The sequence below is a fragment of the Hyla sarda genome, chromosome 5 (genome assembly GCF_029499605.1).
Source record: "Hyla sarda isolate aHylSar1 chromosome 5, aHylSar1.hap1, whole genome shotgun sequence".
NCBI classification, from domain to species: Eukaryota; Metazoa; Chordata; class Amphibia; order Anura; family Hylidae; genus Hyla; species Hyla sarda.
Window position 1 is genome coordinate 382,572,281 of NC_079193.1, and position 144,179 is coordinate 382,716,459.

Sequence of the window (144,179 nt, forward strand, 5' to 3'; positions counted from 1 at the left end):
GTCACAGGGTGAGAGATATATAGTGGAGGAGCAGGGTCCACAGCAGTACAGAGTATTTCAGGAGAGGAGTGTGCAGATCATGTGGAGGTCACAGGGTGAGAGTTATATAGCGAGGGAGCAGGGTCACCGAAGCACAGACTATTTACGGAGAGGAGTGTGCTGAACATATAGAGGTCACAGGGTGAGAGTTATATAGTGGAGGAGTAGGGTCCACAGCAGTACAGAGTATTTCAGGAGAGGAGTGTGCTGATCATATGGAGGTCACAGGGTGAGAGTTATATAGTGGAGGAGCAGGGTCCACAGCAGTACAGAGTATTTCAGCAGAGGAGTGTGCTGATCATGTGAGAGGCCACAGGGTGAGAGTTATATAGTAGAGGAGCAGGGTCCACAGCACTACAGAATATTTCAGGAAAGGAGTGTGCTGATCAGGTGGAGGTCACAGGGTGAGAGTTATATAGTGGAGGAATTACATTAGCGTGGTCTAAGGTGATACAAGGTGCTCAACCCTCAGTTGTGCACCTGCGTTGGAGTGGAGGACCTGCACCTATGGATCACAATATGTATATGTATATATCTACTGTGGTTATGTAAACAATGACATTAGATAACCCTCAAAACTGATGTAAAATTGAGACATTAGCCAGTATATCCTTATATGAAGGACATACCTGAGCCTGCACACCACGCCAATGTTTCTCAAATGGCGCGGGACCTAACACAAAACCTACCTGGCCAGATAAATAAAACCAGGAACCAAATTACGGCAGCCTTAGGTACGACTTGCAGATTGCTCCACAGCAGTACAGAGTTTATCAGGAGAGGAGTGTGCAGATCATGTGGGAGGTCATATGGGGAGACATACATAGTGAATAGAGCAGGGTACCCGGCAGCACAAAGTATTTTAAATTAGGTGAATTAATTTAGTAAGCGATCACAGGCGGAGCCCCGAATAGTAAAGGAGGAAGTGTGCTGGTCTAATGAGTGTTGATTATTGCAAGAAGGCTTAGATATTGCAGAAGTATCAGAGTCTTCAAGCAGTACAGAGTATTTCAGAAGACGAGTGTTGCTTATCTTGTAAAGGGTCATATACTAGAGAGATATATAATAGAAAGAACAGGGTCCCCCAGCAGTATTGTTACGTTGAGCGCTTCGGGTCCCTGCTCCTCCCCGGAGCGCTCGCGGCGTTTCTCTCTCTGCAGCACCCCGGTCAGACCCGCTGACCGGGAACGCTGCACTGACATTGCCGGCGGGGATGCGATTCGCATAGCGGGACGCGCCCGCTCGCGAATCGCATCCCAAGTCACTCACCTGTCCCGGTCCCCGGCTGTCACATCCTGGCGCGCGCGGTCCCGCCCCTTAGGGCGCGCGCGCGCCAGCTCTCTAAGTTTTAAAGGGCCAGTGCACCAATGATTGGTGCCTGGCCCAATCAGTCTAATTAGCCTCCACCTGCTCCCTGTCCATATAACCTCACTTCCCCTGCACTTCCTGGCCGGATCTTGTTGCCATTGTGCCAGTGAAAGCGTTCCTTGTGTATCCCTAGCCAGTGTTCCAGACCTCTTGCCGTTGCCCCTGACTACGATCCTTGCTGCCTGCCCTGACCTTCTGCTACGTCTGACCTTGCTCTTGTCTACTCCCTTGTACCGCGCTTATCTCAGCAGTCAGAGAGGTTGAGCCGTTGCCGGTGGATACGACCTGGTTTCTACCGCCGCTGCAAGACCATTCCGCTTTGCGGCGAGCTCTGGTGAAAACCAGTAGCAACTTAGAACCGGTCCACCGACATGGTCCACGCCAATCCCTCTCTGACACAGAGGATTCACCTCCAGCCAGCCGATCCTGATAAGTATTTTAAGAGATGCCTCTCAATCTTGTAGGAGATCGGACTGAGCCAAATATAGAAAGATAACTAAAGTTCCCACAGCACAGAGTATTTCAGGAGAAAAGTAAATTGTCTTCTTTTGGTAACCATGGTGGCAAGAAAGTGTGCACAGTTATCAGTGCTTTGCATCAAAAAGGCTTTACAGGCAAGGACATTGCTGCTTAAAAGATTGTGCCTAAATATATCGAATTATCAAGAACGTTAAGGAGAGATGTTCAATTTCCTTGAAGAAGGCTTCATGGTGCTCAAGAAAGAGGCTTCTTATCAAGGGGACAGGGCTCACACACAATTCTATCTAAGAACATTGTCATGAATAAAGAATGGTATCTAACTAATCTCAAAGAGAAACTTCTCCCAACAATTCAGGAGTAATTTGGTGAACAAGGCTTTTATCAGCATGATGGAGACCACGTCACATGGGGAAAGGGATACCTAAGGGGCTCGGTAAACAAAACATTGAAGTTGTGTGTGTCCAGAAAAACTCCCCAGATCTCAATCCTATAGAGAACCTGTGACTGATCCTCAAAAAGTGGTAGACAAAGAAAAACCCCAAAAATGTGATAAACTCTGAGCAGTGATGAGGTAAGAATGGGAGTCAGAGGTCAGGACTGGGCCCAGAAGCTATACCAGCCTGATCGGGAGAACTGCAGACGTCTTGTATACAGTAGGTCAGCACTGGAGATATTGGCCCTCATTTACTAAGGATTCCTACTCTTTTTATCGGGTTCTGCGCCTAAATTCTGTGGAACGGACCAAAGTGCAACAGAAAAAACCTGACAGAATCAAAATCACTCAGAGTGAGGAAAAAACCTACAAAAGGGGTGTGGTTTTTGAGAAAAGGGGCGTGTTCCCTACATTTCATCCAAAATCACTTGTTTTTTCTGAAAACCACTCTGAAAATCATGTGAATTATCCGGGAAGAAAACCCTAACACTGTAAAGCATGTATAAGGTTTCCGAAAGTGGAGTAAATTAGTAAACACCATGGAAAAAATAAGGTCGGAACAGCAAAAAACACAACAAAACCTACACTCCACAGTAAATCAGGGCCACTGAGTCTCTACATCTCTATTACATTATATATCTCTCTATTACATTATACATCTCTCTATTACATTATATATCTCTCTATTACATTATATATCTCACTATTACATTATATATCTTTCTATTACATTATATATCTTTCTAATAAAAGACACCTGTCCACAACCTCAAACAGTCACACTCCAAACTCCACTATGGCCAAGACCAAAGAGCTGTCGATGGACACCAGAAACAAAATTGTAGACCTGCACCAATTATTAGAAAATGGAATACATACAAGACCACTGATAATCTCCCTCGAGCTGGGGCTCCATGCAAGATGTCACCCCGTGGTATCAAAATGATCACAGGAACGGTGAGCAAAAAATCCCAGAGCCACACGGGGGGGGGACCTAGTGAATAACCTGCAGAGAGCTGGGACCAAAGTAACAAAGGCTACCATCAGTAACACACTGCGTCGCCAGGGACTCAAATCATGCAGTGCCAGATGTGTCCCCCTGCTTAAGCCAGTACATGTCTGGGCCCGTCTGAAGTTTGCTGGAGAGCATTTGGATGATCCAGAAGAGTATTGGGAGAATTTCATATGGTCAGATGAAACCAAAGTAGAACTTTTTGGTAAAAACTCAACTCGTCATGTTCGGAGGAGAAAGAATGCTGAGTTGCATCCAAAGAACACCATACCTACTTTGAAGCATGGGGGTGGAAACATCAAACTTTGGGGCTGTTTTTCAGCAAAGGCACCTTGACGACTGACCCGTATAAATGAAAGAATTAATGGGGCCATGTATCGTGATTTTGATTGAAAACCTCCTTCCATCAGAAGGGCACAAGATGAAATCTGGCTGGGTCTTTCAGCATGACAATGATCCCAAACAATGATATATAAAAGGACGGGCACCACCCAAAATAATCCACCGCTGGGTGCAAACTAATTGCAAAATTCGATATCAAGTACACCAAAAAAAAAAAAAAAAGGCTAGCAACTATAAAAGAATGCACACCACTTTATACAAAATATTATAACTTTATTATATTCACTCGACACAAAAAAAAACCAAATACACAAACAGTTAAAAACATTTAAAATACACAAGGACCCGCGTGGAAGAATATAATCCTAATACGCTCACCCCCCAATGGGTAAAATTACCCCCTGCCGAGGAAGCCACAGTATCTGGAGGCGGAACGCGTGGGTTCAGCTTCTCCCTGTCCTTGATGTAGGGAGTCCCAGCAGGAGTCAAAGATAGTTTGGCTTTTCAGCAGCCACTCTTATTTGTACAGAGCACTTTGTATTTCTTAGTATATATATATTTTTCATCTTCATGGGGGATCAATGAGACACATATACAGTGACCCCCCCCCCCCCGACCTATGATGGCCCCGACATACGATCAGCTCTCAGAGACCATCGCATGTTGAAGGCAGCATCAACATACGATGCTTTTGTATGTCGGGGCCATCGCATAAACGGCTATCCCTCAGCGCAGACTGCTTCAGCTGCCACCGGATAGCCGTTTACGGTGCCCCATGTGGTCCGCTAACGATCACTTACCTGTCCTCAGGGCTCCGGCGCGTCTTCTTCGGGATCCTCTGCATCGCCGGCGCTCTCCATCGTCATCATCATGTCGCTGCGCACGCCGTCCCGTCATCCAATAGGAGTGGCGTGCGTAGCGACGTGATGGCGGCGACGGAGAGCGAGGATGCCGGGGAAGCAGAGGCCTTGCCGGAGTGTCGGGGACACCCGGGGACTCGGCAACAGCGATGGAAGGCGACATCCAGGGCAGCGGTGACGAGCGGTGACGGTCCGGAGCGGCGGGGACAGGTGAGTATAACCTCCAATACCAGTGGTCTTCAACCTGCGGACCTCCAGATGTTGCAAAACTACAACTCCCAGCATGCCCGGACAGCCGTTGGCTGTCCGGGCATGCTGGGTGTTGTAGTTTTGCAACATCTGGAGGTCTGCAGGTTGTAGACCACTGTCCTATACTTTACATTGCACGAATCCCTCAACATGCGATGGTTTCAACAAACGATGGTCCATTTGGAACGGATTATGTTGAGGGACCACTGTGTATATATATATATATATATATATATATATATATATATATATATTTAATTTTTTATGGGGGATCAATAACACACATATATTAGACTTGCTATTTGATCACTGCTCATATTCAGGTACGTTTTTCCCTTCCTGTTACTGTTGTGTTATTGTCTGGTAATCTTGTTGTTTTGATCATTATATTGTGGCAGGACTGTTTATATCCGTGGGGTCATTATATCCAGTACGGGGTGAGCGTATTAGGATTATATTCCTCCGCTCGAGCTCGAGTACTCATTTTTTTGTGCCGAGTGAATATAATAAAATTATAATATTTTGTATAAAGTTATGTGCATCCTTTAATAGGTGATACCTTTTTTTTTTCTTTTGGTGTAAATAATCCCAAACACACCACCCGGGCAATGAAGGAGTGGCTTCGCAAGAAGATTTTTAAGGTCCTGGAGTGGCCTAGCCAGTCTCCTATAGAAAACCTTTGGAGGGAGTTGAAAGTCCATGTTGCCCAGCGACAGCCCCAAAACATCACTGCTCTAGAGGAGATCTGCATGGAGGAATGGGCCAAAATACCAGCAACAGTGTGAGAAAACCTTGTGAAGACAGAAAACATGTGACCTCTGTCATTACCAACAAAGAGTATATAACAAAATATTGAGATGAACTTTTCTTACTGACCAAATACTTATTTCCCCCCAATAATTTGCAAATAAATTCTTTATAAATCAGACAATGTGATTTTATGGATTTTTTCTCATTCTGTCTCTCATAGTTGAGGTTATAACCTATGATGGAAATTACAGCCTCTCATCTTTATAAGGGGGAGGACGGGTACAATTGGTGGCTGACTAAATACTTTTTCTCCCCACTGTATATCTTTCTATTCTATTATATATCTCAATTACATTATATATCTCTATTACATTATATATCTCTATTACATTATATATCTCTATTACATTATATATATCTCTATTACATTATATATCTCTATTACATTATATATATCTCTATTACATTATATATCTCTCTCTAATACATTATATATCTCTATTACATTATATATCTCTCTCTAATACATTATATCTCTCTATTACATTATATATCTTTCTATTACATTATATATCTCTATTACATTATATATCTTTCTATTACTTGTGTCTATATTACATTATATATACCTCTATTACATTATATATACATCTATATATAATATATATATATATATATTTTTTTTTCATTACATAATATATCTCTCTATTACATTTTATATATATATATATATATATATATATATATATATATATATATTACATATCCCTATATGACATGATGTATCCCCCTGTTGCATTATACAGTATATCTCTGTTATATAATGTATTTCCACTATGGAGTCTATACTGTAAGAGCAGTCACACTATGGAGTCTATACTGTAAGAGCGGTCACACTATGGAGTCTATACTGTAAGAGCGGTCACACTATGGAGTCTATACTGTAAGAGAGGTCACACTATGGAGTCTATACTGTAAGAGCAGTCACACTATGGAGTCTATACTGTAAGAGAGGTCACACTATGGAGTCTATACTGTAAGAGCGGTCACACTATGGAGTCTATACTGTAAGAGCGGTCACACTATGGAGTCTATACTGTAAGAGAGGTCACACTATGGAGTCTATACTGTAAGAGCAGTCACACTATGGAGTCTATACTGTAAGAGCTGTCCCACTATGGAGTCTATACTGTAAGAACGGTCACACTATGGAGTCTATACTGTAAGAACGGTCACACTATGGAGTATATACTGTAAGAGCGGTCACACTATGGAGTCTATACTGTAAGAGAGGTCACACTATGGAGTCTATACTGTAAGAGCGGTGACACTATGGAGTCTATACTGTAAGAGCGGTCACACTATGGAGTCTATACTGTAAGAGAGGTCACACTATGGAGTCTATACTGTAAGAGCGGTCACACTATGGAGTCTATACTGTAAGAGCAGTCACACTATGGAGTCTATACTGTAAGAGAGATCACACTATGGAGTCTACACTGTAAGAGAGGTCACACTATGGAGTCTATACTGTAAGAGAGGTCACACTATGGAGTCTATACTATAAGAGCGGTCACAGTATGGAGTCAATACTGTAAGAGCGGTCACACTATGGAGTCTATACTGTAAGAGAGGTCATACTATGGAGTCTATACTGTAAGAGCGGTCACACTATGGAGTCTATACTGTAAGAGCAGTCACACTATGGAGTCTATACTGTAAGAGAGGTCACACTATGGAGTCTATACTGTAAGAGCGGTCACACTATGGAGTCTATACTGTAAGAGCAGTCACACTATGGAGTCTATACTGTAAGAGAGGTCACACTATGGAGTCTATACTATAAGAGCGGTCACACTATGGAGTCTATACTGTAAGAGCGGTCACACTATGGAGTCTATACTGTAAGAGCGGTCACACTATGGAGTCTATACTGTAAGAACGGTCACACTATGGAGTCTATACTGTAAGAGGTCACACTATGGAGTCTATACTGTAAGAGCGATCACACTATGGAGTCTATACTGTAAGAGCGGTCACACTATGGAGTCTATATTGTAAGAGCGGTCACACTATGGAGTCTATACTGTAAGAGAGGTCACATTATGGAGTCTATACTGTGAGAGCGGTCACACTATGGAGTCTATACTGTAAGAGAGGTCACACTATGGAGTCTATACTGTAAGAACGGTCACACTATGGAGTCTATACTGTAAGAAAGGTCACACTATGGAGTCTATACTGTAAGAGCGGTCACACTATGGAGTCTATACTGTAAGAGAGGTCACAGTATGGAGTCTATACTGTAAGAGCGGTCACACTATGGAGTCTATACTGTAATAGAGGTCACACTATGGAGTCTATATTGTAAGAGCGGTCACACTATGGAGTCTATACTGTAAGAGAGGTCACACTATGGAGTCTGTACTGTAAGAGCGGTCACACTATGGAGTCTATACTGTAAGAGAGGTCACACTATGGAGTCTATACTGTAAGAACGGTCACACTATGGAGTCTATACTGTAAGAGAGGTCACACTATGGAGTCTATACTGTAAGAGCGGTCACACTATGGAGTCTATACTGTAAGAGAGGTCACAGTATGGAGTCTATACTGTAAGAGCGGTCACACCATGGAGTCTATACTGTAAGAGAGGTCACACTATGGAGTCTATACTGTAAGAGCGGTCACACTATGGAGTCTATACTGTAAGAGAGGTCACACTATGGAGTCTATACTGTAAGAGCAGTCACACTATGGAGTCTATACTGTAAGAGCGGTCACACTATGGAGTCTATACTGTAAGAGCGGTCACACTATGGAGTCTATACTGTAAGAGAGGTCACACTATGGAGTCTATACTGTAAGAGCGGTCACACTATGGAGTCTATACTGTAAGAGAGGTCACACTATGGAGTCTATACTGTAAGAGCAGTCACACTATGGAGTCTATACTGTAAGAGAGGTCACACTATGGAGTCTATACTGTAAGAGCGGTCACACTATGGAGTCTATACTGTAAGAGAGGTCACAGTATGGAGTCTATACTGTAAGAGCGGTCACACCATGGAGTCTATACTGTAAGAGAGGTCACACTATGGAGTCTATACTGTAAGAGCGGTCACACTATGGAGTCTATACTGTAAGAGCGGTCACACTATGGAGTCTATATTGTAAGAGTGGTAACACTATGGAGTCTATACTGTAAGAGCTGTCACACTATGGAGTCTATACTGTAAAAGCGGTCACACTATGGAGTCTATACTGTAAAAGCGGTCACACTAAGGAGTCTATACTGTAAAAGCGGTCACACTATGGAGTCTATACTGTAAAAGCGGTCACACTATGGAGTCTATACTATAAGAGAGGTCACACTATGGAGTCTATACTGTAAGAGCGGTCACACTATGGAGTCTATACTGTAAGAGAGGTCACACTATGGAGTCTATACTGTAAGAGCAGTCACACTATGGAGTCTATACTGTAAGAGAGGTCACACTATGGAGTCTATACTGTAAGAGCGGTCACACTATGGAGTCTATACTGTAAGAGAGGTCACAGTATGGAGTCTATACTGTAAGAGCGGTCACACCATGGAGTCTATACTGTAAGAGAGGTCACACTATGGAGTCTATACTGTAAGAGCGGTCACACTATGGAGTCTATACTGTAAGAGCGGTCACACTATGGAGTCTATATTGTAAGAGTGGTAACACTATGGAGTCTATACTGTAAGAGCTGTCACACTATGGAGTCTATACTGTAAAAGCGGTCACACTATGGAGTCTATACTGTAAAAGCCGTCACACTAAGGAGTCTATACTGTAAAAGCGGTCACACTATGGAGTCTATACTGTAAAAGCGGTCACACTATGGAGTCTATACTATAAGAGAGGTCACACTATGGAGTCTATACTATAAGAGAGGTCACACTATGGAGTCTATACTGTAAGAGTGGTCACACTATGGAGTCTATATTGTAAGAGCGGTAACACTATGGAGTCTATACTGTAAGAGCTGTCACACTATGGAGTCTATACTGTAAGAGCGGTCACACTATGGAGTCTATACTGTAAAAGCGGTCACACTAAGGAGTCTATACTGTAAAAGCGGTCACACTAAGGAGTCTATACTGTAAAAGCGGTCACACTATGGAGTCTATACTGTAAAAGCGGTAACACTATGGAGTCTATACTGTAAGAGCTGTCACACTATGGAGTCTATACTGTAAAAGCGGTCACACTATGGAGTCTATACTGTAAGAGCGGTCACACTATGGAGTCTATACTGTAAAAGCGGTCACACTATGGAGTCTATACTGTAAAAGCGGTCACACTAAGGAGTCTATACTGTAAGAGCGGTAACACTATGGAGTCTATACTGTAAGAGTGGTAACACTATGGAGTCTATACTGTAAGAGAGGTCACACTATGGAGTCTATACTGTAAGAGAGGTCACACTATGGAGTCTATACTGTAAGAGCGGTCACACTATGGAGTCTATACTGTAAGAGAGGTCACACTATGGAGTCTATACTGTAAGAGAGGTCACACTATGGAGTCTATACTGTAAGAGCGGTCACACTATGGAGTCTATACTGTAGGAGAGGTCACAATATGGAGTCAATACTGTAAGAGCGGTCACACTATGGAGTCTATACTGTAAGAGAGGTCACACTATGGAGTCTATACTGTAAGAGAGGTCACATTATGGAGTCTATACTGTAAGAGCTGTCACACTATGGAGTCTATACTGTAAGAGCCGTCACACTATGGAGTCTATACTGTAAGAGCGGTCACACTATGGAGTCTATACTGTAAGAGCAGTCACACTATGGAGTCTATACTGTAAGAGCGGTCACACTATGGAGTCTATACTGTAAGAGAGGTCACACTATGGAGTCTATACTGTAAGAGCTGTCACACTATGGAGTCTATACTGTAAGAGCGGTCACACTATGGAGTCTATACTGTAAGAGAGGTCACACTATGGAGTCTATACTGTAAGAGCTGTCACACTATGGAGTCTATACTGTAAGAGAGGTCACACTATGGAGTCTATACTGTAAGAGCGGTCACACTATGGAGTCTATACTGTAAGAGCGGTAACACTATGGAGTCTATACTGTAAGAGCGGTCACACTAAGGAGTCTATACTGTAAGAGCAGTCACACTAAGGAGTCTATACTGTAAGAGAGGTCACACTATGGAGTCTATACTGTAAGAGCAGTCACACTAAGGAGTCTATACTGTAAGAGAGGTCACACTATGGAGTCTATACTGTAAGAGCGGTCACACTATGGAGTCTATACTGTAAGAGCTGTCACACTATGGAGTCTATACTGTAAGAGCGGTTACACTATGGAGTCTATACTGTAAAAGCGGTCACACTAAGGAGTCTATACTGTAAGAGCAGTCACAATATGGAGTCTATACTGTAAGAGCGGTCACACTATGGAGTCTATACTTTAAGAGAGGTCACAGTATGGAGTCTATACTGTAAGAGCGGTCACACTATGGAGTCTATACTGTAAGAGCGGTCAGACTATGGAGTCTATACTGTAAGAGAGGTCACACTATGGAGTCTATACTGTAAGAGAGGTCACACTATGGAGTCTATACTGTAAGAGAGGTCACACTATGGAGTCTATACTGTAAGAGAGGTCACACTATGGAGTCTATACTGTAAGAGAGGTCACACTAAGGAGTCTATACTGTAAAAGCGGTCACACTAAGGAGTCTATACTGTAAGAGCAGTCACAATATGGAGTCTATACTGTAAGAGAGGTCACACTATGGAGTCTATACTGTAAGAGAGGTCACACTATGGAGTCTATACTGTAAGAGCGGTCACACTATGGAGTCTATACTGTAAGAGAGGTCAAACTATGGAGTCTTTACTGTAAGAGCGGTCACACTATGGAGTCTATACTGTAAGAGCGGTCACACTATGGAGTCTATACTGTAAGAGCGGTCACACTATGGAGTCTATACTGTAAGAGAGGTCACACTATGGAGTCTATACTGTAAGAGAGGTCACACTATGGAGTCTATACTGTAAGAGCGGTCACACTATGGAGTCTATACTGTAAGAGCGGTCACACTATGGAGTCTATACTGTAAGAGCGGTCACACTATGGAGTCTATACTGTAAGAGCGGTCACACTATGGAGTCTATACTGTAAGAGCGGTCACACTATGGAGTCTATACTGTAAGAGAGGTCACACTATGGAGTCTATACTGTAAGAGCGATCACACTATGGAGTCTATACTGTAAGAGCGGTCACACTATGGAGTCTATACTGTAAGAGCGGTCACACTATGTAGTCTATACTGTAAGAGAGGTCACACTATGGAGTCTATACTGTAAGAACGGTCACACTATGGAGTCTATACTGTAAGAGAGGTCACACTATGGAGTCTATACTGTAAGAGCGGTCACACTATGGAGTCTATACTGTAAGAGAGGTCACAGTATGGAGTCTATACTGTAAGAGCGGTCACACCATGGAGTCTATACTGTAAGAGAGGTCACACTATGGAGTCTATACTGTAAGAGCGGTCACACTATGGAGTCTATACTGTAAGAGAGGTCACACTATGGAGTCTATACTGTGAGAGCAGTCACACTATGGAGTTTATACTGTAAGAGCGGTCACACTATGGAGTCTATACTGTAAGAGCGGTCACACTATGGAGTCTATACTGTAAGAGAGGTCACACTATGGAGTCTATACTGTAAGAGCGGTCACACTATGGAGTCTATATTGTAAGAGAGGTCACACTATGGAGTCTATACTGTAAGAGCAGTCACACTATGGAGTCTATACTGTAAGAGCGGTCACACTATGGAGTCTATACTGTAAGAGCGGTCACACTATGGAGTCTATACTGTAAGAGAGGTCACAGTATGGAGTCTATACTGTAAGAGCGGTCACACCATAAGGGGTCTATACTGTAAGAGAGGTCACACTATGGAGTCTATACTGTAAGAGCGGTCACACTATGGAGTCTATACTGTAAGAGAGATCACACTATGGAGTCTATACTGTAAGAGAGGTCACACTATGGAGTCTATACTGTAAGAGAGGTCACACTATGGAGTCTATACTGTAAGAGCGGTCACACTATGGAGTCTATACTGTAAGAGAGGTCACACTATGGAGTCTATACTGTAAGAGCGGTCACACTATGGAGTCTATATTGTAAGAGCGGTAACACTATGGAGTCTATACTGTAAGAGCTGTCACACTATGGAGTCTATACTGTAAAAGCGGTCACACTATGGAGTCTATACTGTAAAAGCGGTCACACTAAGGAGTCTATACTGTAAGAGCGGTAACACTATGGAGTCTATACTGTAAGAGTGGTAACACTATGGAGTCTATACTGTAAGAGAGGTCACACTATGGAGTCTATACTGTAAGAGCGGTCACACTATGGAGTCTATACTGTAAGAGAGGTCACACTATGGAGTCTATACTGTAAGAGCGGTCACACTATGGAGTCTATACTGTAAGAGTGGTCACACTATGGAGTCTATACTGTAAGAGCCGTCACACTATGGAGTCTATACTGTAAGAGCGGTCACACTATGGAGTCTATACTGTAAGAGAGGTCACACTATGGAGTCTATACTGTAAGAGTGGTCACACTATGGAGTCTATACTGCTATGGAGTCTATACTGTAATAGAGGTCACACTATGGAGTCTATACTGTAAGAGAGGTCACACTATGGAGTCTATACTGTAAGAGCGCTCACACTATGGAGTCTATACTGTAAGAGCGGTCACACTGTGGAGTCTATACTGTAAGAGCGGTCACACTATGGAGTCTATACTGTAAGAGCAGTCACACTATGGAGTCTATACTGTAAGAGCGGTCACACTATGGAGTCTATACTGTAAGAGCGGTCACACTATGGAGTCTATACTGTAAGAGCAGTCACACTATGGAGTCTATACTGTAAGAGCGGTCACACTATGGAGTCTATACTGTAAGAGCGCTCACACTATGGAGTCTATTCTGTAAGAGCAGTCACACTATGGAGTCTATACTGTAAGAGCGCTCACACTATGGAGTCTATACTGTAAGAGCGCTCACACTATGGAGTCTATACTGTAAGAGCGCTCACACTATGGAGTCTATACTGTAAGAGCGGTCACACTATGGAGTCTATACTGTAAGAGCGCTCACACTATGGAGTCTATACTGTAAGAGCGGTCACACTATGGAGTCTATACTGTAAGAGAGGTCACAGTATGGAGTCTATACTGTAAGAGCGGTCACACCATGGAGTCTATACTGTAAGAGAGGTCACACTATGGAGTCTATACTGTAAGAGCGGTCACACTATGGAGTCTATACTGTAAGAGAGGTCACACTATGGAGTCTATACTGTGAGAGCAGTCACACTATGGAGTTTATACTGTAAGAGCGGTCACACTATGGAGTCTATACTGTAAGAGCGGTCACACTATGGAGTCTATACTGTAAGAGAGGTCACACTATGGAGTCTATACTGTAAGAGCGGTCACACTATGGAGTCTATACTGTAAGAGAGGTCACACTATGGAGTCTATACTGTAAGAGCAGTCACACTATGGAGTCTATACTGTAAGAGCGGTCACACTATGGAGTCTATACTGTAAGAGCGGTCACACTATGGAGTCTATACTGTAAGAGAGGTCACAGTATGGAGTCTATACTGTAAGAGCGGTCACACCATAAGGGGTCTATACTGTAAGAGAGGTCACACTATGGAGTCTATACTGTAAGAGCGGTCACACTATGGAGTCTATACTGTAAGAGAGATCACACTATGGAGTCTATACTGTAAGAGAGGTCACACTATGGAGTCTATACTGTAAGAGAGGTCACACTATGGAGTCTATACTGTAAGAGCGGTCACACTATGGAGTCTATACTGTAAGAGAGGTCACACTATGGAGTCTATACTGTAAGAGCGGTCACACTATGGAGTCTATATTGTAAGAGCGGTAACACTATGGAGTCTATACTGTAAGAGCTGTCACACTATGGAGTCTATACTGTAAAAGCGGTCACACTATGGAGTCTATACTGTAAAAGCGGTCACACTAAGGAGTCTATACTGTAAGAGCGGTAACACTATGGAGTCTATACTGTAAGAGTGGTAACACTATGGAGTCTATACTGTAAGAGAGGTCACACTATGGAGTCTATACTGTAAGAGCGGTCACACTATGGAGTCTATACTGTAAGAGAGGTCACACTATGGAGTCTATACTGTAAGAGCGGTCACACTATGGAGTCTATACTGTAAGAGTGGTCACACTATGGAGTCTATACTGTAAGAGCCGTCACACTATGGAGTCTATTCTGTAAGAGCGGTCACACTATGGAGTCTATACTGTAAGAGAGGTCACACTATGGAGTCTATACTGTAAGAGCGGTCACACTATGGAGTCTATACTGCTATGGAGTCTATACTGTAATAGAGGTCACACTATGGAGTCTATACTGTAAGAGAGGTCACACTATGGAGTCTATACTGTAAGAGCGCTCACACTATGGAGTCTATACTGTAAGAGTGGTCACACTGTGGAGTCTATACTGTAAGAGCGGTCACACTATGGAGTCTATACTGTAAGAGCAGTCACACTATGGAGTCTATACTGTAAGAGCGGTCACACTATGGAGTCTATACTGTAAGAGCGGTCACACTATGGAGTCTATACTGTAAGAGCAGTCACACTATGGAGTCTATACTGTAAGAGCGGTCACACTATGGAGTCTATACTGTAAGAGAGGTCACACTATGGAGTCTATACTGTAAGAGCGGTCACACTATGGAGTCTATACTGTAAGAGCGCTCACACTATGGAGTCTATTCTGTAAGAGCAGTCACACTATGGAGTCTATACTGTAAGAGCGCTCACACTATGGAGTCTATACTGTAAGAGCGCTCACACTATGGAGTCTATACTGTAAGAGCGCTCACACTATGGAGTCTATACTGTAAGAGCGGTCACACTATGGAGTCTATACTGTAAGAGCGCTCACACTATGGAGTCTATACTGTAAGAGCGGTAAGACATTTCCAGATAAGTAGTGGAAAGTATTTACAAAATTACTGAACATTTTTTGTAGATTTAATTGTGATTTCTTGCTGTATTTTCCTTTAGGACATGATGTTTCTTGTCACATCTGGAGCCTCGGGACATGCAAAAGAGTCAGGATCCTCTGAACTGAAGCCTCTGCCTGATGGGGGCTGACACCTGGGTTTTGGGGGCACTTTGTTGCAGGGAGGTGTATGTTTACATCCCCCCCCCCTCCCCCCCCCCCCCAGATGGCTGCACATTCTCGCTCCGATTTCTTATTCGGCGTCTGTTACAATGTCACAGCTTTTTAAAGCGAATGTAAATAGTAAAATCTGTGATGATATTTATTCAATTTTCAGCTGTTTAACCACATTCTTCCTCATTGAAAACACCAAGAAACCAGTGAGAGCAGGTGCACCATGGGTATGAGCGCGGTGACAATGGTTACCTGGTGCCCTGCGACTCTGTGTGTGTGAACTGAGGCTGAAGAAAAGGGAGGAAAAAAAGGAAAAAATACACAAAACTGTGAAAAAATTTTTTAAAATCTTCGGGTTGTATCATATTTATCTTTTGTGTATTTTTCAGTGAATAAAAAAATATTTGGGATGAGATCCCATCAGGACTAATCTTTTTGTCTGTATTTGATGTTCAAACCTTAACCCCTTAACAACGCAGGTGTATTTTTACGTCCTGTGCCGGCTCCCGCGATATAACACAGGGTCACACGGTGACCCCACATCATATCAGGTCTGTCCCAGCGGCTATCAACGGCCAGGACCTGCGGCTAATACCGGACATCACTGATCGCGGTGATGCCCCGTATTAACCCTTCAGACTCGGCGATCAAAGTTGATCATCGCGTCTAAAATTAAAGTAATTGCGTTCCCGGCAGCTCAGTCTTGCTGATCGGGACCACCGCAGTGAAACCAGGATGTCCCGATCAGCTGTACAGTAACGAGGAGGGTCCCTACCTGCTTCCTTGTTGTCCGATGCCGAATGACTGCTCCGTGCCAGAGACCCAGGCAGGAGCAGTCGACTGCCGAAAACAGTGATCAATGCTATGCTATGGCATAGCATTGATTAGTGCTGGCAATCAATGTAATGCATGTTATAGTCCTCTATGGGGGCTATAATATTGCAAAAAAAAAAGGAAAAAAAAAGTTAATAAAGATGATTTAACCCCTTCCCTAAGGGGAAGTTTGAATCCACCCCTCTTTTCCCATTTAAGCAAAAAAACTGTCAATAAAAACAAATATAAACATATGTGGTATCTCCACATGCGTAAATGTCCGAAATATAAAAATATATTATTAAGTGAATTTTTGGTCACTTTTTATACCATAAAAAATGTTACAAAAAGCGATCAAAAAGTCTGATCAAAACAAAAATGGTAACGATAAAACTTCAGGTCATGGCGCAAAAAATAAGCCCTCATACACCCCCGTTTGCAGAAAAATAAAAAAAAGTTAAGGGGGTCGGAAGAGGACATTTTTAAACATAAAAATTTTCAAGCATGTAGTTAGGATTTTTTCCAGAAGTACGACAAAATCAAACCTATATAAGTAGGGGATCATTTTAATCATATGGACAGAATAAAAATAATGTGTAATTTTTTACCGAAAAATGCACTGCGTAGAAAAGGAAGCCCCCAAAAGTTGCAAAATGACATCTTTTTTTTATTTATTTTGTCTCACAGTAATTTTTTTTGGTTTTATCTTAGCATTTCTTTGCATTACACAATAAAGGGGTACTCTGGACAAATGTTTTATTTATCCTAAATGCCTCATAAAACTTAGAATATTTACTTAATAAACTTAACTTAACTTCCGCCGCTTCCCCCGCTGCCGCCGATATTGATCTCCTGTCTAGAAAAACTGGTAACCCCTGAAAATTTTTAAAAGATGCCTATAAAAGAAGAGGGTCTGCAGCCTCAAATACACTATGGCCACCATTATACTCTATGAGAGGTTTTTAGCTATGTATTTCTCACAAGAAGTCTTCACTGATTGGGCTACAGGGTCTTCCATGTTTTTACTTGACCTGTTTGTGTTTTTTAGCATCCTGTGAGGGTTAAATATACCTTTATTTTATGCTATTTTTGTGAATGTATTTAAGGCTGGTTTCACATCAGTGTTTTTCTGGTTCAATAGATTTTATTTGGAGTTTTAAAGTACAAGTCAGTAAAATAAACATAAAACAAACTAAACCAAATGACACATAAGATACATTTAAAGGGGTACTCTTGTGGAAAACTTTTTTTTTCTTTTTTTATTAACTGGTGGCAGAAAGTTAAACAGATTTTTTAATTACTTCTATTAAAAAATCTTAATCCTTCCAGTATATATCAGCTGCTGTATGCTCCACAGGAAGGCAGAAAAGAAATGTAAAAAGAAATGAACTTTCTGTGGAGCATACAGCAGCTGATAAGTACTGGAAGGGTTAAGATTTTGTAATAGAAGTAATTTACAAATCTGTTTAACTTTCTGGCACCAGTTGATTTAAAAAAAAATAATTTCACCAGAGTACCCCTTTAATCCCTAAGATCATTTCTGCGCAATAGAAATGAGCAACAGAGATGAAAAAATAAGGTAATGGTTCCCATTCATGTCTATGGCTTTTATAATCTCCGCTTCTCTGTTATTGTCCGCTGCATTGAATTTGCTTTATTTTTGAGCAGAGAACAGACGGTCATGCAGAATATTTTTTTTTCTGCCATAAATAATGGATGTAATCATTTAACATTGAAGTCTATGGTGACACAAGTAATTCCGTTATTTTTAAAAGTTATTTCCTCTGTTATTGCTTCTAGTATGCCCAGAAGAAATAAATGGAAATGGTTATAAAATAATAGTCATAAACGGATAATAACAGATGTGAATGGTCCATTATTTTATATACAAGTTTTACAATATCTGTTACCATTTTACTTCCCTTAACATCCATTTCGTATCCGTTATAAGTGACCTCTGTTATGTGTCAATAACCGACATATCATAACGGACATGAACAATGCTGATGTGAACAGAGCCTAAGATCTCACTTCCTGTAATTTATTTTTAAAAGTTTCTTTGTGCCTTGTTTGTATAATTTTTATCTTATGGTGACTTTGTGCACTTCATTCTACATTGCGGTGACCTTCCTGGTCAGATGCATTCCTGCCACTCCCTTAGACAGTGCATGGAGCATGTTCCGACCATAATTCCTTGTAAAGTGAATGACAGATGGTATGGACCAATGAGCTCAAGGCCAGCCCCTGCCCATATAAGGGAGTACACCGGAAATGTTGTCCGGTGTACATCCTGTTCAATGTATACAATCCTTGAACAGCAGTCTGAGGTGCATATTGTTGTACGAGATTTTACACCCCAACAAGTTTGCCCTGTTGGTGGATGAGGGGGATGCCATTTCAGAGCTAGCAGAACTGCAGCAGGATACCGCCTCTGACCGCCAGGGGAGTGTCTACTCCAGTAAGGAGGGAGGAGTGCAGGGCAGGCCAGACAGGTACTAGTGGTGGGGGACTCAATTATTAGGGGAACAGACAGGGCGATCTGTCACAAAGACCGGGATTGACGAACAGTGTGTTGTCTTCTGGACACTCGAGTTCGGCACATCGCGGATCGGGTTGACAGGTTGCTGGGTGGGGCTGGAGAGGACCCAGCAGTCATGGTACATATTGGCACCAATGACAAAGTAAGAGGTAGGTGAAGTGTCCTTAAAAATGATTTCAGGGACTTAGGCTGCAAGCTTAAGGCAAGGACCTCCAAGGTAGTATTTTCTGAAATATTCCCTGTACCACGAGCCGCACAAGAGAGGCAGCGGGAGATCAGGGAGGTAAACAAGGGGCTCAGAAGATGGTGTAGGAAGGAGGGGTTTGAGTTCATGGAGAACTGGGCCGACTTCGCTGTCGGTTACCGGCTCTACCGTAGGGACGGGCTGCACCTCAATGGGGGGAAGATGGCTAGAAGGGTGGAGGAGTGTTTAACCCCTTAAGGACACATGACGTACTGGAACGTCATGTGTCCACTCCCGATCTATAACGCGGGGCCACGGCGTGGCCCCGCGTCATAGCGGGTCGGGCCCGGCCTCTAACAACGGCCGGGACCCGTGGCTAATAGCGCGCGGCATTGATCGCTGTGCCGCGCGCTATTAACCCTTTAGACGCGGCGTTCAAAGTTGAACGCCGCGTCTAAAGTGAAACCGAAAGCATCCCGGCTAGCTCAGTGGGCTGTTCGGGATAGCCGCGGTGAAATCGCGGCATCCCGAACAGCTGACAGGACAGCGGGAGGGCCCCTACCTGCCTCCTCGCTGTCCGATCGCCGAATGACTGCTCAGTGCCTGAGATCCAGGCATGAGCAGTCATGCGGCAGAATCGTTGATCACTGGTTTCTTATGAGAAACCAGTGATCAACATAGAAGATCAGTGTGTGCAGTGTTATAGGTCCCTATGGGACCTATAACACTGCAAAAAAAAAGTGAAAAAAAAAAGTGAATAAAGATCATTTAACTCCTCCCCTATTAAAAGTTTGAATCACCCCCCTTTTCCAATAAAAAAAAAAACACAGTGTAAATAAAAATAAAAATAAACATATGTGGTATCACCGCGTGCGGAAATGTCCGAATTATAAAAATATATCATTAATTAAACCGCTCGGTCAATGGCGTGCGCGCAAAAAAATTCCAAAGTCCAAAATAGTGCATTTTTGGTCACTTTTTATATCATTTAAAAATGAATAAAAAGTGATCAATAAGTCCTATCAATGCAAAAATGGTACCGTTAAAAACTTCAGATCACGGCGCAAAAAATGAGCCCTCATACCGCCCCATACACGGAAAAATAAAAAAGTTATAGGGGTCAGAAGATGACAATTTTAAACGTATTAATTTTCCTGCATGTAGTTATGATTTTTTCCAGAAGTCCGACAAAATCAAACCTATATAAGTAGGGTATCATTTTAATCGTATGGACCTACAGAATACATATCAGGTGTCATTTTTACCGAAAAATGTACTACGTAGAAACGGAAGCCCCCAAAAGTTACAAAACAGCGTTTTTTTTTTCAATTTTGTCGCACAATGATTTTTTTTCCCGCTTCACCATAGATTTTTGGGCAAAATGACTGACGTCATTACAAAGTAGAATTGGTGGCGCAAAAAATAAGCCATCATATGGATTTTTAGGTGTAAATTTGAAAGAGTTATGATTTTTTAAAGGCAAGGAGCAAAAAACGAAAATGCAAAAACGGAAAAACCTCCGGTCCTTAAGGGGTTAAACTAGGGACTGGGGGGAGGGAACCTACAACATAGAGGGGGAAGATAATGTAGATAGAGAGGGGGGACTTATTAATGTACCTGGGGGTGGAGTGGAGGGAGGGGTTAGAATAGTTAATACGGATAGGCTTCATAGGAAGAAAAAACATACACCATTGAATTACATGATGACTAATGCCAGAAGTCTGTCCAATAAAACTGACGAACTGGAGCGGTTGATGTCTGAGGAGGATTATGACATCGCGGGTATAACAGAGACTTGGTTGGACGATCGCTGTGACTGGGCGGTAACATACAGGGTTATAGTCTATTCGGGACGGATCGGACAAAACGGAAAGGGGGAGGAGTCTGTCTTCATGTAAAGTCCAGTCTGAAGGCCGCACTGCGGGAGGATATATGGGAGGGAAACGATAATGTGGAGGCATTATGGGTAGAAATATATGGAGATAAAAATAATAAAATCCTGATGGGGGTTTGTTATAAGCCACAAAACATAATGGAAGAGACAGAAGATCAATTACTGAGGAAAATAAACAGCAAATCAGAACGAGGAGATAATAATGGAGACTTTAACTATCCTGATATAAACTGGGAGACTGAGACCTGTGAATCTCATAAAGAAAACAGGTTTTTGACTATAGCTAATGACAATTATCTGTCCCAAATGGTGCAGGGCCCGAACAGAGGGGGCGCCCTACTAGACTTAATATTAGCCAACAGACCTGACCAGAGGGGGCGCCCTACTAGACTTAATATTAACTAACAGACCTGACAGAGTAACTAATGTGCAGGTAAAAGGACACCTAGGAAATAGTGACCATAATATATTACATTCTAACTTGTTCTTCAATAAGGGAATCTCTCGAGGGGCCACAAAAACAATGAACTTTAGGAAGGCAAAGTCCGATCAACTCAGAGAAGCCCTTAACAATATAAAATGGGATAATGTCCTCAAAAACAGGAATACTGACACTAAATGGGAGACTTTTAAAGATATCTTAAATTATCACTGTAATAAATATATACCTTATGGGAATAAAAGGGTCAGAAATAAAAGAAAACCAATATGGATGAATAAAAACATTAAAGGGGCAATAAATAACAAAAATAAAGCATTTAAACTACTAAAACAGGACGGCAGTGAAGAAGCATTAAAAAGCTATAGAGAAAAATGTAAAATATGTTTTAAAAAAAACAAATAAAAACCGCAAAAATAAATACAGAAAGACTCATTGCCAAAGAGAGTAAAACTAACCCAAAATGTTCTTTAACTATATTAATAGCAAAAATGTCAAAAATGAAAGTGTTGGCCCCTTAAAAAATGATGAGGAAGAAATTATAAACGGGGATCAGGAAAAAGCAAATATATAAAAAAATTCTTCTCCACTGTATTCACTGAGGAAAATGAAAAATGCCAAGTGAAATACAGCGAGATAAGGTAAACTCCCCAGTACAGGTCACCTGTCTAACCCAGGAAGAAGTACAGGTCACCTGTCTAACCCAGGAAGAAGTACAGTGCCACCTAAAAAAATCAAAACAGACAAATCCCCAGGCCTGAATGGCATTCACCCCCGTGTTCTAAAAGAATTAAGTAATGTTATAGACAGACCCCTATTTTTAATATTCAGGGACTCTATAGCAACAGGGACTGTTCCCCTGGACTGGCGCATATCAAATGTGGTACCAATATTTAAAAAGGGAACAATAGGTGACCCCGGGAATTATAGACCTGTTAGTTTAACCTCTGTTGTGTGTAAATTGTTTGAGGGTTTTCTAAGAGATGCTATTTTGGAATATCTTGATACAAATAAATGTATGTTACGGTGCCACATAAAAGGTTGGTGCATAAAATAAGAAGGATTGGGCTGGGGGACAATGTGTGTAAGTGGGTAAGTAACTGGCTCAGTGATTGGAAACAGAGGGTGGTTATTAATGGTACTTATTCTGATTGGGTGACTGTCACTAGTGGGGACCACAGGGGTCCGTCTTGGGTCCTGTTCTGTTTAATATATTTAGTAATGACCTTGTAGAGGGGTTGAATAGTAAAGTAGCAATCTTTGCAGATGATACTAAACTCTGTAAAGCGGTAAACACTATAGAGGACAGTACACTGTGTATAGTAGATAACACAATAGAGGACAGTGCTCTGTGTATAGTAGATAGCACAATAGAGGACTGTGCTCTATTTCAAGTGGATCTGGATAGGTTGGAGGTTTGGGCTGGGAAGTGGCAAATGAGGTTCAACACTGATAAATCTAAGGTAATGCACATGGGGAGGAAAAATCTGGGCTGGGGTTATGTATTAAATTGGAGAACATTGGGACGACTGACATAGAAAAGGACTTGGGAGTCTTAGTTAACAGTAAATTTAGCTGTAGTGACCAGTGTCAGGCAGCTGCTGCCAAGGCAAATAAAATCATGGGGTGCATCAATAGGGGCATAGATGCCCAGGACAAGGAAATAATTCTACCACTGTACAAATCACTAGTCAGACCACACATGGAATACTGTGTACAGTACTGGTCAGACCACACATAGAATACTGTGTACAGTACTGGTCAGACCACACATAGAATACTGTGTACAGTACTGGTCAGACCACACATGGAATACTGTGTACAGTACTGGTCAGACCACACATAGAATACTGTGTACAGTACTGGTCAGACCACACATAGAATACTGTGTACAGTACTGGTCAGACCACACATAGAATACTGTGTACAGTACTGGTCAGATCACACATAGAATACTGTGTACAGTACTGGTCAGACCACACATAGAGTACTGTGTACAGTACTGGTCAGACCACACATAGAATACTGTGTACAGTACTGGTCAGACCACACATAGAATACTGTGTACAGTGTTGGTCAGACCACACATAGAATACTGTGTACAGTACTGGTCAGACCACACATAGAATACTGTGTACAGTACTGGTCAGACCACACATAGAATACTGTGTACAGTACTGGTCAGACCACACATAGAATACTGTGTACAGTACTGGTCAGACCACACATAGAATACTGTGTACAGTACTGGTCAGACCACACATAGAATACTGTGTACAGTACTGGTTAGACCGCACATAGAATACTGTGTACAGTACTGGTCAGACCACGCATAGAATACTGTGTACAGTACTGGTCAGATCACACATAGAATACTGTGTACAGTACTGGGCACCAGTGTACAAAAAAGATATAGTGGAGCTGGAGAGTGTCCAAAGACGGGCAACCAGGATAATACGGGGAATGGGTGGACTACAGTACCCAGAAAGATTATCAGAATTAGGGTTTTTTAGTTTAGAAAAAAGAAGGCTTAGGTGAGACCTAATAACTATGTATAAATATATCAGGGGCAGTACAGAGATCTCTCCCATGATCTATTTAAACCCAGGACTGTATCCATAACAAGGGGGCATCCTCTACGTCTAGAGGAAAGAAGATTTCTACACCAGCACAGACGGGGTTCTTTACTGTAAGAGCAGTGAGACTGTAGAATTCTCTCCCGGAGGAGGTGTCATGGTGAACTCTGTAAAAGAGTTCAAAACGGGTCTGGATACATTTTTGTAGAATAATAACATCGCTGGTTATGTATACTAGATTTATAGGGACAGAACGTTGATCCAGGGATTTATTCTGATGCCATATTTGGAGTCGGGAAGGAATTTTTACCTCTAGTCTGAGGGTTTTTTCCTCCTCTGGATCAACTCAGTAGGGACTCAGTAGGGATATAGGTTGAACTTGATGGACTCTCGTCTTTTTTCAACCTCCTGAACTATGTTACTATGTTTCTATGCTAGCCAATCCTCGCTCTCTTGGGTTCCGGACTAGCAGAGAGAGAGAGAGAGAAGTGATCCGTGCAACTTACAAAGACAAGCTTAGACCTGAAGCCTGCCAGCCTCAGCCTGAATCTAATCGTGAGTTACGATATAAATCCCCGCTAAAGCTAGTGTGACTGCTGGACCTAAACTCAATCCCCTAAATCCAGCAGAACAGCACTTATTCCTTTTCTAAGCTTAGAACTCATTGTCCCAACCAACTGTCAGGATCTTAATAAACTCTTGTACAAAGACTGTTCCTGTTTAATGTTGCATAAAAGCTGCAGTAAAAGTTCTGACAGTTTTTTGAAAATCTCCGGTTGTGGACAATCATTTATTATACCTCCCTATAGTTCTTGGGACGGGTGGAGATAGGACAAGCTTATACAGAGGAGCCCACACCCTGGCGTCACGAGTGATAAGGGTTAAACAAGCACCCTTTAGTTACCGCACAGCTACACCTCATATACCCTACAAACCCAGGCTACCACATAATGAATAGATGGGGTGCATGTAATGAAGAGACAGGGGTGTAAAAAAAGAGACGGGAGTCTAATGAGGAGATGGGAGTTTAAGAAATAAACAGGGGGTGTAATGAAGAGCCAGGAGTGTAAAAATCCCAAAATAGCCTGTGAGAGCCTTCATATAGGGCAGCAGGGAAAGCACTTTTATGTCCTCTTTAGCAAGACCCAGTGTCTTATCAGACCGCACCTGAAATCTTTAATTAAGTATCTGCTAACAAGTTTTGCAGCAATTTGACATTACTATTTGGGAGCATTATTTATTTATTTTTTTCTATCAGTGTATAAGATCGTTTTCCTCCCGGCCCCCATTAGGACTTGTTTATGAGACTTAGACGTAGAATCATCATTTTATATGTTCAACACATTAACACATATATACTTCCTTGGGACAAAAAACTATATGACAAAGTTCCTATGCAGCGGTCACCCCTTGATTTTCCAACCACCACAAACATGAAGCGAAAGCTACTCAGGACTGACAACAGTGTCCTGGGGCCCAGACCTCAACCCAACCAAGAATTTGCCGTAGGACTGGAAAATAAATGCTCTTTTTGGTCTTCCTCCACTAAACAGTGATGCAAAGGAAAATGGGAGACTTATCCAAGACTTAAAGCTGTAAATGCTGCCATTTTATATGTAGTCAAAGGGGGAGGGGGGGGGGACTATTTAATAGATAATAATAATGTGATAAAAATGTCTAAATGGTTATAGCAGCATAAAATCAGAGATCTTGTCTTATCATCTAAGACCCATGTGCCGAGATCACCACTAATTCAATGACCAATGACTTTTGTGTTCTAAAATAACTTAAACTAGAAGTTGTTTGGCACTGGTATTATACCCGTTTGGCGTCCAAGCTCCCAGACCTCACCACCACCAATTACGTTCTATAACATGTCTCAATGATATGTAAACCTTCACCAGCAAGACCTTTTGGTATAAAGTGGGGATAGTAGTCAGGACAATATCACATTTTGACAACTAACATTGAAAAAGTAACAAGTTATCTTATCAGAATCAAACCCTCTTATAATGTGGCCATTGCAGCTATCAACCGATTATATCTGCCCCCCCCCCCCCCCACCAGGTGACAGCTGCTTTTTGCCATGGGAAGCCATGAGGAACCGGGATTTCCCCCTGAAAGGGGAAGCAATATATACTAGAGCCCCGTCTATGACGACTGTATGCTTCAACCGGTCATGAGAAAACCCCTTTTAAATAAAATCCAGTATATTATGTTATGTTACCTTATTGATGTGTCTGTATTATGGCAACTTGCCTGATTACAAAAAAAGACAAAAATATAATTCATAACTTGTACATTATTGATACTTTTAACGTCAAACCTGCACCAAGTTAGACATAAGAATTGGTTACATGGCTTCACTTTTGGAGAGTTCCACTGGATTTGGAAGACTCCGTTGACTATTAATTGTCATTCGTGAAGATCAGTGTCATTAGCCAGGTTGTCATTTTGCTTGTGGGCAAACTAAGCAACGTTCACAACAAGTCAGTCTGCAAGGCTACAGGGCACAGTGCATTCCTGCTGATCATTAACTGGGAGTGTTTACATAACATGAATATTAAACACTCTCTAAGAAAGTGAGATCTGGTACCGATGCGAGAGGATGTGAATTCCAAAACCTAAGCACTTTCTCCACCAAATAATCCCACTTCTACATTCCGAGTCAAAATGTTTCTGAATTATACATTGTATCTCATTCTGTCTATATCACCTAAATGCATCGGGGCCATATGTTCAGTCATATATGTGTTGACTGGGGATTTTTTCGAAAAATGTATGTCTCTGGTGAATCTTGTCATGCCTTTCCCATTTTTGAACAGGTGTTGGCAGTGTGAAGGATAACCAGATGTCACCAGGGTATTAGGCAATGTGTAAACACTGTCACCTCTCACCGCCTTCTTACGTGTGATGGTGTTTGTGGGGAGGCGCGGCTGTTGGCTGCTTAGACATTTGTTATGTTTTCTAAAGCCTACCATAGAGAGGAACTTGTGAAATGAATTTGGCAAGCTTGCCAAAAATGCCATCATGCCTGGTCCTGAATGCATTGGCGCCAACTCGAAGGCTGGGCAAGCAGACACAAATGAGAAATAATTAAACCTGTGATAAGATGAATGAACATAAGATATGATAAGCGTTGAGATATCACCATGTATCACCACATAAATAAAGAATTTCAATTATGTAAAACCCACAATGCACTGAATTGATAAGCAGCGCAATGCCATAAGGAGGCAGAGAAAGCCCTGGTTTATTTTAGCTGAGGAATTATGAGCCCCGATAGAGTTAGAAAGAGTCTGTAAGATGGAATTTCTCTGTCAATAAAGTATTTAGGTAACATTTTAATCTTTACAAAACTAGACACACTGAATAAACTAGCAGGCCCATTTATTGTGGTTAAGTACTCATGAGCTTGGTACAGCTATGCAAGTCCTGATAGAGGAAATTCCTTGGTATATACCAAAAATGATGGGATTTAGTTGACATTTTGGTGGCCGTCTAACCTACAATACACTGAAAAGATTAGCCGCTCAGTGCCATAAGGGGACAGGGAAAGGCCCTGGTTTATTTTGGTTGAGGAATTTGAGCTTGGTAGAGGTAGAAAAGTTCCGTAAGATTTCTCTGTCGATTCCAACAAAGATGGGATTTAGTTGACATACCAATGGGTCCATGGTTTAACAACTCATCAAAAATGGATATTAATAGTGTCCCAATGGGCGATTGAGCAGAAAGTATATTTTGATGGAAGCCAATGGATTTAGCCATGAAGAGTCCCATGATTGGTTTAATTTACTCAACGCAATAGACCTGATTCTTTGAATACGAAGATGACATTCCGTCTCAGGCAGCTGAAATATCACTTTTCCTCTCCTGCTGCGAAGCGCGTCTACTGCCAGATGACTAGTCTTGACAGCTCTCAATTTGGTGTCAATGTGAGACGCCAAATTGAAAAAAAAATATCAATTTGTAAAAGCAATTGAAGGCAAATTAAGAGCCCCCCCGGTTCTTGTCAGATTATCTCATCAGCTCATGGCTGTTAGCGGAAAGCCAGAATTTCATTATCTATGCGCGTGACACTTGTGCGTTTAGTGTCAAAACGCCAACACCTTGAGGCATAATTACGGCATAATTACCCTGCTCTGTAGATGCTGTGGTAACACTCTCAATGCGGATGATAATGACTATATATGTATATATTTACATACGGTAATTACTTGCTAAGTAAGCACACACTTCACCAATTAAACAATTGCCAAATTATTTGTTTAAATTGGCACATTATTTAAATGGGCACATGTCGCATCCCCTCCTTGGCAGACTGTTCAGGTGGTAGGAAGACTTCTATTCTCAGGCAAAGCGTGTGATCCCAGAAGAGCACCAGAGAGCAGATAACATGGGAATCTTGAGAGCCGTTCTTGGGGCATCCATATGGCGACACTAGACTCCAATAATTTCTGTCCAGCCCCTATTATAATATTCAGAACCTGTACAGGGGCCCATAATGTCATGCATCGGCCTTGACTAGTACCCAATGAAGACATTCATGGAAAACATTCATGGCCATGGCATCTTTAAAAAAAACGCCCAAAACTACACAAAAAAGAATTATAATTGTCTGGATAAACAAAAAATTGGAATTACATTCTTTTGTTTTAATAAATGTAGAACCTCAAAAAAAAAAAAAATTACATTTCTAATATAATACAGAAAATTAGATATCTAAGCAACGAGATCAATAAAAACCATTTAAATTTAATGTTCACATATATAATCCTCAATACATCAAGCGTGTATATTCACCTGATGCTAAAATAGTCAACAAATGAGTGGATTTGATCCAACTAATGGGAGGATTTATGGTTTGACTCTATGTCGCCACCTTCCTGCCCCTAGTGGTGGTGGTTCGGCAGCTGTCTTTACCATATAGTCTATATAGCCTTCATCACAGATGCACGTCCTGACATCGAGAAAAGCTATACACAGCTTTGTTTTCTTCCTGCAACTTAAAACTTATTTCTTTTTGTTCATGCTTTTTTGTTTTGTCCATAGTTTCTCAAATTCGAATTTTCAAAAATGTTAAATCTACAACAGAATTACAACACAATTGGAAACTATTTGCCAATAATGTCTGTACACATCAACCATACATATCATCTGCTATCACCATTCTGTAACTATTAACAGTGAAGAAATACTTTCCTTGTTGACATTTTGGTCTATGTTACAAAATTCTAAATCTAACAACAATTTTATTCTTTACATTATGTGAATTTTTTTATATATATATATATATATATATATATTTTTTTTTTGGTGGTTAATTTATATTTTAGTGTAGCAAGTCCTAAATGATCCTTGTAACCAGGAGAGTTCACTATAATATTTTCTTCTTCCCTTACATGATCTGTTACTAGTAACCTGAGAGACAATGAAACATTGAGTGTAATTCTTATATTTGTCGACAATTAAAAATACCAAAAACATGTTCAAATTTCAAGTAGTAACCATCACAGAAAATACTAAATTCTGTCTTCACTACATTCAAATAACCAAAAATTGTAGAGATATTAGATTTTAAAGAACTGAATAACTTAAGTCCTTCTTAAATTTTAAAGTGTTTCTGTCATTTGAAAAATTTTTAGACGTTAACATTTTTTATTGGTCGTGATCTGGGTGTTCAGATCCCACATTTTTTCAAATTACAGGAATAAATAAAATCTGAAAAATGTTCTTCAGACTATGAAACTCTATTCATTCTCAGAACCAATCAGACACAAAAGAGAAGAGAGGGGTTAATCTTCTTCTTCATTGTTGTCCAGATGGAATGGCCGATGAGCGGACTGTGGCCATCTAAGAGAGATATGCTCACTCAAGAAGTAGCTATTTCTGGATGCCCATAAAAAGACCTAAAACCATTAATTTGACTTTTTATTGTGATGTGCAACAGCTACAAACTTGCTGTGCCACCTAACCAAAAGTTGAGACACTCCCACGGACATTGTCTAAGTAGCCCCCTGGTTTACACCCTTTAACCCATTCCAGATAAGGATCTGGTCTTCACTACAGGGGACTACTAGGTCACTACCTCTGGGAGTGCTTTTGGTATAAATGGTGGTCAGTCTAGAAGGCCAAAAAAAGACGCTAGTGTGAAATACTTTTGAGATAGCCAGAAACAGTCCGGAGCTGGCCATGGTCTTAGGCTGACAATGTACATTTATAGTCAGGTACAGTCAGACATAGAAGATTTAAATGGGTATTTCCAACTGCGTCTTTACATTGTCTTTCCTGTGCAGCTTCCTGTTTGGCCCTGAGATGTGTGGGTGGTCCAACAGAGTTCAGGTCAGTGGCTTACACACACTCACATACACACACTCACCGACAGATGCTCATCCTTACTTCAACCACTTACTTGTTCTTATCTGGTCAACACGGCTCACATGATGAAGGATCCCACTTATTTCTTTTTAAAAAGAATTGCCTGAAAAAACATCTTTAACATACCTATACCATATAACTAAATATGTCACGTGGACACTGTGAACTGGAGGAAATAATCCAACCGGTGAAGTATAACCCCAGGTAGAGATAAGGGAACTGATTCAGCACAAATTAAACTTGATCTGAATTTGAAATATATAGGGGCGTGGGTATTGTTGGACTACACGTCAAAGCCACAGTTTAGATATAGATCACCCAGCATAAATCATAAGTACTAAGAACAGCAATTCACGGGGTTGTGTTCAGGGTGTGCTTATAAAATATAACTTTTAATTAGGTTTATGAAAAAAAACACCATAAGTAATTAATGCGTACGTGACCATCACCAAAACTAAAATTAAATAAAAAACAGACATCCGGGAGCTAGATAGAGCTTATACACAATGTTGCTCAACCCGTGCCACAGTTATGATATACCAACATTTATACTATAGACCGCCGACGCGTTTCTGCCATCGTATAGCGGATGGCGTCATCAGGGAGGTATATATGACAAGATGGTAGCTATATAATAATGAGAAACTCCTGGTTACCAGTTCTACTATTGTTGTATAGCATTAAATATACATGTATTTCCCCATTGTTCCTGTATGGAAAGAGTCAGGGAAATATTCATATACAACAGTTGTATTAAGTAGATTCCTGTAAAGTAAGATGACGTCCACAATACAGGGCCTATAGCCAGATTCAAACCCTGTAAGGGAAAGGCAATGATGACACTCAGTCACTGGAAATAGATATCCCTCTGTGGGGTCTCAGGAGTGAAGACCTCTGGTCTGCCTAAAGGAAAGACACAAGAAAATATATATTCAAGTCGCGCCCTGCAAAAAAAATTGACTTAGTATAGCAAAGTCCCATGCTATACTCACGGTTCCTGTAGTCCAGGGGTGAGCGCAACAACCTGCTGTGGCGCAGGGAGCTGGCACTATCCAGCTCGGCTCGCTACTGTGAGCGAGCTGCCGGCGTCTGAAGTCACTACCGGTATAGACCGGAAGTATATATGCGCACAGCCGCGCCTCCTCCGTGACGCACAGACCAGAGGGGGCGGACACTGGAACAGGTAACAAGGCTAGTGCACATGTCTAACAGGCTCTGTCAATGGTAGTGACGATATTACAAAAACACAGCGGGCTTAGAGGCTGGCTTACAATGTATAATACAGAATCGGCTCAACAAAGTGGATACATAAATTTGCGATGTATATCTATCATTTTGTGTGCTAACTACTCATATTAAACAGTAAAATTGTCACAATAGATATGGCAATGGATGAAAATTAGCAAGATGGCAGGCGGAAGGCATGGGGCAGAGGCTCCAGGCAAGACTGTGATTATTTTATTAAATTATTGCACTTTGGGATTATTAGCACACACGGGGTGGTGAATAGGGACGGGGGGCCCTAGTCAAAAATGGGGGTGTGGATAGATAGCAGGGGCCTAGGGAACCTAGGCTAGCCCTATTAATCCCTATGTTTATGGCACTAAAACCTAGGCGGGGTGGCCGCCCTAAAAAGGGTGGTCCCGCTCTGGAACCTCCTAATGCAACCTATCAAAGCTGCCTAATAGTGGTGACCACTATCTCCTAAAGACCTACTAAGGTCTTCCCTCACTACCTGAAGGGGTCACCAATTAGCCAACACCCCTGTGTCTATAGAAAACACCCAAAGTTCAATTGTTCATTCAGGCCCCTAGGGGCTACTGTGTCCAGTCAATATATCCAACGACACTCACGTTTGAGTAGTAGTGTATCTAGATCCCCCCTCTTTGTGTGGGATTTAATCTCTCTATTCCTACAAACTTTATGGCATCTAGGCTGCCTTGATGCTGTTCATTTATATGTAAAGCTATTGAAGTATCTCTGTGGTTTCGGATATGTCCGATATGCTCGAGAACTCTTCTTTTGAGCTCTCTAGTTGTTTTCCCTAAATAAATCGAGGGACATGGACAAATTGCAGTATAGATGACATATTTAGATGAGCAATCAATAAACTGTCTAATTGGTAAATTTTCTTGATGGTAATTCGGTGTCTTGTCTGTTTTGGAAATGTACTGGCACGCTCGGCAATGTCCACATTTGTAACAGCCTGTAGGTTCGCTCAATCTTTCTAGCCAGTTTTGGGAGGCTGTCTCTGGCTCTAGATGGCTCCAGACCATTACTTACGGTGGTTTTTATCATAAACCTAATTAAAAGTTATATTTTTTAACCACACCCTGAACACAACCCCGTGAATTGCTGTTCTTTGATCAGAATTTTCCCATAATTTCGCAATTACCCAAAAGCTAAATCTTTGAGATTTGTTTCAGATGGAGGTGACTTTTATGAGCGCTACACAGCGGTACTTCTCCTACCTTGTCCATCATGCACGTGGGGCACGTTGGATTCACACCAAATCTATCCAGACCGTATAGAATCTTCCTGCTGAAGGGATGTCTCTACTTAAAGAGGTCTTCTGAATTAATCCATTTTATAGTTATTGCCCCGTTGCTGCTAATATTACATAGTTCATAACATAGTAACATAGTTCATAAGGTTGAAAAAAGACCATCAAGTTCAACCTATAACCCTAATGAGTCCCTACTGAGTTGATCCAAAGGAAGGCAAAAAACCCTCAGACTAGAGGTAAAATTCCTTCCCGACTCCAAATATGGCATCAGAATAAATCTGGATCAACGTTCTGTCCCTATAAATTTAGTATATATAACCAGCGATGTTGTTACTCTCAAAAAATGCATCCAGACCCCTTTTGAACTCTTTTACAGAGTACCCCATGACCCCCTCCTCTAGGAGAGAATTTCACAGTCTCACTGCTCTTACAGTAAAGAACCCCGTCTGTGCTGGTGTAGAAACCTTCTTTGCTCTAGACATAGAGGATGCCTCCTTGTTATGGATACAGTCCTGGGTTTAAATAGATCATGGGAGAGATCTCTGTACTGTCCCCTGATATATTTACACATAGTTATTAGGTCTCCCCTAAGCCTTCTTTTTTCTAAACTAAATAACCCTAATTCTGATAATCTTTCTGGGTACTGTAGTCCTCCCATTCCCAGTATTACCCTTGTTGCCCGTCTTTGAATCCTCTGCAGCTCCACTTTATCTTTCTTGTACACTGGGGCCCAGTACTGTACACAGTATTCTATGTGTGGTCTGACCAGTACTGTACACAGTATTCTATGTGTGGTCTGACCAGTACTAACACAGTATTCTATGTGTGGTCTGACCAGTACTGTACACAGTATTCTATGTGTGGTCTGACCAGTACTGTACACAGTATTCTATGTGTGGTCTGACCAGTACTGTACACAGTATTCCATGTGTAGTCTGACTAGTGATTTGTACAGCGGTAGAATTATTTACTTGTCGTGGGCATCTATGCCCCTATTGATGCCCCCCATGATTTTATTTGCTATGGCAGCAGCCCGACACTGGTCACTACAGCTAAATTTACTGTTAACTAAGACTCCTAAGTCCTTTTCCATGTCAGTCGTCCCAAGTGTTTTCCCATTTAATACATAATCCTAGCCGGGATTTTTCCTCCTCATGTGCATTACCTTACATTTATCAGTGTTGAACCTCATCTGCCACTTCCCAGCCCAAACCTCCAACCTATCCAGATCCATTTGTAACAGTGCACTGTCCTCTGTTGTGTTATCTACTATATACAGTGCACTGTCCACTATTATGTTATCTACTATACACAGTGCACTGTCCTCTATTGTGTTTACCGCTTTACAGAGTTTAGTATCATCTGCAAAGATTGCTACTTTACTATTCAACCCCTCTACAAGGTCATTAATAAATATATTAAATAGAACATTCCCCAAGACTGACCCCTGTTGTCCCCACTAGTAACAATCACCACATCAGAATAAGAACCATTAATAACCACCCTCTGTTTCCTATCACTGAACCAGTTACTTGCCCACTTGCACACATTCTCCCCCAGCCCAATCCTTCTCATTTTATGCACCAATCTTTTATGTGGCACCGTATCAAATGCTTTGGAAAAATCCAGATATACGACATCCAGTGATTGCCCCTGGTCCAGTCTGGAGCTCACCTCCTCATAGAAGCTGATCAGGTGACAGGACCGATCCCTCATAAAGCCATGCTGATATGGAGTCATACATTTATTTTTATCAAGATATTCCAAAATAGCATCTCTTAGGAAACTAAACTCAATTAAAAAGTTACCTACAATCCCCCAAAAATCGCCTGTTCTCCACACTGCCAGTGTGTCACATGACCTCTGTGATATAACTGCTCCTGCCAGTGAAAATTAATTCCTAGATCAGTATATTAGTTGGTAACATGACAAGTGTTTGCTATGCACCGGCAGCAAAAGAACCTACCCTATGATGCTTTCACTGATTGGAACCTCTGTGGGGTGATGCTGGCCCCATTCAGCTGACAAGACTGCCGGAGGTCCCTTACCTCAGGAATTGTGTTGTATTAACATATGTAAGGATTTTACAAACTTTTTTTTTAATAATGAGAAGAGCCCGTTTCTTCTACTTGAGCCCCTGCCCCATAAAATGTCTGTGCATGTCCCTGACCGGCAGGTTAGCAAATAGGTATATAAGGAACCAAGGGGGAAAAGTTGAGGGGAAGAGACCATAAAGGATACATAAAACACAATAACATTCAAAAATAGCTCAAAATTAAGGGAAGGCAGGGAACAAAGTGGGCCGCCACCACAAGATTAGGAAAAAAAACGGACAGATGCCAGCACCAGGACTGCACTATTCTAGAGAAGTGGGTGGGTCAGATGGATTCCCTGAACCAATCATCTACCTGTCACCGGGCAGAACAGGAACTTCCCTCAGTTACCACAGACAGTAGGGTGAAGGCTCTGAACCAATCAGACTGAATATCCGACTGTCACCGGGCAGAGGAGAAATTCTCCCGACAACCACAAATACAAGGTTCAAAAGTTCAGATCCAATCAGCTACTGTTTCCAACCTTAAAGTCTGGTGAGAAAACACAATACTATGGGGGAGATTTATCAAAACCTGTCGAGAGGAAAAGTTGCTGAGTTGCCCATAGCAACCGATCAGAGCACTGCTTTAATTTTCGAAAAGGCCTCTGAAAAATGAAATAAGCGATCTTATTGGTTACTATAGGCAACTCAGCAACTTTTCCTCTGGACAGGTTTTGAAGAATCTCTCCCTATCAGCCCAAACTACAAGGGGACTATCCACATAGGTGACATACAGTAGGTGACTATAATCCCATGTGGATCTCTCCCTTATGATGGAGAACGTCCATTCAACTTATTGTGCCTGTTGGTTATTTTGAAAGGTCAATCTCTACAGTAGCCTGAACAGCCCAGGAATAGACTTAAAGGGGTACTCCATTGCCCCAGTGTTCAGGACATTTTGTTCCCAATGCTGGGTGCGGACTGCGGGAGTGGTGATGTCAGTCACGCTCCTCATGATGTCATGCCACATCCCCCTCAATACAAGACTTGCATTGAGGGGGCATGATGTGACATCATGAGGGGCGTGGCTATGACTTCACGACCCCCGCAGCCCAAACTCAGCGTTCAGAACAAAATGTCCTGAACACTGGGACAGTGGAGTACCCCTTTAACTCCTTAGCTCCAATGTGCTTGTAGATTGTTTGGGTTTCAACAAGTCTGGGGTTGAGTTTCTCCAGGTTGTGCTCCCTTGCAAAAGCAACGGAAAACACTCAATAACAGGGAGAATGCCAGAAGTAAGGAAAGGAGTTGTCCCACTTTTCCCTGTGAAGCCCGCACCATAGGGGTAAGGAAAAGAAGTGAGGCTTTGACCTGTCCCTAGGGCCATGACTGGAACCCAAACTAGTAGAAACCAATTAGATCTGTAATAGATGAGAAGATAGGTGGGTGGAGCCTAAACAACACACCAGTATCAAACACAAGAAGGTGTGGACTTTGTTGCATTAAATTTCCATTGGCCATGGCCCCTGAATGGATAAACATGTTAAAGCGATACTACACTGCCCCAGCATTCCGGAACATGAACAAACCCAACAAGAACATGTCAGAAGATGATGCCAAGCCAGGTCAATAAATGTGTAATTATTATTAGAAATCATTATCAAGGATCCATAGTGATGATATAACAGAGCTGAGAGTCAGGAGAGCAGTCAGACAAGTCAAGGTTCATTCGTTATGATGTGTCAGATATTGGTTTGCATTTCAGAGGTTTGGGAAGGTCTCCAGCAGTGTTTCCTCCGACATGCACCAGAGGGAAACTGATGGTAGAACTGATACCATTCATTTGAATGGGGCAGTTTACAATCATCAATTTGGACACCAGATGGTTGGACACACCAGACGGCACCAGACAGGGGAATGCAGCTCACTGTGTTCCCCTGTCCGGTGTCCAGAAACAATGGATGCCAGATGCTATGCAAGTGTTTACTAGGGATGAGCGAATCGAATCTGATGAATCCGAATTCGTTACGAATTTCAGGAAAAATTTGATTGGCAACGAATACGAATTCGTGTGAATTCAATCGTGCGAATCACTTCATTAAACTCCATTTAGTGCAGTCCAGGCTCCAGGGCATCTAAAATGGCAGATCCACATGTGAGGACATGGGGCAAGGAATCCTGGGAAGGCGGGTAGGTGGGATGACCCCGAATCACATGCAGCAAGCAGCCTATCAGCAGCCAGTCACCACTGTGATGTCACAGCCCTATATAATCGTCAGCCATCTTTCTCCAGCATTTCTCCAGCAGCGATTCACCTCCCAATCACATCAGCGTTCTATTGCAGAGAGGGACAGAGAGCAGTGTGTGTTGCACAGAAAAGCTTTTTTACAGTAGCGATTCACCTCAAGCCCAAATCCAGCCTAGAACACTGATAGGGAAGGGAGCGAGATTGAGAGAGAAAGTGCAATTTTGGGTGTAGTACACAGCGACTGTGTGCTGCAGCACTGGTGTGTAAAACAACTGAAAAGCTAATAGTAGCCAGCCAGTTAGGGTGAGCAGAACTCTAAAAGCATATAGTCCTCTATTAAGTGTAACCTGTGTGTACATCTAAGTGGTGTACCATTTTGTTTCTGTTAAAGTCTTAAGGGCCTAGATACTGTGAAAGGCCAGCCAAAAGTACACACCTGCTGGTGTTGTAGAGAAATACTGTTTTAAGTGTAGTGGAGGGTATTGTACTCCCCTCATACACACACTAAGTATGTCAGGAAGAGAAGTGCCAGGATGTGCACAGAGGAGTGGCAGAGGCCTAAATTCATCAGATAGAGGTCGCAGCAGACTAGGGGTGAGTGGCAGCAAGAGTCGCAGCAAGAGGCCTGAGCTTCCGTTATCAGCTAGCGGTCGTGTCTCGACCAGCAACTCATCTGCCAGTCATTCCGCCAACAATCCATGAGCGAAGCCATGTCCAAGAGACAACATTATGCGCCCACTCATCCAATGGCACAGAAGCTGAATGTGCTCCTGTCCAAGTTGCTGGTGCTGCAGTCCCTCTCTTTTCAAGTGGTGTACTCTGCACCTTTCAGAGAGTTGATGGCTTGTGCTGAGCTGTGGTGGAGAGTCCCAAGCCGTAATTTCTTTGAGAAGAAGGCAGTACCAGCCCTGCAAAGTTTTGTGGAACAGAAGGTGAGCCAACATGTGGAGCTGTAACGACAGTCAGGGACAATACATGTCCTTTACGGCCCACTCGGTGAAAGTGGTTCCTGCCCAGCCACAACAGCAACTTGGTCACACCGCTTCCTCCTCCACGCTCTCAGGCCGTTGGTCCTGTGACAGAGTGCGACTCCGCCTCCTCATCCTCCACCATGTCCTCAGGCTCCACTGCACGGACAAGTCTCAGTGCCCCTACAGAACACTATGTTTGCAGGACACGGCGGTGTCATGCTGTTCTTCACATGGTTTGCCTTGGCGAACGGAGTCCCACAGTGGAGGAACTGCTAAAAGTCATTCATCAAGAAATCGAATCGTGACTTACTCCATGAAAACTGGATATGGGAACCAGGAAGAACATCTTGTCTGCTCTGCGACAAGTAAGCCTGAGCCATGTGCCCGGCATGGCACATGTGTTCTATCTGGTTGTCAAGCAGTTCCTGAAGTGTTCCCCCATCCGCAAGACATCCTAACAATGGGAAGGAAACTTTGCATGCACTTCAGCCACTCGTACACGGCAAAGCACACCCTCCTTGAGCTGCAGTGTCAGACAACATAGTCTGATTTGCGACGTTTCCACACGTTGGAATTCCACCCTCCATATGTTGGACCGGCTGTATGAACAGAGAAAATCCATCACCGGTTTCTTGATGATCCAAGCGGATAGGAGTACTCCCCTGTGTAACTTCAATGTCAACCAGTGGCTACTCATATGTGACACCTGCCATTTGCTCAGGCCCTTTGAGGAAGCCACATTATTAGTCAGTTGCCAGGATTACGGGATGAACAACGTCACTCCACAGCTTCATCTACTACAACACATGTTGGAAACAATGGCTGGTCAGGGCACTGGAGACATGGCGCCTAAATCTCACGGCTATATGAGCTCCATGAACTGGAGGAGAAGGAGGAGGATGGGGAGGGGCACAGTGGAGCACAGTTTAGGTTTCGCAAGTTGGGCAGTTTTTCAAGTCATCTGACAGGAGAGGAGGAGCAGGAGCAGCTAGAGGGTTATGAGGAAGGTGAGATAGAGGACCCAGGCACACCGTGGCAGTATGTAGTGGAGATGGAGGCAGAAAGTCCCTCCGAGTCACTTGCACAAATGGCACGATGCATGCTCACTTGCTTGGGTAGTGACCGCCGAATTGTCACCATTTGGCAGCGGGATGACTTCTGGCTCTCCACCTTCTTGGACCCTCGCTACCAGCACAAAATGGGGACCTTTTTTACACCCACTGAGAGGGAGGACATCCTACGTAGTCAGTTGGCCGATGCCTATCTCAGCCATCGTCCATCCTCTCGCAGGTCTGACTCGAGGGGCCCTCTGCACTCACCTTCCACTGCCATGGCTGCTTGGAAGGGGTGGCAGGAGCAGTACCAGCTCAATCAGCAGCAGCCTAAGTCTACAGTCGCTGATGAGTAGCTTTCTTCACCCGAATGGTGAAGCAACTCATCAGCAGCAGGTAGACCTGGAGCAGGACCTGAAACAGCAGGTGGTGGCATACCTTGACTTGACCATTGTAACGCTCATGTTTCAGCAGACAGGAACACTGGTGGATGTAGATCCGCTGGACCTGTGTGGCAGATGAAACAGACCGTACAAGGGAGCGGAGTCTAAGGTGCCGCTGGTTTTCACCAGAGCCCGCCGCAAAGCGGGATGGACTTGCTGTGAAAGGCGGCACCCAGGTCGCTAGCCCTGGCACGGCTTGACCGCACAGGAGGCTGAGGAATTCGAGGCACAGGTATAATACAACAACTCGTGGTCAGGATAGCAGAAGGTCAGGGCTGGCAGCACAGTAGCATAGTCAGGAATGTAGCAAGTGGTCAGTAGGCAGATGGCTAAGGCGCAAGGTCAGGTCACAGAGCAAGGGGTATGATACACGGCAAGGCAATACACAAGAATGCTTTCTCTCAGGCACTAGGGCAACAAAGATCCAACAGGGAAGTCAGGGAGGTGGAGAAATGTATTAAGTGAGCCACAGGTGTGGCCCTAGGGGACAGGGACACGCACGCGGGACAGAGAGGCCTGGGAGGAGGCAGAAGGTGTCCCAGGATGCAAATCCCAGCCCCGCTGGCAGCAGAAGGAGACGGGGCCATGCATTCACGGCCCGCGTGTGCGGCCGGAGAACAGGTCCTAACAGTACCCCCCCCTTGGGTCTCCCCCACCTTTTACGGTTCAGAAAACTCCTGAGAAGGTCACGGTCCAGAATATTCTCCTCTGGCTCCCAAGATCTCTCCTCAGGACCGTAACCCTCCCGGTCAACCAGAAAAAATTGTTAACCTCTCATGGTTTTTGTGGCAAGGATCTCTTTAACCTTGAAGACATCTGAACCGGAGACTTGGGTGGGGACAAGATTCTTTTGAGAAAATTGGTTTATGAGAGGCTTAAGGAGAGAGACGTGTAAGGAATTGGGAATACACAACGTAGCAGGCAGACGGAGTTTGTAGGAGACAGGATACATTTTTTTGCAGAACTTGAAAGGGACCAAGGTAGCGAGGACCAAGCTTGTAGGAGGGGATCTTGAAGTGAATGTATTTAGAGGAAAGCCACACTATGTCACCAGGAGAGAAGGACGGAGGAAATCTTATCTACTCTTATCAACCTGCGCCTTCATGCGTGTGGAAGCCAGAGATAATGACTGTCGGGTTAGTTGCCAGATGGTGAAGTCACGGACCAACTCATCAACAGCAGGCACACCGGAAGGAACTGGGAGAGGAAGAGGAGAACAGAGATGGAGTCCATAGACAACAAAGAAGGTAGACTACCTCGTGGAATCCTTATGATTATATGAGAATTCAGCCCAAGGAAGAAGGTCGACCCAGTTGTCTTGGCGAGCTGAAACAAAATGACGAAGGTAAGTCTCAAGAATTTGATTAACCCTCTCCACCTGACCGTTGGACTGAGGGTGGTAGGCTGAGGAGAAGTCCAGATTGATGTCCAGACGGTTACAAAGAGCTCACCAAAACTTAGAGACAAACTGCACTCCACGATCCGAGACCTTCCTCAGCATATTGACCAAAGATATGCAGCAAGAAGTACTTCGCTAGCTGTGGGGCAGAAAAAAGACCAGGTAGTGGAATAAAATGAGCCATCTTGGAAAACAGATCCACAATGACCCAAATGACAGTGTTATCACGAGATGGTGGCAGATCGGTGATAAAATCCATAGCAATATGGGACCAGGGAGTCTCCGGAATGGGTAAAGGCTGTAAGAGTCCAGCGGGTCTCTGCCGAGTTTTGTCACGGGCTCAAATAAGTCCAACAGAAAAAATGGCAACACACGCAATAGTAACTGCTCAAAACCGGACGGAATTAATGAAATCTGCAACTTCTTTTTTTTTTTTTTTTTTTGTAAATAGTGTTTATTGAACATTTTCAAATAATACAACAATGGGCGGACGACAAGTCCGAACCTTAACATAAAAACATGTCACTACGTTAGCATTTACACTGAATAAAAGCAATGCCTACTACATATTAGTTCTGAGTTCAGAGAGCTCAGGTGTAACCACGCTAATCCCATGCACGTGGCCCCCGATCATTATTTTTGATACTGTGATTTATTTGCTCTACTAAGGGGACGTAACCTAAGATTGGACTTAAAAAGTAAAAGAAATGTCCTTTGAATTGATATCTAAATTGACTAATAAATCAACAGATGTCTACACATTCACCGAGGGTGAAAGAAACAGTATATTACAGGCGGCAGAACAAGCTGGATTGAACCTCTCGGAAGTACAAGGAGATGTCAAAATCAACTATGCAAAAAAGTTGAAATACTTAAAAAGGAAAGAGGTCAGCCTGACACTGCACTCCTCGACATTGACGGAATATCTAAAAGTGCATAGAATTGCGGGAGGATTGCGGAGCACAGTACACCCAGTGTTGCTACATGATGATAAAGAATATCAAAGTAAATGGTATGCACTATGTAACCGACATTCACTGGATTTGATGTGCCTAACGGTACAACACTTACAGGCAGCCATACAAGAGACACAAGAAGAGCTGAATAATATAGACTCAGAATTTAAAAAATATGATACCACAGAAAATTGTGGCAAAGTGCATGCGGAGCTAGAATCTAACATTGATAAATTACGTACCTCCATTTTACAAGTGAAACTTTCTAAGTTCGAACGGGACACTAAAGATTATCTTTAAGACCGAGTCTACACGTGGGCAGAGGAGAGAAGATGCAGTTGGAGAGTGAATCGGGAGCGAAAGAGTGAGTTTGAACCCTTCGAAGCGGGATCCACAGACAGTGAGACAGGGTCTGTCTCCAGCACTAAAAACAAGGCGTCTAAAGATTTTTTAGGGGCGCGCCCAAAGGATACAAAGCAAAGAAAACCGCCAAGTGTGAATACCGTAGAAGGGACACAAACACGAGCGCAATGGAAACAGAAAAAGAAAGCGGGGAGTTACTTATAAACCTGTCGGGGATTGAACTGACAGAGACACAAAAGACAGTAATTAACAAGGGACAGGGATTTGTTCCAAGAGAAAAATGTGACAGCTTTGACTTTATGGTGGATTTTCATAAATTTTGTAGATCTATCAAATTGAAAATGTTTTTTCAAGATAAACAGGGTAAAACTGAGAACACTGCTGCACCCCTTCATCCTAAACTAAAAAAGAAGAGTAGATTTGAGACTCTAATCCAGTGTCCCCTGTTGGATTCGTTCCAACAGGTGGTAACTAAAGAAGTTTTAGAAAAATGGTATAAGATTAAAGATTATAGTAAATCTAATTTTAATGTAGAGGAGAAAAAGGCTTTGAAACAATTGAAAATGGATGATAGAATTATTATTAAAAAAGCTGATAAATGCGGTGCTCGATAGAAATATGTATATGAACGAAGCTTATAGTCAATTATGTGAACAACAGGTTATTAGAAAGTTAAAGGGGGATCCAACTATGGAATTTAAGAAAGAGATTGATATGGTGCTTGAAGAAGCGTATCAAAATGGTGTGATTGGTGCACACGAAAAAAGTGCACTAACTAATGAAAATCCTAGGACCCCTGTCCTATATTTGTTGCCAAAGGTGCATAAGAATATGGAAAAACGCCCAGGACGTCCTATTGTCTCGGGGGTGAACTCCATTCTAAGCCCTTTGGCAACCTATATAGATGGTCATTTACAAAAAATAGTGACTGCCCTTCCCAACTGCCTGAGAGACACCAATCAATTTTTAGACTGTATCACTGGTATTACTGATTTACAGGACGTCCTGCTCTGTACTCTTGATATCTAGAGCCTTTATACCAATATTCCCACTCAGGAAGGGATATTGGCGATTAAAGAACACTTAATGTTCGATAGCAATTTGTCCAATGCAAAAATCGCATTTTTGATTGAATTGTTAGAAATTGTTCTGCTTAAGAATTATTTCAGATTTGGTGAGGAGTTTTTTCTCCAGGAACAGGGGACCTCGATGGGGTCCCCTGTCGCACCAAACCTGGCAAATATTTTTATGTGCAAATTCGAAAGCCAATTCATTGCTGGACATGATCTAAGTGTCAAGCTGAGACTGTGGGTCCGCTATGTGGACAATGTGTTCTTCCTCTGGGCGGGCACACAGTCTCAGCTACAGACTTACGTAGAATATCTAAATGTTTGTCACCCCCTCATTTTCATCAGAAGTAAGTGAAAAATAGATTAGTTACTTGGATGTAAAAGTGATTAAAAATAGAGAAGGTGGACTAGATACCACATTGTATGTGAAAGAGAGCGATCGTAATAATTTACTGCATCGCAAAAGTGGACATGCCCCACCAGTCTTCAAAGGAATACCAAAGGGACAACTTATAAGAACTAGAAGGATCTGTAGTGATGAGACAGAATTTCAGAAGAATAAAGAGATCATGATTAAAAAGTTTGTACAGAGGGGTTATAATGAAAAGGAAATGGAAGAGATAGCCAGGGAAGTAGAGACAATACCTAGAAAAGACCTTAGGAAGAATAAAAAGAAAAATCTGAAAAAAGATTTAACATTTTTTTCAGTATATGACTGTCATTCAAAATTGATAAAACAAACTATTTATAAGTACTGGGGACTTCTAACAGCGGACGACAAGATCGCACGTCTGCTTAGAAATCGTCCGAGATTTATTTATCGGAAAAATAAGTCCCTGGCTAATCATTTGATAAGAGCCGATATTAAAAAGAAACAGGTCAGTAAACAGACTTTTTTGAAAGCAAGACAAGCAGGAACATTTGCATGTTTATCATGCCAGAACTGCAATGCAATCATTAACCCCTTAAGGACCAGGCCACTTTACACCTTAAGGACCAGAGCATTTTTTGCAATTCTGACCACTGTCACTTTAAACATTAATAACTCTGATGCTTTTACTTATCATTCTGAGATTGTTTTTTCGTGACATATTCTACTTTAACATAGTGGTAAATTTTTGTGGTACATTGCATCCTTTCTTGGTGAAAAATCCCCAAATTTGATGAAAAAATGAAAATGTAGCATTTTTCTAACTTTGAAGCTTTCTGCTTGTAAGGAAAATGGATATTCCAAATACATTTTTTTTTGGTTCACATATACAATATGTCTACTTTATGTTTGCATCATAACATTTATGAGTTTTTACTTTTGGAAGACACCAGAGGGCTTCAAAGTTCAGCAGCAATTTTTACATTTTTCACAAAATTTTCAAACTCACTATTTTTCAGTGACCAGTTCAGTTCTGAAGTGGATTTGAAGGGTCTTCATATTAGAAATACCCCATAAATGACCCCATTATAAAAACTACCCCCCCCCCCCCCCAAAGCATTCAAAATGACATTCAGTAAGTGTTTTAATCCTTTAGGTGTTTCACACATTTTTAAAAAGGGTAATAGCAGAAAATACCCCCCAAAATTTGAAGCCCAATTTCTCCCAATTCAGAAAACACCCAATATGGGGGTGAAAAGTGCTCTGCTGGCGCACTACAGGTCTCAGAAGAGAAGGTGTCACATTTGGCTTTTTGAAAGCAAATTTTGCTCTGGGGGCATGCCGCATTTAGGAAGCCCCTATGGTGCCAGAACAGCAAAAAAAAAAAAAACACATGGCATACCATTTTGGAAACTAGACCCCTCAGGGAACGTAACAAGGGGTAATGTGAACATTTATACCCCACAGGTGTTTCACGACTTTTGCATATGTAAAAAAATTATAATAATTTTACCTAAAATGCTTGGTTTTCCAAAAATTTTACATTTTTAAAAAGGGTAATAGCAGAATATACCCCCCAAAATTTGTAACACAATTTCTCCCGAGTACGGCGATACCCCATATATGACCCTAAACTGTTGCCTTGAAATACGACAGGGCTCCAAAGCAAAAGAGCGCCATGCGCATTTGAGGCCTAAATTGGGGACTTGCATAGGGGTGGACATAGGGGTATTCTACACCAGTGATTCCCAAACAGTGGCTATCTGGCAATACTGGGAGTAGTTGTTTTGCAACAGCTGGAGGCTCCGTTTTGGAAACAGTGGCGTACCAGACGTTTGTCATTTTTATTGTGGAGGGGAGGGGGGCTGTGTAGGGGTATGTGTATATGTAGTGTTTTTTACTTTTTATTTTATTTTGTGTTAGTGTAGTGTAGTGTTTTTAGGGTACAGTCACACGGGCGGGGGGTTCACAGTAGTTTCTCGCTGGCAGTTTGAGCTGCGGCAGAAAATTTCCCGCAGCTCAAACTTGCAGCCGGATACTTACTGTAAACCTCCGCCCATGTGAGTGTACCCTGTACGTTCACATTGGGGGGAGACATCAAGCTGTTGCAAAACTACAACTCCCAGCATGTACGGTCTATCAGTGCATGCTGGGAGTTGTAGTTTTGCAACAGCTGGAGGCACACTGGTTGTCAAACACCGAGTTTGGTAACAAACTCAGTGTTTTTCAACCAGTGTGCCTTCAGCTGTTGCAAAAGCTACAACCCCCAGCATGTACAGACAGTGGAAGGGCATGCTGGGACTTGTAGTTATGCAACAGCTGGAGGCACAATACTTTGGCTGGGGATTGTAGTTATGCAACAGCTGGAGACACACTGGTTTGCTACTTAACTCAGTCTTTCATAACCAGTGTGCCTTCAGCTGTTGCAAAACTACAACTCTCAGCAGTCACCGACAGCCAACGGGCATGCTGGGGGTTGTAGTTATGCAACCAGCAGATGCACCACTACAACTCCCTTGATTGTGAAAGCTTGGAGTTGTAGTTATACAACAGCTGAAGGTACACTTTTCCATAGAAAAAATGTGCCTCCAGCTGTTGCAAAACTATAAGTCCCAGCATGCCCATAAGGGAATGCTGGGAGTTGTGGTGGTCTGCCTCCTGCTGTTGCATAACTACAGCTCCCAGCATGCCCTTTTTGCATGCTGGGAGCTGTTGCTAAGCAACAGCAGGAGGCTGTCACTCACCCAACTGCTGATCCACGCTGCAGGTCAGTCCCTCGCCGCCGCCGCTCCTGGGGCCCCGATCCCAACAGGGACGCTGGGGATCGGGGTCCCCAGCTGCCGGGGTCCTCTTCCCGCACCCGATCACGTCCTCCGGAAGAGGGGCGGATCGGGTTGCGGGAGTGACACCCGCAGCAGGTGCCCTGATTGGTCGGCCGGTAAACTGGCCGACGAATCAGGGCGATCGTGAGGTGCCACCTCACCCCTGCTGGCTATGGCTGTTCAGGGCCGTCAGAGACAGCCCCGATCAGCCAGTAATTCCGGGTCACCGGGTCACTGGAGACCCGATTGACCCGGAATCCGCCGCAGATCGCTGGGCTGAATTGTTCAGCGATCTGCGGCCATCGCCGACATGGGGGGTCATCATGACCCCCCTGGGCGATATGCCGCGATGCCTGCTGATCGATATCAGCAGGCATCGGGCACCGGCTCAGCTCCAGCTGGCTGCGGGGGGGCCGGGAATGGACAGGACGTACTCCTACGTCCTCGGTCCTAAAGGACTCGGAAACGGGGGCGTAGGAGTACGTCCATTATCCTTAAGGGGTTAAAGGAGATGTGGTAGTACACCCTAGAAAGGGAGCTAAAATCCCTATTAAGGGGTGGCACTCGTGCAACAGCAGCCAAGTGATTTATTTTCTTAAATGCCCTTGTGGTATGGGCTATGTTGGCCAGACCACAAGGAGCATTAAACAGAGAATCAACGAGCATAAAAGCGCGATTAGATCTTTTCAAAAAGAACAGGACAATGTGAACAGGAACGAAGGTGATGTGATAATTAAAGAAAAATTTGAAACCAGTGTAGCGAGGCCCTTTGCTGAACATTGACACCATGTAAATGAGCTTAGATGGCAGATACTTGAGAACATGGAGGGAGAAAATTAAGAACAAATAAAAATGAATTCATTGAGAAATGAGGTACGCTGGATACAGAAACTGGGCACTTTAAAACCGGACGGAATTAATGAAATCTGCAACTTCAATGTTTTTCTATAATTTAGTATATACTGGATCTTTGTAATTTTATATGTTTTTAACCCTTTTGATACTGTTTTGATACTTTGTGTAATTTTTGTATTCTTGTTGCAGAACTGATGTCTCACGAGAACCATAGATGTATTTAGTATGGTGATGGGCGTTATTCACATGATGCTTGACAAAGAAGGTGTTTCCTTCGAAACGTTGCATTTACCGACACACCCTCGGGTGTAGGAGATGGCCGTACTAATGGACACAGGTCACACAAGGATTGAGAACCTGGTGAGCCCATGAAATCTCCGGCTGGACACTGCTGAAATATTATTGTACACTTGGGTGAATATTTTTCTTTTCCTGTGAGATGTATTAATCTCTTGAATATGTAAAATAAGTCTTTGAGCAGTTACTATTGCGTGTGTTGCCATTTTTTCTGTTGGACATATTAGTTCTGAGTTCAGAGCACTCAGGTGTAACCACGCAAATCCCATGCACGTGGCCCCCGATCATTATTTTTGAGACGGGCTAAAATAACACAAGAACGGACAAAATCAGAAACATCACATTCAAGATGGGGCCACCAGTAGTACAGAGAGATTAGAAGTAGAGTCTTACATATTCCAGGATGACCTGCTGTCAAGGAAGAATTACCCCACTTCAGTACCGTGCGTCTTAATCTGGCGGGCACAAAGGATTTTCCAGGAGCAGCCGAAATCAATTGATCAGGAGGAATAATATGCCTAGGCGTGGAGTCTAAGACATCAGAGGAGCTGATGTTTTTGTCTGCTGAAACGAAGTGAATAAAGAAGTTAAATCTAGAAAAGAACAGAGACCACCTTGCCTGACGGGGGTTCAAACGTTGAGCAGACAGAAGGTATATAATATTCTTATGGTCGGAGTAGATGCTGACCGGAAAGCCTAGAAAGCGATGAATAGTACGTAGGCCAGAAGGACGAGGCCAATCCAACACCGCAGACAATTTTTCTGGATGCATCTGCAGGCCCTGATAAGAGACAATGTAGCCAAGAAACGGAAGACTTGATTTAGCGAATAGGCATTTCTCCAGTGTAGAGATGATTCCTCCGTAGATGCTGAAGAACAAGACGAACATGAGTACGATGTTCCTCTAAGTTGACAGAGAAGATCAAGATGTCATCAAGGTATACGACAACATAGGTGTAGAGAAGATCACGAAGATGTAATTAGCAAACTCTTGAAAAACAACTGGAGCATTGCAGAGACCAAAAGGCATTACGAGATACTCAAAATGTCCATCACAAGTATTGATCGCTGTTTTCCATTCATCTCCCTTGCGGATAAGAATGAGGTTATATGCTCCACGTAAGTCCAATTTGGAAAAGACCTTGGCACCTCGGAGGCGGTCAAAAAGTTCAGAGATAAGAGGTAGTGGGTAACGATTCTTGACTGGGATTTTGTTAAGTCCCCGGTAGTCAATGCATGGATGGAGTAAGCCATCCTTATTCTCCACAAAGAAGAAACCTGCTCCAGCTGGAGAAGAGGACTAACGGATAAATCCCTTTTGGAGATTCTCCTGGATATACTGAGCCAAGGATTTGGTCTCAGGAACCAATAAAGGATAAATCCTTCCATGAGGAGTAGTACCAGGCAGGAGATCTATAGGGCAGTCTTAAGGACGATGTGGCGGCAGAGACCCAGCCTGCTTCTTGCAGAAGATGTCAGCAAAATCTTGGTAAGGTGGCAGCAGGTCAGGTAAAGGAGGAAGATGAGTAACAACTTTAAGCTGGACTGGTTGGAGGCAAAGATTTTGACAGGATTGTCCCCAGCTAATAATTTCTCCAGTTCTCCAATCCAGTTGCGGAGAATGGCGTCACAGCCAAGGAAGGCCAATCTTTTCTTTATGCAATGCTCCCACTTGCATGACAAGAGATTTGGTGCGGAAGTGAACCCTACAGTCCAGATTTTGTCCATTAACTGAGGAGATGAACAAGGGCTTGGCAAGCCAAGTGACAGGAAGATGATACTTGTGGACCAAAGCATCAATAAAGTCACCTGCGGATCCAGAATCCAAAAATGCTGTAGCGCTGAAGCGAGACTTGGCTGAAGCGAAGACATGTACAGAAATAGTTAAGCAAAAAGAGTTAATATTCACACCCAGGGACGCCTCTCCTACGTACCCTAGGTGTGAGCATTTCCCGGATGCTGTGGATGAACTGTACAGTACTTGAGGAAGTGCTCCGGGCTAGTACAATACAAGCACAAAATCTTACTGCGTCGTCGTGACCACTCCTGTTGAACAAGACAAGAACAATCCACTTGCATAGCCACTTCGGCAATAGGCACAGGAAACTGCAGAGGTGGACGTCGAAACACAGGTGCCAGGCGAGGATATCTTTGTGTTCGGACAGGTTCCCTCTCTAAGCGCAGCTCTTCCTGCCTCTCAGCAAAACGCACATCAATACATGTGGCCAAGGGGATAATTTCAATCAAAGAAGATGGAGGATCACGTGCTGCAGGGGCATATTTAATCCTGCTTGGCAGTCCTTTTTTGAATGTATCACACAAGGCCTCATCATTCCATACTAGTTCTGAGGCTAGAGTGCGGAATTGAATGGCGTAGTCACCAACGGAAGAATTTCCTTGACAGACGTTCAGCAAAGCCGTCACAGCAGAAGAGGCACGTGGGGGTTCCTTGAAGACACTGGGAAATTCTGCAAAGAAAGCCGACAAGTTGGGGGTTACTGGATCACTGTGGTCCCAAAGGGGTGTAGCCTAGGCCAGGGCTCTTCCGGACAGCAGGCTAATGACAAAGGCCACCTTTGCATGTTCCATGAATAACTGTACAGACGTGAGCTCCAAGTGCATGGAGCACTGTGTAACGAAGTCTCTGCATAACTTGGAATCACCATCATACTTATAAGGTAAAGGCAGACGTAGCTGGGAGCCAGAAGATACTGCAGGAACTTGTGGAGGGAGCGGGACAGGTTGCAATAGCTGCTGCTGTTTTTTCTGCATGGTCAATAGCTTTTACATCATAGCAGATAGTTTAGTAAGTTGCTGTGCCCGTCTAGCCAACTGCTGAGACTGACATACCACAATGGAGGGAAGATCCGCAACTTCAGGCAGGGGTACCTCAGCGGGATCCATGGCCGTATCTTACTGTAACACTCACATTTCAGCAGACAGGAACACCGGTGGATGTAGATCCGCTGGACCTGTGTGGTAGATGACACGGACCGTACCAAGGAGTGGAGTCTAAGGTGCCGCCGGTTTTCACCAGAGCCCGCCGCAAAGTGGAATGGACTTGCTGGCACGGCTCTACCACACAAGCAGCTGAGGAATTTGAGGCACAGGTAGGATAAGGCAACTCATGGTCAGGATAGCAAAAGGTCAGGGCAGGCGGCACAGTAGCGTAGTCGGGAATGTAACAAGTGGCCAGTAGGCAGGTGGCAAAGGAGCAAGGTCAGGTCACGGAGCAAAGGGTATGATACACAGCGAGGGAATACACAGGAACGCTTTCTTTCAGGCACTAGGGCAACAATGAACCAGCAGGGAAGTGTTGGAGGTGGAGAAATTTACTAAGTGAGCCACAGGTGTTTATTTAATTAATGGTCGTACTGGCCCTTTAAATTTCAGAGCTCTGGCGCGCGCGCGCTCTAGGGGATGGGGACACGAACGTGAGAGCAGAGAGGCCAGGGAGGAGGCAGAAGAAACAGGAGGTGAGTGATGAGCAGGGATTCGCATGCGGGCAAGTCCTGCAATGCGAATCCCAGCACCTCCAGCAGCAGAAGAAGAGGCCATGCGCTCACGGCCCGCATGTGTGTCCGCAGCGCAGGTTCTAACAACCATGCAAACACACCTTAAAGATCTTCTGGGCAGACAAACTTGATTTGTGGCCACAACTAGCAGACTTTGCCCTGGAAAAGCTGTCCTGACCGGCCCCTGGGGACCCCCGCAATCTTGTATTCGCTAACCACCTGTTTGAGCTGCACGCCGGGGTGCAAGCTCACAAACAGCCGGGTGGCGACCACGGCAGTCACGCCCCCTCCCATAGACTTGCATAGCGGGGGCGGGGGGTGACATCACACGGGGGCGGAGTTGTGTCGTCATGATACTCAAGCCACGTGGTCGCCACCCAACTGTTTGTGAGCTGGCACCGCGGCATGCAGCTCAAACAGGTGGGTGGCAAATACAAGATTGCGGGGGTCCCCAACGGCGGGACTCCCGCGGTGAGACATCTTATCCACTATCCTTTGGATAGGGGATAAGATGTCTCAAGGCTGGAGTACCCCTTTAAGGCGCTGCTCCCCGGTTACAGACATTCCTCCACATCAGACCACACGTAAGTATTGAGGAAATGCATTACGTAAAACTTAACTTTTAATAATATTCTTAGGATAAAATATATGGACCCAAATTTTTTTTTAAATCAAACAAAAGGAAAGGTATGCAAAAAATACCATGTGGCACCTACACCACCTCTAAAAGGTGGAAGGGAACAACGTATGGTCCATTGTAACCGGGGGGGGGGGGGGGTAAAAACTTCCCCTGTAAGGCCCAACTCTCGCATTAATTCCCTTCTTGGCAAGTGTTACTCACCCTAAAAAGGGCGGCCCCACACAGGAACCTCTCCCTATTTCCCCCTACAAACACTGCCATTTCCCATGGTTTTTTGTTGGAAATAGATAAAGTTTCCTGTGTGGGGCCGCCCTTTTTTGGATGAGTAACACTTGCCAAGAAGGGAATTAATAGGGCAAAAGTAGGGCCTTACATGGGAAGTTTTTACCCCCACCTGCTACAATGGACCATACGTTGTTCCCTTTCACCTTTTTGAGGAAAGTGTTACTCGTCTTATAAGTGTGGGAAGTGTTTACCCCACCGGTTACAATGGACCATGCGTTGCTCCCATCCACCTTTTAGAATTCTTTGCATCAAATCAATATTTGGTGGTGTAGGTGGCACATGGTGTTTTTTGCACACCTTTCGTTTGATTTAAAAAAAAAATAATTATGTCCATATATTTTATCCTAAGCATATTATTAAAAGTTAAGTTTTACATAATGCATTTCCTCAATACTTGTGCACACTAACACTTTTACAAAAGAGACCGTTTTCTTCTGCCTACCTGCCTCAGCTACTATTCTGATCCTGCCACCTGCCTGATGCCACATATCTGATGCTAAGTTCTCCTGTTTTCACCCACCTTCGTCACCGGGTACTAGTATTGCCACCCACCGCACCACTGTCACTGGGTCACTTTCAGGACTCCTGATGCTGCTGCTGCCACCTCCAGGCTGTCTCATTCTATCACCATATGTTCTACTCATGCTGATGCCAGCTCCAGGCTGTCTCATATTGCCACCATATGTTGTCCTCATGATGCTGCCACCTCCAGGCTGTGTCATTCAGCCACTATATGCTCTCCTCAAGCTGCTGCCACCTCCACAGTGTGTCATTCAGCCACTATATGGTCTCCTCATTCTTCCTCCACATCCAGGCTGTATCATTCATCCACTATATGTTCTCCTCATGCTGCCGCAAACTCCAGGCTGTGTCATTCAGCCACTATATGCTGCCGCCAACTCCAGGCTGTGTCATTCAGCCACTATGTTTTCCTCATGCTGCTGACACCTCCTCGCTGTGTAATTCAGCCACTATATGGTCTCCTCATGCTGCCGCAAACTCCAGGCTGTGTCATTCAGCCACTATATGCTGCCGCCAACTCCAGGCTGTGTCATTCAGCCACTATATGGTCTCCTCATGCTGCTGCCAACTCCACGCTGTGTCATTCAGCCACTATATGGTCTCCTCATGCTGCCGCCACCTCCAAGCTGTGGTATTCAGCCACTAATTGGTCTCCTCATACTGATGCCACCTCCAGGCTCTGTCATTATGCCGCTCTGCAACAGTGATTCTAATTGCGACGCCTCTGATCTGCATGTCATACTGAATAACAGTATTATTTCACTAACCCAGCACACTCCATATGTGTGTTACAACAAGACAAAGTGTTCTACACCTCTATTGCAATAGCCGTTTTTAATAGAAATTCGCAGCAAATAAATTCGGACCGAAACAAATTTTTTTGGGAAACTTCAGCGGATCTGCCAAATCGAATTTTTCAAAAATTCGCTCATCTCTACTGTTGATACCTGACGCATGTTGTCATCAGTTGTGGCATCAGTTGCGTCAAGACTTAGGCAGAGTTCACCTATTCCAGAAATCCGACACATGTGAACCCAACCTAAGAATAGCGAAATGACCCTTCCATCTCCTCCTTACATCTTATGCTTCTCGTTCTTCATCATACAAAGGGGTTTGAGCAGAAGTTTCACTTTCTCCAGTATCAGTTCTCCAAACCTGCCTCGGGGTCAGTACAGGAGATTTCAGGAGTCTCCCGATCTCGTGCCAAGAAGACGAGTCCAGACGACACATCTGGCAGCAAGAGGAGCTCAGTGACTAAATCATTCATAAGACATCGGAATCCACCTGATCTATGGATTCATCGGCTCCTCTAATGCACAACAATCTGAAGATAAATCTTCCCAAGAAGACACCGGAGCCGTTAACTACAGAAGCTTTTTGCCACGTGCACTTTTTACCTATTAATTATTAACAAAAATAATATATTCAGTAAGACGTCTTCCGGGATGATCGGCCATTACGGGATGTAAACCTGCGGAGAAGATGCCTGAGCGCCGGCACCATCTTACCAGTGAATGGCATTAGCGCTGTATATATTGTATTTCACACCAGGCAGCGCTAATTACTGATTGCGTATGAGGCGTTACATCCCCCTTAAGCTTTATAAGTCCCTTCCCCTTATTGAGACCCCTCCCCCTGATTAGGCCGCTCACTTTGTCTAGGCTCTGGCCCTAAGTTTCTTAGCAGCCTTTTTATATGCAATATAACAACCTCTCCATGTACTGATTTACTGACGAGTCTGTAATTATTCATAGCTGCCAATCCAAGCAAGTAATGCTGCAGTGTAAAGCATTGGGTGGTGCTGAACAGCAATTTCCGCATTTTCTTTTATTCAAACACATAAACAAAGACATATATACAATATATATCATAATCTATATGTATATATATATATACAGTGGTCCCTCAAGTTACAATATTAATTGGTTCCAGGACGACCATTGTATGTTGAAACCATTGTATGTTGAGACCAGAGCTCTATGGAAACCTGGTAATTGGTTCTAAAGGCACCAAAATGTCATCCAAAACTAGGAAGACGTGAGGATTAAAGAAAAATAAGTAGATAACTAATACAGATAAAGCAAGTCCTTACATATAAAAGTAAGAAAGATCTGCTGGGAGCTGTAAATCACTGTCTATGTCAGTGTTTACCAAGCATGGAGCCTCCAGCTGTTGCAAAACTACAACTCCCAGCATGCCCGGACAGCCAAAGGCTGTCCGGGCATGCTGGGAGTTGTAGTTTTGCAACAGCTGGGGGCACCCTGCTTGGGAAACACTGGTCTATGTAGAGGACAGGAGCTTCTTCGGAGTCCTGTACAGTGCACGCAATGTCCTAAAAAAGTAACATGGAGCCGCCCTCAGCTGGTGTCCAAAGGAGCAGATAACCCTGGCACAGGTAAAGAGTACAGAACATGTAATACCTCCCTGTACTGTAGGGGGCACTACCAGACACCAGTCAGTGCATACACTTCAGTAATACAGGTAAAGAGTACAGAACATGTAATACCTCCCTGTACTGTAGGGGGCACTACCAGACACCAGTCAGTGCATACACTTCAGTAATACAGGTAAAGAGTACAGAACATGTAATACCTCCCTGTACTGTAGGGGGCGCTACCTGATACCAGTCAGTGCATACACTTCAGTAATACAGGTAAAGAGTACAGAACATGTAATACCACCCTGTACTGTAGGGGGCGCTACCAGACACCAGTCAGTGCATACACTTCAGTAATACAGGTAAAGAGTACAAAACATGTAATATCTCCCTGTACTGTAGGGGGCGCTACCAGACACCAGTCAGTGCATACACTTCAGTAATACAGGTAAAGAGTACAGAACATGTAATACCTCCCTGTACTGTAGGGGGCGCTACCAGACAGGAATTCAGTGCATACACTTCAGTAATACAGGTAAAGAGTACAGAACATGTAATACCTCCCTGTACTGTAGGGGGTGCTACCAGACACCAGTCAGTGCTTATACTTCAGTAATACAGGTAAAGAGTACAGAACATGTAATACCTCCCTGTACTGTAGGGGGCGCTACCAGACATTAGTCAGTGCATACACTTCAGTAATACAGGTAAAGAGTACAGAACATGTAATAACTCCCTGTACTGTAGGGGGCGCTACCAGACACTAGTCAGTGCATACACTTCAGTAATACAGGGGTTTTACCAGTGAATGTCCATTCTGATTGGTCGGTTCTTCCAGCCATTGACACGTTTCACAGATCTGGACTGTCCGTAGCATTGTATGTTGAGTCTGGTTTCAACTTACGATGTCCAGAAAAGACCATTGTATGTTGAAACTATTGTATGTAGAGGCCATTGTAAGTTGAGGGATCACTGTATATATATATATATATATATATATATATATATATATATATATATATATCTCAATGGCCTTCATTTACTAAGAGTGTTGTGTAGGTTTCTTTGTGGGTTTTAATCCCCTACAATTTATTTTCCACGGTATTTACTAAGGTTTCCCTACATTTTCCACTACATTATGTTAGGATTCAGCAGGCTGAAGGTGGATCCTCTGTGTCAGCGAGGGATTGGCGTGGACCGTTTCTAAGTTGCTACTGGTATTCACCAGAGCCCGCCGCAAAGCGGGATGGTCTTACAGCGACGGTAGTAACCAGGTCGTATCCACCGGCAACGGCTCAACCTCTCTCACTGCTGAGATAAGCGCGGTACAAGGGAGAAGACAAGAGCAAGGTCAGACGTAGCAGAAGGTCAGGGCAGGCAGAAAGGATCGTAGTCAGGGGCAACGGCAGGAGGTCAGGAACACAGAAATGGCAAACACAGTAATAGCTTTCTCAAGGCACAATGGCAACAAGATCCGGTAAGGGAAGTGAGGTAATATGAGCATTAAACAGGTGCAAGCTAATCAGACTGATCGGGCCAGGCACCAATCATTGGTGCACTGGCCCTTTAAATCTTAAAGAGCCGGCGCGCGCGCGCCCTAGGGAGCGGGGCCGCGCGCGCCGGGACAGCACAAGCGGGGAACGAGTCTGGTAAGCAGGTCGGAATGCGAATCGCGAGCGGGCGCGTCCCGCATCGTGGATCGCATCACGGCTAGGGACATTATCGCAGCGCTCCCGGTCAGCGGGTCTGACCGGGCGCTGAGAACAGGAGAACGCTGCGAGCACTCCGGGAGCGCTAGGCATAACACATTACACATGTTCTGATCTGTCGGGTTTTCCTCAGCTCAAATCCACCACATTTTATGTGGAAACCTCAGTAAATATGTTGGGTTTTTGTGAAAATGTCGGGAACACGCCCCTTTTTGGAAACCACGCCCCCTTTTCGGGTTTTCTTAGCAAAATGGAGAGTTAGTCGGGGTGGTTTTTTCAACTCTGGCGCAAATTCTGGCCAAAAAATCTGTCGCAGACAGAATATCTGGCGCAATGCGACAGAATCGGGCGCACAAAACATGACGGGTTTGCAATAGTAAATGAGAGACAATGTGTGTATGTGTCTATGTCCCAGCATCACTTCTAAAGGGCTGAAGAGATTTCGAGAAAACTTGGTCACATTTGACTTATATGTCAACTACAAACATAGGATAGATAAATTAACCCTTACCACTCCCCCCCCCCCCCCCCCCCCCTTTGTGAGGGTCGGGGTTTTTGTTTAAAGTCCCCATGCAAATCTATGGGAAATGTAGGTTCCAGCATAACTTCCGTACGGCTGGAGATATTTCGATGAAATTTAGTCACATGTTACCTTTATGTCAAATAAAAATATATGATAGTTACCGTCTTTTTCGCCGTATAAGACGCACTTTTTCTTCCCCAAAACTGGGGGGGAAAAGTTGGTGCGTCTCATACGGCGAATACACCCCTATCGCGGCGGTCCCTGCGCCCATCAACGGCCGGGACCCGCGGCTAATACAGGACATCACCGATCGCGGTGATGCCCTGTATTAACCCTTCAGACGCGGCGATGAAAGCTGACCGCTGCGTCTGAAGGGAAAGTGACACTAACCTGGCTGTTCAGCGATTTCACCGCGGCGTCCCGAACAGCCCGACTGAATAGCCGGGTTAGTGCTTACAGGACACCGGGGGGGACCTTACCTGCCTCCTCGGTGTCTTCTCCGTTCAGGGATCCCCTGTATGGCCGGCGCTCTCCTTCCTCGTCATCACGTCGTCGCGTACGTGCGTCGGCGTGCGTAACGATGTGATGGCGGCGACGGAGAGCGAAGATACCCGGCCGGCAGCAGAGACGTTCCGGAGCAACGGGGACACGGCGACAGCGATGGAGCGACATCCAGGGCAGCGGTGACGGGTCCGGAGCGGCGGGGACATGTGAGTATTACCTCCTATGCAGTGGTCTTCAATCTGCGGACCTCCAGATGTTGCAAAACTACAACTCCCAGCATGCCCGGACAGCCAACGGCTGTCCGGGCATGCTGGGAGTTGTAGTTTTAGCAACATCTGGAGGTCCGCAGGTTGAAGACCACTATTGGGTTCAAAATCTTAAATTTTTTAGATTTTGCACCTAAAAATTGTGTGCGTCTTATACGCCGGTGCGTCCTATAGGGCGAAAAATACGGTAAATTAACCCTAACCTACCCCCTCACGTGAAGGATGGTGTTTTTGTCTGAAAAGAAATCTGTCACCAGTGTCACCTGTGCTAACCTGTCGGTACCGACAGACAATTTTATTTTTACGCTTTCGTTTTTTCCTCCTAGCCTTCAAACAATCATAACTCTTTTATATTTTCATCCACAGACCAGTATGAGGACTTGTTTTTTGCGCGACCAGTTGTCCGGTGTAATGCCATCACTCACTTTACCATAAAATGTATGGCGCAACCAAAAAAAAATACTATTTGTGTGGGGAAATTAAAAAGAATACCGCAATGGTGCAAATTTTGGAAGGTTTCGTTTTCACGCCGTACAATTTATGGTAAAAATAACGTATGTTCTTTATTCTTTGGGTCAATACGATTAAAATGATACCCATGATAATATACTTTTCTATTACTGGTGCGCTTAAAGGGGTACTCCGTACAAACGGGGTGCCGCGTGCAAGATCACGGGCGTCCCCAGCTGCGGGACTCCCGCGATCAGGCATCTTATCTCCTATCCTTTGGATAGGAGATAAGATGTGTACGCACCGGAGTACCCCTTTAAAAAAAATCGCAAACTGTTTAATTAAATTAGTACGTTTAAAATCCCCCTATTTTGCTGACCTTTAACTTTTTCATTTTTCCGTATAAGCGGCGGTATGAGGGCTAATTTTTTGCGCCGTGATCTGTACTTTTTATTTGCTTATATAAAACTCTTAATACTTTTTTTATTATTTTTTTTTTAAATAAAATATTATAAAAAAGCAGCTATTTTGGACTTTTTATTTTTTTTTTTTCACGTTCACGTCGTTCACCGTACGGTATAATTAACATTTTATTTTAATAGTTGGGATATTTACACATGCGGCAATACCAAAAATTTAAATAAAATATTTTTTTTTACACTTTTTGGGGGTGAAATAGGGAAAATGGGACAATTTACGTTTTTATTGGGGGAGGGGGGGTTTTCCAATTTTTTTTACTTTTATTTTTTACTTTTTTTACTTTTACTTTTATTTTTTACTTTTTTTACTTTTATTTTTACACTTTTTATGTCCCCATAGGGGATTATTTATAGCAATCATTCAATTGCTAATACTGTTCAGTGCTATGCATAGGACATAGCACTGATCAGTATTATCGGTCATCTTCTGCTCGATCGCAGATCAGAGAAGAAAACCTCGGGAGACGGCCGGAGGCAGGTGAGGGGACCTCCGACCGCCATGTTGGATGTTCGGATCGCCGCGCCAGCGCTGCGGACGATCCGATCATCCATTCAAAGTACCGCGATGCTGCAGATGCCGTGATCTGTATTAATACCGCGATCGTGGATGTCCGCCATTACGGGCGGGTCCCTGGCTGCGATCAGCATAGGACGTAAGTGTACATACTGGTGCGTTAAGTACCACCTCACCAGGACATACATTTACGTCCTTCGTCATTAAGGGGTTAACAAAGGTCGGGACCCGTGGCTAATAGCGGGCGTCACTGATCGTGGTAAATGGCGAAAAAAAAAAGTTATAGGGGTCAGAAGATGACAATTTAAAACGTATACATTTTCCTGCATGTAGTTATGATTTTCCAGAAGTCCGACAACATCAAACCTATATAAGTCGGGAATCATTATAATCGTATGGACCTACAGAATAATGATAAGGTGTCATGTTTATCAAAAAAAGTACTGTGTAGAAACGGAAGCCCCCAAAAGTTACAAAATGGCATTTTTTTCCCAATTTTGCCCCACAAAATTTTTTTTTCTGGGTTTGCTGTAACTTTTGTGCTGAAATAACTGACGTCATTACAAAGTACAATTGGAGGCGCAAAAAATAAGCCCTAATATGGGTCTGTAGGTGCAAATTGAAAGAGTTATGATTTTTAGGAAATGATGAGGAAAAAACTAAACTCGTGGTCCTTAAGGGGTTAAAGAATCATGGTGTGAATGCAGCCTGACCCAGGTGCTATCCCATCCTCCACCCACAGAAATGTATTCTAACACTTACATCCATCCCCCCCTGCTGACCTCTGACCTCTCCTCCCTCACATCCTGTATCAACAACACAAGGAGCAGGAGAACAGCTCTGCGGAGGCCAAGGGGCTAAAGGACCTTCCATGACCTATGACCACGTGATCAGTCACATGTGGGGGAGGAGTCAGGCTGAGTATCCTCCTGTGGTACTGAACATGGAGGGGCGCAGTGTACAGGGATTGACTACAATGGATATAGAGAGCAGTGTGCAGTGCTGTGTGTGTGCAGTGTATGTAGTAGAGCTGTGTGTGTGCAGTGTATGTAGCAGTGCTGTGTGTGTGTGCAGTGTATGTAGCAGTGCTGTGTGTGTGCAGTGTATGTAGTAGAGCTGTGTGTGTGCAGTGTATGTAGTAGAGCTGTGTGTGCAGTGAATGTAGCAGTGCTGTGTGTGTGCAGTGTATGTAGCAGACAGTGCTGTGTGTGTGCAGTGTATGTAGCAGTGCTGTGTGTGTGCAGTGTATGTAGCAGTGCTGTGTGTGTGCAGTGTATGTAGCAGAGCTGTGTGTGTGCAGTGTATGTAGCAGAGCTGTGTGTGTGCAGTGTATGTAGCAGAGCTGTGTGTGCAGTGTATGTAGCAGAGCTGTGTGTGTGCAGTGTATGTAGCAGAGCTGTGTGTGTGCAGTGTATGTAGCAGTGCTGTGTGTGCAGTGTATGTAGTAGAGCTGTGTGTGCAGTGTATGTAGTAGAGCTGTGTGTGTGCAGTGTATGTAGCAGTGCTGTGTGTGCAGTGTATGTAGTAGAGCTGTGTGTGTGCAGTGTATGTAGCAGTGCTGTGTGTGTGCAGTGTATGTAGTAGAGCTGTGTGTGCAGTGTATGTAGCAGTGCTGTGTGTGTGCAGTGTATGTAGCAGTGCTGTGTGTGCAGTGTATGTAGTAGAGCTGTGTGTATGCAGTGTATGTAGCAGTGCTGTGTGTGTGCAGTGTATGTAGCAGAGCTGTGTGTGTGCAGTGTATGTAGCAGAGCTGTGTGTGCAGTGTATGTAGCAGAGCTGTGTGTGTGCAGTGTATGTAGCAGTGCTGTGTGTGTGCAGTGTATGTAGTAGAGCTGTGTGTGTGCAGTGTATGTAGCAGTGCTGTGTGTGCAGTGTATGTAGTAGAGCTGTGTGTGCAGTGTATGTAGCAGTGCTGTGTGTGCAGTGTATGTAGTAGAGCTGTGTGTGTGCAGTGTATGTAGCAGTGCTGTGTGTGTGCAGTGTATGTAGTAGAGCTGTGTGTGCAGTGTATGTAGTAGAGCTGTGTGTGCAGTGTATGTAGCAGTGCTGTGTGTGTGCAGTGTATGTAGCAGTGCTGTGTGTGTGTGTGCAGTGTATGTAGCAGTGCTGTGTGTGTGTGTGTGTGCAGTGTATGTAGCAGTGCTGTGTGTGTGCAGTGTATGTAGTAGAGCTGTGTGTGTGCAGTGTATGTAGTAGAGCTGTGTGTGCAGTGAATGTAGCAGTGCTGTGTGTGTGCAGTGCTGTGTGTGTGTGTGCAGTGTATGTAGCAGTGCTGTGTGTGTGTGCAGTGTATGTAGCAGAGCTGTGTGTGTGCAGTGTATGTAGCAGAGCTGTGTGTGTGCAGTGTATGTAGCAGAGCTGTGTGTGTGCAGTGTATGTAGCAGAGCTGTGTGTGTGCAGTGTATGTAGCAGAGCTGTGTGTGTGCAGTGTATGTAGCAGAGCTGTGTGTGTGCAGTGTATGTAGCAGAGCTGTGTGTGTGCAGTGTATGTAGCAGTGCTGTGTGTGCAGTGTATGTAGTAGAGCTGTGTGTGCAGTGTATGTAGCAGTGCTGTGTGTGCAGTGTATGTAGTAGAGCTGTGTGTGCAGTGTATGTAGCAGTGCTGTGTGTGTGCAGTGTATGTAGTAGAGCTGTGTGTGCAGTGTATGTAGTAGAGCTGTGTGTGCAGTGTATGTAGCAGTGCTGTGTGTGTGCAGTGTATGTAGCAGTGCTGTGTGTGTGTGTGCAGTGTATGTAGCAGTGCTGTGTGTGTGTGTGTGTGTGTGTGCAGTGTATGTAGCAGAGCTGTGTGTGTGCAGTGTATGTAGCAGAGCTGTGTGTGTGCAGTGTATGTAGCAGAGCTGTGTGTGTGCAGTGTATGTAGCAGTGCTGTGTGTGTGCAGTGTATGTAGTAGAGCTGTGTGTGTGCAGTGTATGTAGCAGTGCTGTGTGTGCAGTGTATGTAGTAGAGCTGTGTGTGTGCAGTGTATGTAGTAGAGCTGTGTGTGTGTGCAGTGTATGTAGTAGAGCTGTGTGTGCAGTGTATGTAGTAGAGCTGTGTGTGCAGTGTATGTAGTAGAGCTGTGTGTGCAGTGCTGTGTGTGTGCAGTGTATGTAGTAGAGCTGTGTGTGCAGTGTATGTAGTAGAGCTGTGTGTGTGCAGTGTATGTAGTAGAGCTGTGTGTGTGCAGTGTATGTAGTAGAGCGGTGTGTGCAGTGTATGTAGCAGTGCTGTGTGTGTGCAGTGTATGTAGCAGTGCTGTGTGTGTGCAGTGTATGTAGTAGAGCTGTGTGTGCAGTGTATGTAGCAGTGCTGTGTGTGTGCAGTGTATGTAGTAGAGCTGTGTGTGTGCAGTGTATGTAGCAGTGCTGTGTGTGCAGTGTATGTAGTAGAGCTTTGTGTGTGCAGTGTATGTAGCAGTGCTGTGTGTGTGTAGTAGAGCTGTGTGTATGCAGTGTATGTAGCAGTGCTGTGTGTGTGCAGTGTATGTAGCAGTGCTGTGTATGTAGCAGTGCTGTGTGTGTGCAGTGTATTTAGCAGTGCTGTGTGTGTGCAGTGTATGTAGCAGTGCTGTGTGTGTGCAGTGTATGTAGCAGTGCTGTGTGTGTGCAGTGTATGTAGTAGAGCTGTGTGTGCAGTGTATGTAGCAGTGCTGTGTGTGTGCAGTGTATGTAGCAGTGCTGTGTGTGTGCAGTGTATGTAGCAGTGCTGTGTGTGTGCAGTGTATGTAGCAGTGCTGTGTGTGTGCAGTGTATTTAGCAGTGCTGTGTGTGTGCAGTGTATTTAGCAGTGCTGTGTGTGTGCAGTGTATGTAGCAGTGCTGTGTGTGTGCAGTGTATGTAGCAGTGCTGTGTGTGTGCAGTGTATGTAGTAGAGCTGTGTGTGCAGTGTATGTAGCAGTGCTGTGTGTGTGCAGTGTATGTAGCAGTGCTGTGTGTGTGCAGTGTATGTAGCAGTGCTGTATGTGTGCAGTGTATGTAGCAGAGGTGTGTGTGTGCAGTGTATGTAGCAGAGCTGTGTGTGTGCAGTGTATGTAGCAGAGCTGTGTGTGTGCAGTGTATGTAGCAGAGCTGTGTGTGCAGTGTATGTAGCAATGCTGTGTGTGCAGTGTATGTAACAGTGCTGTGTGTGTACAGTGCTGTGTGTGCAGTGTATGTAGTAGAGCTGTGTGTGTGCAGTGTATGTAGTAGAGCTGTGTGCAGTGTATGTAGCAGTGCTGTGTGTGTGCAGTGTATGTAGCAGTGCTGTGTGTGCAGTGTATGTAGTAGAGCTGTGTGTGTGCAGTGTATGTAGCAGTGCTGTGTGTGCAGTGTATGTAGTAGAGCTGTGTGTGTGCAGTGTATGTAGCAGTGCTGTGTGTGCAGTGTATGTAGTAGAGCTGTGTGTGTGCAGTGTATGTAGCAGTGCTGTGTGTGTGCAGTGTATGTAGTAGAGCTGTGTGTGCAGTGTATGTAGCAGTGCTGTGTGTGCAGTGTATGTAGCAGTGCTGTGTGTGTGCAGTGTATGTAGTAGAGCTGTGTGTGTGCAGTGTATGTAGCAGTGCTGTGTGTGTGTGCAGTGTATGTAGCAGTGCTGTGTGTGTGCAGTGTATGTAGTAGAGCTGTGTGTGTGCAGTGTATGTAGTAGAGCTGTGTGTGCAGTGAATGTAGCAGTGCTGTGTGTGTGCAGTGTATGTAGCAGACAGTGCTGTGTGTGTGCAGTGTATGTAGCAGTGCTGTGTGTGTGCAGTGTATGTAGCAGTGCTGTGTGTGTGCAGTGTATGTAGCAGAGCTGTGTGTGTGCAGTGTATGTAGCAGAGCTGTGTGTGTGCAGTGTATGTAGCAGAGCTGTGTGTGCAGTGTATGTAGCAGAGCTGTGTGTGTGCAGTGTATGTAGCAGAGCTGTGTGTGTGCAGTGTATGTAGCAGTGCTGTGTGTGCAGTGTATGTAGTAGAGCTGTGTGTGCAGTGTATGTAGTAGAGCTGTGTGTGTGCAGTGTATGTAGCAGTGCTGTGTGTGCAGTGTATGTAGTAGAGCTGTGTGTGTGCAGTGTATGTAGCAGTGCTGTGTGTGTGCAGTGTATGTAGTAGAGCTGTGTGTGCAGTGTATGTAGCAGTGCTGTGTGTGTGCAGTGTATGTAGCAGTGCTGTGTGTGCAGTGTATGTAGTAGAGCTGTGTGTATGCAGTGTATGTAGCAGTGCTGTGTGTGTGCAGTGTATGTAGCAGAGCTGTGTGTGTGCAGTGTATGTAGCAGAGCTGTGTGTGCAGTGTATGTAGCAGAGCTGTGTGTGTGCAGTGTATGTAGCAGTGCTGTGTGTGTGCAGTGTATGTAGTAGAGCTGTGTGTGTGCAGTGTATGTAGCAGTGCTGTGTGTGCAGTGTATGTAGTAGAGCTGTGTGTGCAGTGTATGTAGCAGTGCTGTGTGTGCAGTGTATGTAGTAGAGCTGTGTGTGTGCAGTGTATGTAGCAGTGCTGTGTGTGTGCAGTGTATGTAGTAGAGCTGTGTGTGCAGTGTATGTAGTAGAGCTGTGTGTGCAGTGTATGTAGCAGTGCTGTGTGTGTGCAGTGTATGTAGCAGTGCTGTGTGTGTGTGTGCAGTGTATGTAGCAGTGCTGTGTGTGTGTGTGTGTGCAGTGTATGTAGCAGTGCTGTGTGTGTGCAGTGTATGTAGTAGAGCTGTGTGTGTGCAGTGTATGTAGTAGAGCTGTGTGTGCAGTGAATGTAGCAGTGCTGTGTGTGTGCAGTGCTGTGTGTGTGTGTGCAGTGTATGTAGCAGTGCTGTGTGTGTGTGCAGTGTATGTAGCAGAGCTGTGTGTGTGCAGTGTATGTAGCAGAGCTGTGTGTGTGCAGTGTATGTAGCAGAGCTGTGTGTGTGCAGTGTATGTAGCAGAGCTGTGTGTGTGCAGTGTATGTAGCAGAGCTGTGTGTGTGCAGTGTATGTAGCAGAGCTGTGTGTGTGCAGTGTATGTAGCAGAGCTGTGTGTGTGCAGTGTATGTAGCAGTGCTGTGTGTGCAGTGTATGTAGTAGAGCTGTGTGTGCAGTGTATGTAGCAGTGCTGTGTGTGCAGTGTATGTAGTAGAGCTGTGTGTGCAGTGTATGTAGCAGTGCTGTGTGTGTGCAGTGTATGTAGTAGAGCTGTGTGTGCAGTGTATGTAGTAGAGCTGTGTGTGCAGTGTATGTAGCAGTGCTGTGTGTGTGCAGTGTATGTAGCAGTGCTGTGTGTGTGTGTGCAGTGTATGTAGCAGTGCTGTGTGTGTGTGTGTGTGTGTGTGCAGTGTATGTAGCAGAGCTGTGTGTGTGCAGTGTATGTAGCAGAGCTGTGTGTGTGCAGTGTATGTAGCAGAGCTGTGTGTGTGCAGTGTATGTAGCAGTGCTGTGTGTGTGCAGTGTATGTAGTAGAGCTGTGTGTGTGCAGTGTATGTAGCAGTGCTGTGTGTGCAGTGTATGTAGTAGAGCTGTGTGTGTGCAGTGTATGTAGTAGAGCTGTGTGTGTGTGCAGTGTATGTAGTAGAGCTGTGTGTGCAGTGTATGTAGTAGAGCTGTGTGTGCAGTGTATGTAGTAGAGCTGTGTGTGCAGTGCTGTGTGTGTGCAGTGTATGTAGTAGAGCTGTGTGTGCAGTGTATGTAGTAGAGCTGTGTGTGTGCAGTGTATGTAGTAGAGCTGTGTGTGTGCAGTGTATGTAGTAGAGCGGTGTGTGCAGTGTATGTAGCAGTGCTGTGTGTGTGCAGTGTATGTAGCAGTGCTGTGTGTGTGCAGTGTATGTAGTAGAGCTGTGTGTGCAGTGTATGTAGCAGTGCTGTGTGTGTGCAGTGTATGTAGTAGAGCTGTGTGTGTGCAGTGTATGTAGCAGTGCTGTGTGTGCAGTGTATGTAGTAGAGCTTTGTGTGTGCAGTGTATGTAGCAGTGCTGTGTGTGTGTAGTAGAGCTGTGTGTATGCAGTGTATGTAGCAGTGCTGTGTGTGTGCAGTGTATGTAGCAGTGCTGTGTATGTAGCAGTGCTGTGTGTGTGCAGTGTATTTAGCAGTGCTGTGTGTGTGCAGTGTATGTAGCAGTGCTGTGTGTGTGCAGTGTATGTAGCAGTGCTGTGTGTGTGCAGTGTATGTAGTAGAGCTGTGTGTGCAGTGTATGTAGCAGTGCTGTGTGTGTGCAGTGTATGTAGCAGTGCTGTGTGTGTGCAGTGTATGTAGCAGTGCTGTGTGTGTGCAGTGTATGTAGCAGTGCTGTGTGTGTGCAGTGTATTTAGCAGTGCTGTGTGTGTGCAGTGTATTTAGCAGTGCTGTGTGTGTGCAGTGTATGTAGCAGTGCTGTGTGTGTGCAGTGTATGTAGCAGTGCTGTGTGTGTGCAGTGTATGTAGTAGAGCTGTGTGTGCAGTGTATGTAGCAGTGCTGTGTGTGTGCAGTGTATGTAGCAGTGCTGTGTGTGTGCAGTGTATGTAGCAGTGCTGTATGTGTGCAGTGTATGTAGCAGAGGTGTGTGTGTGCAGTGTATGTAGCAGAGCTGTGTGTGTGCAGTGTATGTAGCAGAGCTGTGTGTGTGCAGTGTATGTAGCAGAGCTGTGTGTGCAGTGTATGTAGCAATGCTGTGTGTGCAGTGTATGTAACAGTGCTGTGTGTGTACAGTGCTGTGTGTGCAGTGTATGTAGTAGAGCTGTGTGTGTGCAGTGTATGTAGTAGAGCTGTGTGCAGTGTATGTAGCAGTGCTGTGTGTGTGCAGTGTATGTAGCAGTGCTGTGTGTGCAGTGTATGTAGTAGAGCTGTGTGTGTGCAGTGTATGTAGCAGTGCTGTGTGTGCAGTGTATGTAGTAGAGCTGTGTGTGTGCAGTGTATGTAGCAGTGCTGTGTGTGCAGTGTATGTAGTAGAGCTGTGTGTGTGCAGTGTATGTAGCAGTGCTGTGTGTGTGCAGTGTATGTAGTAGAGCTGTGTGTGCAGTGTATGTAGCAGTGCTGTGTGTGCAGTGTATGTAGCAGTGCTGTGTGTGTGCAGTGTATGTAGTAGAGCTGTGTGTGTGCAGTGTATGTAGTAGAGCTGTGTGTGTGCAGTGTATGTAGCAGTGCTGTGTGTGTGCAGTGTATGTAGCAGTGCTGTGTGTGTGTGCAGTGTATGTAGCAGTGCTGTGTGTGTGCAGTGTATGTAGCAGAGCTGTGTGTGTGCAGTGTATGTAGCAGAGCTGTGTGTGTGCAGTGTATGTAGCAGTGCTGTGTGTGTGCAGTGTATGTAGTAGAGCTGTGTGTGTGCAGTGTATGTATTAGAGCTGTGTGTGTGCAGTGTATGTAGCAGTGCTGTGTGTGTGCAGTGTATGTAGTAGAGCTGTGTGTGTGCAGTGTATGTAGCAGTGCTGTGTGTGCAGTGTATGTAGTAGAGCTGTGTGTGTGCAGTGTATGTAGTAGAGCTGTGTGTGCAGTGTATGTAGCAGTGCTGTGTGTGTGCAGTGTATGTAGCAGTGCTGTGTGTGTGCAGTGCTGTGTGTGTGCAGTGTATGTAGCAGTGCTGTGTGTGTGCAGTGTATGTAGTAGAGCTGTGTGTGTGCAGTGTATGTAGTAGAGCTGTGTGTGCAGTGTATGTAGCAGTGCTGTGTGTGTGCAGTGTATGTAGCAGTGCTGTGTGTGTGCAGTGTATGTAGCAGTGCTGTGTGTGCAGTGTATGTAGCAGTGCTGTGTGTGCAGTGTATGTAGCAGTGCTGTGTGTGTGCAGTGTATGTAGCAGTGCTGTGTGTGTGCAGTGTATGTAGCAGAGCTGTGTGTGTGCAGTGTATGTAGCAGAGCTGTGTGTGTGCAGTGTATGTAGCAGAGCTGTGTGTGTGCAGTGTATGTAGCAGAGCTGTGTGTGTGCAGTGTATGTAGCAGAGCTGTGTGTGTGCAGTGTATGTAGTAGAGCTGTGTGTGTGCAGTGTATGTAGCAGTGCTGTGTGTGCAGTGTATGTAGTAGAGCTGTGTGTGTGCAGTGTATGTAGTAGAGCTGTGTGTGTGTGTGCAGTGTATGTAGTAGAGCTGTGTGTGCAGTGTATGTAGTAGAGCTGTGTGTGTGCAGTGTATGTAGTAGAGCTGTGTGTGTGCAGTGTATGAAGTAGAGCTTTGTGTGTGCAGTGTATGTAGCAGTGCTGTGTGTGTGCAGTGTATGTAGTAGAGCTGTGTGTGTGCAGTGTATATAGTAGAGCTGTGTGTGCAGTGTATGTAGTAGAGCTGTGTGTGTGCAGTGTATGTAGTAGAGCTGTGTGTGTGCAGTGTATGTAGCAGTGCTGTGTGTGTGCAGTGTATGTATCAGTGCTGTGTGTGTGCAGTGTATGTAGTAGAGCTGTGTGTGCAGTGTATGTAGTAGAGCTGTGTGTGCAGTGCTGTGTGTGTGCAGTGTATGTAGTAGAGCTGTGTGTGCAGTGTATGTAGTAGAGCTGTGTGTGTGCAGTGTATGTAGTAGAGCTGTGTGTGTTTGTAGTGTATGTAGTAGAGCTGTGTGTGTGCAGTGTATGTAGCAGTGCTGTGTGTGTGCAGTGTATGTAGCAGTGCTGTGTGTGTGCAGTGTATGTAGTAGAGCTGTGTGTGTGCAGTGTATGTAGTAGAGCTGTGTGTGTGCATTGTATGTAGTAGAGCTGTGTGTGCAGTGCTGTGTGTGTGCAGTGTATGTAACAGTGCTGTGTGTGTGCAGTGTATGTAGCAGTGCTGTGTGTGCAGTGCTGTGTGTGTGCAGTGTATGTAGTAGAGCTGTGTGTGCAGTGCTGTGTGTGCAGTGTATGTAGAAGAGCTGTGTGTGCAGTGTATGTAGTAGAGCTGTGTGTGCAGTGCTGTGTGTGTGCAGTGTATGCAGTAGAGCTGTGTGTGCAGTGTATGTAGTAGAGCTGTGTGTGTGCAGTGTATGTAGTAGAGCTGTGTGTGTGCAGTGTATGTAGTAGAGCTGTGTGTGTGTGCAGTGCATGTAGCAGTGCTGTGTGTGTGCAGTGTATGTAGCAGTGCTGTGTGTGTGCAGTGTATGTAGCAGTGCTGTGTGTGTGCAGTGTATGTAGTAGAGCTGTGTTTGCAGTGTATGTAGCAGTGCTGTGTGTGTGTGCAGTGTATGTAGCAGTGCTGTGTGTGTGCAGTGTATGTAGTAGAGCTGTGTGTGCAGTGTATGTAGTAGAGCTGTGTGTGTGCAGTGTATGTAGTAGAGCTGTGTGTGTGCAGTGTATGTAGCAGTGCTGTGTGTGTGCAGTGTATGTATCAGTGCTGTGTGTGTGCAGTGTATGTAGTAGAGCTGTGTGTGCAGTGTATGTAGTAGAGCTGTGTGTGCAGTGCTGTGTGTGTGCAGTGTATGTAGTAGAGCTGTGTGTGCAGTGTATGTAGTAGAGCTGTGTGTGTGCAGTGTATGTAGTAGAGCTGTGTGTGTTTGTAGTGTATGTAGTAGAGCTGTGTGTGTGCAGTGTATGTAGCAGTGCTTTGTGTGTGCAGTGTATGTAGCAGTGCTGTGTGTGTGCAGTGTATGTAGTAGAGCTGTGTGTGTGCAGTGTATGTAGTAGAGCTGTGTGTGTGCATTGTATGTAGTAGAGCTGTGTGTGCAGTGCTGTGTGTGTGCAGTGTATGTAACAGTGCTGTGTGTGTGCAGTGTATGTAGCAGTGCTGTGTGTGTGCAGTGTATGTAGTAGAGCTGTGTGTGCAGTGCTGTGTGTGCAGTGTATGTAGTAGAGCTGTGTGTGCAGTGCTGTGTGTGTGCAGTGTATGCAGTAGAGCTGTGTGTGCAGTGTATGTAGTAGAGCTGTGTGTGTGCAGTGTATGTAGTAGAGCTGTGTGTGTGCAGTGTATGTAGTAGAGCTGTGTGTGTGTGCAGTGCATGTAGCAGTGCTGTGTGTGTGCAGTGTATGTAGCAGTGCTGTGTGTGTGCAGTGTATGTAGCAGTGCTGTGTGTGTGCAGTGTATGTAGTAGAGCTGTGTTTGCAGTGTATGTAGCAGTGCTGTGTGTGTGTGCAGTGTATGTAGCAGTGCTGTGTGTGTGCAGTGTATGTAGTAGAGCTGTGTGTGCAGTGTATGTAGTAGAGCTGTGTGTGTGTGTGCAGTGTATGTAGTAGAGCTGTGTGTGCAGTGTATGTAGTAGAGCTGTGTGTGCAGTGTATGTAGTAGAGCTGTGTGTGTGCAGTGTATGTAGTAGAGCTGTGTGTGTGCAGTGTATGTAGCAGTGCTGTGTGTGTGCAGTGTATGTAGTAGAGCTGTGTATGCAGTGTATGTAGTAAAGCTGTGTGTGTGCAGTGTATGTAGTAGAGCTGTGTGTGCAGTGTATGTAGCAGTGTTCTGTGTGTGCAGTGTATGTAGTAGAGCTGTGTATGTAGTAGAGCTGTGTGTGTGCAGTGTATGTAGCAGTGCTGTGTGTGTGCAGTGTATGTAGTAGAGCTGTGTGTGTGCAGTGTATGTAGCAGTGCTGTGTGTGCAGTGTATGTAGCAGTGCTGTGTGTGTGCAGTGTATGTAGTAGAGCTGTGTGTGTGCAGTGTATGTATTAGAGCTGTGTGTGCAGTGTATGTAGCAGTGCTGTGTGTGCAGTGTATGTAGTAGAGCTGTGTGTGTGCAGTGTATGTAGCAGTGCTGTGTGCAGTGTATGTAGTAGAGCTGTGTGTGCAGTGTATGTAGTAGAGCTGTGTGTGCAGTGTATGTAGCAGTGCTGTGTGTGCAGTGTATGTAGCAGTGCTGTGTGTGCAGTGTATGTAGCAGTGCTGTGTGTGCAGTGTATGTAGCAGTGCTGTGTGTGTGCAGTGTATGTAGCAGTGCTGTGTGTGTGCAGTGTATGTAGCAGTGCTGTGTGTGCATTGTATGTAGCTGTGTGTGTGCAGTGTATGTAGCAGTGCTGTGTGTGCAGTGTATGTAGCAGTGCTGTGTGTGTGCAGTGTATGTAGTAGAGCTGTGTGTGTGAAGTGTATGTATTAGAGCTGTGTGTGTGCAGTGTATGTAGTAGAGCTGTGTGTGCAGTGTATGTATTAGAGCTGTGTGTGTGCAGTGTATGTAGCAGTGCTGTGTGTGTGTGCAGTGTATGTAGTAGAGCTGTGTGTGCAGTGTATGTAGTAGAGCTGTGTGTGCAGTGTATGTAGTAGAGCTGTGTGTGTGCAGTGTATGTAGTAGAGCTGTGTGTGTGCAGTGTATGTAGAAGTGCTGTGTGTGTGCAGTGTATGTAGTAGAGCTGTGTGTGTGCAGTGTATGAAGTAGAGCTTTGTGTGTGCAGTGTATGTAGCAGTGCTGTGTGTGTGCAGTGTATGTAGTAGAGCTGTGTGTGTGCAGTGTATATAGTAGAGCTGTGTGTGCAGTGTATGTAGTAGAGCTGTGTGTGTGCAGTGTATGTAGTAGAGCTGTGTGTGTGCAGTGTATGTAGCAGTGCTGTGTGTGTGCAGTGTATGTATCAGTGCTGTGTGTGTGCAGTGTATGTAGTAGAGCTGTGTGTGCAGTGTATGTAGTAGAGCTGTGTGTGTGCAGTGTATGTAGTAGAGCTGTTTGTGTGCAGTGTATGTAGTAGAGCTGTGTGTGTGCAGTGTATGTAGTAGAGCTGTGTGTGTGCAGTGTATGTAGTAGAGCTGTGTGTGTGCATTGTATGTAGTAGAGCTGTGTGTGCAGTGTATGTAGTAGAGCTGTGTGTGCAGTGTATGTAGTAGAGCTGTGTGTGTGCAGTGTATGTAGTAGAGCTGTGTGTGTGCAGTGTATGTAGTAGAGCTGTGTGTGTTTGTAGTGTATGTAGTAGAGCTGTGTGTGTGCAGTGTATGTAGCAGTGCTGTGTGTGTGCAGTGTATGTAGCAGTGCTGTGTGTGTGCAGTGTATGTAGTAGAGCTGTGTGTGTGCAGTGTATGTAGTAGAGCTGTGTGTGTGCAGTGTATGTAGTAGAGCTGTGTGTGCAGTGCTGTGTGTGCAGTGTATGTAACAGTGCTGTGTGTGTGCAGTGTATGTAGCAGTGCTGTGTGTGCAGTGCTGTGTGTGTGTGCAGTGTATGTAGTAGAGCTGTGTGTGCTGTGTGTGCAGTGCTGTGTGTGCAGTGTATGTAGTAGAGCTGTGTGTGCAGTGTATGTAGTAGAGCTGTGTGTGCAGTGCTGTGTGTGTGTGCAGTGTATGCAGTAGAGCTGTGTGTGCAGTGTATGTAGTAGAGCTGTGTGTGTGCAGTGTATGTAGTAGAGCTGTGTGTGTGCAGTGTATGTAGTAAAGCTGTGTGTAGTGTATGTAGCAGTGCTGTGTGTGTGCAGTGTATGTAGTAGAGCTGTGTGTGCAGTGTATGTAGCAGTGCTGTGTGTGTGCAGTGTATGTAGCAGTGCTGTGTGTGTGCAGTGTATGTAGCAGTGCTGTGTGTGTGCAGTGTATGTAGTAGAGCTGTGTGTGTGCAGTGTATGTAGCAGTGCTGTGTGTGTGCAGTGTATGTAGTAGAGCTTTGTGTGTGCAGTGTATGTAGCAGTGCTGTGTGTGTGCAGTGTATGTAGCAGTGCTGTGTGTGTGTAGTAGAGCTGTGTGTGTGCAGTGTATGTAGCAGTGCTGTGTATGTAGCAGTGCTGTGTGTGTGCAGTGTATGTAGCAGTGCTGTGTGTGTGCAGTGTATGTAGCAGTGCTGTGTGTGTGCAGTGTATGTAGCAGTGCTGTGTGTGTGCAGTGTATGTAGCAGTGCTGTGTGTGTGCAGTGTATGTAGTAGAGCTGTGTGTGTGCAGTGTATGTAGCAGTGCTGTGTGTGTGTGCAGTGTATGTAGCAGTGCTGTGTGTGTGTGCAGTGTATGTAGCAGTGCTGTGTGTGTGCAGTGTATGTAGCAGTGCTGTGTGTGTGCAGTGTATGTAGCAGTGCTGTGTGTGTGCAGTGTATGTAGCAGTGCTGTGTGTGTGCAGTGTATGTAGCAGTGCTGTGTGTGTGTGCAGTGTATGTAGCAGTGCTGTGTGTGTGCAGTGTATGTAGCAGTGCTGTGTGTGTGCAGTGTATGTAGCAGTGCTGTGTGTGTGCAGTGTATGTAGCAGTGCGGTGTGTGTGCAGTGTATGTAGCAGTGCGGTGTGTGTGCAGTGTATGTAGCAGTGCTGTGTGTGTGCAGTGTATGTAGCAGTGCTGTGTGTGTGCAGTGTATGTAGCAGTGCTGTGTGTGTGCAGTGTATGTAGCAGTGCTGTGTGTGTGCAGTGTATGTAGCAGTGCTGTGTGTGTGCAGTGTATGTAGCAGTGCTGTGTGTGTGCAGTGTATGTAGCAGTGCTGTGTGTGTGCAGTGTATGTAGCAGTGCTGTGTGTGTGCAGTGTATGTAGCAGTGCTGTGTGTGTGCAGTGTATGTAGCAGAGGTGTGTGTGTGCAGTGTATGTAGCAGAGCTGTGTGTGTGCAGTGTATGTAGCAGAGCTGTGTGTGTGCAGTGTATGTAGCAGAGCTGTGTGTGTGCAGTGTATGTAGCAGAGCTGTGTGTGCAGTGTATGTAACAGTGCTGTGTGTGTGCAGTGCTGTGTGTGCATTGTATGTAGTAGAGCTGTGTGTGTGCAGTGTATGTAGTAGAGCTGTGTGTGTGCAGTGTATGTAGCAGTGCTGTGTGTGCAGTGTATGTAGCAGTGCTGTGTGTGCAGTGTATGTAGTAGAGCTGTGTGTGCAGTGTATGTAGTAAAGCTGTGTGTGCAGTGCTGTGTGTGTGCAGTGTATGTAGTAGAGCTGTGTGCAGTGCTGTGTGTGTGCAGTGTATGTAGTAGAGCTGTGTGTGCAGTGTATGTAGCAGTGCTGTGTGTGTGCAGTGTATGTAGTAGAGCTGTGTGTGTGCAGTGTATGTAGCAGTGCTGTGTGTGTGCAGTGTATGTAGCAGTGCTGTGTGTGTGCAGTGTATGTAGCAGTGCTGTGTGTGTAGCAGTGCTGTGTGTGTAGCAGTGTATGTAGCAGTGCTGTGTGTGCAGTGTATGTAGTAGAGCTGTGTGTGTGCAGTGTATGTAGCAGTGCTGTGTGTGCAGTGAATGTAGTAGAGCTGTGTGTGTGCAGTGTATGTAGCAGTGCTGTGTGTGTGCAGTGTATGTAGTAGAGCTGTGTGTGTGCAGTGTATGTAGCAGTGCTGTGTGTGCAGTGTATGTAGCAGTGCTGTGTGTGTGCAGTGTATGTAGCAGTGGTGTGTGTGTGCAGTGTATGTAGTATTGCTGTGTGTGTGCAGTGTATGTAGCAGTGCTGTGTGTGCAGTGAATGTAGTAGAGCTGTGTGTGTGCAGTGTATGTAGCAGTGCTGTGTGTGTGCAGTGTATGTAGTAGAGCTGTGTGTGTGCAGTGTATGTAGCAGTGCTGTGTGTGCAGTGTATGTAGCAGTGCTGTGTGTGTGCAGTGTATGTAGCAGTGCTGTGTGTGTGCAGTGTATGTAGTAGAGCTGTGTGTGCAGGGGGTGTATTTACATTAATTTAAGTGCAGTATATAAAATGAAGTCTGAGGAGGTGAGGTGCAGTATATAAAATGATGCCTGAGGAGGTGAGGTGCAGTATATAAAATGAAGCCTGAGGAGGTGAGGTGCAGTATATAAAATGAGGTCTGAGGAGGTGAGGTGCAGTATATAAAATGTCTGAGGAGGTGAGGTGCAGTATATAAAATGAAGTCTGAGGAGGTGAGGTGCAGTATATAAAATGATGTCTGAGGAGGTGAGGTGCAGTATATAAAATGATGTCTGAGGAGGTGAGGTGCAGTATATAATATGATGTCTGAGGAGGTGAGGTGCAGTATATAATATGATGTCTGAGGAGGTGAGGTGCAGTATATAAAATGTCTGAGGAGGTGAGGTGCAGTATATAAAATGTCTGAGGAGGTGAGGTGCAGTATATAAAATGTCTGAGGAGGTGAGGTGCAGTATATAAAATGAAGTCTGAGGAGGTGAGGTGCAGTATATAAAATGAAGCCTGAGGAGGTGAGGTGCAGTATATAAAATGATGTCTGAGGAGGTGAGGTGCAGTATATAAAATGATGTCTGAGGAGGTGAGGTGCAGTATATAAAATGATGTCTGAGGAGGTGAGGTGCAGTATATAATATGTCTGAGGAGGTGAGGTGCAGTATATAATATGATGTCTGAGGAGGTGAGGTGCAGTATATAATATGATGTCTGAGGAGGTGCAGTATATAATATGATGTCTGAGGAGGTGAGGTGCAGTATATAAAATGAAGCCTGAGGAGGTGAGGTGCAGTATATAATATGTCTGAGGAGGTGAGGTGCAGTATATAAAATGTCTGAGGAGGTGAGGTGCAGTATATAATATGATGTCTGAGGAGGTGAGGTGCAGTATATAATATGAAGTCTGAGGAGGTGAGGTGCAGTATATAAAATGTCTGAGGAGGTGAGGTGCAGTATATAAAATGATGTCTGAGGAGGTGAGGTGCAGTATATAATATGAAGTCTGAGGAGGTGAGGTGCAGTATATAAAATGATGTCTGAGGAGGTAACGTGCAGTATATAAAATGAAGTCTGAGGAGGTGAGGTGCAGTATATAAAATGATGTCTGAGGAGGTGAGGTGCAGTATATAAAATGACGTCTGAGGGGGTGAGGTGCAGTATATAAAATCATGTCTGAGGAGGTGAGGTGCAGTATATAATATGATGTCTGAGGAGGTGAGGTGCAGTATATAAAATGAAGTCTGAGGAGGTGAGGTGCAGTATATAATATGATGTCTGAGGAGGTGAGGTGCAGTATATAAAATGAAGCCTGAGGAGGTGAGGTGCAGTATATAATATGATGTCTGAGGAGGTGAGGTGCAGTATATAATATGAAGTCTGAGGAGGTGAGGTGCAGTATATAATATGAAGTCTGAGGAGGTGAGGTGCAGTATATAATATGAAGTCTGAGGAGGTGAGGTGCAGTATATAATATGAAGTCTGAGGAGGTGAGGTGCAGTATATAAAATGAAGCCTGAGGAGGTGAGGTGCAGTATATAAAATGATGTCTGAGGAGGTGAGGTGCAGTATATAAAATGATGTCTGAGGAGGTGAGGTGCAGTATATAATATGAAGTCTGAAGAGGTGAGGTGCAGTATATAATATGATGTCTGAGGAGGTGAGGTGCAGTATATAAAATGATGTCTGAGGAGGTGAGGTGCAGTATATAATATGATGTCTGAGGAGGTGAGGTGCAGTATATAAAATGATGTCTGAGGAGGTGAGGTGCAGTATATAAAATGAAGTCTGAGGAGGTGAGGTGCAGTATATAATATGATGTCTGAGGAGGTGAGGTGCAGTATATAAAATGAAGTCTGAGGAGGTGAGGTGCAGTATATAAAATGAAGCCTGAGGAGGTGAGGTGCAGTATATAAAATGATGTCTGAGGAGGTGAGGTGCAGTATATAAAATGATGTCTGAGGAGGTGAGGTGCAGTATATAAAATGATGTCTGAGGAGGTGAGGTGCAGTATATAATATGAAGTCTGAGGAGGTGAGGTGCAGTATATAAAATGATGTCTGAGGAGGTGAGGTGCAGTATATAAAATGATGTCTGAGGAGGTGAGGTGCAGTATATAAAATGATGTCTGAGGAGGTGAGGTGCAGTATATAAAATGTCTGAGGAGGTGAGGTGCAGTATATAATATGATGTCTGAGGAGGTGAGGTGCAGTATATAAAATGATGTCTGAGGAGGTGAGGTGCAGTATATAATATGATGTCTGAGGAGGTGAGGTGCAGTATATAAAATGATGTCTGAGGAGGTGAGGTGCAGTATATAATATGATGTCTGAGGAGGTGAGGTGCAGTATATAAAATGAAGTCTGAGGAGGTGAGGTGCAGTATATAAAATGAAGTCTGAGGAGGTGAGGTGCAGTATATAAAATGATGTCTGAGGAGGTAAGGTGCAGTATATAAAATGATGTCTGAGGAGGTGAGGTGCAGTATATAAAATGATGTCTGAGGAGGTGAGGTGCAGTATATAAAATGATGTCTGAGGAGGTGAGGTGCAGTATATAAAATGATGTCTGAGGAGGTGAGGTGCAGTATATAAAATGTCTGAGGAGGTGAGGTGCAGTATATAAAATGTCTGAGGAGGTGAGGTGCAGTATATAAAATGTCTGAGGAGGTGAGGTGCAGTATATAAAATGTCTGAGGAGGTGAGGTGCAGTATATAATATGATGTCTGAGGAGGTGAGGTGCAGTATATAATATGATGTCTGAGGAGGTGAGGTGCAGTATATAATATGAAGTCTGAGGAGGTGAGGTGCAGTATATAAAATGTCTGAGGAGGTGAGGTGCAGTATATAAAATGATGTCTGAGGAGGTGAGGTGCAGTATATAATATGAAGTCTGAGGAGGTGAGGTGCAGTATATAAAATGATGTCTGAGGAGGTGAGGTGCAGTATATAAAATGATGTCTGAGGAGGTGAGGTGCAGTATATAAAATGATGTCTGAGGAGGTGAGGTGCAGTATATAAAATCATGTCTGAGGAGGTGAGGTGCAGTATATAAAATGATGTCTGAGGAGGTAACGTGCAGTATATAAAATGAAGCCTGAGGAGGTGAGGTGCAGTATATAAAATGTCTGAGGAGGTGAGGTGCAGTATATAAAATGATGTCTGAGGAGGTGAGGTGCAGTATATAATATGAAGTCTGAGGAGGTGAGGTGCAGTATATAAAATGATGTCTGAGGAGGTGAGGTGCAGTATATAAAATGATGTCTGAGGAGGTGAGGTGCAGTATATAAAATGTCTGAGGAGGTGAGGTGCAGTATATAAAATGAAGTCTGAAGAGGTGAGGTGCAGTATATAAAATGTCTGAGGAGGTGAGGTGCAGTATATAAAATGAAGTCTGAAGAGGTGAGGTGCAGTATATAAAATGTCTGAGGAGGTGAGGTGCAGTATATAATATGAAGTCTGAGGAGGTGAGGTGCAGTATATAAAATGATGTCTGAGGAGGTGAGGTGCAGTATATAAAATGTCTGAGGAGGTGAGGTGCAGTATATAAAATGAAGCCTGAGGAGGTGAGGTGCAGTATATAAAATGTCTGAGGAGGTGAGGTGCAGTATATAAAATGATGTCTGAGGAGGTGAGGTGCAGTATATAAAATGATGTCTGAGGAGGTGAGGTGCAGTATATAAAATGATGTCTGAGGAGGTGAGGTGCAGTATATAAAATGATGTCTGAGGAGGTGAGGTGCAGTATATAAAATGTCTGAGGAGGTGAGGTGCAGTATATAAAATGTCTGAGGAGGTGAGGTGCAGTATATAAAATGATGCCTGAGGAGGTAACGTGCAGTATATAATATGAAGTCTGAGGAGGTGAGGTGCAGTATATAAAATGATGTCTGAGGAGGTGAGGTGCAGTATATAAAATGAAGTCTGAGGAGGTGAGGTGCAGTATATAAAATGATGTCTGAGGAGGTGAGGTGCAGTATATAAAATGATGTCTGAGGAGGTGAGGTGCAGTATATAATATGAAGTCTGAGGAGGTAACGTGCAGTATATAAAATGATGTCTGAGGAGGTGAGGTGCAGTATATAATATGAAGTCTGAGGAGGTGAGGTGCAGTATATAATATGAAGTCTGAGGAGGTGAGGTGCAGTATATAAAATGATGTCTGAGGAGGTGAGGTGCAGTATATAAAATGAAGCCTGAGGAGGTGAGGTGCAGTATATAATATGATGTCTGAGGTGAGGTGCAGTATATAAAATGATGTCTGAGGAGGTGAGGTGCAGTATATAAAATGAAGCCTGAGGAGGTGAGGTGCAGTATATAAAATGATGTCTGAGGAGGTGAGGTGCAGTATATAAAATGTCTGAGGAGGTGAGGTGCAGTATATAAAATGATGTCTGAGGAGGTGAGGTGCAGTATATAAAATGATGTCTGAGGGGGTGAGGTGCAGTATATAATATAATGTCTGAGGAGGTGAGGTGCAGTATATAAAATGTCTGAGGAGGTGAGGTGCAGTATATAATATGAAGTCTGAGGAGGTGAGGTGCAGTATATAAAATGATGTCTGAGGAGGTGAGGTGCAGTATATAATATGAAGTCTGAGGAGGTGAGGTGCAGTATATAAAATGATGTCTGAGGAGGTGAGGTGCAGTATATAATATGATGTCTGAGGAGGTGAGGTGCAGTATATAAAATGAAGTCTGAAGAGGTGAGGTGCAGTATATAAAATGTCTGAGGAGGTGAGGTGCAGTATATAATATGAAGTCTGAGGAGGTGAGGTGCAGTATATAAAATGATGTCTGAGGAGGTGAGGTGCAGTATATAAAATGAAGTCTGAAGAGGTGAGGTGCAGTATATAAAATGTCTGAGGAGGTGAGGTGCAGTATATAATATGATGTCTGAGGAGGTGAGGTGCAGTATATAAAATGTCTGAGGAGGTGAGGTGCAGTATATAATATGATGTCTGAGGAGGTGAGGTGCAGTATATAAAATGATATCTGAGGAGGTGAGGTGCAGTATATAATATGATGTCTGAGGAGGTGAGGTGCAGTATATAAAATGAAGTCTGAGGAGGTGAGGTGCAGTATATAAAATGATGTCTGAGGAGGTGAGGTGCAGTATATAAAATGAAGTCTGAGGAGGTGAGGTGCAGTATATAAAATGTCTGAGGAGGTGAGGTGCAGTATATAAAATGAAGTCTGAAGAGGTGAGGTGCAGTATATAAAATGTCTGAGGAGGTGAGGTGCAGTATATAATATGATGTCTGAGGAGGTGAGGTGCAGTATATAAAATGAAGTCTGAAGAGGTGAGGTGCAGTATATAATATGATGTCTGAGGAGGTGAGGTGCAGTATATAAAATGAAGTCTGAAGAGGTGAGGTGCAGTATATAATATGATGTCTGAGGAGGTGAGGTGCAGTATATAAAATCATGTCTGAGGAGGTGAGGTGCAGTATATAAAATGATGTCTGAGGAGGTGAGGTGCAGTATATAAAATGATGTCTGAGGAGGTGAGGTGCAGTATTAAAAATTGAGATATAATATGGAGACACAGTATATAATATGAAGGGTGCACTAGAGTATAATTGATTTATTTATGGGGCACAGTGTGTTTTATTTTTACATTTCGGATGTATAATATAAGGAATTACTAGGGTGGTGCGGTATCTATGGGCTACAATATGTTGGGGTATTGTATTCAGAGGTTGTACTTCATGGCAAGGTTATATTCAGAGGATACAGTGTGGTAGTATTATATTCAGAGGGTGCAATGTGTGGTAGTATTATATTCAGAGGGTGCAAAGTGTGGTAGTATTATATTCAGAGCATACAGTGTATGGCAGTATTATATTCAGAGGATACAGTGTGTGTCAGTATTATATTCACAGCATGCAGTGTGTGGCAGTATTATATTCAGAGAATACAGTATGTGGCAGCATTATATTCAGAGCATACAGTGTGTGGTAGTATTATATTCAGAGGGTACAGTGTGTGGCAGTATTATAATTAGAGGATACAGTATGGGGCAGTATTATATTCAGAAAATACCGTTTCTGGCAGTATTATATTCAGAGGATACAGTATTTAGCAGCATTATATTCAGAGCATACAGTGTGTGGCAGTATTATATTCAGAGGATACAGTGTGTGGCAGTATTATATTCAGAGGATACAGTGTGGGGCAGTATTATATTCAGAGCATACAGTATGTGGCAGTATTATATTCAGAGCACACAGTGTGTGGTAAAATTATTTTCAGAGCATACAGTGTGTGGCAGTATTATAAATAGAGGATACTGTATGTGGCAGTATTATATTCAGGGGATACAGTTTCTGGCAGTATTATATTCAGAGCATACAGTGTGTGGCAGTATTATATTCTGAGGATACAGTGTGGTGGTATTATATTCTGAGGATACAGTGTGTGGCAGTATTATATTCAGGGGATACAGTGTGTGGCAGTATTATCTTCAGAGGAAACAGTATGGGGCAGAATTATATTTAGAGCATACAGTATGTGGCATTATTATATTTAGAGGATACAGGATGTGGCAGTATTATATTTAGAGCAAAGAGTGTGTTGCAGTACTATATTCAGGGGTACAGTGTGTGCCAGTATTACATTCAGAGGATACAGTGTGTAGCAGTATTATATTCAGAGGGTACAATGTGTGGCAGTATTATATTTAGAGGGTACAGTGTGTTGCAGTATTATATTCAGGGGATACAGTGTGTGGTATTATTATATTCAGAGGATACAGTATGTGGCAGGATTATATTCAGAGGATATTCAGAACTGTGTGATGTCATCATGTCCATATGGGGGAACTGTGCGATGTCATCATGTCCATATGGAAAAACTTTGTGATGTCATCTTGTCCATATAGAGGAACTGTGTGATGTCATCATGTCCATATGGGGGAACTGTGTGATGTCATCATGTCCATATGGGGGAACTGTGTGATGTCATCATGACCATATGGAGGAACTGTGTGATGTCATCATGACCATATGGAGGGACTGTGTGATGTCATCATGTCCATATGGGGGAACTGTGTGATGTCATCATGTCCATATGGGGGAACTGTGTGATGTCATCATGTCCATATGGGGGAACTGTGTGATGTCATCATGTCCATATGGAGGAACTGTGTGATGTCATCATGTCCATATGGGGGAACTGTGTGATGTCATCATGTCTATATGGAGAACTGTGTGATGTCATCATATCCATATGGAGGAACTGTGTAATGTCATCATGTCTATATGGAGGAACTGTGTGATGTCATCATGTCCATATGGGGGAACTGTATGATGTCATCATGTCTATATGGAGGAACTGTGTGATGTCATCATGTCTATATGGGGGAACTGTGTGATGTCATCATGTCCATATGGAGGAACTGTGTGATGTCATCATGTCTATATGGAGGAACTGTGTGATGTCATCATGTCCATATGGGGGAACTGTGTGATGTCATCATGTCTATATGGAGAACTGTGTGATGTCATCATATCCATATGGAGGAACTGTGTAATGTCATCATGTCTATATGGAGGAACTGTGTGATGTCATCATGTCCATATGGGGGAACTGTATGATGTCATCATGTCTATATGGAGGAACTGTGTGATGTCATCATGTCTATATGGGGGAACTGTGTGATGTCATCATGTCCATATGGAGGAACTGTGTGATGTCATCATGTCTATATGGAGGAACTGTGTGATGTCATCATGTCCATATGGGGGAACTGTGTGATGTCATCATGTCTATATGGAGGAACTGTGTGATGTCATCATGTCAATATGGAGGAACTGTGTGATGTCATCATGTCCATATAGAGAGAGAAGCCATCCAACCCGGGACTAGAGAGGTGTGCCTAATAAAGTGGCCAGTTAGTGTGTGTGTTTATATATATATATATATATAGGGGTGGGGTTCCGACCCTGGACTAGAGAGGTGTTCCTAATAAAGTGTTGAGTATATATATATATATAGAGATAGAGAGTATATATCTATATTGAGGGGGTTCGACCCGGCACCTTATAAAGTAATATCTAGGTATTCTTAGCAGCTTAGTATTCTATATAGCAGTCTTCTCTTAACTGGCTCAGACATGCTGGGAGTTGTGGTTATGCAACATCTGGAGGTCCACAATTTGGAGACCACTGCTCTATAACTTCCCTGAGACAAAGAAGATGAATATATTCTGAGAATTTCCATACAAGTCTATGGAACAAAACCAGAATAAATTTCCGTATGGCCCCCTCCCCCATTCCGGTGTTACCTTCAGACTTTATTATGGACAGGTCTCCACACATTCTGTGCAGGCGCCGGTGTCAGCAAACAACTTACGGGGGGTTTATTTGTTACCTGCCGATTACCGCGGTGACACGTGAGGTGCGGATTTAGGGCTCGGAGCTATTTTACATTGAGCTCTATTATTAGGCAGAAGAAGGTGTCACTGATCATAGCAAATATCTCCGAGATGTTTAGTCAGCGACTCGTCTTCAGGGAGCACGAAGAACCTGCAGCACAAGGGATTCTGGGCAACTGGGACTGATGGTGCTGTACAAAGCATTCTGGGTAATGTCAGATCACACAGGACATCACAGCTGTGTATGGGGCCCCGCAAACCGGTCAGAGCACACAGGATATCACAGCTGTGTATGGGGCCCCGCAAACCGGTCAGATCACACAGGACATCACAGCTGTGTATGGGGCCCCACAGACCGGTCAGATCACACAGGACATCACAGCTGTGTATGGGGCCCCGCAGACCGGTCAGATTACATAGGACATCACAACTGTGTATGGGGCCCCGCAAACCGGTCAGATCACACAGGATATCACAGCTGTGTATGGGGCCCCACAAACCGGTCAGATCACACAGGACATCACAGCTGTGTATGGGGCCCGCAGACCGGTCAGATCACACAGGACATCACAGCTGTGTATGGGGCCCTGCAGACCGGTCAGATCACACAGGACATAACAGCTGTGTATGGGGCCCCGCAGACCGGTCAGATCACACAGGACATCACAGCTGTGTATGGGGCCCCGCAGACTGGTCAGATCCCACAGGACATCACAGCTGTGTATGGGGCCCCGCAGGCCAGTCAGATCACACAGGACATCACAGCTGTGTATGGGGCCCCGCAGACCGGTCAGATCACACAGGACATCACAGCTGTGTATGGGGCCCCGCAGACCGGTCAGATCACACAGGACATCACAGCTGTGTATGGGGCCCCGCAGACCGGTCAGATCACACAGGACATCACAGCTGTGTATGGGGCCCCGCAAACCGGTCAGATCACACAGGACATCACAGCTGTGTATGAGGCCCCGCAGACCGGTCAGATTACATAGGACATCACAGCTGTGTATGGGGCCCCACAGACCGGTCAGATCACACAGGACATCACAGCTGTGTATGGGGCCCTGCAGACCGGTCAGATCACACAGGACATCACAGCTTGTATGGGGCCCTGCAGACCGGTCAGATCACACAGGACATCACAGCTGTGTATGGGGCCCCGCAGACCGGTCAGATCACACAGGACATCACAGCCATGTATGGGGCCCTGCAGACCGGTCAGATCACACAGGACATCACAGCTGTGTATGGGGCCCCACAGACCGGTCAGATCACACAGGACATCACAGCTGTGTATGGGGCCCCACAAACCGGTCAGATCACACAGGACATCACAGCTGTGTATGGACCGGTCAGATCACACAGGACATCACAGCTGTGTATGGGGCCCCGCAAACCGGTCAGATCACACAGGACATCACAGCTGTGTATGGGGCCCTGCAAACCGGTCAGATCACACAGGACATCACAGCTGTGTATGGGGCCCTGCAGACCGGTCAGATCACACAGGACATCACAGCTGTGTATGGGGCCCTGCAGACCGGTCAGATCACACAGGACATCACAGCTGTGTATGGGGCCCCGCAGACCGGTCAGATCACACAGGACATCACAGCTGTGTATGGGGCCCCACAGACCGGTCAGATCACACAGGACATCACAGCTGTGTATGGGGCCCGCAGACCGGTCAGATCACACAGGACATCACAACTGTGTATGGGGCCCCGCAGACCGGTCAGATCACACAGGACATCACAGCTGTGTATGGGGCCCCGCAGACTGGTCAGATCACACAGGACATCACAGCTGTGTATGGGGCCCCACAGACCGGTCAGATCACACAGGACATCACAGCTGTGTATGGGGCCGGCAGACCGGTCAGATCACACAGGACATCACAGCTGTGTATGGGGCCCCGCAGACCGGTCAGATCACACAGGACATCACAACTGTGTATGGGGCCCCGCAAACCGGTCAGATCACACAGGACATCACAGCTGTGTATGGGGCCCCGCAGACCGGTCGGATCACACAGGACATCACAGCTGTGTATGGGGCCTCGCAAACCGGTCAGATCACACAGGACATCACAGCTGTGTATGGGGCCCCGCAAACCGGTCAGATCACACAGGACATCACAGCTATGTATGGGGCCCCGCAGACCTGTCAGATCACAACTGTGTATGAGGCCCCTCAGACCGGTCAGATCACACAGGACATCACAGCTATGTATGGGGCCCTGCAGGCCGGTCAGATCACACAGGACATCACAGCTGTGTATGGGGCCCTGCAGACCTGTCAGATCACACAGGACATCACAGCTGTGTATGGGGCCCCACAGACCGGTCAGATCACACAGGACATCCCAGCTGTGTATGGGGCCCTGCAGACCGGTCAGATTACATAGGACATCACAGCCGTGTATGGGGCCCCGCAGACCGGTCAGATCACACAGGACATCACAGCTGTGTATGGGGCCCCGCAGACCGGTCAGATCACACAGGACATCACAGCTGTGTATGGGGCCCCGCAGACTGGTCAGATCACACAGGACATCACAGCCATGTATGGGGCCCCGCAGACCGGTCAGATCACACAGGACATCACAACTGTGTATGGGGCCCTGCAGACCGGTCAGATCCCACAGGACATCACAACTGTGTATGGGGCCCCGCAGACCGGTCAGATCACACAGGACATCACAGCTGTGTATGGGGCCCTGCAGACCGGTCAGATCACACAGGACATCACAACTGTGTATGGGGCCCCGCAGACCGGTCAGATCACACAGGACATCACAGCTGTGTATGGGGCCCCGCAGACCGGTCAGATCACACAGGACATCACAGCTGTGTATGGGGCCCTGCAGACCGGTCAGATCACACAGGACATCACAGCTGTGTATGGGGCCCCGCAGACCTGTCAGATCACACAGGACATCACAGCTGTGTATGGGGCCCCGCAGACCGGTCAGATCACACAGGACATCACCGCTGTGTATGGGGCCCTGCAGACCGGTCAGAACACACAGGACATCACAGCTGTGTATGGGGCCCCGCAGGCCAGTCAGATCACACAGAACATCACAGCTGTGTATGGCGCCCGCAGACCGGTCAGATCACACAGGACATCACAGCTGTGTATGGGGCCCTGCAGACCGGTCAGATCACACAGGACATCACAGCTGTTTATGGCGCCCGCAGACCGGTCAGATTACATAGGACATCACAGCCATGTATGGGGCCCCGCAGACCGGTCAGATCACACAGGACATCACAGCTGTGTATGGGGCCCCACAGACCGGTCAGATCACACAGGACATCACAGCTATGTGTGGGGCCCCACAGACCGGTCAGATCACACAGGACATCACAGCTGTGTATGGCGCCCTGCAGACCGGTCAGATTACATAGGACATCACAGCCATGTATGGGGCCCCGCAGACCGGTCAGATCACACAGGACATCACAGCTGTGTATGGGGCCGGCAGACCGGTCAGATCACACAGGACATCACAGCTATGTATGGGGCCCCGCAGACCGGTCAGATCACACAGGACATCACAGCTATGTATGGGGCCCTGCAGGCCGGTCAGATCACACAGGACATCACAGCTGTGTATGGGGCCCTGCAGACCTGTCAGATCACACAGGACATCACAGCTGTGTATGGGGCCCCACAGACCGGTCAGATCACACAGGACATCCCAGCTGTGTATGGGGCCCTGCAGACCGGTCAGATTACATAGGACATCACAGCCGTGTATGGGGCCCCGCAGACCGGTCAGATCACACAGGACATCACAGCTGTGTATGGGGCCCCGCAGACCGGTCAGATCACACAGGACATCACAGCTGTGTATGGGGCCCCGCAGACTGGTCAGATCACACAGGACATCACAGCCGTGTATGGGGCCCCGCAGACCGGTCAGATCACACAGGACATCACAACTGTGTATGGGGCCCTGCAGACCGGTCAGATCCCACAGGACATCACAACTGTGTATGGGGCCCCGCAGACCGGTCAGATCACACAGGACATCACAGCTGTGTATGGGGCCCTGCAGACCGGTCAGATCACACAGGACATCACAACTGTGTATGGGGCCCCGCAGACCGGTCAGATCACACAGGACATCACAGCTGTGTATGGGGCCCTGCAGACCGGTCAGATCACACAGGACATCACAGCTGTTTATGGCGCCCGCAGACCGGTCAGATTACATAGGACATCACAGCCATGTATGGGGCCCCGCAGACCGGTCAGATCACACAGGACATCACAGCTGTGTATGGGGCCCCACAGACCGGTCAGATCACACAGGCATCACAGCTATGTGTGGGGCCCCACAGACCGGTCAGATCACACAGGACATCACAGCTGTGTATGGCGCCCTGCAGACCGGTCAGATTACATAGGACATCACAGCCATGTATGGGGCCCCGCAGACCGGTCAGATCACACAGGACATCACAGCTGTGTATGGGGCCCCACAGACCGGTCAGATCACACAGGACATCACAGCTGTGTGTGGGGCCCCACAGACCGGTCAGATCACACAGGACATCACAGCTGTGTATGGCGCCCTGCAGACCGGTCAGATCACACAGGACATCACAGCTGTGTATGGGGCCCCGCAGACTGGTCAGATCACACAGGACATCACAACTGTGTATGGGGCCCCGCAGACCGGTCAGATCCCACAGGACATCACAACTGTGTATGGGGCCCCGCAGACCGGTCAGATCACACAGGACATCACAGCTATGTATGGGGCCCTGCAGGCCGGTCAGATCACACAGGACATCACAGCTGTGTATGGGGCCCCGCAGACCTGTCAGATCACACAGGACATCACAGCTGTGTATGGGGCCCTGCAGACCTGTCAGATCACACAGGACATCACAGCTGTGTATGGGGCCCCACAGACCGGTCAGATCACACAGGACATCATAGCTGTGTATGGGGCCCCACAGACCGGTCAGATCACACAGGACATCACAGCTGTGTATGGGGCCCCGCAGACCGGTCAGATTACATAGGACATCACAGCCATGTATGGGGCCCCGCAGACCGGTCAGATCACACAGGACATCACAGCTGTGTATGGGGCCCCGCAGACTGCTCAGATCACACAGGACATCACAGCCATGTATGGGGCCCAGCAGACCGGTCAGATCACACAGGACATCACAGCTGTGTATGGGGCCCCGCAGACCGGTCAGATCCCACAGGACATCACAACTGTGTATGGGGCCCCGCAGACCGGTCAGATCACACAGGACATCACAGCTGTGTATGGGGCCCCGCAGACCGGTCAGATCATACAGGACATCACAGCTGTGTATGGCGCCCTGCAGACCGGTCAGATCACACAGGACATCACAGCTGTGTATGGGGCTCCACAGACCGGTCAGATCACACAGGACATCACAGCTGTGTATGGGGCCCCACAGACAAATGAGACAATGAGATGTGTCTTGTATGACTTTTCTCCACCATGAGATGTGTCTTGTGACTTTTCCCCACCATGAGATGTGTCTTGTGTGACTTTTCCCCACCATGAGATGTGTCTTGTGTTACTTTTCTCCACCATGAGATGTCTTGTGTGACTTTTCTCCACCATGAGATGTGTCTTGTGTGACTTTTCTCCACCATGAGATGTGTCTTGTGTGACTTTTCCTCATCATGAGATGTGTCTTGTGTGACTTTTCCCCACCATGAGATGTGTCTTGTGTGACTTTTCCCCACCATGAGCTGTGTCTTGTGTTACTTTTCTCCACCATGAGATGTGTCTTGTGTGACTTTTCTCCACCATGAGATGTGTCTTGTGTGACTTTTCTCCACCATGAGATGTGTCTCGTGTTACTTTTCTCCACCATGAGATGTGTCTCGTGTTACTTTTCTCCACCATGAGATGTGTCTTGTGTGACTTTTCCCCACTATGAGATGTGTCTTGTGTGACTTTTCCCCACCATGAGATGTGTCTTGTGTGACTTTTCTCCACCATGAGATGTGTCTTGTGTGACTTATCCTCATCATGAGATGTGTCTTGTGTGAATTTTCTCCACCATGAGATGTGTCTTGTCTGACTTTTCCTCACCATGAGATGTGTCTTGTGTGACTTTTCCCCACCATGATATATGTGTCTTGTGTGACTTTTCCCCACCATGAGATGTGTCTTGTGTGACTTTTCTCCACCATGAGATGTGTCTTGTGTGACTTTTCCCCACCATGAGATGTGTATTGTGTGACTTTTCCCCACCATGAGATGTGTCTTGTGTGACTTTTCTCCACCATGAGATGTGTATTGTGTGACTTTTCCCCACCATGAGATGTGTCTTGTGTGACTTTTCTCCACCATGAGATGTGTATTGTGTGACTTTTCCCCACCATGAGATGTGTCTCTTGTGACTCTACATATATTTAATATATATGTATGCATAGATTGTGTGTGTGTGTGTGTGTGTGTGTGTGTGTGTGTATATATATATATATATATATATATATATATATATATATATATATATATATATAGATATATATATATATATGGATTGTATATGTATAAATTGTATATATGTATGTATGGGTTGTATATGTATAAATTGTATATATGTATAGATTGTATATATGTATAGATTGTATATATGTATGGACTGTATATATGTATAGATTGTATATATGTATGGATAGATTGTATATATGGAGAAACAACAGTGCTTCAGCTCACCCCAGGTGCGCACGGACAGGGCGTGGACCTCGCCCAAAATTTGCAGTAAGAAGAGAAAAGAGTCCAGCGTCCGATAACTCAGAGGATGATATTTATTTCACCAGATGGTCATGACAGGAACACAAGGTACAGTGACGCGTTTTGGCCTTACAACAAAGCCTTAATCATACTAAGGCCTTGTTGTAAGGCCGAAACGCGTCACTGTACCTTGTGTTCCTGTCATGACCATCTGGTGAAATAAATATCATCCTCTGAGTTATCGGACGCTGGACTCTTTTCTCTTCTTACTGCAGATTGTATACATGTATAGATTGTATATATGTATGTATAGAGTGTATGTATGGATTGTATAGATTGTATATATGTATGTATAGAGTGTATGTATGGATTGTATATATGTGTGTATAGATGGTGTATATGTATGTATGGATTGTATAGATTGTATATATGTATAGATTGTATATATGTATATATGTATAGATTGTATCTATGTATATATGGATTACATATATGTACATATAGATTTTATATATGTATGGATTGTATATGTATGTATGGATTGTGTGTGTGTGTGTGTGTATATATATATATATATATATATATATATATATGGATTGCATATATGTATGAATTGTATATATGTATGTATAGAGTGTATGTATGGATTGTATATATGTGTGTATAGATGGTGTATATGTATGTATGGATTTTATGTATGGATTGTATATATGGATTGTATGTATGGACTGTATATATGTATATGTATATAAGAAGATGTCCGGCACCTCGGGTATATAAGTAAAACACAGCTTGCTTTATTGAATCATAGGACAGAAGTCACATACAGAAATCTTGCGGACGCGTTTCGCCCCTTCTGGGGCTTAATCGTAGACTCAGTCTACAATTAAGCTCCAGAAGGGGTGAAACGCGTCAGTCAAGATTTCTATATGTGACTTCGGTCCTATGATTCAATAAAGCAAGCTGTGTTTTACTCCTATACCCGAAGTGCCGGACATCGTCTTACATATGTGTTCCTTGATTTGAGCCGGAGGCGGGACTGGCTGGTCCATACACAGGTGGGGTGAGAGCCAGCAGTGAGTGGTGAGGGGATACAGCACATGCACCATTGGATGTATGTATGGATTGTATATATGTATGATTGTAACATAGTAACATAGTTCATAAGGTTGAAAAAAGACCAGAGTCCATCAAGTTCAACCTATAACCCTACTGAGTCCCTACATATTAGAGGTAAAAATTCCTTCCCGACTCCAAATATGTCATCAGAATAAATCCCTGGATCACCGTTCTGTCCCTATAAATCTAGTATACATAACCTGTGATGTTATTATTCTCCAAAAATCCATCCAGATCCTTTTTAAACTCTTTTACAGAGTTCCCCATGATCACCTCCTCCGGGAGAGAATTCCACAGTCTCACTGCTCTTACAGTAAAGAACCCCGTCTGTGCTGGTGTAGAAACCTTCTTTCCTCTAGACGTAGAGGATGCCCCCTTGTTATATATACAGTCCTGGGTATAAATAGATCATGGAGAGATCTCTGTACTGTCCTGATATATATATATTATTAGGTCACCTCCTTGTTATATATACAGTCCTGGGTATAAATAGATCATGGAGAGATCTCTGTACTGTCCTGATATATTATATATATTATTAGGTCACCTCCCTGTTATATATACAGTCCTGGGTATAAATAGATCATGGAGAGATCTCTGTACTGTCCTGATATATTATATATATTATTAGGTCACCTCCTTGTTATATATACAGTCCTGGGTATAAATAGATCATGGAGAGATCTCTGTACTGTCCTGATATATTATATATATTATTAGGTCACCTCCTTGTTATATATACAGTCCTGGGTATAAATAGATCATGGAGAGATCTCTGTACTGTCCTGATATATTATATATATTATTAGGTCACCTCCTTGTTATATATACAGTCCTGGGTATAAATAGATCATGGAGAGATCTCTGTACTGTCCTGATATATTATATATATTATTAGGTCACCTCCTTGTTATATATACAGTCCTGGGTATAAATAGATCATGGAGAGATCTCTGTACTGTCCTGATATATTATATATATTATTAGGTCACCTCCTTGTTATATATACAGTCCTGGGTATAAATAGATCATGGAGAGATCTCTGTACTGTCCTGCTATATTATATATATTATTAGGTCACCTCCCTGTTATATATACAGTCCTGGGTATAAATAGATCATGGAGAGATCTCTGTACTGTCCTGATATATTATATATATTATTAGGTCACCTCCTTGTTATATATACAGTCCTGGGTATAAATAGATCATGGAGAGATCTCTGTACTGTCCTGATATATTATATATATTATTAGGTCACCTCCTTGTTATATATACAGTCCTGGGTATAAATAGGTCATGGAGAGATCTCTGTACTGTCCTGATATATTATATATATTATTAGGTCACCTCCTTGTAATATATACAGTCCTGGGTATAAATAGATCATGGAGAGATCTCTGTACTGTCCTGATATATTATATATATTATTAGGTCACCTCCTTGTTATATATACAGTCCTGGGTATAAATAGATCATGGAGAGATCTCTGTACTGTCCTGATATATTATATATATTATTAGGTCACCTCCTTGTTATATATACAGTCCTGGGTATAAATAGATCATGGAGAGATCTCTGTACTGTCCTGCTATATTATATATATTATTAGGTCACCTCCCTGTTATATATACAGTCCTGGGTATAAATAGATCATGGAGAGATCTCTGTACTGTCCTGATATATTATATATATTATTAGGTCACCTCCTTGTTATATATACAGTCCTGGGTATAAATAGATCATGGAGAGATCTCTGTACTGTCCTGATATATTATATATATTATTAGGTCACCTCCTTGTTATATATACAGTCCTGGGTATAAATAGGTCATGGAGAGATCTCTGTACTGTCCTGATATATTATATATATTATTAGGTCACCTCCTTGTAATATATACAGTCCTGGGTATAAATAGATCATGGAGAGATCTCTGTACTGTCCTGATATATTATATATATTATTAGGTCACCTCCTTGTTATATATACAGTCCTGGGTATAAATAGATCATGGGAGAAATCTCTGTACTGTTCTGATATATTATATATATTATTAGGTCACCTCCTTGTTATAGATACAGTCCTGGGTATAAATAGATCATGGGAGAGATCTCTGTACTGTCCTGATATATTATATATATTATTAGGTCACCTCCTTGTTATATATACAGTCCTGGGTATAAATAGATCATGGAGAGATCTCTGTACTGTTCTGATATATTATATATATTATTAGGTCACCTCCTTGTTATATATACAGTCCTGGGTATAAATAGATCATGGAGAGATCTCTGTACTGTCCTGATATATTATATATATTATTAGGTCACCTCCTTGTTATATATACAGTCCTGGGTATAAATAGATCATGGAGAGATCTCTGTACTGTCCTGATATATTATATATATTATTAGGTCACCTCCTTGTTATATATACAGTCCTGGGTATAAATAGATCATGGGAGAGATCTCTGTACTGTTCTGATATATTATATATATTATTAGGTCACCTCCTTGTTATATATACAGTCCTGGGTATAAATAGATCATGGAGAGATCTCTGTACTGTCCTGATATATTATATATATTATTAGGTCACCTCCTTGTTATATTTACAGTCCTGGGTATAAATAGATCATGGGAGAGATCTCTGTACTGTCCTGATATATTATATATATTATTAGGTCACCTCCTTGTTATATATACAGTCCTGGGTATAAATAGATCATGGGAGAGATCTCTGTACTGTCCTGATGTATTATATATATTATTAGGTCACCTCCTTGTTATATATACAGTCCTGGGTATAAATAGGTCATGGAGAGATCTCTGTACGGTCCCCTGATATATTTATACATAGTTCTTAGGTCGCCCCTAAGCCTTCTTTTTTCTAAAGTAAATAACCCTAATTCTGATAATCTTTCTGGGTACTGTAGTCCTCCCATTCCCCGTATTACCCTGGTTGCCGACTTTGAACCCTCTCCAGCTCCACTGTATCTTTCTTGTACACTGGTGCCCAGTACTGTACACAGTATTCCATGTGTGGTCTGACCAGTACTGTACACAGTATTACATGTGTGGTCTGACCAGTGCTGTACACAGTATTCCATGTGTGGTCTGACCAGTACTGTACACAGTATTCTATGTGTGGTCTGACCAGTACTGTACACAGTATTCTATGTGTGGTCTGACCAGTACTGTACACAGTATTCTATGTGTGGTCTGACCAGTACTGTACACAGTATTCTATGTGTGGTCTGACTAGTGATTTGTACAGCGGCAGAATTATTTCCTTGTCGTGGGCATCTATGCCCCTATTGATGCACCCCAAGATTTTATTTGCCTTGGCAGCAGCTGCCTGACACTGGTCACTACAGCTAAATTTACTGTTAAGTAAGACTCCCAAGTCCTTTTCCACATCAGTGGTCCCTAGTGTGCTCCCATTTAATACATAATCCCAGCCCGGATTTTTCTTCCCCATGTGCATTACCTTACATTTATCAGTGTTGAACCTCATCTGCCACTTCCCAGCCCAAACCTCCAACCTATCCAGATCCATTTGTAACAGTGCACTGTCCTCTATAGTGTTATCTACTATAGACAGTGAACTGTCCTCTAATGTGTTATTTACTATACACAGTGCACTGTCCTCTATAGTGTTATCTACCATACACAGTGCACTGTCCTCTATAGTGTTTACCACTTTACAGAGTTTAGTGTCATCTGCAAAGATTGCTACTTTACTATCCGACCCCTCTACAAGGTCATTAATAAATATATTAAATAGCACAGGACCCAAGATTGACCCCTGTGATCCCCACTAGTAACATTCACCCAATCAGAATAAGTACCATTAATAACCACCCTCTGTTTCCTATCACTGAGCCAGTTACTTACCCACTTACACACATTCTTCTCATTTTATGCACCAACCTTTTATGTGGAACCGTATCAAATGCTTTAGAAAAATCCAGATATACGACATCCAGTGATTGCCCCTGGTCCAGTCTGGAGCTCACCTCCTCATAAAAGCTGATCAGGTGACAGGACCGATCCCTCATAAAGCCATGTGATATGGGGTCATACGTTTATTTTTATCAAGATATTCCAAAATAGCATCTCTTAGAAAACCCTCAAACAATTTACATACAATGGAGGTTAAACTAACAGGCCTATAATTCCCGGGGTCACCTTTTGACCCCTTCTTTCATATTGACATCACATTTGCCATGCGCCAGTCCTGGGAAACAGTCCCTGTTACTTAATTCCTTTAGAATACAGGGGTGAATGTCATCTTGACCTGGTGATTTGTCTATTTAGATTTTTGTAGGCGGCACTGTACATCTTCCTGGGTTAGACAGGCGACCTGTACTTCTTCCTGGGTTAGACAGGTGACCTGTACTTCTTCCTTGGTTAAACAAGTGACCTGTACTTCTTCCTGGGTAGGCAGGTGATCTATACTGGGGCGTTTACCTTATCACACTGTATTTCACCTGGCATTTCATTTTCCTCGGTGAATACAGTGGAGAAGAATTTGTTTAATATATTTGGTTTTTCCTGATCCCCGTTTATAATTTCTTCCTCATCATTTTTTAAAGGGCCAACACTTTCATTTTTAACCTTTTTGCTATTTAGAAAGAACTTTTTGGGGTTAGTTTTACTCTCTTTTCCAATGAGTCTTTCTGTCTCTATTTTTGTGGGTTTTATCTGTTTTTTTTACACATTTTACATTTTTCTCTATAGCTTTTTAATGCTTCTTCACTGCCGTCCTGTTTTGTTAGTTTAAATGATTTATTTTTGTCAATTATTGCCCCCTTAACTTTTTTATTCATCCATATTGGTTTTCTTTTATTTCTGACCATTTTATTCCCATAAGGTTTATACATCTTACAGTGAGAACCGGAGTACCCCTTTAATAAAAAAAAATTCAGTGGTAGAAGGTTTGGATGCAAATGAAATAGATAACACTTTATCCTATGGGGAAATGATGGGGAAAGCGTGGAAGCTTTTCAAAAAATTGGCATCGGGGGGAGCACAGTTTTCACCTGCTTGTGGGGTAATAAAATACTCACAGAGTTTCTTACAGTGTCGGACCCGGCAATATGGATCAGGTACGGGATTAAATATATAAGTGGTTGAGGGAAATAATCCCTAAAGGGTTACAAATTGTTCCGAATGCTGGAGCCGGCGCCGGGAGCTCGTGACATCATAGCCCTGCCCCCTCATGATGTCACGCCCCGCCCCCTCAATGCAAGTCTATGGGAGGGGGCATGATGCCCCCTCCCATAGACTTGCATTGAGGTGGTGGGGCGTGACGTCATGAGGGGGGCGGGGCTATGACGTCACGAGCTCCTGTCGCCGGCTCCAGCGTTCGAAACAGTTTGTTCCAAATGCTGAGCAGCGGAGTACCCCTTTAATGGAAAGTGCGGACTTCGTACATATAATTTCATGATGCCATGTAATAGGTAAATACTGGAGTGAAATTTTTGAAGTTCATGGTAAGACCATCGTAAATTGATTACTAAGTTATTATTTTTACGCTAAATTATTAATTTTAAGAGTCTGGATGTCAGATAAAAGCCCCAGTTATTCAGAATGGAAGGGTTTAGTTAATAAATGGAAAATGGACGTCCCCGTGTGTTTTTTTTATTTTTTTTTATGCTCCAAGAAATGGGGGGGGGGGGGGGGGAGCGATAGTTAGAAGAATTTGTATTGTTTTTTGCTATGTATATGATTTAAGATAATGTGCAATATGTTTATGTATTTAAAGAAAAAGAAGAATAGAGGTTAAAAAAAATGTTTTAACCCCCCCCCCCTCCGCTCCACCCCCAGGTATATTAATAAGACCCCCTCTCTATCTACACTATCTTCCCCCTCTATGTTGTAGGCTCCCTCCCCCCCCCAGTCCCTAGTTTAAACACTCCTCCACCCTTCTAGCCATCTTCTCCCCAAGCACCGCGCCCCCTCCCCATTGCGGTGCAGCCCGTCCCTACGGTAGAGCTGGTATCCGACAGCAAAGTTTAAAGGGGTTCTCCAGCAGAAGGTGATTTTAGTACGTACCTGGCAGACAGTAATGGACATGCTTAGGAAGGATCTGCGCTTGTCTTGGGAATAAATGGCTATGTTGTAAGTCCACCATAACACTGTGGCTAGCTTTTTGTGAACTGGTATTTCCTGTTTGACTTTTCTTTTTTTGACTACAAATCCCATAATTCCATTTTCCTCCCTCCCACACATCAGCCACCCCACCCATTGAAACATAAATGAGCTGCATCCATTCAAAAGACCTTTGGTTTTCAATCAGGGTGCATTAGTTGCAGATTGATCTCTCTCCCACCAAGCGATCCCTCTACCCATTAAAGCAGACAGGCTCCCTGTCATCAGCCGACTAGTGATGTCAGGTCTCTGCCGCATTGCAACCTGGGAAAAATCTGAGACAAAGGTAAAATAAATATTGGAGTGAAAGTCACAGAAGAATTGTGAGAAAACCGTCACACACAGGTACAGACACTATATTATGTACTACATTTACTTTACAGCCCCTGTAGCATAGTCAAATAAAAAAAATTCCTGGAATACCCCTTTAATATATGTATATATGTATGTATGGATTGTGTGTATATATATATATATATATATATATATATATATATATATATATATATGGATTGTATATATGTATGTATGGATTGTATATATGTATGTATGGATTGTATATATGTATGGATTGTATATATGTATGTATAGATGTATATATGTATGTACGGATTGTGTATATGTATGTATGGATTGTATATATGTATGGATTGTATATATGTATGGATTGTATATATGTATGGATTGTATATATGTATGTATGGATTGTATATATGTATGTATGGATTGTATATATGTATGTATAGATTGTATATATGTATGTATGGATTGTATATATGTATGGATTGTATATATGTATGGATTGTATATATGTATGTATGGATTGTATATATGTATGTATAGATTGTATATATGTATGTATGGATTGTATATATGTATGGATTGTATATATGTATGGATTGTATATATGTATGTATGGATTGTATATATGTATGGATGTATGGATTGTATATATGTATGTATGGATTGTATATATGTATGTGTGGATTGTATATATGTATGTATGGATTGTATATATGTATGTATAGATTGTATATATGTATGTATGGATTGTATATATGTATGTATAGATTGTATATATGTATGTATAGATTGTATATATGTATGTATGGATTGTATATATGTATGTATGGATTGTATATATGTATGTATAGATTGTATATATGTATGTATGGATTGTATATATGTATGGATTGTATATATGTATGGATTGTATATATGTATGTATGGATTGTATATATGTATGTATAGATTGTATATATGTATGTATGGATTGTATATATGTATGGATTGTATATATGTATGTATGGATTGTATATATGTATGTATGTATAGATTGTATATATGTATGTATGGATTGTATGTATGTATGGATTGTATATATGTATGGATGTATGGATTGTATATATGTATGAATGTATGGATTGTATATATGTATGGATTGTATATATATATGGATTGTATATATGTATGGATTGTATATATGTATGTATAGATTGTATATATGTATGGATGTATGGATTGTATATATGTATGTATGGATTGTATATATGTATGGATTGTATATATATATGGATTGTATATATGTATGAATTGTATATATGTATGTATGGATTGTATATGTGTATGGATTGTGTATATGTGTATGAATTGTGTATATGTATGTATGGATTGTATATATATGTATAGATTGTATATATGTATGGATTGTATAAATTGTATATATGTGTTGATTGTACAGTTATGGCCGTAAATGTTGTCCCCCCTGAAATTTTTCTATAAAATGAAGTATATCTCACAGGAAAGGATTGCAGTAACACATCTTTTGCTATACACATGTTTATTCCCTTTGTGTGTATTGGAACTAAACCAAAAAAGGAGGAAAAAAAGCAAATTGGACATAATGTCACCAAACTCCAAAAATGGGCTGGACAAAATTATTGGCCTCTTAACTTAATATTTGGTTGCACACCCTTTGGAAAAAAATAACTGAAATCAGTGTCTTCCTATAACCATCAATAAGCTTCTTACACCTCTCAGCCGGAATGTTGGACCACTCTTCCTATAAGCTTCTTACACCTCTCAGCCGGAATGTTGGACCACTCTTCCTATAACCATCAATAAGCTTCTTACACCTCTCAGCCGGGAATGTTGGACCACTCTTCCTTTACAAACTGCTCCCGGTCTCTTATTGGACGGCGCCTTTTCCCAACAGTAATTATAAGATCTCTCCACAGGTGATCAATGGGATTTACATCTGGACTCATTGCTGACACTTCAGAACTCTCCAGCGCTTTGTTGCCATCCATTTCTGGGGCTTTTTGACGTATGTTTGGGGTCATTGTCCTGCTGGAAGACCCAAGATCTCGGACACAAACCCAGCTTTCTGACACTGGGCTGTACAGTGCGACCCAAAATCCATTGGTAGTCCTCAGATTTCATGATGTCTTGTACACATTCAAGGCCCCCAGTGCCAGAGGCGGCAAAACAACCCAAAACATCACTGACCTCCCCCATATGTCACTGTAGGTACTGTGTTCTTTTCTTTGTAGGCCTCATTCCGTTTTCGGTAAACAGTAGAATGATTTGCTTTACCAAAAAGATCTATCCTGATCTCATCTGTCCACAAGACGTTTTCCCAGAAGGATTTTGGTTACTCAAGTTCAGGTTGGTAAAATGTAGTCTTACTTTTTTATGTCGCTGGGTCTCCTCCATAGTGGGGTCCTCCTGGGTCTCCTCCATAGTGGGGTCCTCCTGGGTCTCCTCCATAGCGGGGTCCTCCTGGGTCTCCTCCATAGTGGGGTCCTCCTGGGTCTCCTCCATAGTGGGGTCCTCCTGGGTCTCCTCCATAGTGGGGTCCTCCTGGGTCTCCTCCATAGTGGGGTCCTCCTGGGTCTCCTCCATAGTGGGGTCCTCCTGGGTCTCCTCCATAGTGGGGTCCTCCTGGGTCTCCTCCATAGCGTTTCATTTAATTTAAATATGGATGGATAGTTCGCGCTGACACTGATGCTCCCTGAGCCTGCAGGACAGCTTGAATATTTTTGGAACTTGTTTGGGGCTGCTTATCCACCATCCGGACTATCCTGCGTTGATACCTTTCATCAGTTTTTCTCTTCCGTCCACGCTCAGGGAGATTATCTACAGTGCCATGGGGTGTAAACTTCTTGATAATGTTGTGCACTGTGGATAAAGACAAATCTAGATCTCTGGAGATGGACTTGTAACCTGGAGATTGTTGATATTTTTCCACAATTTTGGTTCTCAAGTCCTCAGACAGTTCTCTTCTCCTCTTTCTGTTGTCCATGCTTAGTGTGACACACACAGACACACAATGCAAAGACTAAGTGAACTTCTCTCCTTTTTATCTGCTTTCAGGTGTGATTTTTATATTGCCCACACCTGTCACTTTCCCCAGAGTATAAAGGAACATCACATGCTTGAAATAATCTTATTTTTCCACAATTTTGAAAGGTGCCAATAATTTTGTCCAGACCATTTTTGGAGTTTGGGGACATTATGTCCAATTTGCTTTTTTTCCTCCTTTTTTGGTTTAGTTCCAATACACACAAAGGGAATAAACATGTGTATAGCAAAACATGTGTTACTGCAATATATATATATATATATACAAAGGAGAGGAGATATATATATATATATATATATATATATATATACACAAAGGGAATAAACATGTGTATAGCAAAACCTGTGTTACTGCAATATATATATATATATATATATATACAGAGGAGAGGAGATCTATATATATATATATATATATATATATACACACAAAGGGAATAAACATGTGTATAACAAAACCTGTGTTACTGCAATATATATATATATACAGAGGAGAGGAGATCTACATATATATATATACACAAAGGGAATAAACATGTGTATAGCAAAACATGTGTTACTGCAATATATATACAGAGGAGAGGAGATCTATATATATATATATATATATATATATATATATATATATATATATACACACACACACAGGGAATAAACATGTGTATAGCAAAACCTGTGTTACTGCAATATATATATACAGAGGAGAGGAGATCTATATATATATATATATACACACACAGGGAATAAACATGTGTATAGCAAAACCTGTGTTACTGCAACATATATATATACAGAGGAGAGGAGATCTATATATATATATATATACAGAGGAGAGGAGATATATATATATACACAAAGGGAATAAACATGTGTATAACAAAACCTGTGTTACTGCAATATATATATACAGAGGAGAGGAGATCTATATATATATATACAGAGGAGAGGAGATCTATATATATATATATATATATATATATATACAGAGGAGAGGAGATCTATATATATATATACAGAGGAGAGGAGATCTATATAAATATATATATATATATATATATATATATATACACACAAAGGGAATAAACATGTGTATAGCAAAACATGTGTTACTGCAATATATATATACAGAGGAGAGGAGATCTATATATATATATATACAGAGGAGAGGAGATCTATATATATATATATATATATATACAGAGGAGAGGAGATCTATATATATATATATATATATATATATATATATATATACACACAAAGGGAATAAACATGTGTATAACAAAACCTGTGTTACTGCAATATATATATATATACAGAGGAGAGGAGATCTACATATATATATACACAAAGGGAATAAACATGTGTATAGCAAAACATGTGTTACTGCAATATATATACAGAGGAGAGGAGATCTATATATATATATATATATATATATATATATATATATATATATACACACACACACAGGGAATAAACATGTGTATAGCAAAACCTGTGTTACTGCAATATATATATACAGAGGAGAGGAGATCTATATATATACAGAGGAGAGGAGATCTATATATATATATATATACACACACAGGGAATAAACATGTGTATAGCAAAACCTGTGTTACAGCAACATATATATATACAGAGGAGAGGAGATCTATATATATATATATATATATATACAGAGGAGAGGAGATATATATATATACACAAAGGGAATAAACATGTGTATAACAAAACCTGTGTTACTGCAATATATATATACAGAGGAGAGGAGATCTATATATATATATACAGAGGAGAGGAGATCTATATATATATATATATATATATATATATATATACAGAGGAGAGGAGATCTATATATATATATATATACAGAGGAGAGGAGATCTATATATATATATATATATATATATATATATATATACACACACAAAGGGAATAAACATGTGTATAACAAAACCTGTGTTACTGCAATCCTTTCCTGTGAGAAATACATTTTCTATGTATGTATGGATTGTATATATGTATGGAATTTATGTGTATGTATATATATATATATATATATATATATATATATATACAGTACATATACATACAGTACATATTACACATATACGCACTTTGTCCTATTTTAAGGGGTAGCAGACGTTCTAACATGGCAGCTGTCATCACCTCCTTTGAGGTGTAACCTGATCGGCCCCCCAGGTATCACTGTCGTGATGTCCAGTAATAGGGGGATTAGTGCGTCCGTGACCGACCCACCGAGGAGGGAGATGTCATCCACAGAATTTATTACAGGACAGTCGGCCAAATGCTGCACAGCCTAAGTTATCTGCAAGTGAAAGCAGCGCGTCCTCCGGTATAGCGGGGTCTGTATGAACTTGTATTTATTGTCTTAATAAAGCCGGGATGGGGGTAATTATCCCGTAATCACAGGAGCGGAGCGCACGGCAGGATACACATAATTACACCCAGATATGAGGAATTCGATCGCTGCTGTGTTTAATGGCCACGTTCTCCGCTTCTCCACTAATAAATCAGTGCAGATGTATACAGGGATAGAGAATACAGGAAGAGCACCATGTATACATGTAAACTTCACAGTTGTACTCACTATTCTGCTGGTGGGGTCACTGTGTACATACATTACTTATCCTGTACTGATCCTGAGTTATATCCTGTATTATACTGCAGAGCTGTACTCACTATTCTGCTGGTGAGATCACTGTGTACATACATTACATTACTTATCCTGTACTGATCCTGAGTTATATCCTGTATTATACTGCAGAGCTGTACTCACTATTCTGCTGGTGAGGTCACTGTGTACAAACATTACATTACTTATTGTCACGATGCCGGCTGGCAGGTAGTGGATCCTCTGTGCCAGAGAGGGATTGGTGTGGACCGTGCTAGTGGATCGGTTCTAAGTCACTACTGGTTTTCACCAGAGCCCGCCGCAAAGCAGGATGGTCTTGCTGCGGCGGTAGTGACCAGGTCGTATCCACTAGCAACGGCTCAACCTCTCTGGCTGCTGAAGATAGGCGCGGTACAAGGGAGTAGACAGAAGCAAGGTCGGACGTAGCAGAAGGTCGGGGCAGGCAGCAAGGATCGTAGTCAGGGGCAACGGCAGGGGGTCTGGAACACAGGCTAGGAACACACAAGGAAACGCTTTCACTGGCACGATGGCAACAATATCCGGCGAGGGAGTGAAGGGGAAGTGAGGTGATATAGGGAAGTGCACAGGTGATAACACTAATTGGAACCACTGCGCCAATCAGCGGCGCAGTGGCCCTTTAAATCGCAAAGACCCGGCGCGCGCGCGCCCTAGGGAGCGGGGCCGCGCGCGCCGGGACAGGACTGACGGAGAGCGAGTCAGGTACGGGAGCCGGGGTGCGCATCGCGAGCGGGCGCTACCCGCATCGCGAGTCGCATCCCGGCTGGAGGCGGTATCGCAGCGCCCCGGGTCAGTGGAACTGACCGGAGCGCTGCAGTGAGGAGAGTGTAGCGAGCGCTCCGGGGAGGAGCGGGGACCCGGAGCGCTCGGCGTAACAGTACCCCCCCCCCCTTGGGTCTCCCCCTCTTCTTGGAGCCTGAGAACCTGAGGACCAGACTTTTGTCCAGGATATTGTCCTCAGGTTCCCAGGACCTCTCTTCTGGACCACAACCCTCCCAATCCACTAAAAAGAAGTTTTTCCCTCTGACCTTTTTAGATGCTAAAATCTCTTTGACGGAGAAGATGTCTGAGGAGCCGGAGACAGGAGTGGGAGGAACAGATTTGGGAGAGAAACGGTTAATGATAAGTGGTTTAAGAAGAGAAACGTGAAAGGCATTAGGAATACGAAGAGAAGGAGGAAGAAGAAGTTTGTAAGAGACAGGATTAATCTGGCGCAAAATTTTGAAAGGACCAAGATAGCGTGGTCCCAACTTATAGCTAGGGACACGGAAGCAGACATATTTAGCGGAGAGCCATACCTTGTCTCCAGGGGAAAAAATGGGAGGAGCTCTTCTTTTCTTATCCGCAAATTTCTTCATGCGTGAAGAAGCCTGTAAGAGAGAATTTTGGGTCTCTCTCCATATGATGGAAAGATCACGAGAAATTTCATCCACAGCGGGCAGACCAGAGGGCAAGGGGGTAGGGAGGGGAGGAAGAGGGTGACGGCCGTACACCACGAAAAATGGGGATTTGGAGGAAGATTCAGAGACTCTGAAATTATACGAGAATTCGGCCCAAGGTAGAAGATCTGCCCAGTCATCCTGGCGGGAGGAAACAAAATGTCGTAAATAATCACCCAAGACCTGGTTAATTCTTTCTACTTGTCCATTGGATTGAGGATGGTATGCAGAAGAAAAATTTAATTTAATCTTGAGTTGTTTACAGAGAGCCCTCCAGAATTTAGACACGAATTGGACGCCTCTATCCGAGACGATCTGCGTAGGCAACCCGTGAAGACGAAAAATGTGTACAAAAAATTGTTTAGCCAACTGAGGCGCTGAAGGAAGACCAGGAAGAGGGATGAAATGTGCCATTTTGGAGAATCGATCAACGACCACCCAAATAACAGTGTTGCCATGGGATGGGGGTAAGTCAGTAATAAAATCCATACCAATCAGAGACCAAGGCTGTTCGGGGACAGGCAGAGGATGAAGAAAACCAGCGGGCTTCTGGCGAGGAGTCTTATCCCGGGCACAGATAGTGCAGGCTCGCACAAAGTCCACCACATCAGTCTCTAGAGTCGGCCACCAATAGAAGCGAGAGATGAGTTGCACAGATTTCTTGATGCCCGCATGACCTGCGAGATGGGAGGAGTGACCCCATTTGAGGATTCCGAGGCGTTGGCGTGGAGAAACAAAGGTCTTTCCTGGAGGAGTTTGCCTGATGGAGGCTGGAGAAGTGGAAATCAGGCAGTCAGGAGGAATGATGTGTTGAGGAGAGAGTTCAACTTCAGAAGCATCTGAGGAACGAGAGAGAGCATCGGCCCTAATGTTCTTATCGGCAGGCCGAAAGTGAATTTCAAAATTAAATCGGGCAAAGAACAGAGACCACCTGGCCTGACGAGGATTCAGCCGTTGGGCAGACTGGAGGTAGGAGAGGTTCTTGTGATCGGTGTAAATAATAACTGGAAATCTTGATCCCTCCAGCAGATGCCTCCATTCCTCAAGTGCTAATTTAATGGCTAGAAGCTCTCGATCCCCGATGGAGTAGTTCCTCTCCGCCGGAGAGAAGGTCCTAGAAAAAAAACCACAAGTAACAGCATGCCCGGAAGAGTTTTTTTGTAGAAGGACAGCTCCAGCTCCCACTGAGGAGGCATCAACCTCCAATAGGAAGGGTTTAGATGGGTCAGGTCTGGAGAGCACGGGAGCCGAAGAAAAGGCAGACTTGAGCCGTTTAAAGGCGTCTTCCGCTTGAGGAGGCCAAGACTTGGGATCGGCATTTTTTTTGGTTAAAGCCACAATAGGAGCCACAACGGTAGAAAAATGTGGAATAAATTGCCTGTAATAATTGGCGAACCCCAAAAAACGTTGGATGGCACGGAGTCCGGAGGGGCGTGGCCAATCTAAGACGGCAGAGAGTTTGTCTGGATCCATTTGTAGTCCCTGGCCAGAGACCAAGTATCCTAGGAAAGGAAGAGATTGGCATTCAAACAGACATTTCTCTATTTTGGCATAGAGTTGATTGTCACGAAGTCTCTGAAGAACCATACGGACATGCTGGCGGTGTTCTTCTAGATTGGCAGAAAAAATCAGGATATCGTCCAGATATACAACAACACAGGAGTATAGGAGATCACGAAAAATTTCATTAACAAAGTCTTGGAAGACGGCAGGGGCGTTGCACAGGCCAAAGGGCATGACCAGATACTCAAAGTGTCCATCTCTGGTGTTAAATGCCGTTTTCCATTCATCCCCCTCTCTGATGCGGATGAGATTATAAGCACCTCTTAAGTCCAGTTTGGTAAAAATGTGGGCACCTTGGAGGCGATCAAAGAGTTCAGAGATGAGGGGTAGGGGGTAGCGGTTCTTAACCGTGATTTTATTAAGACCGCGGTAGTCAATGCAAGGACGTAGAGAGCCATCTTTTTTGGACACAAAGAAAAATCCGGCTCCGGCAGGAGAGGAGGATTTACGGATAAAGCCCTTTTTTAAATTTTCCTGGACGTATTCAGACATGGCAAGAGTCTCTGGGACGGACAGAGGATAGATTCTGCCCCGGGGTGGAGTAGTGCCCGGGAGGAGGTCAATAGGACAATCATAAGGCCTGTGAGGAGGTAGAGTCTCAGCTTGTTTTTTGCAAAAAACGTCCGCAAAGTCCATATAGGCCTTAGGGAGACCGGTTACAGGAGGAACCACAGAGTCACGGCAAGGGTTACTGGGAACCGGTTTTAGGCAGTCCTTGGAACAAGAGGGCCCCCAACTCCTGATCACCCCAGTGGACCAATCCAGGGTTGGGGAATGGAGTTGAAGCCAGGGAAGTCCAAGGAGATATTCAGAAGTGCAATTGGGGAGGACCAAAAGTTCAATCCTCTCGTGATGAGATCCGATGCACATTAGAAGGGGCTCCGTGCGGAAACGTATGGTACAGTCCAATCTTTCATTGTTTACACAATTGATGTAGAGGGGTCTGGCGAGACTGGTCACCGGGATGTTGAACCTGTTGACGAGAGAGGCCAAAATAAAATTTCCTGCAGATCCGGAGTCCAAGAAGGCCACTGTAGAGAAGGAGAAGGCAGAGGCAGACATCCGCACAGGCACAGTAAGACGTGGAGAAGCAGAGTAGACATCAAGGACTGTCTCACCTTTGTGCGGAGTCAGCGTACGTCTTTCCAGGCGGGGAGGACGGATAGGACAATCCTTCAGGAAGTGTTCGGTACTAGCACAGTACAGGCAGAGATTCTCCATGCGGCGTCGTGTCCTCTCTTGAGGTGTCAGGCGAGACCGGTCGACCTGCATAGCCTCCACGGCGGGAGGCACAGGAACAGATTGCAGAGGACCAGAGGAGAGAGGAGCCGGGGAGAAGAAACGCCTCGTGCGAACAGAGTCCATATCCTGGCGGAGCTCCTGACGCCTTTCGGAAAAACGCATGTCAATGCGAGTGGCTAGGTGAATGAGTTCATGTAGATTAGCAGGGATTTCTCGTGCGGCCAGAACATCTTTAATGTTGCTGGATAGGCCTTTTTTAAAGGTCGCGCAGAGTGCCTCATTATTCCAGGATAATTCTGAAGCAAGAGTACGGAATTGTACGGCATACTCGCCAACGGAAGAATTACCCTGGACTAGGTTCAACAGGGCAGTCTCAGCAGAAGAGGCTCGGGCAGGTTCCTCAAAGACACTTCGAATTTCCGAGAAGAAGGAGTGTACAGAGGCAGTGACGGGGTCATTGCGGTCCCAGAGCGGTGTGGCCCAAGACAGGGCTTTTCCAGACAGAAGGCTGACTACGAAAGCCACCTTAGACCTTTCAGTGGGGAACTGGTCCGACATCATCTCCAAGTGCAATGAACATTGGGAAAGAAAGCCACGGCAAAACTTAGAGTCCCCATCAAATTTATCCGGCAAGGATAGTCGTAGTCCAGAAGCGGCCACTCGCTGCGGAGGAGGTGCAGGAGCTGGCGGAGGAGATGATTGCTGGAGCTGTGGTAGTAACTGTTGTAGCATAACAGTCAGTTGAGACAGCTGTTGGCCTTGTTGCGCTATCTGTTGTGACTGCTGGGCGACCACCGTGGTGAGGTCAGCGACAACTGGCAGAGGAACTTCAGCGGGATCCATGGCCGGATCTACTGTCACGATGCCGGCTGGCAGGTAGTGGATCCTCTGTGCCAGAGAGGGATTGGCGTGGACCGTGCTAGTGGATCGGTTCTAAGTCACTACTGGTTTTCACCAGAGCCCGCCGCAAAGCGGGATGGTCTTGCTGCGGCGGTAGTGACCAGGTCGTATCCACTAGCAACGGCTCAACCTCTCTGGCTGCTGAAGATAGGCGCGGTACAAGGGAGTAGACAGAAGCAAGGTCGGACGTAGCAGAAGGTCGGGGCAGGCAGCAAGGATCGTAGTCAGGGGCAACGGCAGGGGGTCTGGAACACAGGCTAGGAACACACAAGGAAACGCTTTCACTGGCACGATGGCAACAAGATCCGGCGAGGGAGTGAAGGGGAAGTGAGGTGATATAGGGAAGTGCACAGGTGATAACACTAATTGGAACCACTGCGCCAATCAGCGGCGCAGTGGCCCTTTAAATCGCAAAGACCCGGCGCGCGCGCGCCCTAGGGAGCGGGGCCGCGCGCGCCGGGACAGGACTGACGGAGAGCGAGTCAGGTACGGGAGCCGGGGTGCGCATCGCGAGCGGGCGCTACCCGCATCGCGAATCGCATCCCGGCTGGAGGCGGTATCGCAGCGCCCCGGGTCAGTGGAACTGACCGGAGCGCTGCAGTGAGGAGAGTGTAGCGAGCGCTCCGGGGAGGAGCGGGGACCCGGAGCGCTCGGCGTAACACTTATCCTGTACTGATCCTGAGTTATATCCTGTATTATACTCCAGAGCTGTACTCACTATTCTGCTGGTGAGGTCACTGTGTACATACATTACATTACTTATTCTGTACTGATCCTGAGTTATATCCTGTATTATACTGCAGAGCTGTACTCACTATTCTGCTGGTGAGGTCACTGTGTACATACATTACATTACTTATCCTGTACTGATCCTGAGTTATATCCCGTATTATATTCCAGAGCTGTACTCACTATTCTGCTGGTGAGGTCACTGTGTACAAACATTACATTACTTATCCTGTACTGATCCTGAGTTATATCCTGTATTATACTCCAGAGCTGTACTCACTATTCTGCTGGTGAGGTCACTGTGTACATACATTACATTACTTATTGTTACGCCGAGCGCTCCGGGTCCCCCTCATCATCCGGAGCGCTCGCGGTGTCTTCTGCCATACAGCGCTCCGGTCAGCAGCGCTGACCGGAGACGCTGCTCTGAGTTCCCCGGCAGGGATGCGATCCGCGCGGCAGGACGTGCCTGCCCGTGGGTCGCATCCTGTTGTTCTCATCTGTCCTGTTCCCCGGCTGTCACGTCCCGGTGCGCGCGGCCCCGCTCGCCAGCTCTCTGAAATTTAAAGGGCCAGTGCACCATTAATTGGTGCCTGGCCCAATCAGTTGTTTATCACTCCCATTCTATATAAACCCACTTCCCCTTCTTGTCCTCACCAGATCTTGTTGCCCTAGTGCCCTGAGAAAGCGTTTTGTGTATCCCAAGCCTGTGTATCCAGACCCTTGCCGTTGCCCCTGACTACGACCCATTGCTGCCTGCCCTGACCTTCTGCTACGTCCGACCTTGCTCTTGCCTTGTCCCTCTGTACCGCACCTGTCTCAGCTGTCAGTGAGGTTGAGTCGCTATCGGGTGGAACGACCTGGGGGGTAACCTGCCGCTGTAAGTCCATCCCGCTTTGCGGCAGGCTCTGGGGAAAACCAGTAACCCCTTAGATTCCGTTCCCCTGGTACGGCCCTTCACCTCACTGACACAGAGGATCCACCTCCAGTGTCCTCTCCGCATACCAGTCCGGATCCTGTCAGTAGATCCGGCCATGGATCACGCTGAGGTCCCGCTGCCTAGTGTCGCTGACCTAACCACGGTGGTCGCCCAGCAATCCCAACAGATCGCGCAACAAGGACAGCAGCTGACTCAACTGACCGTTATGCTGCAACAGCTTCTGCCGCAACTACAGCAACCATCTCCTCCGCCAGCTCCTGCATCTCCTCCGCAGCGAGTGGCGGCTCCCAGCTTTCGCCTGTCTCTACCGGACAAGTTTGATGGGGACTCTAAACAGTGCCGTGGATTCCTGTCCCAGTGTTCCCTACACCTGGAGATGATGTCGGACCAATTCCCTACCGAACGGTCTAAGGTGGCTTTCGTGGTCAGACTCCTGTCTGGAAAGGCCTTGTCATGGGCCACACCGCTTTGGGACCGCAACGATCCTGCCACTGCTACTATCCAGTCCTTCTTCTCAGAAGTACGTAGTGTTTTTGAGGAGCCAGCCCAGGCCTCCTCAGCCGAGACTGCTTTGCTGAACCTCGTCCAAGGGAGTTCTTCTGTGGGTGAATACGCCATCCAGTTTCGTACCCTCGCCTCAGAGCTATCCTGGAATAATGAGGCCCTCTGCGCGACCTTCAAGAAAGGCTTATCCAGTAACATCAAAGATGTCCTGGCCGCACGAGAAATTTCTGCTAATCTGTCTGAACTAATCCATTTGGCCACCCGCATCGACATGCGTTTCTCGGAAAGACGTCAGGAACTTCGTCAGGATAAGGATCTTGTTCGCACCAGGCGTTTTTTCTCCCAGGCTCCTCTCTTCCAACATCCTTTGCAATCAGTTCCTGTGCCTTCCGCCGAGGATGCTATGCAAGTGGATCGGTCTCGTCTGACCTTACAAGAGAGGACTCGCCGCCGAAGCGAGAATTTGTGCCTGTACTGTGCAAGTACCGAACACTTCCTAAAAGACTGTCCTATCCGCCCTCCGCGTCAGGAGAAACGCACGCACCTACTTCACAAGGGTGAAACGACTCTTGGTGTGAATTCAGCCTCTCCACGTCTGACTGTACCTGTGCGGATTTCTCCTTCCGCAAACTCCTCCTTCTCAGCAGTCGCCTTCTTGTCCTCTGGTTCTGCAGGAAACTTTATCTTGGCCTCTTTTGTTAATAGGTTCAGTATTCCAGTAACCCGTCTCGTCAAGCCGCTCTTTATCGCTTCAGTAAACGGAGAGAGATTGGACTGCACTGTGTGCTACCGCACTGAACCCCTGCCCATGAGCATTGGACTTCACCACGAAAAAATTGAATTTTTCGTTCTGCCTAACTGCATCTCTGAAGTTCTTCTCGGCTTGCCGTGGCTCCAGAGTCATGCTCCTACCCTCAACTGGACCACCGGGGAGATCAAAAGTTGGGGTCCTTCTTGTCACAAGCGATGTCTCACATCTGCTTCCACTAGTCAAACTCCTGTGGCTTCTTCTTTACCAGGACTTCCCAAGGCTTACCAGGACTATTCAGATGTAGTCTGCAAAAAGCAAGCAGAGGTCTTACCTCCACATAGACCTTTTGATTGTCCCATTGACCGTCTTCCTAGTACCACTCCGCCCCGTGGCAGGATTTACCCTCTGTCAGCCCCAGAGACTCAAGCCATGACGGAGTATATCCAGGAGAACCTTAAACGAGTTTTATTCGGAAATCCTCATCCCCTGCTGGAGCGGGGTTCTTCTTTGTTTCTAAAAAGGATGGATCCTTACGCCCATGTATTGACTACCGCGGTTTAAACAAGATCACCATCAAATACCGCTATCCCCTGCCTTTGATCTCCAAACTCTTTGACCGTGTACGCAGAGCAAGTATCTTCACCAAACTGGACTTAAGGGGCGCGTATAATCTTATTCGCATCTGTAAAGGTGATGAGTGGAAAACCGCTTTCAATACCAGAGATGGACATTTTGAATATCTAGTTATGTCCTTTTGGGCTTTGCAACGCCCCTGCAGTCTTCCAGGACTTTGTTAATGAGATCTTTCGGGACTTATTGTATACCTGTGTTGTGGTCTACTTGGATGACATCTTGATTTTTTCCTCTAACATAGAGGAACACCATCGTCATGTCCGTCAAGTGCTCCAAAGACTCCGTGAAAACCACCTGTACGCTAAATTTGAAAAATGTCTCTTTGAATGCAACAGTAACCCCTTAGATTCCGTTTCCCTGGTACGGCCCACGCCTTCACCTCACTGACACAGAGGATCAACCTCCAGTGTCCTCTCCGCATACCAGTCCGGATCCTGACACTTATCCTCTACTGATCCTGAGTTATATCCTGTATTATACTCCAGAGCTGTACTCACTATTCTGCTGGTGAGGTCACTGTGTACATACATTACTTATCCTGTACTGATCCTGAGTTATATCCTGTATTATACCCCAGAGCTGCACTCACTATTCTGCTGGTGAGGTCACTGTGTACATACATTACATTACTTATCCTGTACTGATCCTGAGTTATATCCTGTATTATACTCCAGAGCTGTACTCACTATTCTGCTGGTGAGGTCACTGTGTACATACATTACATTACTTATCCTGTACTGATCCTGAGTTATATCCTGTGTTATACTCCAGAGCTGTACTCACTATTCTGCTGGTGAGATCACTGTGTACATACATTACATTACTTATCCTGTACTGATCCTGCGTTATATTCTGTGTTATACTCCAGAGCTGTACTCACTATTCTGCTGGTGGGGTCACTGTGTACATGTTTGTTTACCAAGTTACCAAGTAAAAGTCTTCTTATTCTTCTGCACCAGTAACACCAAATGTGTCCCACATTCCATCTATCCAGACACTTAGAACAATGTCTGGGACCCCCCCCCCCCCCACACCCCACCCTAGACCGGATGACCACCTGGCAGGTATTCAGGCCAATACTCTCCCAGTCTCTGGTATCCTCAGGAATAATTTGCGGATCGGAGTCTGTGAGCCCTTTGGCCCTGAAAACTTTGCCCGGTCCCTTGTTGCTTTTCTACTTGGATGTCGCCCCTCAGCCTGTGGACCTGTATAGAGAACATTGGGCCCTCACTCTGAAGACCGAGATGTCATCTTTTGGGTCCATTTCTTTAAAACAAAGGAAGCCATAGTTGTTGCGGCCCGTCAGGCTGAGGACATTGGAGATATGCACATGGCAACCAATCACATTGCTTCTTTCCTTTTTCACAGGTCTTTTTGATTGGTTGATATAGGTAACTGGTCAACTCTTTCTCTTCACCGGTTTGGATATATCTCCTTCATTTACTTGGCTCGTAAAACTCTATCACTGATTCGTGCTCTTCGTCCGGTGCTCGCTGCATTATGTAAGAAGGACATATGTTATTCTAGCTGAGCTCTCAGAAGGATCAGCAAACTCTCAATCTCCAAATGATCTCCATTTGATCTCCATTTGATCTACATATGATTCCTGACTGGACTTCTCTTCCCTCTTTGATCTCTCCTTGGTCCACGGTTCCTTCTACAAGCAAAAGAAAGTCTTGTGATCCGATATGTCCCTTTCATGATTTTCCCTAGATTCCCTGTCAAAGGGGTACCCCGCCCCTAAACGTCTTATCCCCTATCAAAATACAGCTGTAAAGGGGTACCCCGCCCCTAAACGTCTTATCCCCTATCCAAATACAGCTGTAAAGGGGAACTCCGTCCCCAGACATCTTATCCCCTATCCAAAAGAAAGAAAAGATAGGGGATAAGATGCCTTATCACTCTGTGCCTGGCGGGGCGGAGGCTCTTGATGTCACGAGCCTCCGGCAATGTAGCCAACACTTTAAACGAATGCTGGGGGCAGCAGGATGATTGTGGGGATCCCCAGCGACGCAACGCCCCCCCCCCCCCCCCCGATCAGACATCTTATCCCCTACCCTTTAAAGGGGTTATCCAGGAAAAAACTTTTTTTTATATATCAACTGGTTCCAGAAAGTTAAACAGATTTGTAAATTACTTCTATTAAAAAATCTTAATCCTTTCAGTACTTATGAGCTTCTGAAGTTAAGGTTGTTCTTTTCTGTCTAAGTGCTCTCTGATGACACGTGTCTCGGGAACCGCCCAGTTTAGAAGCAAATTCCCATAGCAAACCTCTTCTAAACTGGGCGGTTCCCGAGACACGTGTCATCAGAGATTACTTAGACAGAAAAGAACAACCTTAACTTCAGAAGCTCATAAGTATTAAGATTAAGATTTTTTTAATAGAAGTAATTTACAAATCTGTTTAACTTTCTGGAGCCAGTTGATATATAAAAATTTTTTTTTTCCTGGATAACCCCTTTAAGGCTGTATTTGTGCGAGGAGCGTGGATATTTAACCCCCTTCCTCTTTATCCTTACCTTATATCCTACCACGTATATATTACCTCACTTACCTTGATGTTGTGGCCATTAGCCCCCTGGTATCTTTTGGGCATATGGTTTTACGCAGTGGATTGTCTATATGTCATGTTCAATGTTGTCTTTTGGGATGGTGGTCAACCTACTTGTTTGTCCTTTAAAGGGGTATTCCGCCCCTAGACATCTTATCCCTTATCCAAAGGATAGGGGATAAGGTGTCTGATCGCGGGGGTCCAGCTACTGGGGACCCCTGCGATCTTCCCGCTGCACCCGGTGTTCGTTTAGAGCGTCGGGTGCAGCGCCGGAGGCTCGTGACATCAAGGCTATGTCCCCTCAATGCAAGTCTATGGGAGGGGGTGTGACAGCTGTCACACCCCCTCCCATAGACTTGCATTGAGGGGGAGTGGCCGTGACATCACGAGCGATGCGTTACTGTGGCGATGCGTTACTGTTTCGCCAGTCATCCGGCATGGAGCCAAGTTTGCTCCGTCCACCAGTTGTCTGGTGGCTGCAGCTGAGATCGCCGGGGTCCCCAGCGGCGGGACCCCCCATGATCAGACATTCTTATCCCCTATGCTTTGGATAGGGGATAAGACATCTAGGGGCGGGATACCCCTTTAAGCTGACATGTTCCCATAACTACCCTAAAGGGAATCTTTTATAATGTTAAGCGCCTGAACGAGTCGGCTAAACGAAACCAAATGTTATACCCGCTCCATAAGCAAAGAGCCAACGTTTTCCTCTTGCAGGAAACGCATTTTAAATGTCCCTAATGCCCACTTCCCGTAATCGCTATTACTCTACATGGTACCACAGCACATTGGCTGGCTCCCCGAGGTGCTTCTACTGCTATACATAAACATGCCCCCCATTGTTCATGATGTTCCGGTTGGACCCTGAGGACAGGTTTCTCTTTCTTAAATGGACTATTTTGCAGGAATTTCTAGTAATTGCTAATTGCTAACGTTTACCTTTTTATCAGTGCCACGTGGCTTTTGCGTAGTGGATCTTCACAGATCTGGAGCCCTTTGTGAACGATTTGCCGTCATCCTGGAGGGCGACTATTGAACTATGGACACCTCTTTAGATACTTAGATTAAGTAAGACATCACTTAAAGGGGTACACCGCCCCTAGAAATCTTATCCCCTATCCAAAGATTTCTGATGTCCCCAGCGGCGGCACCCCAGACATCCAGTGCACGGAGAGAACTTCGCTTTGTGCCGGATGACTGGTGATGGGTTTGGTCCGAGATCTTGGGTCTTCCAGCAGGACAATGACCCCAAACATACATCAAAAAGCCCCAGAAATGAATGACAAAAAGTGCTGGAGAGTTCTGAAGTGTCAGCAATGAGTCCAGATCTAAACCCCATTGATCACCTGTGGAGAGATCTTAAGAGATAAGAGACCTGGAGCAGTTTGTAAAGGAAGAGTGGTCCAACATTCTAGCTGAGAGGTGTAAGAAGCTTATTGATGCTTATAGGAAGAGTGGTCCAACATTCCGGCTGAGAGGTGTAAGAAGCTTATTGATGCTTATAGGAAGAGTGGTCCAACATTCCGGCTGAGAGGTGTAAGAAGCTTATTGATGCTTATAGGAAGAGTGGTCCAACATTCCTGCTGAGAGGTGTAAGAAGCTTATTGATGCTTATAGGAAGAGTGGTCCAACATTCCGGCTGAGAGGTGTAAGAAGCTTATTGATGCTTATAGGAAGAGTGGTCCAACATTCCGGCTGAGAGGTGCAAGAAGCTTATTGATGGTTATAGGAAGAGTGGTCCAACATCCCGGCTGAGAGGTGTAAGAAGCTTATTGATGCTTATAGGAAGAGACTGATTTCACTTATTTTTTCCAAAGGGTGTGCAACCAAATATTAAGTTAAGGGGCCGATAATTTTGTCCAGTCCATTTTTGGAGTTTGGTGACATTGTGTCCAATTTCCTTTTTCTCCTCCCTTTTTGGTTTAGTTCCAATACACACAAAGGGAATAAACATGTGTATAGCAAAACCTGTGTTACTGCAATCCTTTCCTGTGAGGAATACTTCATTTTCTGGAAAGATTTCAGGGTGCCAACATTTATGCCCGTGACTTTACACACTTGTAAGATTGGTAGCATTGTATGGCTGTAGACCATAACTCATCCAATGATCTGCTAAGTAAGGCCTTGTTGCTCTGGTGGAGGCTGGTAAAGAGGACGGCCATTGTGGAGTGTTCCATGTAGGCCACCATGGAATCGGTATAGGCTGAGCGTGCACTTAGTCTGGCCGATGTAGCTATGGGGGAGTCCTCTGTGGCTGCTGAGATAATGTCAACCTAGAGGAAGCCAGGGAGGAGTGAGTGTTGCTCAAAGGAATCTAAGCTCAATCCAGTCAGAACTTTGATATAAGCCATTTCTGTAAGAGCTACAGCGGAGGCCTGGCTACCAGGATGCCTAGTGGGTTCATTTAATAACGAGATCTTCCTGTCTGAAAAGGTTTGTCCTTAAAGGGGTACTCCATTGGAAAACATTTATTTTTTTTTTTTTATCAACTGGTGCCAGAAAGTTAAACAGTTTTGTAAATTACTTCTATTTAAAAATCGCAGTGTAGAGAGTACAAAAAGATGGGGTTTTTGAGAGCACTACTCAAAGAAGTCAAAGGTAAAACAGGACAGCGCGTTTCGGCGCACACTCGCGCCTTCCTCAGGTCCACTATCACAATTTTGTGTAGTCCTGGCTGGGATTCCTGCGGGCCCGACCGCAGGAATCCCGGCCAGGACTACACAAAATTGTGATTGTGGACCTGAGGAAGGCGCGAGTGTGCGCCTAAACGCGTTGTCCTGTTTTACCTTTGATTTCTTTTTGCTAATAAAAGTTAGTCCTGCGTTAGTGCTGGCTCATATCTCTGTTTCATTTGACTTCCGTCAAACACAGTAGCGCTCTCAAAAACCCCATCTTTTTGTACTCTCTACACTGCCATTGCTGTCCGTCTCCCTCGGGAATACGGAAAAATAAGGGCTAAGAGCAGCAGACTGTTGCAATCTCATTTTTGCATACCCCTTACCACACCACAGAGGCCCTACCCACCTCTGTGCATATCGACTCAAGGTCAGTACAGTACGTCACCTTGGGTGTTGGTGGCGGGTATTTGCATCATCCATTTCCAAAGAAATACTACACAGGGAGCGCCCCGTTGTTTTTTTCTCCTCCTTTTTTCCTCTATTTAAAAATTTTAATTTTCCCAGTACTTATCAGCTGTTCTATACTACAGAGGAAATTCTTTTCTTTTTAAATTTCCTTTCTGTCTGACCACAGTGCTCTCTGCTGACACCTCTGTCCATATGAGGAACTGTTAAGAGTAGAAGTAAATCCCCAAAGCAAACCAATCCTGCTCCGGACAGTTCCTGACATGGACAGAGGTGTCAGCAGAGAGCACTGTGGTCAGACAGAAAGGGAATAAAAAAAAAAAAAAAGAATTTCCTCTGTAGTATACAGCAGCTGATAAGTACTGGAAGGATTAAGATTTTTAAATAGAAGTCAACTGGCATGAGTTGATTTAAAAAAAATGTTTTCAGGGTAGTAAAAGTGTGAACAAGGTCCTTGAGAGCAGAACCTGGGTGATTAGGAACGGAGAACTATGAGAGCAGTATCTGGTATATGAGGAACAGGGCTCGGTAAAGTTGGGCCATACACAGTAGGAGAAGGGATTTGAACAATAGGGTTTGGACTGATAGAGAGATATCGACATAGTATGACGACTGCAACGCAAATGGTGGACCGGACAGGACGCTGTGGAGTCTGAGGAATCATAACACTGGCCAAGAACATGGCTCCAAGTCAACCGGGGCTTCTCAGGCCTTGATTGATAGATGTCTCCCCGTACCAAACAGAGGGGCATTATGGGTACACAGGGGCCTGCGGTTCACATTACAGATTTTAATAACACAGTTCTCTATTGCGGGGCCTGGGACCCCCGGGACTCCATCATTCATAGTAATTGTTAATTCTCGAAGACCAGACCCAAGTTAAAATGATAACACTTATAAGTGACATATTATCGCTTTAGAGGGGACAGCAGATCTGGAAGATGGTGACAACTTATTCGGATCCTCTTGCTGCCCGCGCTATCACACCTCTCCAGCTGCGCCGGCCTGCAACATCGCTGCTCGCCGCCTTCCATGCATCTGAGCCATTAATTGAAATCTCCCGATGGTGGCGACTGATAGGGACGTGCGAGGCTTTGATGCCGGCCCGGGGCAGGGTTACGGCTCTGCTTGTCCTGATAATTAAGTGACAATGGATCAGACAGGAGGCGACACGGACGTGACCGCTGCTCCGCAGAAGAACCGCACACCGCAGTGGAAGAGACAGGGTCGCTCGTCTTCCTCCCACGTCAGCCCGAGCCCAAGTCATTAAGAAATTATTGATGCAACTTAAAGACGGCGGCTAATAGTGAACGTGTGGAGTGTCGGGGAGGGGAGCGGGGACAGACTCTCATGAAACATTCAAAGAAGGCACTTGTTAAATTTAATTGGGAGAAACCAGATTCACCGTCTCACCACGCCGCGTGTTGGCTTTTACTTAAGAAGTCAAGTGACAACATAGTCTGTGTTTACTTTCTCTCGATTACCCCGCCGCTCTCCTCCCCCTCCTCGTACTCACAATTCCAATTTCAATGGCCTATTTGCTGAATAATTCAACACATTATCAAGTAGAGTCACCTGCACTTATCTCACAGACGTGTCCCGGCTCATCCCGAAATCCAGACGAACCGCCGGCTGCTGATCATTATACCGAGGAGAAGACAAGAACGAACTATAGTTATTATGGAGATCAGCGCACATTATACTACAGCGATATCTATGTCTACTAATAACCAGCCCCTATATCATGTCTTATAGGTAGTCAGAGCCCCGCCCCCTGTATGACATCACTGATATAATAGTAATATAATGACATGTGATCACAGCCCCGCCCCCTGTATGATATCACTGATATAATATAATAGTAATATAATGACATGTGATCACAGCCCCGTCCCCTGTATGACATCACTGATATAATATAATAGTAATATAATGACATGTGATCACAGCCCCGCCCCCTGTATGACATCACTGATATAATATAATAGTAATATAATGACATGTGATCACAGCCCCGCCCCCTGTATGACATCACTGATATAATAGTAATAGTAATGTAATGACATGTGATCACAGCCCCGCCCCCTGTATGACATCACTGATATAATATAATAGTAATATAATTACATGTGATCACAGCTCTGCCCCCTGTATGACATCACTGATATAATATAATAGTAATATAATGACATGTGATCACAGCCCCGCCCCCTGTATGACATCACTGATATAATATAATAGTAATATAATGAAATGTGATCACAGCCCCGCCCCCTGTATGACATCACTGATATAATATAATAGGAATATAATGACGTGATCACAGCCGCGCGCCCCCTGTATGACATCACTGATATAATAGTAATATAATGACATGATCACAGGCCCGCCCCCTGTATGACATCACTGATATAATATAATAGTAATATAATGAGTTGTGATCACAGCCCCGCCCCCTGTATGACATCACTGATATAATAGTAATGTAATGACATGTGATCACAGCTCTGCCCCCTGTATGACATCACTGATATAATATAATAGTAATATAATGACATGTGATCACAGCCCCGCCCCCTGTATGACATCACTGATATAATATAATAGTAATATAATGACATGTGATCACAGCCCCGCCCCCCTGTATGACATCACTGATATAATAGTAATATAATGACATGCATCACAGCCCCGCCCCCTGTATGACATCACTGATATAATATAATAGTAATATAAGGACATGTGATCACAGCCCCGCCCCCTGTATGACATCACTGAAATAATATAAATGTAATCTAATAATGTGATCACAGCCCCGCCCCCTGTATGATCCTGTGATCTCCCTGCTGCACCAGGCATTCATTTAGAGCAGTGGTTCACAACCTTTTTCGGCTCCGGGCACCCCTCGCAAAAACAAATAATTTGCGGTACACCCCTACCGGGTAATATTCGACGTGCAACAAAAAATGGCTAAAAAGAGGCAATACTCATCACCTGAATATGTGTTATGAAGATCACAGTGCTGCAGGACTTACCGGTGATGTCTTCTCTGATTGAAGTCATTCACTTTTTTCATTTTCTTCTCCATTTGGCCTGGACCGTCATTATGTTTTCTTTCAGCCACAATTCTTCACCACAGAACCTTTAAAAAAACAATATTAGGCTTTTCCAGCATCATCTTTTTTCCCACAAATACCTTCAGCCTCACACACAATACCCCCAGCAGCCTCACACTCCCAGCACCATTGCCTTCATTCCCCCCCCCCATCCACCCTGCCACTGCTCCCATTCAACCCCCAGCCACCCACTGCTTCCATCCACCCCGCAGCCACCCATCCACCCCTGCCACTGATTCCATTAACCCCGTAGCCACCCATCCACTCCTGCCACTGATTCCATTCACCTGCAGCCACCCAACCACCCACCCCTGCATCAATTCACTCCTGCCCCTGCTTACATTCACCCCACCATTCCTGCTTATATTCAAACCCCTCCCCCCTTCCCTTGCACCTTTTTTCATTAAAAATCCTGCTTACATTCAACCCCCTTGCCCTTGCTTCCATTCACGCCCCTGCTCCTGCTTACATTCACCCCACCACTCCTGCCCCTGCTTCCGTTCACTCCACCACTCCAGCCCCTGCTTCCATTCCCCCCACCGCTCCTGCCCCTGCTTCCATTCCCCCCACTGTCCCTGCTTTCATTCACCCACTGCTCCTGCCCCTGCTTCCATTCACCCCACCGCTCCTGCTTCCATTCAAACCCCTTCCCCGCCTTCCCTTGCACCATTTTTCATAAAAAATCCTGCTTCCATTCAACCTCCCCTGCCCCTGCTTCCATTCACCCCTCTGCTCCTGCCCCTGCTTCCATTCACCCCCCTGCTCCTGCCCCTGCTACCATTCACCCCCCTGCTCCTGCCCCTGCTTCCATTCACCCCACCACTCCTGCCCCTGCTTCCATTCACCCCCTTGCTCCTCCCCCTTCTTCCATTCACCCCCCCTGCTCCTGCCCCTGCTTCCATTCACCGCATCACTCCTGCCCCTGCTTCCATTCACCCCACCACTCCTGCCCCTGCTTCCATTAACCCCACCACTCCTGCCCCTGCTTCCATTCACCCTACTGCTCCTGCCCCTGCTTCCATTCACCCCATCGCTCCTGCCCCTGCTTCCATTCACCCCATCGCTCCTGCCCCTCTTTCCATTCACCCCATCGCTCCTGCCCCTCTTTCCATTCACCCTACTGCTCCTGTCCCTGCTTCCATTCACCCCCTTGCTCCTGCCCCTGCTTCCATTCACCCCCTTGCTCCTCCCCCTGCTTCCATTCACCCCCTCTGCTCCTGCCCCTGCTTCCATTCACCCCCCCTGCTCCTGCCCCTGCTTCCATTCACCCCATCACTCCTGCCCCTGCTTCCATTCACCCCACCACTCCTGCCCCTGCTTCCATTCACCCCACCAATCCTGCCCCTGCTTCCGTTCACCCTACTGCTCCTTCCCCTGCTTCCATTCACCCCATCGCTCCTGCCCCTGCTTCCATTCACCCCATCGCTCCTGCCCCTCTTTCCATTCACCCTACTGCTCCTGTCCCTGCTTCCATTCACCCCCTTGCTCCTCCCCCTGCTTCCATTCACCCCACCACTCCTTCCCCTGCTTCCATTCACCCCACCACTCCTGCCCCTGCTTTCATTCACCCCACCGCTCCTGCCCCTGCTGTCATTCACCCTACTGCTCCTGCCCCTGCTTCCATTCACCCTACTGCTCCTGCCCCTGCTTCCATTCACCCCCTCGCTCCTGCCCCTGCTTCCATTCACCCCCTCGCTCCTGCCCCTCCTTCCATTCCGCCCACCGCTCATACCCCTGCTTCCATTCACCCCACCGCTCCTGCCCCTGCTTCCATTCACCCTATTGCTCCTGCCCCTGCTTCCATTCACCCCCTCGCTCCTGCCCCTGCTTCCATTCACCCCCTCGCTCCTGCCCCTCCTTCCATTCACCCCACCGCTCCTACCCCTGCTTCCATTCACCCCACCGCTCCTGCCCCTGCTTCCATTCACCCTACTGCTCCTGCCCCTGCTTCCATTCACCCTACTGCTCCTGCCCCTGCTTCCATTCACCCTACTGCTCCTGCCCCTGCTTTCATTCAACCAACCACTTTTGCTTCCATTCACCTCATCGTTCCTGCCCCTGCTTCCATTCACCCTACTGCTCCTGCCCCTGATTCCATTCACACCCCCTCCCATAGCCTTGCATAGCGGAGGCGGGGCGTGACATCACACGGGGGGGGGCGAAGTTGTGACATCACGATACTCCGGCCCCGTGGTCGGCACCCGGCAGTTTGTGAGCTGGCAGCGCGGCGTACAGCTCAAAGAGGTGGGTGCCGAATGCAAGATTGCAGGGGTCCCCAGTGGCGGGACCCCTATGGTCAGACATCTTATCCCCTATCCTTTGGATAGGGGATAAGATGTCTTAGGGCCGGAGTATGCCTTTAAGTCCCGTGCAAGTATATAGGACTTCCAGTACCTTACTCCAAACTCTGCTCTGCATCTCCTGGTGAGTGCGTCAGTCCAGCCACACCCCTCCTGCATGCCACACCCCATATCACAAAGCCACACCCACCAATTAAGCCACACCCCTTTTATTTTCTACCATTTTTGTGCATTGGTCCGGCTTGCAAGTCATGCCCACTTCCACAAAACCACGCCTCCTTCTATTTTTGGCCAACAATCTCCCCATCACAACTCAGCCCCACCTGAGGGCAGGAGAGAAGGACAGAATATGAGGTCAGGATATGTGGACAGGATATAAGGTCGAGATATGAGGTCGGGATATGAGGACAGTATATGAGGACGGGATATGAGGACGAGAAATGAGGATGGGATATGAGGTTGGGATATAAGGATGGGATATGAGGACGAGAAATTAGGATAGGATATGAGTTCAGGATATAAGGACGGGATATAAGATATTAGGGCAAGTACTTCCTTCTTTGTTGCTTTTCCTCCTCCCACAAAGATGAGGTAGGAAAAAATGGGCCAAAGGCCAAAGGCTGTCCAGGCATGCTGGGAGTTGTAGTCTTGCAACATCTGGAGGCACCATGGTTGGGAAACACTGTTTTAGGCCAGTGTTTCCCAACCAGGGTGCCTCCAGATGTTGCAAAACTACAACTCCCAGGATGCCTGGACAGCCAAAGGCTGGTTGGGAAAACTGTTTTAGGGCTTGGGCAACTTACCGGCTTCCGTAGGATCCAGCGCCGCACGACATTGCCGCAAGACACTGCCTCATGGTCTGCAAACTGTGGCCCTCCAGCTGTTGCAAAACTACAACACCCAGAATGCTGTCAGGGCAGGAGCCCGGGCTGACATTACAGTGCAGCCGCCCGGGCTCCTCATACGGCCTCCCCGCTACCCTCACTTATGGGGACACTGATATACACCCCCCTTGTCTCCCGCCCGTGACGCTCAGCAACCGCTGCTACAAGACTACAACTCCCAGCGTGTCCTCACTGTAAGGGCATGCTGGGACTTGTAGTCTTGGAACAGTTAGCAGACAGATGGGAGTTGTGTGGCACTGGCAGGTGAGAGGAGTGGGATGTAAATCACTGTAGTGTCCCGGTAGCGCAGTGAGGGTAGCGGGGAGAAAGTATGTCGGAGCCCGGGCGGCAGTAGCTTTTCCTGCTCCATGTCGGAGCTGGAGTAAATTTAGTCAATTTTTACGACCGTTGCGAAAGTTTATTGCGCAGCTGTGACTGTCGCAGTTAATAAATACCTGACCACTGCAAGTCAAAAATGCAAACTAGCATAAATCAAGCGGGTAAAAAAAAATTGACTTTCTAGCTCTTGCTAGAGAAAGTCGCACAAAAAATAGGGTAGGCGCAATTGCGACAATTTAGCGCCAAAAATAGTCAGAAAAAAATGACTAAACCCCTTAGTAAATGCCCCTCTTGGTGTTTCTAAATTGTAACCATCAAGCATATGTGCCGCTGATGGGAAAAAAGTAAAGACATCTGTTCATCGGTTACGTATGATTCATTTTAGAGCGCACTTGTCTGGATCAGTCGGGGTACAATCTGGGAGAAGCGCGCGGCTGATCACTCCTCTCCCTGCTCTCTGTGCGCGCGACCATAGACATTAGGAAACCGTCCCAATCTTGTGGTACAGACGACACCAGTATTATAAATGGTTCATGATGGGACGGGGCCCCTGGTACAGATTTTAAAAATGTTTTGATCTATTGTAACTAGAGATGAGCGACCTTACAGTAAATTTGATTCGTCACGAACTTCTCAGCTTGGCAGTTGATGACTTATCCTGCGTAAATTAGTTCAGCTTTCCGGTGCTCCGGTGGGCTGGAAAAGGTGGATACAGTCCTAGGAAAGAGTCTCCTAGGACTGTATCCACCTTATCCAGCCCACCGGAGCACCGGAAAGCTGAACTAATTTATGTAGGAAAAGTCATCAACTGCCGAGCCTAGAAGTTCGTGACGAATCGAATTTACTGTAAGTTCGCTCATCTCTAATTGTAACATGTTGAAAGTTTTGATTGGTCGGGGTCTGGGTGTTCAGAGCGCGGGCGCTCTGAACACCCAGACCCCGACCAATCAAAACTTTCAACATGTTACAATAGGTCAAAACATTTTTAAAGTCACGGTGCCCAATTCTACGGCAACACTCCTTACAGGTAACTGGAATTTCCTGGGTGCAAAATCTGTACCAAGGGCCCCGTCCCATCATGAACCATTTATAATACTGGTGTCGTCTTATTTGGCAGAGAGGTGTTGGCTCCCCCCTGGTATGTCTTGCGGCGTCTCACAGTCTTGGCTGCGCGCGCCCCAGAACGTCATGAAATGTTTTGTTCCCGAGTTTTCACAGAGCACCCAAACATATGGCGCAAACAACAACACGGCCTCATTACATCTGGGATCCAGGTGTTGCTGAGCCAATTACCGAGCGGAGTGTTACCGCACGTTCCCAACCTGCCAGCGAGCGCTTATATAAGACCCTGCATGTGAAATCTGCCCCCCCCCCCTGCATGCTACCAATTAATCTATGAAGCCTCGTTAGCCAATTGTGAAAATCAATTAGGAACAAAGTCAGCATTCCATCAACGTGTGATTATGCAAATCCAACGCCACGCCGCGTCCTGTAGAGAGTTCCCCCTATGGCCAATTGTCAGGATTCTGACGAACGTGAACGCGGTGACAGCTTTGGCTTTACCTGTGTAGCTGGAGCGCAAAGGATTCTGGGAGTCGTCAGCGAAACAACTTCAGAAGTCAGAGGTGAAATAAATGAACGAGGCTCCGTACAGCGCGGAAACCTTCCCAACGTCTCGCTGAACGGATATTTATCGAACATTACAAAAAACATTGCGCAGGTTGCGAGGACTTTCACGTAGGACGGCTCCGCTGCGGATTTATAGAACTGCATCTGAATCTGCAGCAACAAACGCAGGCGCCAAACCGAGCCGACATATTGCAGAGGGGGATTTATTACAATACAAAGCCATTTATAGAGAGTTGTGGATTCTATTGTCATTCGGATTGTGCTCGGTTTCATGAGGAATTTTTCAGCAGATTTCTTCCGCAGCCTGGGAAGGAAAATTCTTAAAATATTTTCTTAAAAAATTCTTAACATCACTGAATCTGAGGATTTCACAGCTCCACCCCTTTAATGACATCACTGAATCTGAGGATTTCACAGCTCCACCCCTTTAATGACATCACTGAATCTGAGGATGTCACAGCTCCATTCCTGATGATGACATCTCTGAACCTGAGGTTGTTTTAGCTCCGCCCCCTTTAATGACATCACTGAATCTGAGGATTTCACAGCTCCACCCCTTTAATGACATCACTGAATCTGAGGATGTCACAACCCCCCCCCCCCCCCGCCCTTCTTTAATTACATCATTGAATCTGAGGTTGTCACTTACAACCCCCCCCCCTCCTTTTAATGACATCACTGAATCTGAGGTTGTCAAAGCTCCACCCCTTAATGACATCACTGAATCTGTGGTTGTTACAGCTTCACCCCTTTAATGACATCACTGTATCTACGGTTGTCACAGCTCCACCCCTTAATGACATCACTGAATCTGTGGTTGTCACAGCTCCACCCCTTTAATGGCATCACTGAATCTGAGGTTGTCACAGCTCCACCCCTTTCATTACATCACTGAATCTGAGGATGTCACAGCTCCATTCCCGATGATGACGTCTCTGAACCTGAGGTTGTTTTAGCCCCGCCCCCTTTAATGACATCACTGTATGTAAGGTTGTTACAGCTCCACCCCCTTAATGACATCACTGTATGTAAGGTTGTTACAGCTCCACCCCCTTAATGACATCACTGGGTGTTTATATCATTTTCGTCTTTCCTCTTCTCAGTTGGACATCATTTCTGGTGGGCTCCATCTCCTCTCCATACACATGAGTGAGTGGATAATCCCTACAATAACACTGCTATATCCTGGGCCCCAAATATCTGGTCACCAGGTCAGAGGTCAGGGTCAGAGATTGTCAGCTCTTCCATCAATCCCACGATTCAGACTGAATTGTTCCGGCATTTCTTCTGCACATCTGATTGTATTATCTAATATTCCCAGGAACTTGTATGACCTGAGGACCCCGACAGCTATGTGGCCCCTGCTGGAGCAAAACCTCCTCAACAGTAAAGATACATCATAACTTTTGGACAGATCCACCACAATCTTTGGGGGTTTATGTAAATTAAGCTTAATCGTTCTTATGCAGCTGAGGGTTTGCTACAATTGTTTCCAGTTTAGGCCATTTTCTGAAAGCTGAACGGACCTGTTATTGTCAGTAGTCTTGGTGGATGTAATGTAACATTCGTCTACAGCAACCGAGAAAAGGATTTGCTAGTCTTGTACGTTTTCCCAATGACAAAGAAATGTTCCGTCTATAATATTAATGTTCCGTCTATAATATTAATGTTCTATCTATAATATTAATGTTCCGTCTATAATATTAATGTTCTGCTTTTTTGGACAGACAGAAAGACAACAAAAAATACAAAAAACAAAATTTCACATAAGTTACAAGATGATTTGCATTTTACTCGGTGACATTAGTATTTGTGATAGCCTGGGGGATGTAGGGTAAGGGAAGTGTAGCTGTGCGGTTACTAACGGGTGCTTGTTAACCCTTGCTATTCGTGACGCCAGGGTGAGGGCTCCACAATAATGCTTTTCCTACAGCCCCCCTTCCCAGGAACGATAGGGAGGTAGATAATAATAGATTGTCCACAACCGGAGAGTTTTCTTAAACAGTATCAACTTTTACTGAAGGTTTTCTGCAAGCTTCAATAACATAACAGTCTGTGGTGTCCCGGTACCGTATTGCATCCAGTACCTACGGTAGAGGTCCCCAAAGTCAGAGTGACTAAGTTCAGGTAGGGTTCCTCAGGTGGGACAGCCCCTAGTCGCCTCTCCTTAAGTGTAACTGTAATGTTCATAAATGTATATATTAATAATTATATCTATATTGGATAGAAATGTATAGTACTTACCTTGTTCAGCGTTGCAGGACCTTTAGTCATGTGACCATGCTAGTAACCTCTATGGTATGTTGCAGGACCTTAGGAGCTCCTTGGGTCACGTGTTACCCACAAATCTCTGTAATGGTGATTGACATCAGTATGGACCAATTAGCGTTAGTCCAGCCCCTGCCCATATAAGGGATCTGCGTCCAATTATCGCTCTCTTGGGTTGCTGCTCTCGTGGATGCCGGACTAACAGGACAGTGTGCTACGCAACTTTCAAAGACACGCTAGGCCTCTAAACCTACGGCCTCAGCAGAACCAAAAATCGTGAGTCTTACTTTAATTCCTGCTAATACTAGCCTGACTACTGGACCGCAACTAATTCTCTAAATCCAGTGGAACAGCGTAATAGACCAAAAGACTCTTAAAGCTAAAGTCCCAACCATTGTCAATCTCCAAAAGAAGCTGTTGCATTGATGAAAGACTCTTATGTTAATGAAGTGTACAGAAAATTTTCAGTAAAGGTTAACGCTGTTTGCAGAAGCTTTCCGGTTGTGGACAATCCTTTATTATCATGTTCCTCCCTATCGTTCCTGGGAAAAGGGGCGGTAGGAAAAGCTTAATTGAGGAGCCCTCACCCTGGCGTCACGAATAGCAAGGGTTAATAAGCAAAAAGTCTACGAAAGAGGAAAACCAGCTCACCACCATATAAGTTCTAGGAGGAGGAGGGCTTCAGGTGTAGATAGGAAGCACTGACAACATCCAACCGCATGCTTGGAGTGAAGACTTGGAATGAAGAAAAAGGGGCAGGGTCCAGCTCCCAGGAAAAACGAATAAAATCCAAAATTTTAATTCAAGCCATTAAAAAGTGAGTGAACAAAAAAAGGGGAATAAAATCATAGCAGGAACGCCGACGCGTTTCGGACTATATAGTCCTTAATCATGGCATATGACGCGTCGGCGTTCCTGCTATGATTTTATTCCCCCCTTTTTTTGTTCACTCACTTTTTAATGGCTTGAATTAAAATTTTGGATTTTATTCGTTTTTCCTGGGAGCTGGACCCTGACCCTTTTTCTTCATTCCAAGGGTTAATAAGCACCCTTTAATTACCACACAGCTACACTCTCCATACCCTACTTCCCCCACAAACTTACCACAAGTCTCTGAGCATAACAACGGCTTTCCTTGAAGATTGACAAAGGTTGGGACTTTAGCATTTAGAGTCTTTAGTACTGTGCGTTGTTCCACTGGATTTAGGGGAATTAGTTGAGGTCCAGTAGTCACGTTAGCATTAGCGGGGATTTAGATTTGAACTCACGGTTTTGGTTCAGCTGAGGCCGGCAGGTTTTTTAGGCCTAGCGTGTCTTTGAAAGTTGCGCAGAACCATCCTGTTAGTCTGGCATCCACAAGAGCAGCAACCCAAGAGAGCAATAATTGGACGCAGCTCCCTTATATGGGCAGGGGCTGGACTAATGCTAATTGGTCGCATCCCAACTGTTCCAGAACCTCGCCGACCGTCTGCAGCGGTTGTCGTTGGATGAAGAGGGGGTCTGCAATCTTCCCCCACTGCCCGACGACTGGCCGGACACCCCTCCAGGAGAAGGCGCTGGGACACCTGGAGGTGCATCACCGCTGAGATTGTCCCCTCACCATAGGACCTGGGGCCGTGATCCCGTCGGAGGAGTCATCAGTGAGTACCCCGCCAGAGGCGGCCTTTTCTTCCTCCTCCAGCCCTGAACCTGAGGTACCTCTATCCAGTTTGCAGAGTGCACGACCGCGCTCACCGAAATTTTTTGCGCACACGCCATTGACCGTGTGGTTTAATTAACAATATATTTTTATAAGTCGGACATTTCCGCACGTGGCGATACCATATATGTTTATTTTTATTTTTATTTACACTGTGGTTTTTTTTTAATGGGAAAAGGGGGGTGATTCAAACTTTTAATAGGGAAGAGGTTAAATGATATTTATTCACTTTTTTTTTCATTTTTTTTTGCAGTGTTATAGCTCCCATAGGGACCTATAACACTGCACACACTGATCATTGTTATCCCATAGGGACCTATAACACTGCACACACTGATCTTTCACATTGATCACTAGTTTCTCAGAAGAAACCAGTGATCGATGATTCTGCCACTTGACTGCTCATGCCTGGATCTCAGGCACTGAGCAGTCATTTGGCGATCGGACAGCGAGGAGGCCGGTAGGTACCCTCCCGCTGTCCTGTAAGCTGTTCGGGAAGCTGCGATTTTGCCACGGCTATCCCGAACAGCCCACTGAGCTAACCGGCATGGTTTCAGTTTCACTTTAGACGTGGCGTTCAACTTTGAACGCCGCGTCTAAAGGGTTAATAGCGCGCGGCACAGCGATCAATGCCGCGCGCTATTAGCCACACGTCCCGGCCATTGTTAGAGGCCGGGCCCGACCCGCTATGACGCAGGGCCACGCCGTGGCCCCGCGTTATAGATCGGGAGCGGACACATGACGTACTGGAACTTAAGGGGTTGAGAATATCTAGAGAACTTTAAAAATGTATAGAAGGTTCTAAATGTCTAATGTGACTAGCATTATCTCTAGTAAAAGGAATTATCTCTAGTCAGAGAATACAAAGTTTTGTCAGGATGTAAATAATGTATGATAAATGCAACCTTCGTCCTAGTTCCTCTGCCTTAGGGGACAGGCGCCGGGGTCGTCTTGTTTTAAGTAAAGGGGTTTGTGGTATCCCGGTACCGTATTGCATACCGTACCTCTGTTAGGGGCCCCCAAAGTCAGAGTTCCTAGTAGCTGTGGGGTTCCGCTTCTTTAGTCATCCCCTAGTCACCCCTCATATAGTTAATATATTGCTAAAATAAATGTAAATACTGTATAGAAAGTGTATACTTACCTTGCATAGCGTCGCAGGGCCTGCGGGTCATGTGACTGTGGTTTAGTTACTATGGTAGGTAAAAGGACCTTTGGAGGTTCATGGGTTATGTGATACCCACAATGCCTTGTAAAGCTGATTGACAGATGGTGAGGACCAATCCTAAAACGGCCAGCCCCTGCCCATATAAGGGAGCTGCAGCCAATGATCACTCTCTTATTCCTGCGCTGCAAAGCAAGCAGCACATCTCTTCTGCTCTTGGGTTGCTGACACTTCATGAGGTAGGACCTCCGCAACTTGCAAAGTCAACTACTGGGCCAAAGCCTGTCGGCCTTGACCTGAAGCTAAACAGTGAGTTCTTACAAACTTCCCCACTTATGCTAGCGAGACCTCTGGACCTAAACATACCCCTAAATCCAGCGGATCTGCGCATACTAAATCCTACTAAGCTAAAGAACTTACAAAAGTCCCAACCATACGTCAATCTCAGCTAAGCTGTATATAGACTCTGTTATAAAGACTGTTCCTGTATTCGCATGCTACAGAAAATCTTCAGTAAAGTTTATGCAAGTTTTCATCAAAGCTTTGGTTGTGGACAATACTTTATTCTGCATCTACCTATCGCTCTTGGGAAGGGTGGCGATAGGCCAAGCCATACAGCATTTTCCCTCACCCTGGCGTCACGACTGACCAGATTTAATCATAACCGTGATATACCTCACAGCAACACCCCAACTGCTATACACCCACCCCCCCCCCCCCCCCCCCCAAGGCACCACACACAACTTTATCCTATTTCGGTGGACTACCTGTGGCTGGAACCCCTCCTTCTGTACTTCATGAACGTCCGCATCAGGGTATCCCCAAGTTGCAGTGGTTGAGCGGATGCATGCCGGTTGTAGTCCTTTTGCTGTCTGTACTGAGCCTTGCCCATTTTCTTCTCCACAATATCCTTAGCTTCTTCAATCCTCCTTTGGTGCTCAGAAACCCAGTCTTGAGAGGCCTGAGGGGAGTTGTTGAAAGGTGCTTGCAAGCCAAAGGCTCTATCTTTAGGCAGTTGACCGTGTCGGCCCATCATCAAAAAGAAGGGAGTGTACCCGGTGGAACAGTGGATAGTATTATTGTAGATCTCCAACAGTTCAAGCAGTAGTCTGGGCCACTCTTCGTGCTTCGAAACAGATACTGCCCTTAGCATGTGAATAAATACCTGATTAATTCTCTCGCACAGCCAATTCCCTTGAGGGTGATATGCAGTGGTCCTGAGTTTCCTGCAATTATAAAATCGTCAGAGTTCCTGAAATAACTGAGCCTCAAACACAGTCCCTCGATCAGTGAGGACCGATTCAGGACACCCGAGGGGTTGGACCAAATGGCTGTAGAAGACCTGGGTGGCCGTCCTGGCAGTTATATCCTTGACGGGCACAACGACCACCCACTTGGAATAATGATCCACCATAGTCAGGGCATAGGTGTATCCTGATTGAGTAGGGGATAACTTCACATGATCCAGAGAAACCAGCTGGTTAGGCCTCTCAGTACGGATGGGGTGTAGAGGTGCTCTTGCATCTTTGCGAGAATTTTTGGTGACATTGCAGATGGTGCACTCGGCACACCACTTCTCAACATCTCCACGCATCCCCACTGAATAGTCAGGGGGACAGAACGGGCAGCGGCGCCGATAGCCAGGGGGAGAGAAGGGCCGGCAGCAGGGCTCTAGACCCCAGGAAAGGCAGGGGGAGAGAAGCGGGCAGCGACGTCCTCTCTCCCGACGCCTTTCCTGGGGGTGTATCGGTGTATACGCGCACACACGCACCCTCATTTTACCAAGGATATTTGGGTAAAAAAAGTTTTTTACCCAAATATCCTTGGTAAAATGAGGGTGCGTGTTATAGGCCAGTGCGTGGTATACCCCGATAAATATGGTATATAGATCTTCGGGGACCTTGAGAGGCCCTGGGTCGTCCCCTTCTTGAGTAGTGTTGAGCGGCATAGGCCATATTCGAATTCGCGATATTTCGCGAATATATGGACGAATATTCATCATATATTCGCTAAATTCGCATATTCGTAATATTCGCGCTTTATTTTCGCACATACGAAAATTCACGTATGCGAAAATTTGCATATGCGAAGATTAGCATAAACTAAAATTAACATAAGTGAAAATTCGCATATGCGAAAAGTTGCATATGCTTATTTTCGCATGTGCGAAAATTCGCACGCCAGTCTCAAACAGTAGTATTAGAGCCTTCTTTACACCACACAAGCTGGAAGCAGAGAGGGATGATCACTGTGATGTGTACTGTGAAAAAAAACCAAAAAAAACGAATATTCGTAATTACGAATATATAGCGCTATATTCGCAAATATTCGCAAATTCGCAAATATGCGATATTCACGAATAAAATTCGCATTGCGAATATTCGCGAGCAACACTATTCTTGAGCTGTCAGAGTGCTCTGACTCACGAACCTGATAAAAGGGCGGCACCTCTATATCTTCCCACACATCTTCCATGGGTGGCTCTTCACACCGGGGGCCATGCGGGAGAGCACGTCGGCGTTAACATTGGTCTTCCCACGGCGATACTTGATGTTGAAATCGTAGTTGGCCAGTCAAGAGGCCCAGCGTTGCTCAATGGCCCCCAGCATAGCAGTGTTCAAGTGTGCCAATGGGTTGTTGTTGGTGTAAACCGTGAAAGGAGTGGCTGCCAAAAAGTCCTTGAATTTTTCAGTGACCGCCCCAAACCAGAGCAAAAGTTTGAGCTTGAAAGAACTGTAGTTAGAGTCATTATTTTCTGCACCCCGGAGGTGTCAGCTAGCATAGGCTATAACTCTCTCCTTACCATCCTGCAGCTGCGACAGAATGGCCCCCAAACCTTCAAAGCTGGCATCAGTGTACAACCAGAACGGCGGCTGTAGTTGGGGTACGCTAGGATGGGAGGCTCGATAAGGAGATGCTTCAGGGCCTGGAAAGCCACTTCTTGGTCTTTGCCCCACTGTATAGGGAGTCTTCCATTGTAGTTTGCTTTGGCAATCCCCCGTAACAGTGTAGTCAGGGGCCCGGCAATTTGAGCGAAATGGGGGATGAACCGCCTGTAATAGCCGGCAAACCCCAAGAAGCTTCGAACTTCATGTACAGTTCTAGGCGTAGGCCAATCTTTCACGGCACTCACTTTATCAGGATTAGGTTGTAAGCCTTCGGCACTGATGACATGTCCCAGATAGTGGACTTTGGGCTTCAGCAGATGGCACTTAGAGCGCTTAACTTTCAGGCCATGTTGTATCAGAACTTGGAAGACTTCACTGAGATGATCAAGGTGTTCTTGATATGTCCGAGAGTAGACAATGACGTCATCCAGATAAAGAAGGACACTTTGGAAGTTCAGGTGCCCAAGGAATTTCTCCATCAACCGTTGAAAGGTAGCCGGGGCGTTGCAAAGTCCAAAGGGCATAGTCTTGAACTCGAATAGCCCCATCAGGGTCACAAATGCCATTTTTTCTCGATCCTCTTTGGCCATAGGTACTTGCCAGTACCCACTAGTCAGGTCTAGTGTAGAAAAGTAGGCCGCGGATCCCAGAGCAGTGAGGGATTCTTCTATCCTAGGCATCCTTGTGGGTTACATCATTCAACTCCCTGTAGTCCACACAAAATGTAATGGTTCCATCCTTCTTTTTAACAAGGACTAAGGGAGCAGCCCAAGGACTCTGGCTCTCCAGAAAGGACATCAGCTTCCTTCATCTCCTGCAGTATCTTTTTCACTGTCTGGTACATCGCAGGAGCAACCAGCCGGTGCCTTTCCTTGATGGGGGGACTATCCCCAGTTAGGATTCGATGCTGGATCATCGTGGTCCGGCCAAAGTCGGTGGGGTATTTACTGAAGGCTTCCTGAAACTATTTAGCCACCTGAATGACTCCTCCCACCTGGTCCTGGGGAGTGTCGTCGTCTCCTATCTGCAACTGAGTCCACCACGGGTCCATAGGGCCCTTGTCGGCCCTGGGGTAGTCTGAGCAGTCCATTGTCTTGCCACTTGTGGCTTTGACATCACGTCTCGGGGGTCCAGATGGTGCAACTGAGCAATAGCAGTATACTTGGCCAATTTGGTGACGGCTGGGGAGAGGTTGACCACGCGAACCGGAACTCTTCCATTTCGCAAGGCTTCTAGCTGCACGTACCAAAGGGTAGTCCTCCAGTTGGATGGATTCCAAGAGTGCCTGGTAATCTTGGTTCGATACCCCTGGTCGGGCGCGGCACCAGATGATAGTCTCCGTCTGTGGCTGCAGTGTGACGGCTCGTATGTCTTGGATTCTCACCCGGCAGATCTCTCCGTGAGGATTGACGAACTTTTGTTCAGCTTGGAGTGTCCTGAGGTTGTGGTGCGTGGCTCTCCGGCCAGAGGGGGACACATAGCGAAGAGAAGCATGCAAGGAGTTAACTATGTCGTCAAAACATAGCTGCATATTCATCAACAACACTAGTAACAATAACACCTTGTCCCCTAAGAACATGATTCCCTACTTGCACTGTGGGCTCCCAGTAGCCATGCTTGGGTACTGGTTTCCCATTCCTTGCCATCACCCGAAAGTCTACGTCATGAGGCTCACATAACATTTCAGGACCCCAATACTTGTAAAACACCCCTTGAGAAATGGTGTACACCTGGGACCCAGTGTCGATCAAAGCTTGCAATTTAACCCCCTCTACTACTATTTGTACATAGGGGCAGGGGGCAACATACATTGAGAGTCCTGTTTTGGTGCTGGTTGATTCCGGAACTTCTGTGGTTACTCCTGGGGTGTGGTCCTCGACCCCCAGGGGATGCCTGTTTAAAGCCCAACATTGGCTCTTCCAGTGTCCAGTCTTGCTACAATGGCTTCAAACAGGCTGTTGAGTCCCAGGGGGCCGCACAGGGGGGGTATTAGGTGGCCTGGCAGGACGAGGGGCAGTCTCTTTGGATGAAGGGGAGTTAGCCCTACCCACCATCTCTTTAACAGCTTTAGTCAACTGGTCAATGTCCTGTTGTACGTGTTGTAAGTCATTAGCCCAGGGACTAGAGGGAGGTGACACAGCGGCAGGTTGGGATGTAGTTAAGGCCGGGGCTCCCAAGAACTCAGTAGAAAGGGGACTAACTTCTTCTGCTTCGGGCCCGGATTCAATGACTTTAATTGCACCCCTCTTAAAGGCGGGAAAAGCCATATCGGGGTTTTGAGCCGCCAGCATCCTGAGTTGGGCATTATCCCACATATTCTGGGCTCCATCTATGAACCTGTCCATCAACACCCGGTTTGACTAACGCTAATTGGTCCATACTGATGTCAATCACCATTACAGAGATTTGTGGGTAACACGTGACCCAAGGACCTCCTAAGGTCCTCCAACATACCATAGAAGTTATTAGCATGGTCACATGACCAAAGGTCCTCCGACGCTGAACAAGGTAAGTACTATACGTTACTATAAACGTAGCCATGGGGGATGTACTGTATCACTCCTCTATATACTCTCTGTATCCATGGGGGACATACTGTATCACTCCTCTTTATACTCTCTGTATCCATGGGGGATGTACTGTATCACTCCTCTTTATACTCTCTGTTGCCATGGGGGATTTTTGGAGGTCCTGCTCATTCACACTGTACATTGATCTCTCCTCGGTGCACAATGCAGCCTGAGTTTCCTTGTTGCCTCTTTTGTCGTTCGGGCGCAGTGTGTGGAATGAATTTTAACACCCGTAAACACTTTGCACTGTTGGCTCCTGGCTAATAGACTCTGACAGTCGGTGCAGTCAGCAGCTGAATGGTGTCGCTGGGAATTAGTCAGAAGTGATAGACTGCCGCCAGCAAATTAGTTTGTCACTTCTCAGTTAAGTCGGAAATGTGGTTTTTCTGTTGCTTCTTTTCCGTCCCTCTTTACTCTTTTTACTCTTTGTTTTGTTGTTATACTTTGCCGGCGCCATCTGAGACCCAAACTGATCTCCGCCGGAGTAGTGTCGCTCGCTAATGAATTCAAAGCCGCGCGGTGTTACATCGTCCTGCGCTAATCCTTACTTCAATGGAATTTATTTATAAACCCAAATCTATTGTAAGACACGAGGAAAGAGTAACCAGACACCGCAACAATGTATCCGGGGCGGCGCTGCCGGCTACACAGCGGCCCACACAATACTGATGAACTTCAATCACCGTACATTACACCGGGGCCATATAAGGCAAATCTTAAAGGGTTACTCCACTGGCCAACAATCGGAACAATTAGTTCCAAACGCTGTGTGCGTGCTGCAGGGTTCGGCCACGCCCCCTCATGACGTCACGCCACCTCAATGCAAGTCTGTGGGAGGGGGCGTGATGGCCGTCACATCCCCTCCCATAGACTTGCATTGAGAGGGGGTGGTGTGACATCACAAGGGGGCGTGGCCAACCCCCACAGCGCGCACACAGCGTTCGGAACTAAATGTTACAAACGCTGGCCCCTTTAACGCCATTACCCGTCATGGCCGCCGACACACAAATAACAGTCTAATTTGTCTCTGTTTAGAGAAATGTTTCCATTTCCTCATTGGTGCGGGTGACACACTGTGTCGCCGACACCACAAGGTAATAAAAACCATTATCTACAGTTTATCCATACAATGTTGTGATTTTATAAATGGCCAGTGAGGGATTGTGGGAGGGCAGTGGTGCGGGATGGCTGAGAGACCTCGGTTATGCTTATTATACTAATGTATATAATGTATGACTCACACTCAGTACAGTACAGGAGCAGGGAGTCGAGCAACAGACAGGAGTCCCTGCTCCAGCACCACACCTATCACACCACACCGACAAGCATGATGATGCCATTTCACTACCTACTAGGGTAACATTCCCACCTGCTGGTAGTACCTACCAACCTACTGGAAAAAAACAGTTGGTAGGCCCTACCAGTAGGATGTACCTATTGCATGTACCTACCCCCTTGGGGGGCATTCCTACTTACTTTGCCACCTACCTGCCTACTGGAAGGATCAGCCCTGTGGAGGAAACTTCCTATCTATTGGGGATACTTACCTAGAAACTGGACAAAAACTACCTGCCTATTGGGGGACTTACCTACCCTGCTGTGGAAAACTAGCTTCCTAATAGGAGTTTGGTGTCCCAGTACCGGAGTACGTCCTGTCAGGAAAGCATTGCTTTAGGACCCTGTGATAGGTCCTGCTGCTCAGGCGATGCTGTAATATTCATTGTAATATTTGTTCTGTTGATTTACATTGTGTTGCACTGTATCTTTAAGGAGTGTTCAGGATATCGGAAAGGAGGCATGATGCAGAGTACTCATGTGACCCTGTTTGCCCAATGGGAGGCACCGTAGCTAGGCCATATATAGTGTAGGGGGCAGAGGTGTAGCTTGTAGCTTTGAGGCAACGATGCAAAATCTGCTACAGGGCCCCATATGCCAATTATTGTACTGCTCTCTTATGTGGCAGATGTGCTTTGGGACCCCCTTAGGCACCAGGGCCCCTGTGCAACTGCTTCCTATACTACCTCTATGGCTATGCCCCTGGTAGGGGGGAGGAGCTGTTCAGTTCAATGAGAGTTTTTAGTTTCAGTTTATTTGAGACTAGTGCAGAGCTCAGTGTAACCTGCAGTGTGGAGAAGAGTCAGCAGGAGTGTGAGGTGATCTAAAGGAAGCTTCAAACCAATCTTCAAGCAAGCGACCGTGCCATTCCGCAAGTGTTCCCCGCCCCGGAGGATTCTGAAATTCCTAATTGCAAGCATAATACCCAGTGACTCGACGGGCCTCACAGAGATAATTCATTTCCTGGTGGTGTAGCATAATTGGACACTAACAGAACCCTAGTCAGTGTGAGATGCCTCAGCGTTATGCCTAAACTCCCAATCACAATACTACAAGTCACAGCAGGTCTACAGGGCTCCCAAGGTTTACTCCGCATCTCCTCTACTCTAATCTGAGCTGTGAGGATTACTGACCTGCCTCAGTAAAGACAGTTATCAGTAACCTGGGATCAGTGTATTTCTTATCCCGCACCTGGCCCAGGAGAAGCTGTCCTATCCTCGGACAGTGTAGGTTAACGGCGCCCTGGTACCATGAACATACCCATGCACCCCTCACACAGTAGCCCCAAATTGGGCTCCACAACCCTTTTTGGCATGCACAAACAGAATTCGGTTGTGTGCCTTACAGTGAAACCCCCAAGTCTGAACTGTGTCTATACTGCAAAGAGCACACGAGCATGCAACAATTTATGCGCCATGTTTATGGGACTTTGTGCTTACAAGTGTTTATCAGAGAGACGCTGTAGAAAAAGTGTATTGTCAGCCATATTGTTTGCAAAATTGTGTATTTTGTCTGGTGTACCTGAAGGGGTTAACTGGTGCTCGGGATCTCCAGCGTGCGCAGAAATCCAAGCTCCACCTACAGCCAGCCTCAGGAGGAACACCTCGGTCCTAACAGCAAGGACAAAGCAAAAGTGCCGCCCTGTGTTGCACATGGGAACATTTTTTACAGCCAGACTTTACAGGAAGTCTGCTGGGCGCCGCCATCTTGAAAATCCTGCCGCTGCAGTGATCACCCTCTGGGACTGTTCTGCTGCAGAGGACAACAAGCGGGTCTCAGCCATCACCAGTGTAGTGCTGTACAGGGCCTCCGGTGCCCGAATCTGTGGTCCTTACCCTTCAACTGCTCACATACAGTCTGCAATTGTTCACTGTTAGCAACCAACAGTTCATTGCTGCCCAGTACCTGCCAAACAGAGGGGGAGTACCCCAAAATACTATAGTCATAGACTGAGCATCATCCAAGCTCTCCCGAAAATTTCTTAAAGGGCCATACACATAATTTCTCTTAAAGTGACGGCGCACTCTAAATTGCCAATATGTCTGAACCAAGTACTAGCGGATTACTGGGCACAAGCGACACACCACCACCGGTGTCGAGTGCACCACCAACTTCGGCCATGTCCTCATTTGCTGTCAACTTCAGACAGAAGCCCTTCAGCCTATTGCATTTAGAGGACTGGGATAGTGGTCCCCCAGAAACCCAAGATTCTATCCAGCAAGGGCAGGGATCTACCCCCAACAATTGCCTAGGCCTCCTTCTGCTGCCACAGAGGTTTGGCCTAACCAACAGGCACCAAGTACCACAGTACCGGCATCAGCCATTTGTTCAGCTACTGTGGCTGCAGGTACAGCACCAACTACTCCAGTTGCCTGTCCAGTGGCGAATACTGAGCCAGCCGGTGTAGGACATTAAGTGCAATGCCTCAGGACTGCTTAACCTTATGTTCCACAAGTTTACCAGTTCTGCAACAGTTCAAGGTTATGTGTCTGGCATTTAGTCAAGAAGAAACCACTATGTTTTTGTACCCGATATAATACCATGAACTCCTTAACCCCTTAAGGACGTAAATGTACGTCCTGGTGCGGTGGTGCTTAACGCACCAGGACGTACATTTACGTCCTAAGCATAACCGCGGGCATCGGAGCGATGCCTGTGTCATGCGCGGCTGATCCCGGCTGCTGATCGCAGCCAGGGACCCGCCGGCAATGGCCGACGCCCGCGATCTCGCGGGCGTCCGCCATTAACCCCTCAGGTGCCGGGATCAATACAGATCCCGGCATCTGCGGCAGTGCGCGATTTGAATGAATGATCGGATCGCCGCCGCACGGAGGTTCCCTCTCCTTCCTCCGTGCGGCTCCCGGCGTCTCCTGCTCTGGTCTGTGATCGAGCAGACCAGAGCAGGAGATGACCGATAATACTGATCTGTTCTATGTCCTATACATAACACTGAACAGTATTAGCAATCATGGTATTGCTATGAATAGTCCCCTATGGGGACTATTCAAGTGTAAAAAAAAAGTAAAAAAATGTAAAAGTAAAAGTAAAAAAAAAGTGAAAAATACCCTCCCCCAATAAAAAAGTAAAACGTACGTTTTTTCCTATTTTACACCCAAAAAGCGCAAAAACATTTTTTTATAGACATATTTGGTATCGCCGCATGCGTAAATGTACTAACTATTAAAATAAAATGTTAATGATCCCGTACGGTTAACGGCGTGAACGGAAAAAAAATAAAGTCCAAAATTCCTACTTTTTTAATACATTTTATTAAAAAAAAATTTATAAAAAATGTATTAAAAGTTTTTTATATGCAAATGTGGTATAAAAAAAAAGTACAGATCATGGCGCAAAAAATGAGCCCCCATACCACCGCTTATACGGAAAAATAAAAAAGTTATAGGTCATCAAAATAAAGGGATTATAAACGTACTAATTTGGTTAAAAAGTTTGTGATTTTTTTTAAGCGCAACAATAATATAAAAGTATGTAATAATGGGTATCATTTTAATTGTATTGACCCTCAGAATAAAGAACACACGTAATTTTTACCATAAATTGTACGGCGTGAAAACGAAACCTTCCAAAATTTGCAAAATTGCGTTTTTTCGTTTTAATTTCCCCACAAAAATAGTGTTTTTTGGTTGCGCCATACATTTTATGATATAATGAGTGATGTCATTACAAAGGACAACTGGTCGCGCAAAAAACAAGCCCTCATACTAGTCTGTGGATGAAAATATAAAAGAGTTATGATTTTTAGAAGGAGAGGAGGAAAAAATGAAAACGTAAAAATTAAATTGTCTGAGTCCTTAAGGCCAAAATGTGCTGAGTCCTTAAGGGGTTAAAGGAGTACTCCAGGATGGAAAAATTCCTCCATACTGCCGGCAGTAAAAAAATAAAGAGATACATACCTTCTTTCGCTCCCCTGGTGCCTCCGGTAACCCACTCCGGTCTCCGCCATGATCCTCTTCCTGGTTGCGGGTGGTCGGTGAGTCATACTGCACTCAGCCAATCATCGGCCGCAGCGAAGTCCCGACTCGGCCGGCGATAGGCTGAGCAGCAGTGTGACGTTTTCGGCCCCGGTAGCAGGTCTCTTTACTTTTTTTTTTACTGCCGGCAGTATAGAGGACAATTTTTCCATCACGAAGTACTCCTTTAAGTCTTCATATACCTTCTTAATTTTGTGCCTAACCACTGTAGTGCCTTAAAATTTGCCACAAATATTCCAAGTCAGGATTGTCTAGTGATGAGAGAAATGTAACCTAGATAGTCTTGTTATTCAGTCATTAAAACAATATTTTCAGTCATGTGTTTTCAGCCAGTATTGTCTTGTGGTAAATGTGTAACCTAGTCAGTCTGATACAGTAGTCAGAAATGTATAATGTCTAGTGAATTATGTATATAGTGTATCATCTTTGTGTCCCAGTCCATACATGTAGATATATATATATATATATATATATATACACTGTTTATGATAGGGGTGTGATAGTGTGCCCACATATATCATGTCTTAGAAGATAATACATCCTGACTCTCTCTATTTGTTCTATGTTGTCCTTGTTAATTGTCTTCTGGTGTGCATTAGATGCACCTGAAATTCAAGGCGATACCTTGGCTGAAGTTTTGCACAACAGAAGGTGTCTGTGTTAGGGACCGACAGGGGACAGGGAGAGTGAGCCCTAAACTGACCCTAAGACCGTTCTCCCTGCCTACTTGCCCACTCACCCTAAATGGTGAGTTGACAACTGGGCGCCAGTCCCTTCCGGAACTAAAGTGCTGAGGCCTAATAAAAACACACACTAATAAATAGTCGGTCACCAACCAGAAAACTAACAGGAACATACAACTCTATAGTATATAAGTACACAGATCAGAGAGTAGTACAGAGGACACAAATCAGCAGTTGTGAACAGAGGACAACAGATCAGTGGACAAGAACAGGGGGCTCAGTGGCCATGAACAGAGTACTCTATAGATCAGCGGTCATGAACAGAACTCCAAAGATCTGAATAAAGAGCCAAATAACAAATAGAGTTCATAACACCAGACAGAAAAACAGATAAGTCAACAGATTATAGGAACAGACAGGAATATAGCATTATCCCCCAGAAGACCTCCAGTAGGCACAGGAATGTCTTGACACTAAAACTCAGTCTCCCAGAGTCCAGGATGGAGCACGGAAATATCTTGTATAAATACTCAATTCCCCAGAGCCCCCATGGAAAGGTAAACGGGATCTATAGCTAATCAGGAATACACAGGATATATGAATAGAACACTGTTCACACAAAACACAAGACAGGAAACCACAATCCCTCAGAAACGTCCAGTAGACTTCAAGTCCCCATGGACCAGAAACAGGGATGTGAGATAGGACACTATTCACACTGGGACACAGAACCAGGATACCAAGCCGGAATTAACGCAATCCCCCAGATAACCTCCTGTAGAAACAGGAATGACTTGATACTAGAACGCAATCTCCCAGAGTCCGCTATGGAGCACGGAGATCTCTAGAATTAATTCTCAATTCCCCAGATTCCCCATGGATCGGCAACAGGGATATCTAGATACAGAAACACAGAAAACACAGTGTGAAGAGACACATAGAAGAAAGGATAAATAAATCCTAAAACCGACTAAACAAACATAGCTTAAAATCTACTAAGACCATGCCAAAACATGGCTAAAACCTGAAACTACAAAATGCATGCTAAAACAGATATAGTAGATATAAAAGCTCAAAAAAAGAGTGTTTCACCCCACCTCCAGTGGCAGCTTAGCAGCAAGAGATCAGGAGGTCAAGATCTCACAATAACCAGAAACAAGAGGCTAGCCTGGGCTGACATTAAATAGACACACCCAAAAGGCTATTGGCTAACAGAGGCCTGGGCTGAAACAACCAGGGAGTTTTAAGTTTCGGTTTTTGCACTTTGATTTTTTCCTCCTTACCTTTAAAAAACCATAATTCTTAAAAATTTTCACCTAAAAATCCATATTATGGCTTATTTTTTGCGCCATCAATTCTACTTTTTAATGACATCAGTCATTTTACCCAAAAATCTACAACGAAACAGGAAAAAAAAAATCATTGTGCGACAAAATTGAAGAAAAAACACAATGTTGTCATTTTGGGGGGCTTCCGTTTCT

General features: G+C 45.0%; 1 long non-coding RNA gene across 1 annotated transcript; it reads right to left on the reverse strand.

Annotated features, from left to right (window-relative positions):
* Positions 1-28,992: 28,992 nt before the first annotated feature.
* On the reverse strand, positions 28,993-119,462 carry LOC130274492 (uncharacterized). The gene is made up of 2 exons (XR_008844402.1): positions 119,409-119,462; positions 28,993-29,678 (listed from the first exon to the last, which is right to left on the reverse strand). It is a non-coding gene; the product is annotated as an uncharacterized LOC130274492 (long non-coding RNA).
* Between the last annotated feature and the right edge of the window lie 24,717 nt (positions 119,463-144,179).